This window comes from Loxodonta africana, chromosome 15 (genome assembly GCF_030014295.1).
Source record: "Loxodonta africana isolate mLoxAfr1 chromosome 15, mLoxAfr1.hap2, whole genome shotgun sequence".
NCBI lineage: Eukaryota > Metazoa > Chordata > Mammalia > Proboscidea > Elephantidae > Loxodonta > Loxodonta africana.
The window spans coordinates 71050021-71194199 of NC_087356.1; the positions used below are offsets into that span (position 1 = coordinate 71050021).

General features: G+C 37.0%; 4 protein-coding genes and 2 pseudogenes across 4 annotated transcripts; 4 read left to right on the top strand and 2 right to left on the bottom strand.

The window, feature by feature from the left end:
- Window positions 1-17793: 17793 nt before the first annotated feature.
- Window positions 17794-19034, top strand: LOC100654063 (olfactory receptor 8D2-like). Its single transcript, XM_003418300.3, has one exon. The coding sequence runs from the start codon at window positions 17806-17808 to the stop codon at window positions 18763-18765; it is 960 nt and encodes a 319-aa protein (XP_003418348.2). The 5' UTR covers window positions 17794-17805; the 3' UTR covers window positions 18766-19034.
- A 37135-nt stretch (window positions 19035-56169) lies between these two features.
- LOC100653781 (olfactory receptor 8A1-like) lies at window positions 56170-57464 on the top strand. Its single transcript, XM_064268362.1, has one exon. It carries the CDS (start codon window positions 56452-56454, stop codon window positions 57409-57411), a length of 960 nt encoding a protein of 319 aa, XP_064124432.1. The 5' UTR covers window positions 56170-56451; the 3' UTR covers window positions 57412-57464.
- A 17118-nt stretch (window positions 57465-74582) lies between these two features.
- Window positions 74583-76605, bottom strand: LOC100677773 (olfactory receptor 8D2-like). Its single transcript, XM_003418299.3, has one exon. It carries the CDS (start codon window positions 76007-76009, stop codon window positions 75083-75085), a length of 927 nt encoding a protein of 308 aa, XP_003418347.1. The 5' UTR covers window positions 76010-76605; the 3' UTR covers window positions 74583-75082.
- Window positions 76606-78956: 2351 nt separating this feature from the next.
- LOC111752852 (U6 spliceosomal RNA) lies at window positions 78957-79055 on the top strand (annotated as a pseudogene).
- A 12402-nt stretch (window positions 79056-91457) lies between these two features.
- On the top strand, window positions 91458-98607 carry LOC100677492 (olfactory receptor 8D4-like; annotated as a pseudogene).
- Window positions 98608-109810: 11203 nt separating this feature from the next.
- On the bottom strand, window positions 109811-110737 carry LOC100669502 (olfactory receptor 8D1-like). The gene has a single exon (XM_003418222.3). It carries the CDS (start codon window positions 110735-110737, stop codon window positions 109811-109813), a length of 927 nt encoding a protein of 308 aa, XP_003418270.2.
- Window positions 110738-144179: the final 33442 nt, after the last annotated feature.

A 144179-nucleotide genomic window follows, 5' to 3' on the forward strand; every position in this document is an offset into this window, starting at 1 on the left:
TAACACCTAACCCACAGACTGGGGACTTGCCAGCCTCTATAACAATGTGAGCCATTTTCTTGAGATAAACCTCTCTCTATATATATATACTTCACTGGTTTTGCTTCTCTAGGGAGTACAACCTAAGACACTTTGTCTATACAAAGAAACTGTATATATTATACATGCATGCATGCATAAGCCCACCTACATTTTTATATTCTTAAAGAGTGTCTATTATTACAGGAATTGACAAAAAAATATATTTTCCTGTGGGAGAAAGAATAAATGAAAAAGATTCAAACCTTGGAAAAATGCGTGCAATGGAAACCTAGATTTCCCTTACAAACACCACATAAGAAAAAATAGCTTACAGGAGATGGCCTTCCTGTCTAAAGGCTAATGTCTCCAGGAATTATTTACAGAAGACTTAATGATTTTATCAAAAATCTCACCCACTGAAGGCATAAACTCCCAACTGTTCATTTCCCAACTTCCACCATCAAAAATGGGAACTCCATTTCTAGAGTCACATGTTTACCTGTGGAGTGGCTAAAAAGATAAATCTACCTCCGTTCATGCCTCTAAATTCTCAATTCAAAAAAAACAAAACCCGCTGCCATCCAGTCAATTCCAACTCATGGTGACTCTATAGGACAGGCTAGAACTGCCCGATAGAGTTTCCAAGGAGCGCCTGGCAGGTTCGAACTGCTGACCTCTTGGCTAGCAACTGTAGCACTTAACCACTACGCCACCAGGGTTTCCAAATTCTCAATAATCCCCGTAAAAACAGGAGTTTCTATTTGAAAACCGAGTTTTATAGGCGGAATCGATATGCTCAATTTCTGTGCTTCCACTTACTTTCTTCCTTCCTTCTTTTCTTCCTTCTATCCTCCCTTCGTTCCTCCCTCCCTCCATTTCATATTTTAATAGATTTGCTGAGATATAATTGGCATACAAAAACTTGCAAAGCGAACAATTTGATGAGTATTGGCATATGTATACATTCATGAAAACATCACCACCATCAGTATAATGAATATATCCATCACCCCTAAATGTTTCCTCACGCCTCTTGGAAACACTTCCTCCCACATTCCCATGCAGTTCATCTGTCTCCCAGGCACTACTGAACTGCTTTCTGTCACTGTAGACTAGTTTTTTATTTTCAAGTAGTTTATAAAAGCTAAATCATACGGTAGGTACTTCTTTGTATGGAGTTTATTTCATTCATCAGAATTATTTGGAGATTCATCCACAGTGTTACATGTACGAATAGTTCACTCCTTTTTGTTGTTGAAGTAGTATTCCATTGTATGTATATGGCACAGAAGGTTTATACATTAACCTAGCAATGGACATTGGGGTTGTTTTCAGTTTGAAACTAAAATTAAAAGTTGCTAGCCCCGGTGGTGTAGTGGTTAAGAGCTACCGCTGCTAACCAAAATGTTGACAGTTCAAATCCACCAGGAGCTCCCAGGAAACCCTAGGGGGCAGTTCTACTCTGTCCTATAGGGTCGCTATGAGTTGGAATTGACTGAACGCAATGTGTTTGGTTTTTTGGTTTTATGAGCATTTATGTACAAGTGTTTGAGCATATGGTTTTATTCCTTCTGGATAATTACATGAGACTGAAAAGACTGAATCAGAGTATGCATACATTTAACTTTTTCAAAGCTGTTATATTATTTTCCAAACTGGTTGTACCACTTACATTCTTATTAGAAGTTTACAAGGTTACCAACTTGTTCACTGCTTCAACAACAATTGATGTGGCCAAGCTTTTTTTTTTTAATATATGTACAGCAAAATACACTCCCATTCAATAAGTTCTAAACATGATATTCAGCGACATTGGTTACATTATCCACATTGCATCCACGTTCTCACTATTTCTATTCCAGTTGTTTTACACACTTTAACTTAGACTCACTACACCCTAAATTTCTCATTGATGACTTAGAACAACAGTTGTCTGTTTGGTCTCATATAGGTTATTTTTTTTAAAGAGTGTAGTACGCAAGGGTGATTTTTTTCACTTTTTCAGCTAATTGCTATTTATTTTAAAGATGACTTCAAGGGATAGTTTTGCTTCAAGGGTTAAAGTGTATCTCAGGGCAATAGTCAGGGATTCCTCCAGACTCAATGAGTCCAGAAAGTCTGGAATCTTTAAGAGTTTGAAGTTCTGTTCTATATTTTTCTCCCTTTCTATCAGGATCCATCAATTGTGTCACTGATCAGAATGTTTGGTAGTAGTAGCCGGGCACTATCTAGCTCTTCTGGTCTCAAGGTAGAAGCAGCATTGGTTAATTGAGACAATTAGTCCCGTAGTCCAGTTCGTTCTCTGATTCTTAGGTTTCCTTTTTTCTCTTTTACTCCAGATGAATAGAGACCAACTTCCTAGGTTTGAGCCAGTCTATTATTACTTGGTATTGCCTTGCCTTCCTCTCCATTAGAAAGCTCTATTTGCCTTCCTCTCCATTAGAAAGCTCTATACCTACGCCATTTATTCCCTTTTATTGTTCTGATATTGTTGTCATTTACAAATTAACCTCTCTGATTCCCCGTTGTAAATCTTTTGGTTTTGAATAGTCCTTGAGAATTCATTTCCTAGGTTGGTATCTGGCTGGTGAGATTTTGCATCCTAGATTTAGGCTGTTGTCTGATGTTGTTTGTTCTCAAACTGAAGGACTCTTTTTAATAATTCTTGTTTGTTTGATTTAGTTTTTACATATTCTCTGAATTTCTGTTTATCTTTAACTGTCCTAATTTCACCATCATATTTGAAGAAGAGTTTTGCAGGGTATATTATTCTTCATTGGGAATTTTTTCTTTCAAGGTTTTATACATGTCATCCCATTGCCTTCTTGCTTGCATGGTTTCTGCCTAGTAATTAGAGCTTAGTCTTATTGTTTGCCCTCTGTAAGTGATTTCTCGTTTTTCTTGAGCTGCTCTCAGGATTCTTTCTTTGTCTTTGGTTTTAGTGAGTGTGATTATGATATGCCTTGGTGATTTTCTTTTGGGATCTTTCCTATATGAGGTTCATTGAGCTTCTTGGATGCTTACCTTTTCATCTTTTGTGATATTAGGGAAGTTTTCTGTCAGCAATTCTTCAATGATACTCTCTAGTTTTTCCATTTTCTCTCCCTCTTCTGGAACCCCAATCACTAACAAATTTTTGCATTTGATTGTATCCCACATAATTCTCATGCTTTCATTTTTCTTTGTTCTTTTTTCTAATTTTTCCTCAAACAAAGTTGTATACAAAGATTTATCTTCAATTTTGCTGATCCTATTTTCCATCGTTTCAAACCTGCCCCTCAGCTCTTCTATGACATTGTTCATTTCTGAAGCCTTGTCGTTTATCTTTTGGGTTTCTAATTTTTTTTAATGATATCTTGTTGTGAATTTATTTTGGCGTTTTGTTCCTGTGTTATGTGTCTGATTTGCTCCTTTATTTTGTCTGTCTTTTCCATGAAATTTTCTGCCTTTTCCATGAATTTGTCTATGTTTCCCCTCATTTTTGTCTGTTTTTTGTTTCAACTCTTGCATAGCCATAAATATTAGAAATGAATTCCCTATCAGGTAGTTCCCATGCCTTTTTTTTTTTTTTTTTACTGAAAACTCATCTAGTGTTTTATTTTGGTTGCCTACTGAAACCATCCTGTCCTGTTGTTTATATGTTTTGATATTTTCTGCTGTCTTTGGGACATTTATTATTTATTTTCTTCATTTATTGATTGTAGCTTTGTTTTTTCCTGCTGTTTTGTTTCATTTGGTTACATCTGATCAGGCAGGCTATGCATTCTTTATTGTTTGCTTATCTGTGGGCATGATACTTTTCACCTCCTTATCCAATGTGCAGGGACAGTCACTCAGCTATGGTTCAGCAGAACAGGTTCAGCTGAAAGTGTAGGGCTGGGCTGTGTTGTTTGTGACACACACTGGAGATAAAATGGTGGGCAGTGAAGGGCAGGTATTTTAGGCTGTGCCTGTGCTGCTCTAGGGTGTGATGTTCAGGGCATGGTGCAGATAGGCAGGAGGGAAGGGGGGGGTTGTGATATGTGGAGCTAAGTTGGGTATGGGAAAGAAGAGAGAGGTGAGAGAGAAATGGGAGCCAAAAAATAAAAAGGTGAAGACCAGAGCCTAACCCACAGTTTAGAGACTGAAGTCAACTAGGCCTAAAACACTAAAACACAGCTTTAAGTCAAACCCAGTCGAGCCCAACCTAGACCAGCCAAACCACAGCTAACCCACAGACAAGAGAGAAATAAATGAATATTATGGTATGCCTCAGAGATTCTGTGATTGTTTGTTATAAGGTATTATGTGGAATTAACTGATTGATACAGTAACAAATTATGTAAGGCTTTATTGTATCTATGCAAATACATGGAAACACTGGTGGTTTAGTGGTTAAGAGCTAGGGTGGCTAACCAAAAGGCTGGCAGTTCAAATCCAGCAGGTGCTCCTTGAAAATCCTATAGGGCAGTTCTACTTTGTCCTATAGGGTTGCTATGAGTTAGAATTGACTCGATGGCAATGGGTTATGTACATACATATATGCAAACACACTCAGACATGGACACACAGAAACCAGACCATAAAATATGTAGCAGCTCCATACATTTACCAGTTTAGTCATCTGCTTTTGATACTTTCTGTATTAATTACTGTAGGGGAAGTAGACATTGTTGGCAACACTCTAATATCTGGAACTGGCCCATCGTAAACAATTATCTTTCTTAGTACCAGTGTGGCAAGCAGAGGTGGAAAAATTACCAGTATTCTGCAAGCATCCGCATTGCACATTTTGACCTTTTATTTTTTTCTCTTCATTTATCTTTATTTATTTTTTTAATGCAAAAGGAGTTTTGAAAATAGTATTTTATTGCTTTTTTTGGTGAAAGTTTACACAGCTGCTAGTTTTCATTTGACAGTTTCCACACAAATTGATGAATGACATTAGCTACATTTTTCACAATGTGTCAACATTCTGTTTAATTATGTTCTGGTTAGTCCACTTCCAGTGTACTAGTTTCCTGCCCCTTTTATCTTCTCATCTTTGTTTTAGGGTAAATATTGACCTTTTGGCCTCATAAGGATTTTTTTTTATGGGAGCACCATTCTTTTTATGAGAGTTTGAGATCTGCTTCCCACTGCTCTCCTGCTCCATCAGGGATTCTCTGTTCCGTTCCCTGTCAGCAGTCATCAGTTGTAGCCAGGTACCATCTAGTTCTTCTGGCCTCGGGCTGATGTAGTCTGATTTATGTGAGGTGGAGAGAAGGAGACTAATTAAGGAACATGGAATTAGAGGAATGACATGGTGGTGAGTTTTCTGTGTTTTGTTTTGCCTTTTATATCTTGAACTAGGCAGTAGAGAAGGTAACAATGTGGAAACACCAATGGGCAGAGATAAATATAAATAAATAAATAATCCCAAATAAAGGCCTGAACTTCATCAAAAAACCTAGAAGAGCTGCATACAAAGTCAGAATTTTTTTTTTTTTTTCTGAAATTTTCATTTTACTCAGCTAAACATCATGGATAAAATTATCTTCTTCCCTTCCTTCAATGCCAGGAGCTGAATGGCAAGTCTGAATTCCAATCCACAGCTAGCAGTAACAGAGTCCCTTGGTCTTGTCCTGCATTGTCAGTAAAGGCCAACTGGGAAACCTGGACTTCCATCCATGCCTCATAGTAAGGTCCCCCTTACTCTCTCCATAGTATTAGTGGAGACAGAGTTGAGTTATAAAAGTCAAGCTCTACTTAAAAGTAAAGACTTTATCCCCTTTTTCTCTTCCACCGAATAAGTAGAGACCAAGTGCGGACCATGGTCTTCCACTCCACCCAGTATTTACAAGGTGCCCTCCTGTATATCTGGTGTAGGTGGAGAGTGAGTGGAGAGTCTACCTCCTCATTTGGATGTAATGAGTTACTCTCTCCCTCTCTCCAATCCTCAAGTCGTGAGTCTGGACCTCTGTCTGTGCCTAGCAATAACGAGGTGCCATTTGCTCCACCCACTGGTAGAAAATGTCTGCCAGCAGAAGTCCAGACTTGTTCAGTTTCAGTATAAATGTAAAATAGATTTAAATAAGATGCAGATTCTAATAGTAAGAAACACTAATGTGTGGGATACAATAAAAAAAAATCACTCATCACACCAAGAACCAGGAAACTCTTAATTTGAATGAGAAAGATTACCCAGTATACACCAAGAATAAGAAGATCTGTCAAAACAACCTGGTACTGGCACAAGGACAGATACATTAACCCATGGAACAGAATTAAGAACCCAGATGTAAATGCATCCGCCTATGGTCACCTGATCTTCAATGAGGGCCCAAAGTCCATCGAATGGGGAAAAGACAGTCTTTTTAACAAATGGTGCTGGCAAAACTTGATGTTCATTTGCAAAAAAATGAAACAGGACCCATACCTCACACTATACACAAAAACTAATTCAAAAGTGATCAAAGACCTAAATATAAAACCCAAAACTATAAAGATCATAGAATAAAAATTAAGGCCAATGTTAGAGGCCCCAATACACAGCATGAAAAGGATACAAACCATAATTAAAAATACACAAACACCAGAAGATAAACTAGATAACTGTGATTTTCTAAAAATTAAACATTTATGCTCATCAAAAGACTCTACCAAATAAGTAAAAGAGAACCTACCGACTGGGGAAAAAAAAAAAAAATTGGCTATGGCATATCCGACAAAGCTTTAATCTCTGAAATCTACCGTACTGAAATATACCGAAAATCCAACACTTCTACAATAAAAAGAAAAATAATCCAGTTAAAAAAAAAATTGGTAAAGGATATGAACAGACACTTCACCAAAGAAAACATTCAGGTTGCTAACAGACATATAGTGAAATGCTCATGACCACTAGCCATTAGAGAAATGCAAGTCGGAGCCACAGTGAGATACCATCTCACCCCAACATTACTAGCACAAAACAAACAAAAAGAAAATAATAAATTTTGGAGAGGCTATGGGGAGATTGGAACTCTTATGCCCTGCTGGTGGAAATACAAAATGGCACAATTTTGGAAAATGATATAGTGCTTCTTTAAAGCTAGAAACAGAAATATCAGATGATCCAGAAATACGGCTTCTAGGAATGTATCCTAGAGAAATAAGAGCCATCACACAAATAGACATATGCACACTCATGTTCATTGCAGTATTATTCTCAATACCAAAAAGATGGAAACAACCCAAGTGCCCATCAATAGATGATTGGATAAATAAACTATGAGACATACACAAAATGGAATACTATGTAATGACAAAGAACAATAATGAATGTGCAAAACCTCTCACAACATGGATGAATCTGGAGGTCATTATGCTGAGTGAAATAAGTCAATCACAAAAGGACAAATATTGTACGAGACCACTATTATAAAAACTAATGAAAAGGTTTACACACAAAAAGAAACAATTTTTGATGCTTAAGAGGGAAGGAAATGATGGGGAGGGAAAAACACTAACTAGACAATAGGTAAGTGGTAACTTTGGTGAAGGGTAAGACAGTACACAATACTGGGAAAACCAGCACAACTTGACCAAGGCAAGGTCACGGAAGCTCCTTACCAAAAAAACCCAAACCCATTGCGGTTGAGTCGATTTCAACTCATAGTGACCCTATAGGACAGAGTAGAACTGCCCCACAGAGTTTCCAAGGAGTCCATGGTGGATTCAAACTGCTGAACTTCAGTTAACAGCCATAGCACTCAACAACTATGCCACCAGGGTTTATACATCAAAACTTCAAGAGGGACTGAATTACTAGGCTGAGCGCTGGGAACCATGGTCTTGGGGGAACATACAGCTCTATTAGCATAACATAGTTCATAAAGAAAATCCTCTACATCCTACTTTGGTGAGTAAAGTCTGGGATCATAAAAGCTTGTGAGCAGCCATCTAAGATACTTCACTGGTGTCACCCCATCTGGAGCAACAGAGAATGAAGAAAACCAAAGAAACAAGGGAAAGATTAATCCAAAGGACTAATGGACCCCAAGTACCACAGCCTCTACCAGACTGAGTCCAGCATAAGTAGATGGTGCCCAGGTACCACCACTGACTGCTCTGACAGGAATTATAACAGAAGTTCCTGGACAGAGCTAGAGAAAAATGTAGAAGAATTTCTAACTCATACACACACACACACACACACACACACACACACAAAGCCCAGACTTACTGGTCTGATACAGAATGGAGAAACCCTGCGAGTATGGGGCCTGGACTCCCTTTTAACTCCACATTGAAGTCACTCCTGAGGTTCACCTTTCAGCCAAAGATTAGACAGGCCCGTAAAATAAAATGAGACTAAATGAGCGCACCAACCCAGGGGCAGGCAGAAGGCAGGAGCAATCATAAATATGTTTGAAATAATGTAGAGTAGAGGCTGAAAGATGGATGTGTATTGTATAAAGAGGTAGAACAAGATATTGTATTTGTGGGGAAGAACTGTTGTATCTTGATTATAGTGGTGGTTACACAAATCTACGTGTGTTAATAAAATTGCATAGGGATATACAAAAGAATTTAATAGCACAGTGAGTGTGTCAGAAGACTAAATTGGTGGCTTGGAAACTGACTTTTGGAATTCCCTTTCATTACACTAAAAAAAATAATGATAATCATGGCTAAGAAAATTAAGAGTAAAGGATGAAATACAAGAAATGTAATAGCTTTCTAATAGAAATTCCAGAAACATTGGAAGAGGAACACAGAGGAGAAGCAATAAACAAGAAATGAAACAAAAATGATAGAAGTAAACTTCCTGGACTGAAAACATGAATCTTAAGTTTGGAAGGGGTCATCAAGTGCAGAGAAGAAATAATTCATCAAAAAGTATGACATGTAGTTATGAACTCCAAGACATGGCGAATATTCTCCAAATCTTCAGAGAACAACTCCATATTATCTACAAAGAAATGAGAATAAGACTGACATCAAACTTCTTATCATAGCAATACTATGCCTGCCAATGTGACAATGACTACAGGGTACTGTATGAAATGTGCTAAATCCAGAACCACATGTCCAGCCCAGCTATTATATATGTGTGAAAGCAAAATCAAGGTATTTTCATTCTTGAAAGTATGCAAATTATGCATACTCTTTTTTTAAACATGTTACTCAGGGGTGCAAGAATATAATTCAGAAAAATAGTGTTTGAGAGGTAGAAGCTTTAAGATTCAAGAAAAGTAGGAATTAAAAACAAACAGTAAAATCACAGGCCATATTGTGTAACTATAACACATTAAAGTGTAAAATTAGTTGGAAAATATACCAAAAAAGAGAATCTTCTGAACAACTACTGAGAATAACAGGAAAACATAATGAAAGACAGGAAAAAAAGGAAAAAGAAAAAAAAAAAAGCTATTGAGAAGGGTATGATAAAGTATTTTAAAACATATGTAATAAGGCCGCAGATACAGTCATGGTCTTAAAACTTTTATTATACTATACAAAGGTTGAATATAAATAAGCTTTCAGCTTAAGAAGGGAGAAAATGAGCAAGATAAAATAAGCAAACAAAAAAGAAGATAACTAAATAAAGACAAAATCAGGAACGGATCATTAAATTAAAATGCAATAGCCTTAGAAAATGGCATATATAAATTGATCTTTTAAAAATTAATAATTACAAAGGAAAAATACAAGTACATAAGATCAGGAAACAGGAAGGCAATCTCACAAATATGTTTAAGAATACAAAATGTATGAGGGAATATTACATACAGAGATAAACTTGAAATGGATGATTTTGAATACAAATATAAATTTACAAATATGACAAAAATAAGGAATACCTGAAATAACTGGTATGATTTTTTTTTATTAAAGAAATAAGAACTCTAATCAGATTTACATCTTTAGAAAAGGCAGAAGGTTTGGATCATTTATAAATGAGATCTAGCAAACTTCAGGGAACAGATAATTCCTTCATTATTTACATCTTTCCTGAGCAAGGAAAAAAAAAAAAAGTGGAAATTTCTTAACTCAGTACAATGATAGCGTCATAACACAGTAAAAATGGATATAGGTCAAAGAACAAAGAAAAGAAAGAACAAAGAGTTATCAATATGACTCCTAAATCTAATACTAAGCATTAAAAAAAAGCATAATGTTATATATTAAATCACCATGCAATACATTTATTCTGTGAATGCAAAGGAGTTTCAAAATTGAAAAAATCTATCAGCATAAGTCACTGCACTGTTGCTGTTGTTGTTAGGAGCCATCTAGTGGCTTCTGACTCATGACCACCCTATATACAACAAAACGAAACACTGCCTTGTCCTGAGCCATTTTCATGATCGTTGTTATGCTTGAGCTCATTGTTGTAGACACTGGGTCAGTCCATCTCATTGAGGGTCTTCCTCTTTCTCCCTGATCCTCTATTTTCCAAGCATGATGTCCTTCTCCAGGGACTGATCCCTCCTGGTAACATGTCTACAGTATAAGAGAGGAAGTCTCTCCATCTTCACTTCTGATGAGCGTCTGGGTGTACTTCTTCCAAGATGAATCTGTTTGTTCTTCTGGCAGTCCATGCTGTATTCAATATTCTTCACCAACATCATAATTCAAAGGTATCAATTCTTCTTTGGTCTTCCCTATTCATTATCCAACTTTCACATGCATATGAGGCAATTAAAAACACCCTGGCTTGGCTCAGGCACACCTTAGTCCTTAAAGTGACATCTTTGCTTTTTAACACTTTAAAGAGGTCTTTTGCATCAGATTTCTTGGCTGCTGCTTCCATGAATGTTGATTGTGGATCCTAGCAAAACGAAATCCTTGAAAACTTCAGTATTTTCTGTGTTTATCATGGTGTTGCTTATTGGTCCAGTTGTGAGGAATTTTGTTTTCTTTGTGTCGAGGTGTAATCCATGCTGAAGACTATCTGGATCCATCAGTAAGAGCTTCAAGTCACCCTTCATTTTCAGCAAGCATGTTGTGTCATATGCATATCACAGATTGCTAATGAGTCTTCCTCCAATCCTGATGCTGCCTTCTTCATACAGTCCAGCTTCTCGGATTCTTTGCTCAGCATACAGATCAAATAAGAATGGTGAGAGGATATAACCCTGACACACACCTTTCTTGACTTGAAACTAGGAAGTATTCCCTTGCTCTGTTTGAATGACTCCTTCTTGGTCTAAGTACAGATTCATCATGAACGCAGTTAAGTGTTCTGGGATTCCCATTCTTTGCAATGTTATTTACTTTTTTTTTTTTGTGTTTCACACAGTTGAATGTCTTTGCACAGTCAAGAAAAGACAGGTAAACATTTTTCTGGTGTTCTCTGCTTTCAGCCTTGATCTATCTGACATCAGCAATGATATTCCTTCTTCTACATCCTCTTTTGAATCTGGCTTGAATTTCTGGCTGTTCCCTGCTGATGTGCTGCTCCAAGCACTTTTGAATAATCTTCAGCAAAATTTTACTTGTGCGTGATATTAATGATATTGTTCAATGATTTCTGCATTCAGTTGGATCACCTTTCTTTGGAATGGGTTCAAATATGGATGTCTTCAAGTTGGTGGGCCAGTTAGGTCTTCCAAATTTCTTGGCATAGATGAGTGAGTGCTTCCAGAGCTGTATCCATTTGTTGAAACATCTGAATTTATATTCCATCAATTCCTGGAGCCCTGTTATTTGCTAATATTTTCAGTGCAACCTGGACCTCTTCCTTCAGTACTGTTTGTTCTTGATCATATCCTACCTCCTGAAATTGTTGAATGTCGACCAGTTTTTTGGTATACCAACTCTGCGTTTTCCTTCCATCTTCTTTTGATGCTTCCTGCATCATTTAATATTTTCCCTGTAGAACCCTTCGCTATTGCAACTTGAGGCTTGAGATTTTCTTCATTGCTTTCAGCTTAAGAAATGCCAAGCACTTTCTTCCATTTCATTTTCTATTTGGAAAAATCTTCAATTTCTTCATCTTTGGCCTTAGTGGTTGTTTCATAAATCTGACTATTGTCACATTAACTGGTTTTCCTTGTAGGTGTATGGATATTATCTTATCACTGACGGTGCTTTACTTCAGGATAGATCTTAAAGTGTTCTTTTTGACAGTGAATGCAACACTATTAGTCTTCAATTTGGCCTTCCTGGCATAGTAGACCATATGATTGTCTGATTCAAAATGGCCAATACCAGTACACTTAAGCTTGCTAATGCTGAGGATATTGATGTTTATGCATTCCATCTCATTTTTGATGACTTCCAATTTTCCTAGAATCATACTTCCTACATTTCAGGTTGAATTTATTAATGGATATTTGCAGCTGTTTCTTCCCATTTTGAGTTGAACCATAATCAGATGAAGGTCCCAAAAACTTGACTCCATTCATGTCGTTAAGGTCAATTCAACTTTGAGGAGGCAGCTCTTCCCCCTTCATCTTTTGAATGCCTTCCAACCTGAGAGGCTCATCTTCCGTCACTGCATCAGACAATTCTTCACTGCTATTCATAAGGCTTCCACTGGCTTATTTTATCAGAAGCTGGCTACCAGGCTCTTCTTCCTAGTCTGTCTTAGCCTGGAAGCTCCACTGAAACCTGTCCACCAAGGGTGACCCTGCTGGTAAGTGAAACATAGGTAGCAAAGCTTCGAGTATCACAGCAACCCGCTAGTCACCAGAGTATGACAAACTTACGACACGTCGTGGGAATTACTGCACTAGTAAACATTGAAAAGTAATTTAATATAAATTCAACATCCAATTTTTAACCTTAGGAGACAGTCATATTAAAAATTTACACAAAAGCTACACTTAATGAAAACAACACGTTTAATATCAAACCTTTATACAAAACATTACAAACAACACAGAAGAAAAAGTAGATAACTGGGAGCTCCTAAAAATCAAACACCTATGCTCATCCAAAGACAACACCAAAAGAGTAAAAAGACTACCTACAGACTGGGAAAAAGTTTTCAGCTGTGACATTTCTGATCAGCCCCTGATCTCTAAAATCTACATGATACTGCAAAAACTCAACTACAGAAAGATAAATAACCCAATTAAAAAATGGGCAAGTTATGAACAGACACTTTACTAAAGAAGACATTCAGGTAGCTAACAGATACATAAGGAAATGCTCACTATCATTAGCCATTAGAGAAATGCAAATCAAAATTACAATGAGATTTCATCTCACTCCAATAAGGCTGGCATTAATCCAAAAAACACAAAATGGTAATTGTTGGAGAGGCTGTGGAGAGATTGGAATACTTCTACACTGCTGACGGGAAAGTAAAATGGTTCAACCAGTTTGGAAATTGATTTGGCGCTTCCTTAAAAAGCTAGAAATAGAACTACCATATGATCCAGCAATCCCACACCTTGGAATATATCCTAGAAAAATAAGAGCCTTTATATGAACAGACATATGCACACCCATGTTCATTGCAGCACTTTTTACAATAGCAAAAAGATGGAAGCAACCAGTGTGCCCATCAATGGATGAAGGGATAAATAAATTATGGCATATTCACGCAATGGAATACTACGCATCGATAAAGAACAGTGAGGAATCTATGAAACATTTCATAACATGGAGGAACCTGGAAGGCATTATGCTGAGTGAAGTTAGTTGCAAAAGGACAAATATTGTATAAGACCACTATTACAAGAACTTGAGAAATAGTTTAAACTGAGAAGAACGCATTCTTTTGTGGTTACGAGAGGGGGGAGGGAGGGAGGGTGGGAGAGGGGCATTCACTAATTAGATAGTAGATAAGAACTACTTTAAGTGAAGGGAAAGACAGCACACAATACAGGGGAGGTCAGCACAACTCGACTAAACCAAAAGCAAAGAAGTTTCCTGAATAAACTGAATGCTTTAAAGGCCAGCGTAGCAGGGGCAGGTGTCTGCGGGCCATGGTTTCAGGGGACATCTAAGTTAATTGGCCTAACAAAAGCTATTAAGAAAACATTCTGCATCCCACTTTGAAGAGTGGCTTCTGGGGTCTTAAACGCTAGCAAGCAGCCATCTAAGATGCATCAACTGGTCTCAACCCATCTGGATCAAAGGAGAATGAAGAACACCAAGGACACAAGGCGATTATGAGCCCAAGAGACAGAAAGGGCCACATGAACCAGAGCCTACACCATCCTGTGACCAGAAGAACTAGATGGTGCCCGGCTACATCCGATGACTTCCCTGACAGAGAACCCCTGAGGGAGCAGGAGAGCACTGGGATGCAGAACCCAAATTCTCATAAGACCAGACTCAATGGTCTGAGACTGGAAGGACCCCAGTGGTCATGGCCCCCAGACCTTCTGTTGCCCCAGGACAGGAACCATTCCTGAAGCCAACTCTTCAGACATGGATTGGACTGGACATTGGTTGGAGATTGATGCTGGTGAGAAGTGAGCTTCTTGCATCAGGTGGACACTTGCGACTATGTTGGCATCTCCTGCCTGCAGGGGAGATGAGAGGGTAGAGGGGTTAGAAGCTGGCAAAATGGACACAAAAAGAGAGAGTGGAGAGAGGGAATGGTCTATCTTATTAGAGGGAGAGCAATTGGGAGTACGTAGCAAGGTGTATGCAAGGTGTATACAAATTTTTGTGTGAGAGACTAAATTGATTTGCAAACTTTCACTTAAAGCAGAATAAAAATTAAAAAAAAAAAATCAAACCTGTTAAGATTTCCACTACATACAGGAAGAAAAGTGTAGGTTATTTATGAATGTTTATGAATACCATTTAATACAGTTCTTAAGGTGTTACCCATTGCCTTCAAGTTGATCCTGACTCATAAGGACCCTATAGGACACAGTAGAACTATCCCATGGGGTTTCCAAGGAGTGGTTGGTGGATCTGAATTGCTGACACAGCTGAGCTCTTAACCACTGTGCCACCAGGGCTCCTCTTAAGGCGTTAGCAGATGTGATATGACACTAACATAGTGGCCTGCACATATAAGAGCTCAACACATTTCTTCCACTAGTGAATGCTGAAGTCGTCCTGAGAAGATATTAGGCACGAAGCTCACATTATGAGTTTTACTGAATTCAAGGCTAAAACATTTGTATAAGTAGGTCAAGGAAAACATTGAAATGATTTTCAGGATATTGAGTCCTATGTTCAGGATACTTAGTTTAAAAATAAATAATTGATTTATTTTTTAAAGAGTTTAAAAGCCACCATTTCCCTTTGGCAAACAAATTTAAATCAGTGATTGGATTCTATATGTCCCATGGTTTACGAGAAAAATTAGATAAGTAAAAGCACTAAATGGCTAGTTAAAAAAGGGATATGGGCTGTCAATAATTATCACTTCAGTTTAGTTGTCCCCTTATTAACTAGTCAACATGGCTTACCTGGAAAATACTATCTAGATCTACAAAAAAAATCTTCTTCTTTCAAAACAATAATAAAATTAAATATATAAATGTCATTAGTACAGCACTGGAATTGTAGAAAGGACCATTAATATATATAGAAGCCAAGTCAGTTAATATAAGGTAATTCTTGTTTAAAACATGAGTGACTTTGGAAACTGAAAAAAAAAATCGTTTTTAGACTTACTTATCTGCAAATCATTCTTGCCTTGAGTATTTTGAGATTTAATAGAGGAAGTTGTTGTGGAGACATATCAAAAATATATAACTGATATCTCAGAGAATGTTCTTTATGTATCTTAAAGAGTACACAATCTTTCCAAGAGAAAGAAGTACCTAATCTTCCCCAAGGAAATAAAGCATCTAGAATTGAGTTGGAAACCACTCTGTCTTGGAGTCCCAAGGTCTAAGTGTGCAAACTCCAGATTAACTCTAAGAACCTATGACAATATCTCAAGTGTATGACTCTGCTTTTGGAGGAGTCAACAGGAGAGTGTTTTAAGCTCTGATGAGTACTCTCCCCTGTATAATTGCATCAAAACCAGTAAGGAGTATATTTGGGAGGAAAGTTGGTCTTCCTACTTAGGTCATCATTGATACTGCAGGATATTTATTCAGAGTCCCAGGAGAATAATTATTAACTTATCTTAATTACAGTACGAAGAGTTAAAAAAATCTAAAAGTAGGAGTTATTATGTTCTCCTTCAGGACCACACACAGAGATGAGAGCCTAGACCTCTGCTTTTTGAAATGAGGACACTCGCCAAACTGCTGAAAATCTGCTTATGATAATCCTACAATCATTCTATATGGGAACCATTCTCCTCTATTGCATAAATTTTTCTCCTTCCAAGAGGCAATATCAAAAAATTTAATTCAGGACATTGGAAATGTCAGTGGTCTGAGAGTGTCATTATGACTCAGTACAAGCATAATTCAGTAATTGCTTGTCTTCTTAGGAGAATTTCACCTCAGAGAGCCTTCCCAGGAATTGTGTTCCTAGGGGAATACTCATACACATCCTTGGAGTTCAAAGAACTTAAAATAAAAGATAAAAAAAACTCCCTTGTTTGTAAAAGTTATCTGAGGATCTGGAGTTAGAATGGGATCTTATTATGGCTCAGTCATAGTCAACTTTTAAATATTAGAGTTACAGGTTATATTGCAGATGTTAGAGATTTTCAGCCCAGTTCCATCCTTCTGTAAAAAACAGAAGTGGAAAGGTGAAATGGATTTCCCAGTCTTGCAGGGAGTTACTGACACATCTGGAACAGGAACACAGTTTTAGAATTTGTGAGAAGAGTCCATATTTCTTCTTCCTTTCCAGTAGAAGCCATTTGATTTTTTGATGTTAAGGGCCAATAGCATCTCATTCAAAACAAATCAACAAGGTTCTGGACAGATAAATTTTGCCATGAAGCTATGAGAGTTTATCTCAAAATACAAGAGAGACTCCTGACAACATTCAAGTAAGTACACAAAGTCTGGGTATACTTTTACTAAAGCATTTATTTTAAAAGGAATTACTTAGGGGAATTACAATATATAATCTAATAAGACAATTGTTGACACAAATACATGCAGCTATTACATAAGCCAATACAACTGAACCTGAAGAAAAAGAAATTTCTGTTGCCTGTGAGTGTGCACAGTGGAGCAACAGGAAAGCTTCTCCTCTTCCTTCTTATTTCCTTGCTTTCCTAAGATGCAGCCACAAGAGCTTCCAAAGCTCTTCTAGAAAGAAACGAATAAAATGGAGTATTCAATCATTTGAATCAGAGAACTCCAGGATTAGGTTGAAGAACTGCTTAATTTGGAGCAGCTTGCCCTCTGCACTTCCCTTAAAAATTATAAATCTTGACCCTAAGATACGCATTTACTAACCAGCATCTCCTTGAGGAGGGCTTTGTATTCTGTGGGCAACAGCAATCTACAGTGCATGAAAGGCCCAATATTAACACTGAAATGATTTCTTAAAACTTTCTTAAGCTGATAAAACCTTGATATCCACGGCACCAACAGTTCCAGCGTAGTAGGATGTAGTCACGGTTCAATCCGTAACAGCTGAGTTCCTGTTTGTTCCAGACACTAGTAACATCTCAGACGGTACAAAATTATTGGCAGCTTTCTCCTATTGAGAAAACTCCCTATTATGAAAAAGAACACAATGTATTTATTCTTTTTTTCTCTATAGCGAATGAAGTTGTTTGACTAAAAATAACACAATCCTGACATGATTAAGGTAATAAACCACCTTAATAATGACCAACCTTAAACTCTTAATTTGATGATCATTTTGTTTCTTCTGCCACAACACAAATAACACTATTATTACCCAGTCCCAACACTATTATTAATCATAGGCAAATAGATTTCTTACTTCCTTTGATTTTCTTTTTCTTAGTTCCATATCCACTGCTTCCTGAAGGAAATGGCCAGACAAAATGATTCCACAGTGACTGAATTTGTCCTTGAGGGATTGACAGAAAAACCAGAACTCCAGCTGCCTCTCTTCCTCCTATTTCTAGGGATCTATGGAGTCACCGTTGTGGGAAATATGGGTATGATCTTCCTAATCACTTTCAGTTTCAAGCTCCAAGCTCCCATGTATTTTTTTCTTGGCAATTTGTCAGCCGTAGATCTCTTTTACTCCTCAGTTATTACTCCCAAACTCCTGGAAAACTTTGTAAGGGAGAAAAATGTTATTTCCTACCCTGGATGTATGACACAACTTTTTTTCTTTTGCTTTTTTGCTACTGCTGAGTCCTATATTCTAACTGCCATGGCTTATGATAGATGTGCAGCTATCTGTAGTCCACTGCTCTACAATGTCACCATGTCCCAAAAGGTCTGCAATGTGCTTGTGACTGGAGTCTATATTATGGCATCTATTGGAGCTATGCCCCACATAATCTCCATGATTATGCTTTTCTTCTGTAAGGACAATGTCATCCACCATTACTTCTGTGACATACTTCCTCTCCTAAAGCTCTCATGCTCCACTACCTACATCAACGAACTTCTGGTGATACTTGTAGGCGGATTCAATGTGCTTGCAACAACTATGGCCATAATAATCTCTTACGCCTTCATATTGTGTAACATTCTTCGAATACCTTTAGCTGAGGGCAAATCCAAAGCCTTTAGTACCTGTGGTTCTCATCTTACAGCTGTTGGGGTTTTTTATGGATCCATCATATTCATGTATTTTAAGCCATCATCCAGCAGCAACATGGCCCAGGATAAGGTGGCCTCTGTGTTCTATACCACAGTGATCCCTATGTTGAACCCTTTGATCTATAGCTTGAGGAATAAGGATGTAAAGGATGTGTTCAGCAAAATCATGGGTATGAGGTATGGCCCACTCCAGGGTAGTAATCAGAACCACTAAAGGCCATGAAAATAGCCTACCTCTTTATTTTTCTTAAAGCGAACTTCTTTTTCTGTTTCCTACAATTAACACCCACTTCTCATTTCTTTCACTACACTTATCAGATGTTTCCCTTTTACTGAAATCTGTGCATTCATACACACCACTGTATACACACAGACATGCATACATCTATTCTTTGATCAAGAAATTTTATGATATTAAGATTTAGTAGATCCTTTTTGGTAAGGATACCCAAAACCAAACAAACCCATTGCTGTCAAGTTGATTCTGACTTATAGCTGCCCTATAGGACAAAATAGAACTGCCCCATAGGGTTTCCAAGGAGCTGCTGGTAGATTCAAACTGCCAACCTTTTGGTTAGCAGCTGAGCTCTTAATGACTGCACCACCAGGGTTTCTTGATGAGGATCAGCCAGGTTTATTTTTTTAAAAATCTGTCCCAGATGAATCTGCATAGTACTACTTCCTACCTTTTGAGAAACAGTGAAGTAGAATATTTTTTTTTCTTTTAATCAGAGCAAATTGACAGACATTCCCTTCTTTATGTTTACCTAGCTGAATGACAGCATGGGTAAGTGGTGTAAGACTTGGCTGTTACAGAAAATAATAATCTTGACTTTTGGTCAAGGACTGAGTTCAAAAAATAATGTATACTTGTCTAACTGAGCAACTTCCTCCCCTCCCCGCCATGGGTCCTTCTCTGTTTTTGCTCTACCATATCATGCCTTTTTCCTTAAAAATATAATTCCCACTAGTGAATCTTCACAAAAATGAATGAGGAAATCATTAATAGGAAAATGTCTTGCTCATGGTAGGACAGGGAAGCTATTTTCTGAATTGAAACTTCATCCTTCTTGCAAAACTTATAGGCAACTATTGATTCTTGCTTTCAAAAGTTCAACATCATGAAAAATAGATTTATTCTGCTGAATCTCAGGATACTGAGACCATGAATGTGGTCTTAGAAGATGGTCCTAACTAATTCTCTTATACACACAATTTCCTCCAGTTCCATTTCCATGGAATTCTTCCTCTCTGCCAGCATACCGATTAGAGCAGGGGTGGACCCTATGTTCTTTTGAACAAACTTCCCTGCTTAGTTGTAACTTGAACATCATCTGTCTGCATTCTCTTTGCTTGCTCCCTCAGTGGACAGAAAAGATGGTAACGGTTTCTTCCACAAATTTCTTTTGGTTACTCTCCTTTTCACTGTCATGATAAAGTTGACATTTAATAATCTAAAGAGGAAGAGTGAATTTCAAGGTGGACAGCATAAAATTTACCTCTGTCCCCACCAATTCTCCTGAATATAGCCCATGCCTTCTGTGCTTACCTATAAAGGCCGTTCTTGCATTCACGCAAGTATAAGTACAAGTATGTGCCTATCATAAAGTGCCAGATATCCTTTGAGATGCAGCTTCTTGGATCTCTGTCGTGAAAGCTAAATGATAAACCTGCATCATGTAGAATTCAAGTGATGAACATCTGTGATGTACACTGAATTCACATATATTATTGAAATGGTCAGAAGCATTTAAGCTTTGGCAATTCCGCTCATTTTTCTTTCCCTCCTTATAAGATTCCAGGTTCTCAGAGACCTGATGTCTCAAGACATTTTGCTGTAGAACAAGAAAAGCTATGTTAGTATTAGATGTGATTTAGGACAACTTTAACTAATGTAGACAAATAACTTATACAATAAAGGGACATTTATGATAATATCTGAATTACGTGGGTAAAAACCAAAGAAAGACATCACCTAAAATCAAAAGACAGAGAGTTACATCCCCATCTTAAAAGGAAGTTGTAAGTATTTAATATTGGAAATATGGGACAGTGGCCATCTCCTATTGCAAGGTGTAATAACACAAATGAAATCAAATTTAAAGAAAAAAAAACCTTCAAAATTAAAATGATGTAAACAAATTATAGCAAGAAAAAGTATATAGCAAAATTTTGTGTATTACTTGGTCTATGCAAAGGGACTATATATTATAGTGAAACCTGTGAGAGCTGGAATTTGACAGGACTGCCTTGTTTTCCTGGGTCTTGCAAGTTTTCCACCTTTGAGAGAGTGCAGTCTTACCACTTTTCTATCACTCTACTAGTGGAAAATATTTGAGATTTCTTTCTCTGAAAGGTTTCTGCAGTTCACAGATTCTGGCTTTCTCAGGTTTTACTGGGTATACACTCACGTATATTTTTGTATACTTAAAAAAACAAGAATATTAAGGAAATAGACATAGAATCTATTTTCCTGTATGAGGAAAAATAAATCAAGAGTCAAAATTTTGGGAAAATGCGTGCTATGAAAGGCCAGATTCCCCTAAGAAACACCACACAGGAAATAATAGCTTATAGGAGAAGGACTTCCTGTCTGAAGACTGACTTCTCCAGGAATGATATACAGTAGAGTTAATGATAATTTTAATCAGTCTCATAAGTCTCCAGCTGTTTTTCTCCCAGGCTTTACCATAACAAAGGGAAACTGCATTTCCAGGACATTGTGTTCCTATTGAAAGGCTAATAGAGTAAATTCCTGTCTATTCATTATATCAACCCTCAGTATTCCCTGTAGACACAAGAGTAGCTGTTTGAAAATTGAGTTTGAAGAAGGAACTGACCATGCTCAGAGCCTAGGTTCCCTCTCCTTTTCTTTTTTTCTTACTGTTAAAACAGATTTATTGAGGTTTATTTGGTTGAAAAGAAAAAAAAACATGCATTTCAAGTGTACAATTTTGTAAGTATTGACATATGTATGAATCCAAGGAACCATCACAATTAATATAGTAAATGCATCACCCCTAAATTTATCCTCATGCCTCTTGGTGATCCCTTCCTCCCATTCTCCCCTGCTCCTCATCTTCAAGGCAACCAATGATCTGCTTTCTGTCATTATAAATTAGGTTTCATTTTCAAGAATTTTATACAAATTAAATCATACAATAACTACTTTTCCGTATGAGGTTTATTTCACTCAGCATAGTTGTTTTTAGAGTCATCTGTTGCTGCATGTATCAATCACTGATTCATTTTTATTGCTGAAGTTGTATCTATTCCATCATACGCGTTACAACACAGCATATTTATCCATCTACCTGGCCATGGAGGTTGGATTTGTTTCCACATTGGGACAATAAAAAATAAAATTGCTATGAGCATTTGTGTCCAGGTCTTTGTATGGACATACGCTTTCATTTTGCTAGGATAATTACATACAAATGGAATGACTGGATCATATTGTATGTGTGCTTTATAAAAATCTTATAGTATGTGTGCTTTATACAAACTGCAAGTTTGTTTTTTGGAGTGGCTGTGTCATTTTACATTCCCATCAGCAGTTTATGCAAATGACAATTTGTCCACTGCTTCAACACTTGATGTGGTCACTCTTCTTAGCTGTAATCATTTTAATAGGTGTCCAGTGGTATGTCATTGTGATTTGATTTGTACTTCCCTAATAATTATTTTTCTAGTTTCTTAAGATGGAAGCTCAGATCATTAGAGACCAAGTAGAAGCTTTTGATAACCTAGGACATGATACAAAACAAACCTATGTAGGGAGTTAAATATTTGTTTACAAAATCTTTATTTTTTTTTTTTGTCTGAAGGTATAAAGTCAAAATAATTTGTTCAAAATTGCAATCTAAAGTTATTTTTTACCATTTTGGTTATAGTACTAATTTAAAATTCAATTAAATTAATTCATTTTCTTCTCATTTTCCATTTTAGTATGTTATTTTACTTATTTTATAAATAATTAAAATTTTTCCAAAAGTCAAAATTCCCTTTTGTGGGTAAACTATATTTTGTTCAAATAATTTTTAATATGTGAAAATTTATTTTGTTTCTAATGTTTTACTTTTCAAACGATATGGTTAAAAAATCCTCCATGGACAGAAAGGACCACATAAACCAGAGACTACATCAGCCTGAGGCCAGAAGAAGTAGATGGTGCCCAGCCACAACCAATGACTGCCCTGACAGGGAACTCAACAGAGAACCTGAGGGAGCAGGAGGGCAGTGGGATGCACACCTCAAATTCTTGTAAAAAGACCAGACTTAATGGTCAGACTGGGACTAGGACCCCGAAGGTCATGGTCCCCAGATCTTCGGTTAGCCCAAGACAGGAAACATTCCAAAAGCCAACTCTTCAGACAGGGATTAGACTGGAATATGGGATGGAAAATGATACTGATGAAGAACGAGCTTCTTGGATCAAGTAGACACATGAGACTTTGTTAGCATCTCCTGTCTGGAGGGCAGATGAGAGGGCAGAGGCAACCAGAAGCTGCCCGAATAAGCATGAGCACAGAGAGTGGAGGGAAGGAGCGTGCTATCTCATTAACCCACCCACAACCCACTGCCGTCAGGAGAGCAATTAGAAGTGTATAACAAGGTTTGTATAAATTTTTATATGAGAGACTGACTTGATTTGTAAACTTTCACTTAAAGCACAATAAAAATTAATTTAAAAAAAATCCTCTGGTGATGCATTTTCATATTAATGAGGATATGTCTTCTGGGTCATTTTGATAAGTGGAATTGCTGGATCAATACCAAACGTGATATTGTTAGAAGAAAATTAGATACTGAACATTTCTCATGTTTGTCGATTTTAATAATTTACAGTCTCCCCGGACTTGTATGTAAGTGTTTTCTTACCCAGAGTTTTATTAACATATTGCTCATCAAAGTTTAAAAAAAATTTTTTTGGTCACCCTAGTAATTAAGGAGTGGTATCTTTACATCTCAGTGTAATTTTAATTTGAATTTCCCTTATTTTGTATGCAGTTGAGCATTCTTCCACAGGTCATTTTACATTTTTTTTTTTTTGTGTGTGTGTGTGAGTTACTTGCTTATGTCTTTTGCCACTTTTTATTGTTCTTTTGTTTTTTCTTCATATTTTAAATTAGTTTAATTATGTAATAATTTACACAGAGTAAACGTCACCTGTTTTAAGTGAAGAGTTTACTGGGTTGTGACAAATAGCTATACCTACTTATACAAGTAAATCAAGAAGAAAAACTTTTTCATCCTTCTAAAAAGTTTCCTCATGCCTGTTTGTAGTCTATCTCCATACCCATTCCTGGCCCCAAGACAGTACTGAACAACTTTTCTCTATGTATTTGAATGTTTTATAATTTCACATAAATAAAATATGTAGTTAGTTAGGATTCTCCACAGAAAAAGGACCAGTAAGATTTACCTCTCTCTCTGTTTGTCTCTCTTTCTATCTCTCACCTCCTCTTTCTCATACATTCTCTCTGTCTCTCCTTCATATATGTATACTGCTTTGACACACACACACACACTCACACGAGTCAAAGTAGTATACATATGATAAAAAAAAAAAAATGTCCCTATTAATCTGTTATTACTCTCTCCACAAGAAAATATGTGGCCCTGGAAATGGACTGGCTCTTTTTGACAGTAGAGGCTTGAGGAAGAATAGCTAATAATTTATGAGATTTCTGTTATTAACAGTAACTTTTTTGTAAATCATTCCTGATATATATATGGTGACACAGTGGTTAAGAGCTCAGCTGCTAACCAAAAGATCAGTGGGTTAAACTCACCAGCCTCTCCTCAGGAGAAAGATATGGCAGTCTGCTTCCATAAAGATTACAGCCTTATTAGTCTGCCAGTGACTGGAGAAACCCTGAAAGTTTGGGCCCTGGACTCCCTTTTAACTCAATGCAGAAATCACTCCTGAGGTTCACCCTTAGCCAAAGATTAGGTAGGCCCATAAAACAAAGTGAAACAAAACGGGCAAGGATGAGAATGCAGGAGGGGATGGGAAAGATGGTAACGAAGAGCCCAGGGTGGAGAAGGGGAGAGTGTTGGCATATCATAGGGGTGGCAACCAATGTCACAAAACACATGTGTATCAATCGTTTAATAAGAAAATAATTTGCCCTGTAAACCTTCATCTAAAATACAAAAAAAAAAAAGAAAAAAAACTTAAGAAATTTCATCAAAATTAAAAACTTTTGTGCATCGAAAGACTTAAAAACAAAGTGAAGAGACAACCTACTGGATGGGAGAAAATATTTAGGAATCATATATCTGATAAGGTTTGATGTCCAGAATATATAAAGAACTACAACTCAAAAATGAAATGACAACCCTATCAAAAAATAGACAAAAGACTTGAATAGACATTTCACCAAAGAAGATATGCAAATGTCCAATAAATTTCTGAAAAGAGGCTCAATGTCATTATCCATTGTTCATTGCCACTGAGTCTACTACAATTGAGGGTGACTTTTGCATAACAATTAAACATTGCCCATTCCTGTACCATCAAAAAGAAAAATTACGGCCTTGGAAACCCTATGGTTTATGTGGAATATGAGCCCTGGCTCTAACTCTTACTGGTTATATGACCTTGGAAAATATGCACAAACTCATTTGTAAAATATAGAAAATAATGCCTTCAAGATAAGCTTCACAACTAAGAGCACAATTTTACTTAACATTTCTCTCTCTCTCTTTTTTTTTTCTTTTTTTTCTCTTCCTGTCAACACGTAAAGTATAAAAAAAAAATTTCTTTCATGGAGTTTTTATGAAAATTAAATGAGATTTTATATGTGTAATAATATTATATATGTAATTTATAATATATAATATATAACAATGTGTCATACATTTCATATAAAAAGAGATTATATATGTGTGTATGTGTCTGCATATATAAAGCTACATACGTATATAGCTTTAGTAACAAGAACACATATACCTAAGGTCCTGTGAAAGAGCATTCTAAAACTGAGGCACTTGACGTAACTAAAATGGCTGATACAGGTCTAGATCAAACTCTGTTTTGTCCTAGGCCCCTGCTGATGCTTTTTAAAGTGTGTGACTTATGACCAAACTCTTGATCAAGGTAACTTATTTTGCAACATTCTAAGGTGGCCCATCCAGAACATTGCAGGAAACAGAAGAAACCAGCTCTGGAAAACAAGAAATAGTGGCTAAGGTTGCTTATCCCACCCGATAGAAAATGTTGGTAAACTAGTCTTAGGAGAACATGTTGAATGTGTTTTTCCCAACACCATACAAAATTCTGAAAAAATTGTGTATAAAAGAAGTGTACTTATGCTCCCTCTTCCAAATGCCATTTTGAAATTTTGTCGCTTCCTTATTTGCAAATCTTTGAATATGAATAAAACTCTTATTTTGCAGGAACTCTGTTTCATTTTTCACAATTTCTTGGTGTCAGAAGTGGGGGGATGACCAGCGTATGGCCCCAAAGCCCTTGTTGGACACATGTAAAGGATTCCACTGAACCATTTTAGGCTCTCCATCTCTGTGAGAATCCTTGGAGGCCATTTCCTGAGTTCTCTCAAATCCAATGGTGTCAGTAGGAGGACACAGAGGATGTCTGTACCTCCCCCCGCATCTAGTGGTACTGTCAGAGGGGATGACGCAAAAATGACTGTCTATAAAATTTTTGTGCAGTGTTTCAGCAGAAATTTATTTTTCATAAAAATATCTCTATAATTAGTTATAAAAACAAGAATGTTCTTCGTGAGCCCAACTTACGTGAACCACTATACCTATAAGACTGAAACTCTATGTTAATTTATTTTTTAAATCTTCTAATGCACTCTGGTCAGAGCTGTCATATCACTCAATTACAATGATGATTTGAATAACCTGGTTTCATCTGCACCCACTGCAAGCACACACTGTTGTTTTTGTTGTTGCTGGTGTTTTTATAGTTGCTGATTTTGTGACGTTTTCTGGTATTTTAGCCACAATACTGTGGTAATTAGTATTTGTGAATCTATATCCATAATTTTTTTGAGAATGAAGTAGTAATTAAAGGAAAAGATGGAGATAAATCACAAAAGGCTTCCACTCGGTTACTAATAATGTTGTAAATTATAATGTAATTCAGTGTAGAAAAATCTTACAATTTTGTTGTTAGTATTCATAATCTCAGAAGTATTACATTTTGACAATTTACAACTATATTTATCACATATTATTCTGCAATTAGAATTGAAAATAAACATTACTAAGTCTTCTGTATGGTCTGGTACAGGAGGAGGTGCATGGGGAGGGGAGTAGGGAGTGACACCATTAGTTACCACACTTGGAGACACCAACCCTAGTGATGCCACTGCTTGGATCTCAAGCTCCGTCTCATTACATTGCAGCTCATCTCCATTTTATTCAGATTTTGGTTTGTGTCTGCAGATATTTGTCTCTGTCTTTTGCACAGTCATGGGTTCTGCTGAATCTAAGCCTAAGGATTTCCCTACAGGATCTCCTGTTCTTTACACATACAAAACTTACAGACCTTGGTATTGCTTATATTTAGAACTCTGGCATGTCTTGAACAAGGACAGTTTATCTGGCCAGTGGCCGATTGAGGTCACTTGAATTGGGAAAATTAGTATACCTGAGATCTTAATTAGAGTACCATATAACTAAATAAAAGGTTAAGGATGCTTATTTTGATTGTTATTTAGAATCTTTTAACTGTGCCAATGATTCTAAACTGGCTTCTTTACAAGACAGGGTATCCAAATTAACCAAGATTAATAAGTCTCTTAAGGAGAAGACAGGCAAGACAGTTAATGAGTCCACTCCTCCTGACCCCTCTGTTCCTTACTTTCCCCCCATATCCTGGAAAGAATCCTGGCCTGTCTGAAATACTGTTTGAAAATGGTGATATACCTCTTGACCCAAAATGTCCTCCAGTGTCTTACGTGCCTTTTAAGATCAAATGAGTTGAAGAGTGAGAGAATAAACCCCCTGTAATTACTCTCTTTTTCTTGTCTAAAGCCAAACCAGCAGAAATACCTAAGGAGTTTCCAAAACCCATTGAGGACCCTCAAAAATTTAAAGGAAAATTCTGCATTTTAATTCAGGTTTACCAAACAGGTCTGACTGATCTGTATCACTTAATCACTTGATCAGGAGAAGCACAAAATTGGGTTAGTCTCTCCAACTGGAAAGAGGCTGATAAATCAGTTGATCCCCCTTTCATCCTTTCTTTTCTCTTGCCAGCCCAGCACTGTGCACCACCCCTGCCCCTTCTTGAGGGGCTGTGCTGCACCACTCACCTGGAGAGTCATTGCACATGAGTTCTCCAGGTCTATACCACTGTCATTGATCAGCTCCCTCAGTGCCATCTTTATTTATTTAATTTTGTTTGTTTGTTTCTATTTTAGTTTTTTTTTTCCTTTTCTTTATTTTTTTGCTGTTTTTTTCTCCCTCTCCCTTCCTCCTTTCCTTTCTCCCACTCACCTAGCCCCATGTGCCATCCCCTCCTTCTTAGTGGGCTGTGCTATACCACTTGGCTGGAGATCCTCTGGGACCAGGCAATCCCAGTTGTGTACCACCCCCAAGGCTGGTTCTCTCGGTGCCATAATTTTTATTTTTCTTTATTTTTTCCCTTCTCTCTTTTCCTTCTCCTTCCCACCTAGGCCCTGAGATGCCTCTGCCCCTTCCTGATAGGCCACCTGGAGAGAGAGACATCAGCTTGCCACCACCCCAGTTCCACCTTCTCCCCAATGGCTGGCTTCCCCCCACCACCATATATATATTTTTGTTGTTGTTATTTTCATTTATTTATTATTGTTATTTTTGCTTGTTTGTTTTTTGCTTGGTTGGTTTGTTTTCTCTCCCTTTCCCCTCTTTCCTTTCCTTTCTTCTGCCCATCTAGCCCTGTGCACTGTCCATGCACCTTCTTGACAGGCTGAGCCACACTGCTAGGCTAGAGAGCCACTGATACATGGTCTCACTGGATCTGCACTGTCCCTACCTGCTGAATCTTACAGTGCCAGCATTTTCTGTTTTCTTTCATTTTTTCCTTTTTTTTTACTTTTGTTTCTCTCTCCTCTTTCACCCACCCACTTAGCTCTGCACATTACATTCTCTCCTTTCCCTCCTGCCTATCTGTACTGTGCACTGAGGGCCATGCCCCCAGGTGGCACTGATGTGGTCCCCTGGACCATATCTTGCACTGACCCCCAGCCATGCCCCATTGCCCCCAGTTCATGCCACATCACATCTAAACTACCCATCCCTGCACCTTCGCTCTTGCTGGACTCTTCCTGCTGCACCATAGCGCAGTGACTGACCTTGCCCACTTGGACAAGGTGGTGAGAAATATCATGCCCACAGGCAAGCAAGCAACAAAACACAATCAGCCTACCTACCTAGACATGATCAAATAAAACAAAAAAACCAAATATACAATCAATAAACAAAGAAAATAACTCCTGAGTGTCCCAGAGATAGCAGAAAATGCCAAAACATATTTTAAAAAAGGAGGAGATAGCCCCAGAAGGTGACCAAAACAAAGCACTGAATGGCCTTCCGCTAGAAGAAAAGGCACTGGAACTACCTGATAGGGGATTCAAAACTCTAACATCCTGGGTTCTCCAATGGATGAAGGAAAAATCAGACAACAGTAAGGAAAAAATAAACAAAATCATGGAAAACACAGACAAAATCATGGAAAAGAGAGACCAAGCAAGGGAGGAATTCAGGAAAATAATACAGGAACAAAATTCCAAAATAAATGAGTAACTAAAAATCATTAAAAAAAAAAAAAAAAGCCATTAGAAACTCAAAAGAGAAACAAGATTTCAGAAATAGGCAGTGCAATTGAAGGTTTTAGGAGCAAATTAAAAACAATGGAAGATGGGAACAGCAAAATTGAACATAAATCACTTAATGCCACTTGGAGGAAAAATTAGAGAAAAGAATGAAGAAACGCTGAGAACGATGTGGGATACAATAAAAAGCAAAATTTAGTGTGTGATCAGAGTTCCAGAATAGGGGGAGAAAATGAGAAACAGAGACAGAATCACTGAAGATTTGCTGACAGAAAACTTCCATAATATCATGAAAGATGAAAAACCAACCATCCAAGTAGCTCAATGAACATCATTTAGGATAGACTCCAAGAGAAAATCACCAAGACATGTGTATAATCATACTAGCTAAAACCAAAGACAAAGAAAGAATCCAGAGAGGAGCTTGAGAAAAATGAAAATTCATATACAAAGGGGAAACAATAAGACTAAACTCTGATTACTTGGTAGAAACTGTGCAGACAAGAAGGCACTGGGATGACATATACAAAATCCTGAAAGGAAAAAAACTGCCAACAAAGAATACATATCCTGCAAAAGTCTCACTCAAACATGATGGTGAAATTAGGACATTTCCAGATAAACAGAAACTAAGGAACCATGCAAAGACCAAACCAAACCTACAAGAATTATTTAAGGGAGTCCTCTGGTTAGAGAAAAAAAATCAGACAACAACCTGAATCTAATACATAAGACAGCATTAGCCAGATACCAACTAAACCACAACTGGATAATGAAATCTCAACAATAAAATAAAACAAACAAACAAAAATTTACAACACAGAGCCAGAGAGGTCAATCTGTAAATGATAACAACATCAGAACAATAACACATGGAATGAACAATGTAGGTATAGAGCTTTGAAATGGAGAGGAAGTGAAGGTAATATCAAGTAATAAAACTGGTTTAATCTTAGGAAGATGGGGTAAATTTTAAGGTAACCACAAAGAAAAGTTAACACAAAGAAAGTTAACAAACTCTCAGTAAACACAAAACCTTGAAAAATAAAGGAAAAAAATCCACAAACAAAAGGAATTCAGCACAGGAGAGTAAGAGGAAGAAAGAAAATGTCAGTAGCACACACACACACACAAAAAGCACTACAAAATGACAGCAATAAACTCCCAATATCAATAATCACACTGAATGTAAATGGCCTAAATGTACCCATAAAGAGAGAGTGATAGGATGGATGAAAAATTGGGACCCATCAATATGCTGTACTACACAACAATAAAGAACAATGATGGATCTGTGAAACATCTCATAACATGGATGAATCTGGAGGGCATTATGCTGACTGAAATAAGTCACTCACAAAAGGACAAATACTGTATGAGATAATTACCATAAAAATTTACGAAAAGGTTTGCACACAAAAAGAAACAATCTTTGATGGTTGCTAGGGAGGTGAGGGGTAACAGTAACTAGACAATAAAAAAAAAGTGATAATTTTGGTGAAGGGTAAGACAGTACACAACATAACATTGTTTATAAAGAAAGTGTTCTACATTCTACTTTGGCAAGTAGCATCTACGGTCATAAAGACTTGTGAGTGGCCATCTAAGATACTCTACTAGTGTGACCTCATCTGGAGCAAGGGAGATTGAAAAATACATGAGGGAAAGATTAGTCCAAATTACTGATGGACCACAAGTACTACAGCCTCCACCAGCCTGAGTCTAGAACAATTAGATGGTGCCTGGCTATCACTACTGACTGCTCTGACAGGGATCACAATAAAGGGTCTGGCAGAGCCACAATAGCAAAGAGATGGAAACAACCTAGAGACCCATCAACAGATGAATCGATAAACAAAGTATGGCACATACTCATAATGGAATACTATGCAACAATAAAGAACAATGATGAATCTGTGAAACATCTTAACATGGATGAATATGGAGGGTATTAAGCTGAGTGAAATAAGTCAGTCACAAAAGGACAAATACTGTATGAGACCAGTATTATAAAAAGTCATGAAAATGTTTACACACAGAAAGAAACAATCATTGATGGTTACAAGGGAGGGAAGGGATGGGAAGGGAAAACACTAAATAGACAATAAAAAAATAAGTCATAACTCTTTCAAAGGTTAAGACAGTGCACAATACTGGGAAAGTCAGCACAACTTGACCAAGGCAAGGTCATGGAAGCTCCATAAACACATCCAAACTCCCTGAGGGACCAAGTTAATGGGCTGAGGGCTGGGGATCAGAGACTGATCCCTCCTGATAACATGTCCAATGTATGTGGGATGTACTCTTGCCATCCTTGCATCTAAGGGGCATTCTGATTTTACTTCTTCCAAGATAGATCTGTCATTCTATTGGCCAAAATCATACCAAATGCATTGCCATCAAGTTGATTCCAACTTGTAGGGACCCTACAGGACACAGAACTGCTCCACAAGGTTTCCAAGGATCACCTGGTGAATTCTAACCAACAATCTTTCGGTTAACAGCTGTAGCTCTTAATCACTACGCCATCAGGTTTCCATTCCTTTGACAGTCCATGGGATACTCAATATTCTTCGCCAACACCACAATTCAAAGGCATGAATTTTTCTTTATGCTCCAGCTTCTGCAAACATATGACGTTATTGACAACACCATGGTTTGGGTCAGGCACACTTTAGTCCTCAAAGTGACATCTTTGCTTTTCAACGCTTTAAAGTCTTTTGCAGCAGATTTGCCCAAAGCAATGCTCTTTTGATTTCTTGACTGCTGCTTCCATGAATGTTGATTGTGGGTCCAAGTAATCTTAGGAGACAGTATATTAGAAATTTACAAGGAATAGCACACTTAATGTAAACAACACATTTAATGTCAAATTCCCAAGAGATTTCCACTAAATCTAGGGACAAGAGTTAGGTTGATCATTTATGGATATTTAGGACTCAGTTAACATAGTTCTTTTATTTTTTAAATACAATATTTTGCAATTATACTTTAGATGAATGTTTACATAGCGAACTAGTTCCTCATTAAACAATACTTATTGTTTTGTGACATTGGTTGACAACCCCATGACATGTCAACACTGTCCCTTTGGGGTCTCCATTACCAGCTTTCCTGTCCCCTCCTGCCTTCTTGTCCTTATCCCTGAACTGTTGTGCCCATTTAGTCTCTCTCTTTTTTTTTTTTTTAAATGGGCCTGTCTAATCTTGGGCTAGAGTAAACCTCAGGAGTGACTTCAGTACTGAGTTAAAAGGGAGCCCAAGGGCCATACTCTTGGGTTACTCCAGTCTCTGTCAGACCAGTAAGTCTGGTCTTTTTTTGTGAGTTAGAATTTTGTTCTACATTTTTCTGCAGCTCTGTCTGGGACCCTGGAATGTGATCTCTGTCAGAGCAGTCAGTGTTGGTAGCCAGGCACTACCTCGTTGGCACCTAACAACAACAAGATTAAGAAGAAGGCCCTCAATGACAATGGTTCATAATAACAAAAGGGTGCTACTTTGCAACACACATGAAAAAATTATTATTATTTACTGTATTATTATGTTAAAGATGTTTTAGTGTATCTGGAAGTATTTGTTTAATATTTTTATGCATAGATATGTGTGCTATATGTTATATACTAAGAGAAACATTTGACTAAATGACGTTAGATAAAAACCATACCTAACTGTTCCAACTTACATACAAATTTAACCTAAAGACAGGCTTAGGAATTTGGGAATAGCCTGTATCTCTTCCCTGAAAATGTGATGCAACTAACCCAAACAATCCAAAATTTTTGCCTTTTCTGAAGATGTAAGTCCAATTAGAGTTATTTCTTTAATAGTTATTTCAGATATTTCTTATTTTTCATCTTTTTGAAATTTATGTTTGTATTCAAAATCATCCATTTCTAATATAGCTATATATTTTTGTATTTTCTATTCATATATTTTCTATTCTTTTACATATTTGTGATTATATTGTATTTCTGACTTCTACAGCTATTTTCTTGAATTTTTCCTTTTTTTTTTTTCTGCCTGAGCTTTCTTATCATTAATACTTTAAAAGAACAGTTTCTCTTATTTATCAAGGATATTATTGTATTTTAATTTCTAGTTGATCAGTTTCTGATTTGACCTTTATTTAGTTATCTCTTTGTTGGTTGTTTTATTCTGCTAATTTTCTCCCTTCTAAAGTTGAATGCTTAATTTATATTCAATCTTTCTTAGTATAATGGAAAGGTTTAAGGATATGGCTTGATCACTTGCCTTTTAGATAGGTTATAATATTAAAAAATTTTTTCTTTATAATTTACTTCTCAATAGGTTTCTTTTTAACTTTCATTTTGCTTTCCCCTTAATCTGAAGAATTGTTCAGAAGATTGCCTTTTTCTGTGTCTTCTAACTAATCTAACACTTTCCTGTGTTAACATTTAGAGAAAGTAGCCATTACTTTTCATTGTTTTTAATCAGTATTTTCCTTGTATCTAACACCTTCTATCTCTCATGCGTTATTTTTCTCAGCTATATACTTGTATCCTTGAGTAACACTTTAAAAAAATATTTTGGGTAATATGTGTCCTACAAACATGAAAATACTTTGATTTTGCTTTCACAATAAACTCTAGCTGGCTGGATAAGAAATCCTGGATTTAGTATATATTTCATTCAGAATCCTGTTCCCATTGTCACATTGACTGGTCATGGTGCTACTATGATGAGAATTTTGATGGCAATCTAATTCTCATTCCTGTGTAGAAATCATGCTATTTCTCTCCATAGGCCTGGAAAATGTTCCTCTTATTTGGAGTTCTTAACTAAGTGTGTAACTAATTGTTGAGCTATTTCTGCTCTGCATTCAATGGCACCTTCAAACTTAAGATTCAAGTTTTCAGTGAAGAAAGTTTCCTCTATCATTTTTGTTTCTTTTCTTGTTTAATCTTCTCCTTTATGTTCCTCTTCCATTCTTTCTGCATTTTCTATTAGAAAGATGTTACATCTCTTGGGTTATACCCTTGGCTATTTTCTTTTAGTATTTCCAAAGACTTTTTCTTCTGAGATGTGTTGTAGAAGAATTGTATAAGTTAGTTCCAAATCACTGTTTCAGTCTTCTGATACGTTTATTCTGCTGTTAGACCTTTTTGTATAATTTTATGCAGTTTTATCAACAGGTGTAGATTTATGTTACCACCATCAAAATCAAGATAAACAAAAATTCTATCACCACAAAGAAAATACCTTGTCTGCTTCTTAAAAGATGTACATCCAACCTCCAGTCCCTACCCTCTAGCCCTAATCCCTGGCAACCACTAAACTTTTCTCTATCTCTACAATTTTGTCATTTCAAGAATGTTATGTAAATGGAATCATACAGTATGTCATCTTTTGAGATTGATTTTTTTTTCTGCATAATATCTTTGATATCTATTCAAGCTGATTGGATGCCTTTACTATAGTTGAAAACTAATATAAAAAATGTATAGTAGCAAAAAGTATACTGCAAACTTTTGGTTTTTGCTTGGGCCGTGCAAAGGAATTGTAGATATTATATACTTACATTGTTGCTGTTGTTAGGTGCTGTTGAGTCAGTTTCAACTCACTGTGACCCTATGTACAACAGAGAGAAAGGCTGTCCAGTCCTGTGCCATCCTCACAATCATTGCTATGTTTGATCCCATTGTTGCAGCCACTGTGTCAATCCATCTCACTGAGAGTTGTCTTAGTTATCTGGTGCTTCCATGATAAAATAGAAATACCAAAAATGAATGGCTTTAACAAACAGAAATTTATCTTCTCACAGTTTGGGAGGCTAGAAGTCCAAATTCAGAGCACCATATCTAGGGGAAGGCTTTCTCTCTGTTGGCTCTGGAGGAAGGTTCTTGCCTCTTCTGAGCTTCTGCTCCTGGGCAATCTTCGTGTGACTTGGCATTTTTCTTTGTCCATCTCTGCTTCTTTTGCTTGCTTGTTTAGTCTCTTTTATACCTGAAAAGACATTGACATAAGGCGTACTCTACACTAATCCTGTCTCTTTAACATAACAAAGGCAGCCCATTCTCAAACGGAATTATAAACACAGGTAGAGAGGTTAAGATTTATAACAGTTATTATTTTATTCAACCTGTGCCAAAGATCTTCTTCTTTTTTGCTGACCCTCTGCTTTACCAAGCATGATGCCCTTTTCCAGGGACTGATCCCTCTGATAACATGTCCAAACTGCATGAGATGAAGTTTCACCACCCTGGCTTCTAAGGAGAATTCTGGCTGTATTTATTCCAAAACAGATGTGTTTGTTTTTCTGGCAGTTCATGGTACATTCAATATTCTTCACCAACATCATAATTCAAATGCATCAGTTTCTCTTCAGTCCTCCTTATTCAGTGTCCAGATTTCACAGGCATACGAGGTGATCAAAATATCATGGCTTGGGTCAGACGCGTTTAAGTTCCCAAAGTGACGTCTTTGCTTTTTAACACTTTAAAGAGGTCTATGCAAACTGTACACGTTATATAAGCACATACATACATGCATTTTAATATTCTTAAAGAAATGTGATTATTAAATTGATAAAAATTATTTTACTGTGTGAGGAAGAATAAGTGAAAAAGATTCAAACCTTGGGAAAGTGCATACTATAGAAGCCCAGATTTCTCTGACAACTGCCATGTAAGAAATAATGGCTGAAAAGAAATGGCCTTCCTGTCTAAATATTGATTTCTCCGGGAGTACTTTACAGATGAGTTAATGATAATACCAAAATATCTCACATGTTTCCAGCTGTTCTTCTCACAACCTCTACATAAAAAATAGAATGTATTAGAAATTCCATTTCCAAGCCACGTGTTTTCCTGTATAAAGACTAATATAAGGACATCATGCTTGGTAAAGTACAGGGTCAGCAGAAAAGAGGAAAACCCTCAGCAAGGTGGATTGACACAGTGGCTACAACAACAGGCTCAAGCACAACAATTTAAGGATGGCGCAGGACCGGGCAGAGTTTTGTTCCATTGTTCATAAGGTCACTATGAGTTGGAACGGACTCGATGGTACCCCAAAACAACAACTGTATGTTAAGAGTTCCTACTACACTGTGTGCAAGAGAAAGCAATATATAGTTTCTCTCATTCAAGATGGTGAAGTCAAAATAGTTTTCTCTGTTATCAAACATCATTTTGTGTTACAAGAACAGAAATGTTTCCTATACATCCTGTGATTAAGAAAATAATGTACAGTTTCTCCCACTCCAATAAATGAAAACACCAGAGTTTTCACTGTTTTCAAAGTACACTTTCTGTTACAAGGGCAGGAAAGTTCCCAAAAGATTTCATGATGGAGAAAATAATGCAGTTTCTCCCATTCAAGTACATAATGTCAAAAGTGCTTTATGATTTCAAAGTACACCTTGGGTTGTAAGAAGGTGAAAGTTCCCAATATATTGTGTGAATGAGAAACCAATATATATAGTTACTCTTATTCAAGTAGATGAAGGCAAAACAGTTTTACCTGTTTGGAAAGAACACTTTGTGTTACAAATACAGGAATGCTCCCAATACATTCTGTGAATGAGAAAAAAATGCAGAGTTTCTCCCTTTTGAGAACATAAAGTCAACAGAGATTTACATGTTTTCAAAGTACATTTTGTGTTGCAAAAACTAGAAAATTTCCAATATACAGTTTTTTCCTGTTCAAGTAGATGAAGTCAAAAGAGTTTTATCTGTTATCCAAAAACACTTTGTGTTACGAGCACAAGCAGTTTCCCAATACGATCTTCGAATGGAAAACTCTACAGTTTCTATTATTCAAATAGATGAAGTCAAAACACTTTTACTAGTTACAACAAAACACTTTGTGTTTCAAGCACAAAAATGTTCCCAACTATATATAACAATGTACAGTTGCATTCAAGTAGATGAAGTGAAAGAGCTTGACTTGTTTGCAAAAAAACACTTTTTATTTCAAGTACGGGAATGTTTTTAATACTTTCTGTTAATAAGAAAACTATGTACAGTTTCTCCCATTCCAGTATATGAAGTCGGAATTATTTTACATATTCTCAAAATACTCTTTGTGTTCCAAGAGCGGGAAAGTTCTCAATACATTGTGTGAATGAGAAACCAATAAACTGTTACTCTCATTCAAGTAGAGGAAGTCAAAAGAGCTTTACTGTTTGCAAAAAAAACGCTATTTCAAGCATGAAAATGTTCTCAATACATTCTGCAAATGAGAAAACAATGTACAATTTCTCCCGTTCAAGTAGAGAAAGTCAAAACAGTTTTACCTGTTATCCAAAAACAGTTTGTATTACAAGCATGAGAACATTCCCAATACATTCTGCAAAAGAGTAAACTGTACAATTTCTCCCATTTAATAAATGAAGAGAAAGGAGTTTTACCTGTCATCAAAAAACATTGTGTGCAGCAAGCATGTGAATATTCCCAGTACTTTCTGTTATTGAGAAAACAGTACAGTTTTTCTCGTTCAAGTACATGAAATCAAGAGAGTTTTATATATTTTCAAAGTTTACTTTGTGTTACAAGAATGAGAACTTTACCAATACATTGTGGGAATGAGAAATAATATACAGTCTCTCTCAGTTAAGTAGATACAGTCAAAAGAGTTTTACCTATTAGCAAAAAGACATTATCTAAGAATGGAAAGGTTCTCAATATATTGTGTGAATGAGAAAACAACGTACAGTTTCTCCCATTCAAGTGCATGAAGTCAACAGTTTTATATGTTTTCAAAATATACTCTCAATTGCAAGAATGCAAAAGTTCCCAATACATTCTGTGAATGGGAAAACAATATATGCTTTCTCTCATTCAAGTAAATGAAGTCAAGAAGTTTTATCTGTTAAAAAAAAAAATTATTTCAAGCATGGGAGTGTTCTCAATACATTCTATGAACAAGAAAACAATGTACCCTTTCTGCCATTCAAGAACATGAAGTCAAAAGTGTTTTACATTTTATTGTAAGAGTACATTTTGCCTTGCAAGAACAAGGAAAGTCTCAATACATTGGGTGAATGAGAAGCTAATATACAGTTTTTCTCTTATTCAAGTAAATGAAGTCAAAAAAGTTTTACCTGTTATCAAAAAAAAAAAAACGTGTTTCAAGCACAGTTTCTCTCTTCAAGTAGATGACATCAAAACAGTTTTACCTGTTATCCAAAAACACTTTGTGTTACAAGGATGAAAATGTTCCCATACATTTTTCAAATGAGAAAACTATAGAATTTCTTCCTTTCAAGTAGCTGAAGTAAAAACAGTTTTACCTGTTATTAAAAAAACATTTTGTGTCACATGCACAGGAATGTTATCAATACATCCTGTGATGGAGAAAACAATGTTCATTTTCTCCCATTCAAGTACATGAATTCAACAGCATTTTACATGTTTCCAAACTGTACTTTGTTTTATGAGAACAGTTAAGTTCCAAATATACTGTGTGACTGAGAAACCAATGCGCAGTTTCTCTCATTAAAGTAGATAAACTCAAAATACTTTTAACTGTTATCAAAAAACACTTTGTTTTTCAAGCACAGGCATGTTCCCAATACATGTTGTGAATGAGAAAACAATATACAATTTCTCCCTTTCAAGAACATGAAGCGAACACAGTTTTATATGTTCTAAAATTACACTTTGAGTTACAAGAATGAGAAGCTCCTGCACATATTGTGAATGAGAAAAAATATATGTAGTTTTTTCAGAGAAGAAAATATTCTTTCATGGCTACCTCAGTGGGGAAGGAGGAAGGGAGAGGAGTATCCACTAATTAGATAATAGACAAGAACTATTTTAGGAGAAGGGAAAGACAACACAGAGTGCAGGAGAGGTCAGCACAACCGTACTAAACTAAAAGCAAAGACGTTTCCTGAATAAGCCCAAAACTTCAAAAGCCAGGGTAACAGGGGAGGGATTTTGAGGAACATGGTTTCAGGGGACATCTAGGTCAATTGACATAATAAAATCTATTAAGAAAACATTCTGCGTCCCACTTTGGAGAGTGGCATCTAGTGTCTTAAATTCTAGCAAGCAGTCACCTAAGATGCATCAATTGGTTTCAACATACCTGGAGCAAAGAAGAATAAAGAACTCCAAAGACACAAGGTAATTATGAGTCCAAGAGACAGAAAGAGCCACATAAATCAGAGACTACATCAGCCTGAGATCAGAAGAACTAGATGATGCCTGGTTACAACCAATGACTACCCAGAAGGAGCAGAGAACCCCTGAAAGAGCAGGAAAGCAGTGGAATGCAGACCTCAAATTCTCATAAGAAGACCAGGCTTAATGGTCTGAGACTAGAAGGACCCTGGAAGTCATGGTCCCCAGACATTCTGTTAGCTCAAGACAGGAACCATTCCCAAAGCCAACTCTTCGACAGGGATTGGACTGGACTGTTAGATAGAAAATTATACTGGTGTATACTGGTGAGGAGGGAGATTCTAGGATCAAGTAGACACATGAGACTATGTGGGCAGCTCCTGTCTGGAGAGGAGATGAGAAGGCAGAGGAGGACAGAAACTGGTTGAATGGACATGGAAATAGAGGGTGGGAGAGAAGGAGTGCGCTGTCTCATTAGAGGGAGACCAACTAGGAGTATATAGCAAGGTGTATGTAAATTTTTGCACGAGAGACTGACTTGATTTGCAAACTTTCACTTAAAGCACAATAAAAGTTAAAAAGAAAAAGTGAAAAAAAACCCAATATGCAGTTTTTCTCATTCTACTAGAGGTTTTAAAATAATTTTACCTGTTATCAAAAAAGTACTTTGTGTTTCAAGCACAAGAATGTTCCCAGTACATGCTGTGAATGACAAAACATTGTACAGTTTCTCCCATTCAAGTATATATAAATGCCTTTTTACCCACAATTTGTTAACCTACTAGTAGTCATGGTTGGTCTTCTCCCCACCCCAATCAAATATTTGAAGAATGGCATCTCAAAAAATTTAATTTACATTTACCTTATTTTATGTGCGGGAGAACATTCTTCCATATGTTCTCAGACTATTTTTTAAATCTTTTTTTTTTGTGTGTGTGTGTTCTAATTATGTGCCTTTGCCTTTTGCCAGTTCTTACTGTTGTGTTGTTTTGTATTTCCCTCCACTGTTTAAACCAATTTAAGTATACTATAATTTGCATATATAAACTTTACCTATTTTAAATGAAAAAATTATTGAGTTGTAATAAATACATATACCTACCTATGTAAATACCACAGTAAAGATGCAAAACATTTCCATGATTCCAAAAAATTTTCTCATGCCTGTGTGGAGTCTATCTCCACACCCAGTTCTGTCCCCAGGACACCACTGAACAACTTTTTGTCAATACATTTTAACTGTTTATAAAAAAAAAAACCATAGCTTGATATAAATAAAATATATCATTTTATCACAGTTCTCCACAGAAAAGGAGACTTTCTCTTCCCCATAAAATGTATTTTGACTCTTTGTCAAAGATCAGTCATCCATAGGTGGATGGATTTACATCTGGGTTCTCAATTCTATTCAATTGGTCTACCTGGCTGTCATTGTACCAGTGCCAGGTTGTTTTCACTACCACAGCTGTATGGTAGATTGTTTAACCAGGTCTCTTTCATTTCCATATAAAGTTAGTGATTAGTTTTTGCATCTCATTAAAGAAGGCTGCTGGAATTTGGATCGGGATTTCATTGTATCTGTAGATTGCTTTGGGTAGTATTGACATTTTCACAATGTTAAATCTTCCTATCCATGATATGGAGCTCTGGTGGCACAGTAGTTAAGAGCTTGCCTGCTAACCAAAAGATTGGCCATTTGAATCTACCAGCCACTCCTTGGAAACCCTATGGGGCAATTCTACTCTATCCTATAGGGTCACTACACTATATGTTTCTTTTTTTATGATTTTTTTTTTTTTTTTTAATCCGTGAGTATGGTGTGTTTTTCCATTTATGTAAGTTCCTTTGGTTTCTTGGAGTAGTGTTTTATAGTTTTCTTTGTACATCTTTTAAGTCTTCAGTTAGATTCCTAAGTATTTTATCTTTTTGAGGGATATAATAAATGGTATTGTTTTATCGACTTCCTTTTCGAAGTTCTCTTTGTCCGTGTAGAGGAATCCAATTGATTTTTGTATGTCGATCTTGTACCCTGCTACATTGCTGAATTCTTCTATTAGTTCTGGTAGCTTTCTTGTGGAGTTTCTGGGATTTTCTATGTTTGTGATCACATTATCTGTGAATAGGGATAGTTTTACTTCTTCCTTACCAATCTGTACAATGTTTATTTCCCTTTCTTGCCTTATTGCTCTAGCTAGGACTTCCAGTACAATGTTGAATAAAAGTGGTGATAAGGGTATCCTTGTATGGTTCCCATTCTCAAGGGAAATGGTTTCAGTCTCTCTCCATTGAGTATAATGTTGGTGTATTTTTCTGTATATGTGGCCTTAATTATGTTGAGGAATTTCCCTTCTATTCCTATTTTGCAGAGAGTTTTTATCAAGAATTGGTGTTGGACTTTATCAAATGTCTTTTCTGCATTTACTGAGATGATCCTGTGATTTTTGCTCTTTGTTTTATTTATGTGGTGGATTATGTTGATTGATTTTCTAATATTGAGCCATCCTTGCATAACTGGTATGAATTCAACTTGGTCATGATGTATAATTTTTTGATATGCTGTTGAATTCTATTGGCTAGAATTTTTGCATCTGTATTCATGAGGGATATTGGTGTATAATTTTATTTTTTAGTGATGTCTTTTCCTGGTTTTGTTATCAGAGTTATGCTGGCTTGATAGAATGAATTCAGGAGTATTGTTTCTTTTTCTATGTTCTGGAATAGTTTAAATAGTATGGATGTCAACTCTTCTCTGAATGGTAGAATTCTCCAGTGAAGCTGTCTGGGCCAGGGCATTTTGTGTTGGGAGAATTTTTTTATGATCTCTTCAACTTCTTCTTTTGTTGTTAGTCTGTTCAGATTTTCTACTTCAGTTTGTGCTAATTTGGATAGGTAGAGTGTTCCTAGAAATTTATCCATCTCTCCTAGGTTTTGAAATTTTTTGGAGTATAATTTTTCATAATATTCTGTTGTGATACTTTTTATTTCAGTTGATTCTGTGGTAATGTCACATATCTCATTTCCTATTTGGGTTATTTGTATCTTCTCCTTCTTTTCTTTTAAAAGTTTGGCCAGTGGTTTGTCCGTTTTATCGATATTTTCAAAGAACCAAGTTCTGGTTTTATTACTTCAATTTTTCTCTGTTTTCTGACTCAGTTATTTCTGCTCTAATCTTTATAATTTCCTTTCTTCTGGTATCTGTGGGCTTCTTTTGCTCCTCTTTTTCTATTTGTTTGAGGAGTAGGGCTGAGGCATTGATTTTGACCCCCCCTTTTTTTTTTGATGTGTGTTTTCCTTTAATTGTTTTTATATGTTTTCCTTTAACTCTTTGAGCAGGCTTAATACTGTTTCTTTAAAGTCCTAGTTGAGTGCTTCTGTTATCTCTCCTTCCTTGGGGTCAGTTACTGCCCCTTTATTTTTCCCTTTTCATGGAGCATCCTTTGCTACCTCTTCATATGCTTTGTTATTTTCTGTTGTTTTGGGACATTGAGCTATTTTACAGTGGTAACTCTGTATATTAAATTCTTTCCCTTCTCTGACAGAGCCTGGAGAAACCCTGAGAGTATGGCTCCCAGACACCCTTTCAGCTAAGCAATAAGGTCACTCCTGAGGTTCACCCTTCATTCAAAAATTGAACAGGTCCATGGAAAAAACAAGACGTAAGGGGTGCACCAGCCCTGAGGCAGGGACTGGAAGGCAGGAGGGAACAGGAAAGCTGGTAGTAGGGAATCCAGGGTTGAGAAGGGAGAGTATTGACATGTCGTGGGATTGTTATCCAATGTCATACAAAAATGTTTGTACTGTTTGATGAGAAACTAGTTTTTTCTGTAAACCTTCATCTAAAGTTCAATTAAAAATAATAAAAAATAAATAAATAAAAATTCTTTCCCTTCTCTAGGGTTTGTTCTTCTTCCTCTTTATTATTGTTATTCTTTTAAAATATTGAATGTTGTACTTCTCTGCTTCCAACTCTAGACTCATTTAGGTTCATCTGCTGTTGTCCCTTGCCTATTGGTCTCCCTGCCTGGGGTTGCCAGCCATCACTGTTTCACCTCTACGTTTTCTGAGTGGAAGTTTTGGCCATGTCACTTCAGCATCAAACTCTGTGAGTTGTAGAATTTGGTGTTGTTGCCTCCCCATCATATATTGAAGACACTGGCCATATTATTCTGGGTCCAGACCCCCTACATGCCTCTAGCATCTGTCCCCCATTAGGGATTAATAGTAGTCTCTGACTCCTTGCCACAAATATCCCTCCCTCTGAGGATCAACCATGCAACTCTGACACCAGACCCCTTGCCCAAGAGCTACAGCTGTCACAGATGTGCCACAAGAATCCTCTCCCAGGAGTGTTGGCTGTACTATAGCAGACTCAAAGTTCTACCTTGGAAATGGCTGTTGGTGCCAATTAATCACAAGTCCCAATAGTTAATAATCTCCCATACACACTGTGCTCACCTCATTGCTTCTTCCAGGGACTCATAAGAACTCCAGTTCTCACTATGCTTGCAAAGTTGCCCTGCCCCTGGTCTGACAGATCAGTTGTTTCAGCCCATATTCAGTTACTCTCTCTGTCCTGGATGTGAGTGCTCTAGGACTCAGGTCTGCACTCTGTTCACTGTGAAACTCTTTCCTGGGATGCCCTGGTACTCAAATACATGCTATGATCACCAAGCTGCACTCCCCAGGTCTGGCTGCTCAAGTGTTTCAGCCCACATTGCATCCATTATGGCTTTCTGCCCTTGACCTGACTGGTCATGTACTGTAAAATGCACTGCACTCGCTGAGTTGTTTATTCTTTCCCAGAACTTACAGGCACAATTATGTCTTGAAAGAAGTACGACAAGAATTCTCCTTGGAAGCAAGTATGGCAAACCTACATCTCACAGGGATCAGTCCCTGGAGAAAGTCATCATGCTTGGTAAAGTAGAGGGTCAGCGAAAAAGAGGAAGGGATTCAACAAGATGGATTGACACAGTGGCTGTAACAAGGGGCTTAAGCATAGCAATAATTGTGAGGATGGCACAGAGCCGGGCAATGTTTCATTCTATTGTGCATAGAGTTGCTAACAACAACAATAGCATGAGCACTCCAGTCTGTGCTGTGCTCATTCTGTCCCAGGTATAAAGTACCTTGAGCTCTGAGTGCTGCTCCAACCCTGAGATCTCTGCTCAAGGGCCACAGCAACAGCAGCCCCAAGATAGCTGTGCTGAGTAGGACAGATAGGGTGTGGTGAGGTTGCATAGCAAACCTCTGTTCACCCATTGTCTGTACGATATCTTTCTTCTTGATTCACTGTTCACTTTGACTCTCCAACCCTTTAGTTGATATCCAGAGTTAAGAAATTATAGATTTCATAAGTTTTTGCTTGTTTTTCCTCCTGGATTTGTTTCAGGGGAACTGGAGCATGTGACTGCTTACACCACTGTCTTACTCTGCCTTCTCCAGGAACAATATTTTGAATGACAATAGATTTTTTTACCAGAAACCATGGAGGTCAGAAGAAAGTGACACTGTATTTTTCAATTGCTGGGGGGGGAAAATAATTGTCTACCTAAAATTCTATACCCTGTAAAAATAACTTTTAGAAATGAAGGGCAGATCAAGAGATTTTCAGATGACAGTGTACTAAAGGAATTTGTCTCTATCAGACCTATTCTAAATGAATGGCTAAAGGAAGGCCTTAAAACAGAAAAGAGGTAATCAAAAATGAAAACTTGAAACATCAGGAATGAAAAAAAGAACAAGACAAAAAGTAAAACAATGGAAAAATATAATAGACTCTCCTCCTCTTTGGATTTTTAAATTATGTTTGTCACCAAAAGTAAAACTTATGATATTGTCTGATACAATAATTATTGTGTGTAAATGAAATATTTAAGACAAATATAAAGGATGGAAGATAAAAGTACCTAAATGGAGAAAAAGTTTCTACATTTAACTCAAAGAAGTAAAATAACAACCCTAAAACACCAGTGCCTCATAATGCAATATATATGTATAAAGCAATGTCTAGAGTAAAAAAAAGACAAAAAGAAAAAAACACAGTTACACTCAAAAACACTATAGATAAATTGAAATAGAACACTAAAAAATGTTCAAGTGACCTATAGGAAGTCAGGGAAGGAAAACTTAGGGTTGAAATGCAGAGGGGAGAAGCAGAAAACAAATAATAAAATGGCAGAACTTATCACTAACATATTAGTAAATTGTTGCTAGTTCTCCTCTAGTTGGTGCCTACTCATGGGGCATTATTTATAACAGAGCAAAACATCGCTCAGTCTTGTGCCATCATTATGATGTTGGTATGTTTGATTCCATTCTTGTGGCTATTGTTTCAGTCCACTCACTGAAGATGCCCCTCATTTTTGCTGACCTTCTACTTTACCAACAATGATGTCCTTTCCAGTGTTTGTTCTTTCCTAATTATGCGTCCAAAACTTTTCACTCCTAAGGAGCATTCTGGTTATATTTTATCTATTACTGGTTTGAGCATTCTTCTAGTGGTTCACAGTATATTCAATATACCACCAATACCACAATTTGAATGGATCAATTCTTCTGTCTTCCTTTTTTATTGTCCAAGTTTCCCACGTATATGAGGCAAGCTAAATTGTATTTAGATACATACACCATAAAAGAAAATTAATTTTTAGAAAAGCACAAAGCAATACGATGAGGGAACTATAGTTTTTTTTAAAAAAAGGTGAAAGAGTAATTTCACTAGAGAATACACAGAGCAAAAAAAAAAAAAAAGAAAAGAAAAGAACCCAAAACAAACTATGATACATTCAAACTATGGATACTACTTGGCAATAAAAAGCCATGATCTGTTGATATACCCAACAACTGAAATAGATATCAAAGGCATTATGTTAGTGGAAAAAGAAAAAAAAAAAAAATTTCAAAAGATTACGAACTGGATGATTTCCATTTATATAACACTATTGAAAAAAAATTTTTTTTTATTGAAAAGGAAAAATTATAGAGATAGAGAAAATATTAGTGGAGAAAATAAATGAGAGAGGAACACAGACAGGAAGCAGTAAACAAGGAAATAAACAAAAATGATAGCCTTTCTTGACTGAAAACTTGAATCTTAAATTGGGAGTGGTTATCAAGTGCAAAGAAAAAATAATTGCATATTTGTTATAAACTCCAAGATTTATATACTTAGTTATAAACTTCAAGAATATTTTCCAAGCCCCCAAAGAGAAACAACATTATATCTGTAAAAGAATGAGAATTAGGCTGACATCAGACTTCTCATAGCAACACCATGATCCGTTAGTCAGTATGGCAAAAGCTACAGGGTTCTGAATGAAATGTATGCTAAATCCAGGATTTCTTTTTTTCTTTTTTAATAATTTTTATTGAGCTTTAAGTGAATGTTTACGAATCAAGTCAGTCTGTCACATATAAGCTTATATACACCTTACTCCATACTCCCACTTAATCTCCCCCTAATGAGTCAGCCCTTCCAGTCTCTGCTTTCGTGACAATTTTCCCAGTTTCTAACCCTCTCTACCCTCCTATCTCCCCTACAGACAGGAGATGCCAACACAGTCTCAAGTGTCCACCTGATACAAGTAGCTCACTCTTCATCACCATCTCTCTCCAACCCATTGTCCAGTCCCTTCCATGTCTGATGAGTTGTCTTCGGGAATGGTTCCTGTCCTGGGCCAACAGAAGATTTGGGGACCATGACTGCCGGGATTCCTCTAGTCTCAGTCCAATCATTAAGTCTGGTCTTTTTATGAGAATTTGGGGTCTGCATCCCACTGATCTCCTGCTCCCTCAGGGGTTCTCTGTTGTGCTCCCTGTCAGAGCAGTCATTGGTTGTGCCGGGCATCATCTAGTTCTTCTGGTCTCAGGACGATGTAAGTCTCTGGTTCATGTGGCCCTTTCTGTCTCTTGGGCTCATAGTTGTTGTGTGACCTTGGTGTTCTTCATTCTTCTTTGATCCAGGTGGGATGAGATCAATTGATGCATCTTAGATGGCCATTTGTTAGCATTTAAGACCCCAGACGCCACATTTCAAAGTGAGATGCAGAATGTTTTCATAATAGAATTATTTTGCCAATTGACTTAGAAGTTCCCTTAAGCCATAGTCCCCAAACCCCTGCCCTTGCTTCGCTGGCCTTTGAAGCATTCAGTTTATCCAGGAAACTTCTTTGCTTTTGGTCCAGTCCAGTTGAGCTGACCTTCAGTGTATTGAGTATTGTCCTTCCCTTCACCTAAAGTAGTTCTCTACTAACTAATGAGTAAATAACCCTCTCTCACCCTCCCTCCCTCCCCGCCTCGTAACCACAAAAGTATATTCTTCTTGGTTTATACTATTTCTCAAGATCTTATAATAGTGGTCTTATACAATATTTGTCCTTTTGCCTCTGACTAATTTCACTCAGCATAATGCCTTCCAGGTTCCTCCATGTTATGAAATGTTTCACAGATTCGTCACTGTTTTATTGATGCATAGTATTCCATTGTGTGAGTATATCACAATTAATTTAACCATTCATCCGTTGATGGACACCTTGGTTGCTTTGAGCTTTTAGCTATTGTAAACAGAGCTGCAATAAACATGGATGTCCATATATCTGTTTGTGTGAAGGCTCTTATTTCTCTAGGGTATATTCCGAGGAGCGGGATTTCTGGGTTGTTTTTTTATGGTAGTTCTATGTCTAACTTTTTAAGAAAATGCCAGATAGATTGCCAAAGTGGTTGTACCATTTTACATTCCCACCAGCAGTGTATAAGAGTTCCAATCTCTCCACAGCCTCTCCAACATTTATTATTTTGTGTTTTTTGGATTAATGCCAGCCTTGTTGGAGTGAGATGGAATCTCATCATAGTTTTAACTTGCATTTCTCTAATGGCTAATGATTGAGAGCATTTTCTCATGTATCTGTTAGCTGCCTGAATATCTTTTTAGTGAAGTGCGTGTGCATATCCTTTGCCCACTTCTTGATTGGGTTGTTTGTCTTTTTGTGGTTGAGTTTTGACAGAATCATATAGATTTTAGAGATCAGGCGCGGGTCAGAGATGTCATAGCTGAAAATTGTTTCCCAATCTGTAGGTGGTCTTTTTACTGTTTTGGTGCAGTCTTTAGATGAGCATAGGTGTTTGATTTTTAGGAGCTCCCAGTTATCTGGTTTCTCTTCATCATTTTTGGTAATGTTTTCTATTCTGTTTATGCCTTGTGTTAGGGCTCCTAGGTTTGTCCCTATTTTTTCTTCCATGATCTTTATCGTTTTAGTCTTTATGTTTAGGTCTTTGATCCACTTGGAGTTAGTTTTTGTGCATGGTGTGAGGTATGGGTCCTGTTACCTTTTTTTGCAAATGGATATCCAGGTATGCCAGCACCATTTGTTAAAAAGACTATCTTTTCCCCAATGAACTGACACTGGTCCTTTGTCAAATATCAGCTGCTCATATGCGGATGGATTTATATCTGGGTTCTCAATTTTGTTCCATTGCTCTATGTGCCTGTTGTACCAGTACCAGGCTGTGTTGACGACTGTAGCTGTATAATATGTTCTAAAATCAGGTAGAGTGAGGTCTCCCACTTTGTTTTTCTTTTTCAGTAATGCTTTACTTATCCGAGGTTTCTTTCCCTTCCATATGAACTTGGTGATTTGTTTCTCCAACACATTAAAAAATGTTATTGGAATTTGGATTGGAAGTGCATTGTATGTATAGATGGTTTTTGGTAGAATAGACATTTTTACTATGTTAAGCCTTCCTATCCATGGGCAAGGTATGTTTTTCCACTTAAGTAGGTCCTTTTTAGTTTCTTGTAGTAGTACTTTGTAGTTTTCTTTGTATAGGTCTTTTACATCCTTGGTAAGATTTATTCCTAAGTATTTTATCTTCTTGGGGGCTACTGTGAATAGTATTGTTTTGTGATTTTCTCTTTGATGTTGTTTTTGTTGATGTAGAGGAATTCAAGTGATTTTTGTATGTTTATCTTATAACCTGAGACTCTGCCAAACTCTACTATTAGTTTCAGTAGTTTTCTGGAGGATTCCTTAGGGTTTTCTGTGTATAAGATCATGTCATCTGCAAATAGAGATAATTTTACTTCCTCCTTTCCAATCTGGATTCCCTTTATTTCTTTGTCTAGCCTAATTGCTCTGGCTAGGACCTCTAGCACAATGTTGAATAAGAGCGGTGATAAAGGACATCCTTGTCTGGTTCCCGTTCTCAAGGGAAATGCTTTCAGGCTCTCTCCATGTAGAGTGATCTTGGCTGTTGGCTTTGTATAGATGCCCTTTATTATGTTGAGGAATTTTCCTTCAATTCCTATTTTGCTGAGAGTTTTTATCATGAATGGGTGTTGAACTTTGTCAAATGCCTTTTCTGCATGAATTGATAAGATCATGTGGTTTTTGTCTTTTGTTTTATTTATATGCTGGATTACATTAATGGTTTTTCTAATATTAAACCAGCCTTGCATAATTGCATACCTGGTATAAATCCCACTTGGTCATGGTGGATTATTTTTTTGATATGTTGTTGAATTCTATTGGCTAGAATTTTGTTGAGGATTTTTGCATCTATGTTCATGAGGGATATAGGTTTGTAATTTTCTTTTTTTGTGATGTCTTTACCTAGTTTTGGTATCAGGGAGATGGTGGCTTCATAGAATGAGTTAGGTAGTATTCCATCATTTTCTATGCTTTGAAATACCTTTAGTAGTAGTGGTGTTAACTCTTCTCTGAAAGTTTGGTAGAACTCTGCAGTAAAGCTGTCTGGGCCAGGGCTTCTTTTTTTGTTGGGAGTTTTTGTTTACCTTTTCAATCCTTTTTTTGTTATGGGTCTATTTAGTTGTTCTACTTCTGATTGTGTTAGTTTAGGTAGGTAGTGTTTTTCTAGGAATTCATCTATTTCTTCTAGGTTTGCAAATTTGTTAGAGTACAATTTTTCGTAACAATCTGATATGATTCTTTTAATTTCAGTTGGGTCTTTTGTGATGTGGCCCATCTCGTTATTCAGGTTCTTTGTTTCCTTTCCTGTATTTCTGTAGTCAGTCTGGCCAATGGTTTTTCAATTTTGTTAATTTTTTCAAAGAACCAGCTTTTGACTTTGTTAATTCTTTCAATTGTTTTTCTGTTCTCTAATTCATTTAGTTCCACTCTAATTTTTATTATTTGTTTTCTTCTGGTGCCTGATGGATTCTTTTGTTGCTCGCTTTCTATTTGTTCAAGTTGTAGGGACAGTTCTCTGATTGTGGCCCTTTCTTCTTTTTGTATGTGTGCATTTATCGATATAAATTGACCTCTGAGCACCGATTTTGCTGTGTCCCGGAGGTTTTGATAGGAAGTGTTTTCATTCTCGTTGCATTCTATGAATTTTTGTATTCCTTCCTTAATGTCTTCTATAATCCAGTCTTTTTTCATCAGGGTATTTTTCCGTTTCCATTTATTTGATTTCTTTTCTCTAATTTTTCTGTTATTGTAAATCCAGGATTTCTTATCCAGTCCAACTATTATTTATGTGTGAAAGCAAATTAGTTTTATACTTACAATGTCACAAATTATACAGTTTTAAAAAAAATGTTAGTCAGGAATACATGAATATAATTCAGAAAAATAATGCCTGACAGGCAGAAGCTATTAGATACAGGAAAAGTATTGATTAAACACAATAAAAAGTAAAATCACCAGCCACATTATCTAAACATATTGCAATGAAATATTTAATTAGGGAATATTTGGGAAAAAAAGCAACCTCTAAACAATACTTCACATTAAGGGAAAAGCAAAATCAAAGTTAAAATACAAATAATCAAGAAGTGAGTGAAAAAGGAAACATTATTTTATATCATAATCTAGGTAAGAAGGACAGAACTGCCTCATGGGGTTTCCAAGGAGTGGCTGGTGGATTCAAACTGTCAACCTTTTGATTAGCAGCCAAGCTTTTAACCACTGTGCCAAGCAGTTCCAAGATCAAGTCACAGTCTTAAGTCTTTTTATTACACTAAGCAAAGACTGAATATAAATTAAGCTTTCAACTTCAGAAGGGAGGAAATTAATTTCCTTCATGAATATAGATAAAAATACTAAATAAAATATTATACAAAGGAGTATTAAAATTGAAAAAGTGTATCCAAATAATTTTCTACTCTGATAGACATCAATATGAAATGTGATAAAAATTTCAAATCTGTTCCTTAATCTTAGAAGAGATAGTAATATCAAAAATTCACAATGAACACCATCATAGTGACCTGCAAATAGAAGAGTTGAACACTTTTCTAATGCAAGTGAATGCTAAAGCTGTCCTGAGATGATATTTGACCTGAAACTCATCTTTTGAGTTTTACTGAATTCAAGGCTAAAACATTTGTATAAATAGCCCAAGGAAATCATTGGAACTATTTTTAAGATATTGGGTCCTATGTGCCAGAAACATAACTTAAAAAGAAATATTGTTTTAGAGCTTAAAACCGTTTCAAGACCTGCAGGACAGAAGGTATCCCACCCAGTTTTTATGCCTCTGAGTTTTTCGGAAAAGAGGCCGCCCAATTTTAATGCATTTAGGCTCAAGGTGGGAGCCTTTTGAAATGTGTGAAACACAGGAGCACAGATTTGGAGACTCATTTTTGCTCAGTTTGAGCATTGTCTTAGGTGATGCCTTCCAGATGTGTTAATTTTCTAAATTTTTGACAAGTTTGCCTTTATTTCTGTGAGAGTAGCCCCCTATGTTTCCAAGTTACTATGTTTTCCTGAGAATGTACTTATGGTGAGAATAAGCTATTAGTGGTTTTCATTCAGTCTTAGTGGCCATTTTCTCCTTGACACCATTAATTGTTTCCAGGTGTTACTGGCTCTCTGCTTTTCTAGCTTGTGAATAGTAAATGATGCCTTTGTAATAAAGAATAATGCATTGCAGTGGTACTTTTTAAGAGATTGGAACTCCTATAAATTATTCTTACCCTGCATTCAATGTTAGGGCCTAATCATTGCATCTACCAAAAAAAACAAACCAAACCCAGTGCCGTCGAGTCGATTCCGACTCATGGTGACCCTATAGGATAGAGTAGAACTGCCCCATAGAGTTTCCAAAGAGCACCTGGTGGAATTGAACTGCCGACCCTTTGGTTAGCAGCCATAGCACTTAACCACTATGCCACCAGGGTTTCCAATCATTGCATCTACGTGTAGGGAAACTGTGACTCTTAATATTCCCCCTCCCTTGAGAGTCAATTATTCCTTCCTCTGAATTTTTTGAATTTCTCTTTTTGTAAACATATGTTAATAGCTTATCAAAGAGTGATTATATTCTATATGCTCTATGGTTTATGAGAAACATTAGATGAACACAAGTAGAATGAGATTGTTAAATAAAAAAAAAGCACTATAAGTACTATTTTGTGGTTTAAATACTTTCTTATTAACTAGTCACCACTGTGAGCAGTTCCTAGTATTCCAGGGCAGCTGTTTCTGCTTCGTAGTCATTAGCACTGCTTTTGTTATAATAAATACATTGCTGTTGTTGTTAGATATTGTTAAGTGGGTCCCAAGTCATAGTGACCCTATGCACAACAGAATGTAATATGGCCCAATTCTGCACAATGGACAAATTATGATCTAAAACAATAATGAAACTTAAGTATAAGGAAGGGATTTATTTGTACAGCAATTGGTTTGTAGAAGATGACCACTAATACATATAGAAACCAAGTCAGGTAATAAAAGCTGGGTTTCTTTCAAAGCATCACTGACCTTGGAAACGGGGAAAAAGGCATAACATTTTTTCTCTTAAAAACATGGAAGTCCTTATTTCCTTGAGCATTTTGAGGTTTAATAGGGAAAGTTGTTGGGGAGATTTATATGACAGATATTTTACTGATATCTCAGAGCATGTTCTTTACGTTTCTTAAAGAGTACCCAGTCTTCTCAAGAGGAATAAGTGCCTAATCTTCTCCAGGATTTCATTTTCCTTGAATCCACAATCAACACCTATTGAAGCAGCAGTCAAGAAATCAAATGACATATTGCATTGGGTAAATCTGCTGCAAAAGACCTCTTTAAAGTATTAAAAAGCAAAGATGTCACCTTAAAGACTAAGGTGTGCCTGACCCAAGCCATGGTGTTTTCAATCACCTCATAAGCATTGGAAATGTGGACAATGAATAAGGAAGACCAAAGAAGAATTGACGCCTTTGATTTGTGGCATTGGTGAAGAACGTTGAATATATCATGGACTGCCAGAAGGAATACAAGAATGCTCCTTAGAAGCAGGGATGATGAGACTGCGCCCACATATATTGGACATGTTATCAGGAGGGACCAGTCCCTGGAGAAGGACATCATGTTTGATAGAGGGTCAGTGAAAAAGGGGAAGATTGTCAATGAGATGAATTAACACAGTGGCTGCAACAACAAGCTCAAGAGTAACGATTGTGAAGATGGCACAAGACTGGGTAGCATTTCATTCTGTTGCACATAGGATCGCTTTGAGTCAGAACTGACTCGACAGCACCTGACAACAACAACAATCTTCTCCAAGAAAATAAAGCATCTAGAAGTGAGTTTGTCTTGGAGTCCCAAGGCCAGAGTGTGCAAGCATTAAACTAGCTCTAAGAGACCATTCAAATATTTCAAATGCTTACTTCTGTTTTTGGAGAAACAAACAGGTGCTTATAAACTTGAGGAATACATGTTTTTATATCCCTCTGTATAACTGCATCAAAAGAATTAAGGAAGTTATGTAGAAGGGAAGTGGATGTTTCTCATTAGGTCATCATTGATACTGCAAGAATCTTTACTCAACATTCCAGAAGAGTAAATATTAATTGATCTTAATTATAGTACAAAAAGTAAAAATAAAACCCCAAACCCATTGCCATCCAGTAGACTCTGACTCATAGTGAAGTTATGGGACAGAGTAGAATGTCCCATAGATTTTCCAAGGAGCACCTGGTGGATTCAAACTACCAACCTTTTGGTTAGCAGCCATAACTCTTAACCATTATGCCACCAGGGTTTTCTGATGACAGCACCAAAAAAAAAAAAAAATCCCGTCGAGTTGATTCTGACTCATAGCGACCCTATAGGACAAAATAGAAATGACCCATAGGGTTTCCAGTACAAGGAGTTAAAAAACTAAAATGAGAGTTACTATGCTCTCCTTTTTGAGTACTCACAGAGATGAAGGCTGGGGCCTCTACTCTCAAGCGAGAATACCTCACCAAAATGCTACCCTTCTGATTATGATAATTCTACAATCATCTAAGATGGAAGCCATTCCTCACTGCTGAATGAAGTTTTCTCTTTCCAAGATATAAGAGCAAATCTTCAATTCTAAACGTTGAAAATGGCAATATTCTGGGAGTACCATTATTCTGGGTGCAAATATAACTCATTAATTGCTTTATTTCTCCCCAGGGGAATTTCACTTCTGAGAAGCTCCCTTGGACTTGTGGTCCTGGGAGAATACTATACTCTTGCATCTCCTTGGAGTTCAAAGACCTGCAAACAACAAGTCAAAGTATTCCCTTGCTTATAAAAGACTTCTGAGGAACTGGAGATGGAAGAGAATCTTATTACTGCCCACTCGAAGTAGAATCAGAAAGTTTTTAAATCTTAGAGCTGTAACAGAAATTAGAGATTTGCCTTCCAGCTCCTTCATTTTATAGAAGAGAAAAGGTGAATGGCTTCCCAAATGTCACACAATGAATTAGTGGCACCGCTGGAGCAGGAACACAGCTTTAGAAGTTATAACAGAGGCTGTATTTGCTCTTCATTGTCAGTAGTTGTGGTTTGATTTCTTGAGGTTAAGTGTTAATAACATCACACCCTAACCACAGTCAGCAAGATTATGGACAGATAATGTTTTCCCATGAAACTATGTGAATTTATCTCACACTACAGGAGTGAACACTTGAATTTAGTAGGGGCAACGGCTCTTCTACTCCTGGCAGCATTCAAGTAAGTACACAAATTCTGAGTACACATTTACAAAATGATTTATAGTGAAATGGAAATACTTAAAAGAATAACAAACCAGTATTCTAGGGCCAGGTAATAGCCAATTAATGTAGCTATTACTTAAGCCAACACAACTGAAGCTGGAGGAGAAGAGTTTTTTGGTGCCTGAGGTATGTGCAGTGGATGGAGATATAGGAAGTTATGTCTTCTTCCCTTCTTTCAAATTTTAGTGCTTTCTTAAAATGCACTTACGAGAGCATCATGGCCCGTACACTTCCTTTTGAGACTTAAGAATTTTGACTATAAAAATTTCATACCCACACCAGTTTCTCCTTAAGGAGTGCTCTGTATCTCATGGGCAACAAAAACCCACTGTACACAAAAGGCCTAACACTAAACTGAAAATTACTTTCTTAAGGCTTAATAAAACCTTGAGTTCCCAGCACCGAGAGCTCCAGCACTGTAAGACATAGCCCTGGTTCAATCCATAATTACTGCATTCCTCTTTGTTGCAGACACATATAAAATCTTCAGAGCGTTACACAATTACTGGCATCTTTGTCCTATTGAGAAATTACCCTATACATTTAAAGATCACACTGTCATTATCTTTGTTTCTCTACAGCTTATTAGGGTCTTTGACTAAAAGTAACACAATCCTGACAGGAAATATGCAATTTACCATCTTATTATTGACCACCTTTAAACTCTTTCAAGGATTCCTGGTGGTGCAATGGTTAGGCACTCAACTGCTAACTGAAAGGTTAGTGGCTTGAAGCCACCCAGTGGCTCTGCAGTAGAAAGAACTGGTGATTTGGTCCTGTAAAGATTACAGCCTTGTAAACCCCGTGGGGCAGTTCTACTCTGTCCTATATGGTCACTATGAGTCGACATCGATTTGAAGGCACACAACAAAGAAGACAAACTCTTTGGATTTGATGATCAGATTTTATGTTTGTGTGTGTGTGTGTGTGTGTGTGTCACAAGACTAATAGAATTATTACTAATCATGGACAAATAACTTTCTTACTTTATGGGATTTTTCTTTTTCCTAGTTTCACATCCCCTCTTTCCTGAAGGAAATGGCCAAGCAAAACCATTCCACAGTGACTGAATTTGTCCTCGAGGGATTGACAGACAAACCAGAACTGCAGCTGCCCCTCTTCCTCCTGTTCCTAGGGATCTATGGGGCCACTGTAGTGGGAAACGCAGGAATGATCCTCCTCATCACTTTCAGTTCCAAGCTCCAATCTCCCATGTACTTTTTTCTCAGTAATTTGTCATCCATTGATCTTTTTTATTCCTCAGTTGTTACGCCCAAACTCCTGGGAAACTTTGAATCAGAACAAAGCATCATTTCTTATGCTGGATGTATGACTCAGCTTTTTTTCTTTTGTGTTTTTGCTATTGCTGACAGCTACATGCTGACTATCATGGCTTATGATAGATATGTAGCTATATGTAGCCCACTGCTTTACAATGTCACCATGTCCCAAAAGGTCTGCAATGTGCTGGTGACTGGGGTCTATATCATAGCATCTTCAGGATCTATGGCCCACACTATCGTTATGACCAGGCTCTCTTTCTGTGAGGACAATATCATCCACCATTATTTCTGTGACATAATTCCCCTCCTAAAGCTCTCATGCTCCAGAGCTTATATCAATGAACTTCTGGTGATAATTGTAGGTGGATTCAATGCGTTAGCAACAACTGTGCCCATCATCATCTCTTATGCCTTTATACTCTCCAACATCCTTCGAATACCTTCAGCTGAGGGCAGGTCCAAAGCCTTTGGTACCTGTGGCTCTCATCTTACAGCTGTTGGGGTTTTTTATGGATCCATCATATTCATGTATTTTAAGCCAGCATCCAACAACATGGCTCAGGAGAAGGTGGCCTCTGTGTTCTACACCACAGTAATTCCTATGCTGAATCCTTTGATCTACAGCCTTAGGAATAAGGATGTAAAAAATGTGCTGAGCAAAGTCATGGTTATGAGGTACGGACCACTCCAGGTTAGTAGTCAGAACCACTATTGATCATTGTAATAGTACGCTTCTTTCTTTTTCTTAAAACTAGCTTGTATTTCTGTTTTTTAAAATTAACATCCCATTATCAATCCTTTCGCTAAAGCTTTCAGATATTACCATTTTATTGCGATCTGTTTACATACACAAACAGGGGTACACACACACCTCTAAACCTGAGAAAACTACCCATGATATTATGATTCAGTAGGCCCTTGATGAGGCTCAGGCATGGTTATTTTGAAAAATTCTTCTCAGGTGAATCTGCATGGTACCATATCATTTCCAATTGGGAAAATCTTGGATAGAATATTGTTTTCCTTTGGTTGTGGTAAATTAGCAGTCCTTCCCTTCTGTCTTTCATAACTAGATAGACAACACTAAGGGTAAGTAGGATCAGGCTTGACTTTGACAGAAAGTAATAATCTTAAGTCTTTATCATGAACTTAATTCAAAAAATAATGTAATGGTTTCGGGGGCAACTAGGTCAATTGTCATAATAACATCTATTAAGAAAACATTCTGCATCCCACTTCAGTGGGTGGCCTCTAGGGTCTTAAATGCTAGCAGGTGGCCATCTAAGATGCATCAATTGGGCTCAACCCACCTGGAGCAAAGGAGAATGAAGAGCACCAAAGACATGGTAAATATGAGCCCAAGAGACAGAAAGGGCCACATAAATCAGAGACTACATCAACCTGAGACCAGAAGAACTAGATAGTGCCTGGCTACAACTGATGACTGCCCTGACAGGGAACAAAATACAGAGTCCCTGATGGGTCAGGAGAGTACTGGGATGCAGGCCTCAAATTCTCATGAAAAGACCAGACTTAATGATCTGACTGAGACTAGAAGGACCCCAGAGGTCATGGTGTCCACACTTTCTGTTAGCCCAAGACTGGAACCATTCCCAAAGCCAACTCTTCAGACAGGGATTGGACTGGACTATAAGCTAGAAAATGATACTGGGGAGGAGTGAGCTTTTTGGCTTAAGTAGACACATGAGGCTATGTGGGCAGCTCCAGTCTAAAGGGGAGATAAGAAGGCAGAGGGGGTTAGAAGCTGGCTGAGTGGACACGGGAATACAGGGTGGAGAGAAGGAGTGTGCTGTCTCATTAGGGGGAGTGCAACTAGGAACGTAGAGCAAGGTGTATGAGACACTGACTTGATTTGTAAACTTTCACTTAAAGCACAGTAAAAATCAAGAAAAAAATGCTAACAGCAACTAGGCTAAAAAAAAAAAAAAAAAAAAAATCCCAGGAAAGCAAACATTTGTAAACTGTTTGGGAATGATAATAATAATGATAATGAAAATAACTGCCAATTTTTTGAACACTAGGTGCTGTGCTTCACCTGCATTATCTCATTTAATCTTCAGAACAACCCTGCACAGTAGTTACAATCATCAGTCCTCTTCTAAAAATAAAAAGCTGAGGCTTACGGAGGCAGCATGAAGCTTAGAGTCTGACCTAAGACTTTCAGCCTAACTTTGCTTAGAGTCACACTGCTAGTAAGTGGGGGAATCTGGGAGTCAATCTTAGGTCTATGTGGCTCCAGAGCCCACTCATAACCAATACAACTATGAGCCTCTAGTAGTATCAGATTTATCACAAAAAGAAAGATCATTCCTAAAGTTTTCCAGGACATTTCTCTCCCATTCTCCCTTCCCCACCCAAAAAATAGCAGTGCTGGCCCACATTTCTTAGTCTCATAAGCATTATTTGACTTCCTAGCTCTTTCATTAGGGACATATAGGTTTCACATTTACCACTTGAAAAGCCAAATAAAGCCCCCTAAATGTCATTTTAAAAAGGCCATCTCTCAATGATTTCTTTAAAATAGCAGAAGGTATGCAAAATGCCAGGTGCCTGAGAGGTAGAATAAAGTGTCATGATGTACCACTAACTGCTTCATTCTCATTTCTGGACCCTAAATGACTGGATTTATCTTTAAAATCCCAAATACACACACATACAGAGATATATATATATATAAAATATACACACACACATATATATATACACATATGTATACTTAAAATTGAAGTCTGTAGTCATAAAGTCACACGTTACAATAGTTTTTGTAAAAGGACCAAAAGTATGCCATACACTTCTAATCAAATTTTAGCTCATTCAAAGAATGACTATCAGCCTCTGCCTTGAGGCCCCTACTCTGAACTTCCCCAGCTATATATACAGTGATGAACTCCACCTATAGGCCCCAGCCCATCCTGACTCTGTCTTGGAACGGCTCAAAGTACATCAATAATCTCAGCATCAGAAGGTGAGGGAGGAGAAAGGAACTGTGAGTTACTGGGTACACGCTGTAATGTAAGTGCTTCACAGATGTAGTTAAATCTTTATACCAACCATCAATATAAGTGTCATTATCCCCATTTTGCAGATGGGGAAAACTGAAACCCAGATGGGAAAGACTGAAAGTACTTGACTAGGGTGGCATGGTCTCACGGTAGGATATCAGTTAAAAAATAAAACAAACAAACATAGCAGAACCTAGGTGCTGGTCTATTACCAGACTGAATAGCGTATAATATAGTTTTGACTCTTTCCTTTCACATTTTAAAGAAAGAATAAAAAATAAAATCAAGGTTAAAAAAAATAATAATGTAAGCCGAACCCCATCATGGCTATGATGAAGGTACCAGGCAGTGCTGTTGGGCATGTTGCCACAGACAGGATGATGCCAGTCCCAACAGGGGTATCCCCACACATTGAGCTGCCATTGCAGATCTTCAACAGGTGACCTAGGGGGACACAGCTTCTCTGCAGCTGGAGGTGCAGACATGGGGACTCGGTGGGCACCATGTACAAGGTCATGTACACCAACCTGCACATCAGCAATGGCAATGGCTCTGTGCTCCCTGACAGAACGGTCAGCAAGGCCCTGGGCCATCCTTCTGGTGTTGGTGGCATACAGGTGGACTGTGACACCCAGTGCCAGGTGCTACCCGTGAGCAGCATTGCCCATCTCTGAAGGTCACAGTGGACAGCAATTGATGGTGGAGCAAGTGTAATGCAGGTTGTGCAGGTTGCCTGTGGTTCTCTCTGGAATCATCAATAGCTCAACATACAGTAAATATACAGGGCACAAACTCAACAGGCTATGATGGGATTCTTGTCCTTGGAAGGGCTGGAGAGGCCCCACCCAAGTTATTAAAAAAAAAAAAAAAAAAGGTTAACTACCATTTATTTCCGGGACTGTTTTTTTTAAGTGTCTGATGTCTCAAGGAAGGTATCAGAGAGAGCCGTCTACAAAGCTCTGCCTCTCTTGCTCCCCAGCATGACGTACTGGACCACATATTCTTAGCATGGCATACTTAGATTCAAGACACATCCCTGAGGGGGGTCCAAAGTTTGAACTCAAGTGTCTGTGAACTCAACAGGAGAAATCATATTATTTTCACGGGAACAGAGCTGTTTGGGGCTGTCTCAGCCACATGGAGAAAGCCTGTACTGAAGACAATGGCAAGCTCTGTCACCAACCATCAACGAAGGGCATGCTGCAAAAGTCAGAGGCCTCAATACAGACAGTTAAAGAACTGTCAACTTCTGCAACCACAGAGCAGACCACGCTAAAAACCAGACCCAAGATCCGATGGTTAGGGTAGTCAACTCACAAAGACAGTAAATTCATAGTCATTGTGTAGCTCTTATGCCTCATTCAGGCCCCAGAAGGAAAGAGAGGACCCCACAATCTGGGGGATAGAGTGGGTGCACTTGACAATCTTGAGCCTGTCAACAAATAAGAATGTGTGTGTACTGTGTTAAAAATCAAAGCAAAGATATTTATTGAAGTCTCAAGCAGTTCAAATCTAGGACACGTCTGATCTCACAAAATGGGAGAGTTACAGAGGCATTTTTATGAGGTAAAATACAACATTTTAACTGGAAGTTGAAAAATTAAAATATAGCCAGTCACCAACTCAACTAATAGGTGACAGGATAAAGTGGACTTGTGGTCCTGAACGGATTTGAGTAGCGCAAGGAGTGGGCTTCCTACCATGGTGGGCTTGAATACACCATGGACTGCCAGAAGAATGAACAAACCCACCTTAGAAGAAATACAACCAGAATGTACCTTAGAAGAGAAAATGGTGAGCCTTCTACTTGCTTGCTTTGTTCACATCATCAGGAAAGACCCAGTAACTAAAAAAAGAACATGATGGTTGGTAGAGTCAGTGAAAAGAACTGACATAATGATGAATTGACAAAATAGCCTAACAATGGACTCAAACATAGCAACCATCATGATGATGGCACAGGACTGGGAAAAGTTTCATTCTGTCATATACAAGGTCCCCAGAATCAGTGCCGAATGGAAGGCAACCAACAAAAACAATTGTAACAAATGAACTACCGTAATGTAAGATGTTAATAGAGGAAACTGGTTATGATAAGAAATATGGAACTCTATTATCTTTGCAATTTTTCTGAAAATCTAAAATTTTTAAAAATAAACTTTATTACAAATAAATAAATAAATACTTGGCTAATTTGAGGCTCCCTTTTTTTTTTGATGTGTTGCTATGAGTCAGATCAACTTTATGCCAACGGGTTTTGGTTTGATAGGTCTTGCTTGGAGTCTTTTATGCCATATATCTTTCTGTTATTCTCCAAGACCCACTTGTTTTCAGAACAGATCAAATACATGAATTGAATAAAAGTGTGTTGGTAAGGAGCACCCCCATGTCCTTCTATCCCTTAAAAAAAAAAAAAAGACAGTGGCACTAATCTCTGCAATCCTGTCAGGAATGTGGTATTTTTTTTTTTTTGTATGCTGTATTCCTAGGTAGAAGCAGTTCTAGTGGAGTCCACCTGGTCTTTCCTACCATAATAGTTCTCACTTTCCAGGTCAGGGAACCAACACTGGAGTTCTGCCAGTTGCTGAGCGTGTATACTCCAATTTAGCATTTTGGAATTAGAAAAACAGCCACAGAATGGGTTTAGAGAACCACTAAAGCCACCGTAAAACGGACTTGAGCTAAAACTCCATTGATCACTTGACCATTACAAGCCCCTCCTCTGACTGATGGACCACAGTGGATGTTTTGGGTGTCTCAGAATTGTTGCCAGTTCTGACACAGTGTCCAATAATTCCTAAAAAGTCTAACTGTTTCACTTTCGCCAATACACAGTCACCCTAATGCAAGGTAGCAGGTCTCTTTTAGAGGGTTGGGAGGAAAAATACAGTTTATATTTTTGGCAATATAGTAGGGTCCTACCTCAAAGAGATCCAGTCTTCCCTTATTGAAGGGGTTGTTGGCCCTAAAATGGCTCAAATCTGGGAATTGATTGAGGGATCATGACTTTCTATTTTGGTAATTCGAATTAGACTTATGTTCACCTGACCTAGAACTCTTCTATTCATACAGATTAAGTAAGGATTTAGTAGACTTTATCACTTCTCGGGCCATCACGATCAACCATCCAACACTACATGTCTCTAGAAGTCACATTATTCTGATTACTGCTTTGACTCTGTTGTTCATTATGGTGACTATGTGCTGACGCTTGGTCCCTGTCCCTTGAAATTTGATTATTTCCACTACATTTAAATTTCTAATTCAGTGGCAACAGTTCCCACTGTAATATCTGACCTACAGGAAAGAGTGACCACAGAGTTCTTCAAGGATGCTGGGACTACCCTTCAAACATTATTTTTTACAGATTGTGGTAAAGCAGGTCTTATATGGTAAATCCACTCTAACCTTCTGATATTCTTAAGCATTTAAATTGTTTCTTCTATAATAAAACAAGGCTGTTCTGGAACTTCAGCTTCTTTTAGTGTAGGCCATTTGATCCATATTTCAGCCAATCAATCAACCAAACTCTTAGAGCCATTTTCTAATCCCTTGAAGAGAAACATTAAGTCCAGAATCTCTGCTTAAAGGCCTATCTCAATAAAATTGTCCTGATTCAACTTTAAGTTACTTCACCACTATACCTCACCCTTAATGTCCATTCTCACATATATCTCCAGAATTTCTTTACCACTAAATTACAAAAATCATACAGTTGTTTTAGAATGTAGTGCACCTTGGTATAGGTCACATTTGTACATCACCTTTTGGGGCATGCTTGGACTTGAATCTAGTTTTAGGTCTAGAAGCAAAAAAAAAAAAAAAAAAAACATGGTGGGAGTGGAACCTGAAGAGAACCAACAGTGTCTTGCAAGGAGATACCTCAGGGGAGACCATTACAAGTTCTTCAGGTAAAACACAATTACTCTTGTTAAATGAGGATGAAAGTGTTGCTTCTATTAGCAAAGAAGACTAAAAAAACAGTTACTAAGATAATGTACAAAAATTTCCCTATTTTTAGTCTTTTAATTAAAAAAAAAAGCATTGCGGCTGTTTTGTCTTTGAAGGTGTGGTAAGATTGCCCTTTGAAGCCATCCCAGGCATTCATTTTTCTGTGGCACAATTTCTGACTAACTTCCATTCTCAACAGAAATTGATTAATATTTCCATCTCTGATGGGTTCAATTTTGGTGAATTGTATTTTCCTGAAAAAGTATCTTTTTAACCAAATTTTAGGATTTACTTGCGTAAAGATTTCTGAAACTTTTCTATGGTTTTCTCTCATTTCTTCTGTTTCAATGGTTCATTTCTGTCTTTCCTATTTATGTATTCTCTTTTAACCTGAATAAATTAGCCATAGATTTGTCTATTTTGTTATTTAAAAAAAAAAAAACTTATAACTTTATTATGTCTACTCTTTTCTACTTTTTAAAATTTTTACGTATCAAATGCAGATTTATAGCTATGCATAAGTGGATAAATATGAACTTGTGTGCTATTTTTATTTTTGTACTTATCTTTTTCTTTCTTTCTTGTCTCCTGCTCCCCATCTGCAGAAACTTAATTAACTTTTCTCAGATAAGTTTAGATGTACCCACATAATTTTACACACATGCACACACAATGAGTTGTGTCATTGGTCGCCTAGCTGTTCAGATAATATTATTACACACAAAGTTTTTTTTTTTTTTTTTTTTGCATACTCCCTTCCCATTCAAAAATACTTTTGGAAAAATTTTCCAAAGCAAAACACGTAGCTCTAATTTATTATTTTAAATAGTTACATATTATTTACTGATATAAACATACCATGTTACACATACACATGTTTGTGTTTTATTTTTATGAAATAATTTCCCAGGATAGGTATTTATAGTTCAAGGAGTTTGTAAGTTTTTTTTCTTTATATAAAAGGTGGTAGATTGATTTCCAAAAAGCTATGATAATATGCCTTTTTTTTTTTATGAGCACCCTTTTTCTTGTACCCTTACTAGCAATTTGCATTTTTTTTTTGGTCAGCATGTTGGGTCTTCATAATAGATGACTGTTACTTTACCTAGTTATTTTATTTTATTTTATTTTATTTACTCTTCTAGAGAATTTAAGCATATTTTCATATGTTTTTTTAGCTATCATTGTTCATCCATGGCTCTTGACCATTTTTCTGTTCGGGTGTTTATCACTTTCTTGTCCATTTATAGATATTCCTTGTTTATTATAGAAATTAACTTTCTGTCTCTCTGCATTACATTCTTAAATTTATTGTTTGCATGCTAATTCTACTTATTATATCCTTGCCATTCAGATTTTTAAATGTTGAGTATGTTTAGTTGTTTCGTTAGTTTGTTTTTGTTTTTTGCTTATAGTGTCTAGATTTTTAGTCTTGATTAAGAAGGCCTCTCTAAATGGAAAATGTTTCTTCTTCATCCCATCTTCATTTTCTTTTTATGCATGATGAAAAGATTTTAAGCTTAGAAGATATGATGGGTAGAATTTGGTGATGGCTAACGTTTTAAACATGTAAGCCTCCAGGTTTGAAAATCTTGGGAAGGATTGTAAGTAATAAGCCTGGTTTTGGAAGACGTGGTGTATTGAAGGCTCTTTGTCCCATTTGAGCTGGAAGATCCTTTGGAAAGTGCTTCTGAGCCCAAAATAAAAGAAAACAGAGCTATACAACCTGAGTGGACTCTTGGTTTATCTCAAAGTGGCCAGAGAACATTCTTTCTCAGTACTTGAATCCAGTTGAGCAAGATAGAAAAGAACAGAAATTTATGTTTAATATTCTGTCCAAAAATGAATACTCTTTTCTGGGTTTATATCCGTCACTGCAGCTTTATCTCTTAGATACCTGTGTATTCAGGCCGATATACAAGAAGTCACTGAACACCAGTAAATACATAAATCAGAAGCACTTTCAGGGAAATGGCAATTTAAGAGTCTTACAGAAACCCCAGTGAGTGTCTCTGAACCAGAAAAGATGAACTGAGACTGGCAATCTTTAGCAAGGGATATAGCGTGACCCCAGTCGTGAATAAGAGACAAGGCAAAGTTAACAGAGGAGAAGAGGAGAAGACATCACCAAACAGGAAAGCAGCAGGAGCAAATGCTCCTGGGTAAAGCCAGAAGGTTTCATGTGATTAGCATTGTTGCTAATATCCATTCTGTTATTCTATTGAATAAGATATAATTTCCATAAAGTAACCCAGAAACTTCCCTGTTCCTGCACAGAAATTGAAGTTCTTAGTAGTTGCATTCTTTGCTTGTGACACAGATCTCTGTTATAGTCATTGAAGGACAAAGTCTCTCTTACTGTCTGATACACGTGTCTCCATGTCAAGGGTTGACTTATTCGGTTGGCTAAAAGTAAAACAACAAAATTCATCTGATGTTACAAACTCCTTGGACCTTGATATGTAGCTTCCTCAGTCTTAAAAATAAGAGGTTGATGTTATGTGGAACTTTAATTCCAGGGTTAGCAAGGTTAGGAACCTCATTAGAAATACACACACACAACTACAACGGATCTCAAAAGACTTATTGATCCCAGAGATTTACTGGAGTGCTTAAGCATTTAAAAATCCTTAGCAAAAATAATCACTTCATGCTCTGGGTCCCCGGATTGCTATCTGTCTCAAGAGTAGTGAAGGTGGTGAAAGAAATTTGCTGTTTTATATTTTCATATTACCAATAAACCAAAACCAAACCCAGTGCTGTCAAGTCCGTTCTGACTCATAACTACCCTATAGGACAGAGTAGAAATGCCCCATAGAGTTTCCAAGGAGTGCCAGACAGATTTGAACTGCCGACACTTTGGTTAGCAGCCGTAGCACTCAACCACTACACCACCAGGGTTTCCTATTACCAATGAGGGCTATAAAATTCAGAGAAATTAATGATTCTCAAAAGCCAACCTGCAGGCAGTTTTTGGTTCTTGACTAAAATTTCATCAGTCAATAGAAAAAAAGGGGAAAAATAAGGCCAAGGTAATTTTTTCCTAAAGCTAAATCTATGCAATTTAAAGACTCCTTGTTTCAAGGTAGTCGTTTTTTCTTCTTCATTTTGTTTTTCTGCTTCAAAATACCATCTCATTTTATGATATTGCATTGACAGTGGATGATAGTTACACCCTTTGTTTGCTTCTCATATTTACTTGCTTTGTGTATTTGAATGCCTTTACTTGTCAGACTAAAAATTCGGCAATATAATGGTAGTCCGTCTCTGAAATCTTAGTGTCCCAGGAAATCTAAGCCCTGGGAACTGCAGAGTTACTTGTAGTATGTCTTGTTTTCCTTTGCTGTCCAAAAGCTCAAAGGCTTTAACAGATCAGAAATCTCCTGGGACCTGAAACAAGTTTCCCATGAACTCTTTTTTCATTGTGATGGTTAATTTTATGTGTCAACTTGGCTAGCCTATGGTTCTTAGTGGTTTAACCGAACACTAGTCTAGCTGCTCTGTCTTAAAGCATGTTACCTTCCAAATGTAATCAAATTTAATATATTTGTATAACACTTAATTTAATATAATGCAATCCTGTTATATAATGCAATCTGATATAATGTTCAATCAGTCAATTGTGAACATACCACCATAAGATGGATCTTAAACCTAATCATATCCGAGTTATAAATTAACCAGAATAGATACAGACACACACACGCATAAGGGAAAACAGATGACATATGAGAATCATCTACAAGCAAAGGAATACTAAGGGCTAACAGCAGACACCAGAGCTAGAAAAGAGCCTCACAGAAGGAATCAACATGGCCAAAACTCTGACTTGAACTCTTAGCCTCAATAGCTGTGACAAAACTGTGGTGCAATGATTTGCTTTTGTACAATATTTCTAACCATGGTCTTGAAACTCCCACAAAGTGATTGGCTGGGGCTATGCAAATTGAGTGAACTGTGGTCTACCAAGGGGATTGGTCAGTTTGTGGTTCTGGTAGAAGGACCATGACTTGAAATTGAGAAAGAATTTACTTATATAAGGGTCAATCACACAGAGGTTATAGGGGCCACACTGCCATCAAGAAAAGACTGGACTTGTCAGGATACAGGATAAGAAGGCAGGAAGGGGACAAGAACTGGTTCGATGGACTCAGGGAACCCAGGGTGGAAAGGGGAAGTGTACTGTAACATTGTAGGTATTGCAACTAATGTAACAAAACTATACATATATACATATATATATATATATAAATTTTTGTATGAGACATTAACTTGAGCTGTAAACTTTCACCTAAAGCATAATAATAATAATAACATTAAAAAAAAAAAAAGAAGAGACTAGAGTACATCCTTTAAAGACAGGGTCCCTGTGCTGAGAACATTTTAGACCCAGAAGAGAGTGCTGTAACACTGAACATGGTGCAAGACCACAAGACACAGTGACAGTGGGCCTGCTGGCCTGTGGAAAGAGAGCTGAGTGCCGTCAGGCAAGAAGCTTGCTGGCGGAGCTAAAAGAGCTGAAACCTTTGCTTGTGCAGGGCAAGAGGCCTGAGTGTGCCCCATGTAGGAGCTGCTCGTCTCACCCCACCACAAGGGTAACAGGGGCATCTAGATATTGTGGCCAAAAGAGAGCCCCACAGGCCCGGATAGTGTGACAGGAGCCTGCAGCAGAGGCCACTGAGACCTAGAAGCAGAGCAGATGCCTCAGAAGCTATGCAGGCACTCCTGAGCAATGTGATGTGGTCACAGCATCTGACTTGAACCAGGACGCACCAGCCCAGGGACATAAGAATGGACACAGGTAATTTGGGAAAGGGTAAGCAGTTCCTCTTAGGGAATCTGTTGTTATTTCTTACTGATTGCTTTCTACAAATAATAATGTGCAAATGATGACTTTCACTTTGCAACACCTGACCAAAACACTTGTCATTGTGTTGACAATTGAAGGTTATGTTCTCCTGATGCAGGGCTATTGTCAAAGGGCATGGTAGTGTTTAAGGGCCATTTCATTATTCTCATGCTGGGCCTGCTACAAACACCAGGTTTTCCCTAGTGAACTCCCTTCTTTAATTAAGTTGATTTGTAAAGCATCCAAGAACTTCTAGTAAAGTTTACACATAAATAGAATATTAGTCCAATAAAATCAGAACTAGATTTACTCCTTACTGTTTCAGGTCCAAACCTGCCACTAGTAATAAAAATAACCACCATCAGTCTGTCAGTTTGTCCAACTGTGGTGCCTTGGGTGTTGCTGTGATTATGGAAGCTACGAAACAAGTATTTGAAATAGCAGCAAGGTAACGCACAATGCGCAAGTTTCAGTGAAGCTCCCAGACTAAGACAGATTAGGAAAAAAGGCCTTCCAAAAAGTAGCCAATGAAAACCCTGTGGATCACAGAATATCATCTGAGATTTTGACTTGCTTACTTTGGATGCATCATCAGAAGGTACTGATTACTGGAGAAAGACAATATATTTGGTAAAGTAAATGCCAGTGAAGGCAAAGGAAATCCTCAATGATATGGATTGACACAAGAGTCACAGCAATGGACTCAAACAAACATAACAATGATCATGAAGATAACACAGGACTGGGCAGTATTTCCTTCTGTCATACACGGGGTTGCCATGAGTTTGAACCAGATGAGTTCTAAATGAAGTCAAAAAGGAATGGAATGAGGTGAGGAGAATAGAGGAATGGGGTAGTAGGAATAAGGAGAAATGATGCTTTTCTGAAAATACACCAGGACCATGGTAATGTTTCACATACCCAATAAACAAATAAATAAAATCAACCAATTTATGGGAATAACTCAAAATTACCTACATACAGGTAACTAATGACTGAACTGTATTACAATGAAATGACATAACCACACTGAAGGGTGCGTGAAACAAAATAAGTATAGACAAAAATAACTGTGCACAAACATTGTACACTAATTAACAAATTTGTTTCTCAAAGGATTGTTGGTGTTGTTAGGTGCTGCCCAGTCGGTTCCAACTCATTGCGACAATATGTACAACAGAGCAAAACACTGCCTGGTCCTATGCCATCCTCACAGTCATTGCTATGTTTAAGCCCGTTGTTGCAGCCATTGTGTCAATTCATCTCCTTGAGGGTCTTCCCCTTTTTCACTAACCCTCTACTTTTTTCAAGCATGATGTCCTTCTCCAGGGATTGGTTTCTTCTGAAGATATGCTCAAAGTGTGTTAGACGAAGTCTTGCATTTCTTGCTTCTATGGAGTATTCTGCCTATATTTCTTCCAAGATGTATTTATTTGTTCTTCTTTCAGTACATGGCATAGTCAATATTCTTCACCAACACCATAATTCAAAGGCATCAATTATTGTTTGGTCTTCCTTATTCATTGTCCAGCTTTTGCATCTATATGAGACGTTTGAAAACACCATGGCTTGTGTCAGGCGTGCCTTAGTCCTTAAAGTGACATCTTAGCTTTTTAAAAACTTTAAAGAGGTCGTTCGCAGCAGGTTTTCCCAATGCAATGAGTCATTTGGCTTCTTGACTGCTGCCTCGATGGCTGTGGATTGTGGATTCAAGTAAAATGAAACCCTTGACAACTTCAATCTTTCCTACATTTACCATGATGTTGCTTATTGGTCCAGTTGTGAGGGTTTTTGTTTTCTTCATGTTGAGGTGTAATCCATACTGAAGGTTGTGGTCTCCGATATTCCTCAGTAAGTGCTTCAAGTCCTCTTTGCTTTCAGCAAGCAAGGTTGTGTCACCTATATATTGCAGGTTGTTAATGAGTCTTCCTCCAATCCTGAAACCCCATTCTTCTGCATATATATCAACTTCTGATATTATTTGCTCAGCATACAAATTAAATAAGTATGCTGAAATGATACAATCCTGATCCATTGCTTTCTTTCTTTTTAAATCATGCAGTAACCCCTTGTTCTGTTCAAACAACTGATTTTGGTCTATGTACAGGTTCCTCATGAGCACAATTAATTGTTCTGGAGTTCCTGTTCTTCACAATATAATCCATAATTTGCTATGATCCACACAGTCCAGTGCCTTTGCATAGTCAAATAATGAGAACTTAGTTTCTCACACAATAAAAAAAATTTACAAAGGAAAGGATAAAGGTAGGGGAAACCCAATGGTTGGAATAAAAGGTATTAGTAGTAACTCATGGTTTTTAATATATATACACAAGATGAAAAGAGCATTTCAGACATCCCAATAACAGTACAAAATGTTAAATAATCTAAAGGCCAAATCCATTATGGATATATAGATACAGATCCATAATAAAAAATTAACAGATTTAATACATATATCTATGTCTATATATATCTATATCTATCTAGACAGACAGGTAGATAGACAGACAGATAGATAGATCGATGGATAGATAAATTAGATAGATAGATGATAGCTAGATAGATGATAGCTAGATAGATAGATAGCTAGATAGATAGATAGATAGATAGATAGATAGATAGATAGATAGATAGATAGATAGATGATAGATAGATAGATATTTAGATAGACAGATATTTAGATAGGGATAGAGATATATAAAACATCCTGACCAAGCAAGATTTTTCTCAGAAATGAAAAGTTAACGTTCTAAAATAAACTACACCCATTCCTCATTTGAAACTAGCTAAATGGTTAATTTCAAAGACTAGGGCATTTTGTGAGAATTGGTATTATGCAAGAGTGGAGGATGAACACATCAGATCACAATATGGAAGTTGACTACATCATTACATAACTGGCAAATTTCATCATTACTCAACTGCCAAACCACTGAGAATCACGGCCCAGCCAAGTTGACCCATAACTTCAACCACCACAGCCAGCATTACTCTCACCTCATAACCCAGTGTTTATTATTGCTAGGAGTACGTTGTTAATGTGCAAAATAGTTGGATAGTATAGTTTTTACTATTGTCGTATATGCTAAATATTGGGTAGTGAGATAGTTGATAAGTGGGGAGTAGGTGTATTATAAATCTCCATACTAAAAGATTAAAGGAGAAAAAAGATGTGATCATTTAAGAACCAAAACCAAACCCACTGCCGTTGAGTCGACTCTGACTCATAGTGACCCTATAGGACAGAGTAGAACTGCCCCATAGAGTTTCCTAGGTGAATTCAAACTGCTGACCTTTTGGCTAGCAGCCATAGCATTAACCACTATACCACCAGGGTTTCCGATCATTCAATAGATTCTGTAAAAGCATTTAACAAAATTCAATACCCAGTCATGAGGAAAAGGTTGAGCACATTAGGAATTTCCTCACATAGGGAAATTCTTCAAACTGATAAAGGACATTTATGTAAAACCAGTTAGTAATATCACACTTAATAAGGAATCATTGAGTTGTCTACCCCAGGAGCAGGAATAAAGCACATACATGCAACAACATGGATGATTATGCTGAGTTTAAGAATTCATGAGTGAAGAGTACTGACGTATGAATTCACTTCTGTGAAATTTTAGAAAATGCGAACTAATCCTTAATGAGAGAAAACAAATCAGTCATTGCCTAAGGATGGGACTAGAGATAGGGATGGATTACAAAGAGGCACAATGAAACTCTGAGGATGGTAGAAATGTTATTGTGAAGGTGCCGATGGCTCATGGATGTATACACATGTCAAACTGAATCAACTGGAAAGTTTAAATATATATGCTTTATTGTATTTCAACTATACCTCCAAAAAGTTGTTCAAAATAAAAAGCCAGTGGAAAGTAAAATTTGAGGAAACCCCCATGGCTTGGAATCTTTAGGAATTCATTGGAAAAAAAGCTTTAGAAACCTTCATGTTAATTCAGGGATCTGTTGAGGGTGAGTCATCGGTTGGGATAAAAATTCTCTAGGGTATTATTGTTGGGTGCCACCGAGTCGATTTTTGACTCATAGCAGCCCCATGTGAAAGAGTTTAAAACTGCCCCCCTAGGGCTTTCTAGGCCCTAATCTTTATGGAAGCACATCACCAGGCCTTTTTCCCACAGAGCCACTGGGTGGGTTTGAATGACCAACCTTTCAGTTAGCAGTCTACAGTTAAAGATACTCTATCACCAGGTAGTTGGTATGGTAGATGAGGTTAGACTGGATTAAAAACTGGGAAAAGAAAATATTAAGGTCTCAAATTTCTTTTGGACTCAAATTTCTACAAGATAAAAAAAAAGTCAGTTTTGTGTTTTGATTTCTGCCCCCAAATTAACAATGAATTCATACCCAAATTTAAATTTTTTATTTAAATAAAAACATTTATTTATTATTTAGACTGATTGAACAAATTCAATTATTTTTTATTGTGTAGGAGTTGCACAATTTTACTGGATGTAATCATAAAAGGAAAATAGAATATGGAGTGAATTTTTTCTATAAACAATAGGGTCTTTGAATTAATTACTGTTCCTTCCTTTTGTATTTTAGAATTTCCTAGGTCACCAGGTGAACTGTCCATCTCATTGATTGCAGGAGCATCTAAAAAGCAGTAGCAGATATGTAAGAAATTGTTTCATGAAAAGTAGGACAGATCCTTCCCCGTCAGGGAAGACAATTCACTGATTAAGCATAATTCTGAGCCCAGTGAAGGAGAAAGAAAGCCTAGGAATGTATAGTAAGTAGTGGGTGGAGATGGTGACTTATCAGCCTTTCTTTTTCCACATTTTAGTTCATCTGTCTTCCCTCTCTGGCCTCCCTCTAAGACAGAAGTTGCTCACTGGTCATGGTGTCATGCTTTACAAGTGAGGAGAAAGTTATTTTCCTTCAAAATCAGCAAATATAAGTGATGTTTTCCCCTTCTGTGTTTCCCATGTCCTTCAGGTAAAGCAAACTGACATATGCTACTCATAGTAACTATAGTGTGATCTTGGGAAGCTAGACTTTTGTTTAGGATAATAAAATAAATGATAAAAGTACCAAAGGATATAAAATTCAAGTTGCGTAATCATGGGCATCATTTTCTCCTATTTGTGACTTAAAATAAAGATTATGCAATCCATTCAATGTAGACTTTAATAACATTTCAATTCAACTAACTTTTATTCAAAAAACACAGTTATTAATGTCCAGCTAAGTGCCTTGAGGGTGAAAAGTGTTTCAGCAATTAGCCTTGATCTAGAGGAGCTTGCAATGTGATAAGAAGAGAAAGGGAAAAAAAGAGAAACCAAAGAAAGGTAGGAAAGAAAGCAAAAGAATTGAAAGAAAGATAAGAGAAGGGAAAAAGGAATGGGAAGGTATTGGGACAGAATGGATCAGACAGTCTCCATTTTGGAAGTGAACAAATGGATTAATTTGATTATATCCCCAGCAAGTATCTGAGACCTCTCAGAAATATCCTAGTCAGGGAGATGCTCATTGTCTACTTAAACCCCTATTGCTGAATAGCTCACAACTTCATGAGATAATTGGTTATTTTTGGATGTTTCTGATTATTATTATTAAAACAGTCTTCCTTAAATTGAGAAAAACTCTGCCTTTGTATAATTTTCTCCCAGTTAAAACTAGTTGTACTCTGTGGCAATAACCACTACGACTTCTACAACTAACACTCCCCCCTTATATTTACTCATCATCCTCCAATATCTGTGGTCAACCTCTATCCCCTTATCTTTCTTTATTTTCTTTATAAAACATTGCATAACTTGAGACTTTATTACGTATTTGTTTCCTTGAATATTGTTTTTCTTTGTAACTGAAACCTAAATCCAATGAAAGCAAGTAGTTCGTGATTTTTGTTCATGTCTTTATCAACAGGCTGAGGAATACTGCCAAGCATGTACTGGGCATTCAAAAATATTTTTAATTGAATAACTAAAAGAATAATAGATAAATGAATGTACAAAGGCAAAACCTTTGTCCATCTTTGTCATACTCCTCTGATCTCTTCTGTGTTTTACTATTTAATCAACACCTGCTTCCCAGAAACACATATGCACCAAAATCCACCTACAAGTTATTTTTCATTGTAAGGGCTACACCTTTCACAGCTCCATTTAAATATCAGAAGGCTTTGGAACTGAAAAGGGTTCCTCCCCTCAAAAAGTTTAAAGGCATGCAAGAATTTCAGGCCAATTAACACCATCCCTTCTCAAACACAACTCAACTCAATACCTAGTTCTCTGTACAGGTTCAAAATTAATATACATTATACACAATACATTCTTCTTTATTTGTCCTTCCCTTCCTGTAAAACCCTATTGCTCTAGTACATAGAATACTTTAAGATTATATGGACTTTCAGATGTTCTTACTAATTATCTCCAATAATATCTGAATAATTCTTAAGTAAAAATAGGTATTTCATAAATAGCTATGAATTCCTTTGGAAGAGAAAGAAAATCACACAGATCTCATGGCAACTTTTCTTCTGGCTCCTTTTCTCTTGTTCTCTATGAGAACCCCCATTGTGAGGATGACTACCTGCCCCCAACCACCTTCCTCAGTGCGCTCTTTACATCCTTGTTCCTCAGGCTATAGATCAAGGGATTCAACATGGGAATCACTGTGGTGTAAAATACTGAGGATACTTTCTCCTGTTCCATAGTATTGCTAGAAGGAGGCTTGAAATACATGAATGTTATAGACCCAAAAAATATTCCCACTGCGATGAGATGGGAGCTGCAAGTGACAAAGGCTTTGGACTGGCCTTCAGTGGAGCAAATACGAGGGATACTGGAAAGAATGAAAGCATAAGAGATGAGAATTGCCAGGGTAGGTGCTAAGGCATTAATGCCTCCAATAATAAATAGCAGAATCTCATCGATGTGGGTACTGGAGCAAGAGAGAGTCAACAAAGGGATAATATCACAAAAATAGTGGCTGACAATACGAGACCCACAGAAGGACAATATTGACACGTGCATGGTATGGACTGTGGCCACAAACAAACCCAGCGAATATACCACGCCCATCATTATGGAACAGACCCTATGGGACATGATGGTATTGTAAAGCAGTGGGCTACAGATAGCAACATAGCGGTCATATGCCATGGCTGTCAGAAGGTAGCCTTCTGCAACTGCAAAACTAAGGAAAAAATAAAGCTGAGCCATGCACTCCAGAAAGGAGATGACATTCTTTTCTGACACGAAGTTCACTAGCATCTTAGGGGTAATGACAGAGGAGTAACAGAGATCAATGAATGACAAATGACTGAGAAAATAATACATTGGAGAGTGAAGTTGAGAACTGATAGCAATTAAAATGATCATGCCCAGGTTTGCCACCACTGTGACCACATATATTCCAAGGAACAAGAGGAAAAGCGGCAGTTGGAGCTCTGGGAGATTTGTTAACCCTTCAAGGATAAACTCAGTCACTGAAGAAACATTGGAAGTTGTCATTTCTTGAAAAATATAATCTGTAGGAATAAAGATGAGAAAAAAGGAATATTAGAATTATATTCTGACTCTCAAAGCAGAATGACACACCTTGTCTCATTTGGTTCCAGTCTTAGTAGCCTCATCTATCCCATGACTCTATGCCTTCCACAAAAAACCTGAACATAACTCAAAGCCTTGATTCCAACCAATACTGCTGAATGCCCCTCTTAAGAGTCTTTTCTTTTTGTTTCCAACTTCAGCCAATAACCACCTCACTTTGGGATAAAGCACAAACTTTCCAGAGCTAATTAATTTTCCATCGATACCGTATAAAAGAAGATTGTTTACCCTATTGTTCTGTTGTTGTTATGCACTGTCGAGTCAGTTCCGACTCATAGCGACTCTATGTACAACAGAAAGAAACACTGCCCGGTCCTGTGCCATCCTTACAATCCTTGTTATGCTTGAGCTCATTGTTGCAGCCACTGTGTCGATACACCTCGTTGAGGATCTTCCTCTCTTCCGGTGACCCTGTACTCTGGCAAGCATGATGCTCTTCTCCAGGGACTGATCCCTCAGAACAACATGTCCGAAGTATGTAAGATGCAGTCTTACCATCCTTGCCTCTAAAGAGCACTCTGGCCGCACTTCTTCCAAGACAGATTTGTTTGTTCTTTTGGCAGTCCATGGTATATTCAATATTCGTTGCCAACACCATAATTCAAAGGCGTCCACTCTTCTTTGGTCTTCCTTATTCATTGTCCAGCATATACCAAAAGAACCCTCATGTTTGAGTCCATGTTTCAGTTCCCCAAGACCAGGAACTTTTTCTGTTACAATATCACTTCTAATCTAAATCTGACGATATAAAAGTAGTCCTTTTTATTTTCTCAACTCATCTATGTGAATCAGTATAATTAGCACTTTCTAAAGTAAGCACTTGAAACATAGAAGAAGTGTAAAAAGAGATTATGTGGGTGTAAAAAAAAAATGTATAAAAGTCCCTAATTAATTCAGATTCTTATTCTGTCTTTTCTGTTCTCTGGATAGAAAATGTCAGTGGGCCAGAACATTCTTCTTTTCAATGTGGATGTGGTTGACAGAGAATGAAGTGCTAGAGCCTATTCTTAGACTACACTTTAGACTGTCCCTATCCCAGAAACAGGAAAGATGTAGGGTTGGCTTTCAGGTGTGATACTAGAACCAGCGTTCCCCCTCCTGTCCCTCCCTTCTGCCCATCATTACACCCAAAATCTTACTGACCTATCTCTCTCAAAGTTGCTAGATCAGAATTGGAGAATTTCTCATTCACTCTCATTCACTAAATAGTTTTTCCTAAAGTACAGGCAAAAAATTTTGGGAAAACTGTTTACTCCTTCCAGCTATAACATTATATATTATGTAAGAATTTAAGTTTACCAATTTTTATTGAGTTCTGTTGAATAAAACAAAATGTGTCTTTGATTTATGTTACATTTAATAGAGAACATACTCAATATCTGAGTCTTGAAACTTGGTAATCTTTAAATTCTATTTTTCCAAAATGTTAACAATATAACTGGAGGAAAAATCTCATACATAGAATGATACATAGAAAAATACCACACATAGAATGATACATAACTTTTAATTTTCATTTAACATGTGATCATTTTTCATTATCACAAACAAAAAGTCATGAAAATTTATTGCAATGTATTTTCTTCTGTGTTCCTTCCACAATGTCTTATGGATGCTTAATTCATGGGTTAATGTAAAGGCTGAATTAGATAGAGTATTTTTACCTGTAAGAACACATAGCAAGAAAGCCATGTTTCTGGGTTCATGGAATTAGACAGTTTTCTAAAGAGAAAAGGGGTCAGAGTTTCCAGGATGGAACTCTTAGTAACTCCATTAATAATGGCTGTGTGATTGAACCACTTCCAGATCAATGCTCTGAACTTGTCCAATGAGCTATAGGAATAAGACAGATCTGAAATTTTTTGTTACTCATACAGAAGTCAATACTGCTTGCAAGTTATCAGGGAGAGAGGCTGAAGGAAATAAGGGCAGGTGGAAAAAAGAGATGCAGAAGTGGTACATTCTTGGTTGAGATCCACCTAGTGGATGCCACAGTTTTTTTGATAGGCTTACACATAAGCTGACTGTAAATTTCTTTTTATAATCCAAAATAATCTGAAAGCCATACCACTGGGAAGTGCTGTCTGAAGGTCAGAACCAGAGTAGATCTATCTCTCTGTGACTGTAAGATATTCTTGCTGACTTTGGAGCTAAATTTGGTGATCTGTCAGAGTAAACAAAACCCATCAGATTATGCTTTGACAGCACCCAAAAGATTGAGAATAGCAACAAATATGCAGTTACACTTCTCTTATCTAGAGACACTTTGTAGTAAATTAAGATTTCAGTATTACAATAACCGGAATATAAATCAAATGTCTTTAAGAAGGTGATATAAAAGACACGATGTCCATTTATTAAAGATTATTTACTTATCAGTCCACATTGGTCCTCTCTTACAGCTGTATCACCTTTTTTAATTAAAAAATAATTTTAAGACACATGAAATTGATCAGAATAAAAACTGCATGTTTAAAAGGGGAGGGAAGATATGAGAAAGCTGTTAAAGAAAGTTGATACTAAAAAGGAAGAAAAGAGGCCTACAAAAAACACAGTTAAAAAGAAAAAAAAAATCCTCGAATAGCATAGTCCCCTAGGACTCTGAACATTTGAAAGTATGAAAGCACACATACATACTCAAAATAACTCATGTACATAAAAATGATTGCCCTGAATCATTAAAAAGATCATTTAATTTTTTTCAGCATCTTCAAAACAAAAATGTCAGGTAATATTAAATGAAATTTTTAAATTTCTAGGTAATTCAGTGGATGAAATTAAGCAAGAAATAGCAAGATATTTACATAGGTGAAATTTAACTGAAAATGAAATATTACGCTAAATGAAAGTGAAACGGCACATATACTAAAACTGGAACCATACAGAGAAGATTATCATGGCCCTGAGCAAGCATGACAAGCAAATTCGTGAAGTGTTCCAGCGATTAAGATTTTGGCTACTAACCAAAAGGTCAGCAGCTCGAATCCACAGCTGCTCCTTGGAAACTCTATGGTGCAGCTCCACTCTGTCCTAAAGGGTCACTATGAATCGGCATCATCTTGACGGCAACAGGTTTGGTTTTTGGTTCTCTGCGTAGACAATATGTATCTCAGTGTGGAGAGAAAAACGCATTGTTTAGTTCATCTCCCAATTTTGCTCTCCTGTGGCTGGTGACCTAAAATGCTACTGCTTTTAAGGCTTTATAATGCAGCCAGAGTAAAAGGCAGAAAAGTGTCAACTCTGATCCTTGGGAAGAATAAATAGATATCTAAGGAAAATAGCTGGTTGCTTGCATCATCAGCTAACGAAAGGCATAAGAACACTGCCCATCAGATCCTTCACTGAGATACCCATGAAGCATCCAGTATTTAAATGGAAAAAAATATAGATGTGTGCCTAATTAAAATAAAAAGTTAATACTCTACAATTTTACTATTATTTAATAAATGGAGATACTCAAATCTAAGACAATTTCTCCTCTTGCAAACTCAATTTTATTAAGCATAGTGCTATCTGGAACAAGTATGATCTGTTATTTTCTTCCACTGGAAAGATAGCATTTAATAAAATTTGCCTTAACTAATCTGTTATAAAAACCTGTTGCTATCAAGTCGATTCCAACTCATAGTGACCCTATAGGACAAAGAACTGTCCCATAGGGTTTCCAAGGAGTACCTGGTAGATTCAAACTGCCCACCTTTTTGGTTAGCAGCTATAGCTCTTAACTGCTACACCACCAGGTTTCCCATAATCTATCACAGACTTTACAATATAGAGCTATATTTATTGGGAAATGCTTTTTTTTTTTTTTTCATTTCTATGATGTAACTTCATTCAGGAGGCAAGAATAAAATTGGTTGAACATCAGAATCCAAACACGATTAGGAATAGAGGTATCCCTTTGAACTCTGATAAAGCTGGTACTTTTGCAAAGAAAACTGAATTCATAAAGTTTGATCTTCTTGTTAGAGAATGAGGTTTAAATTTTCATGGGATTTTAATGCTGTGGGAAGGAGTTAGTTCTGTGTTTGTTACATTATGTAAAGCAAATGTCATGAAATACCTGTATGAATTTTGTCAGAACAAAATGTTTCCTAATTTCAAGTCTTTCCCCTATGATTATATCATGACATAGATGGAGAGGCATCATATTCATAGGCAGAAGACATGAGATAAAAGCACGACTCCACTACTTAGTGTAAAGCCTGTGTGATTATAAGTCATTCACCCTCTCTGAGTCTTTATTTCTTCATCCATAAAAAGACCAGTTGTGCAGATTAAAACATCCTTATGAAGCTTTGCAAACTGTAAACCACAATGCAACTATTAGTTATTATTTTTATTGTGTCTTACATTTATAACGTAGTTTCTGAGTTTACTTTGTCTGATTTATCCCAAAGCCCCCCCAAAGCAGCAGGCACCAAGGGGCATGAATGAGAAAGTTGATTCGTATCTGCATTGCTATCAGGAGAAACACACTGTTTGTTCCGGGATCTCGTAAAATAGAGCATTCTGTGTCAACTGGAAAATGAAAAAGCTTGAAAAGTAATCATTTAAGAAACACAGAAATTGAGATTTCTGGGGTTTGTATAGTCACTTGGGAATAATTATCAAGAATCTAATGCATATTAGAGACTATAAATACAGGGAATTATGATTTAAATTTAAGAAGGTGAAATAGTCTGTTAACAGCTACTACATTGGCAACTATGCTATGTTCCTGCTCTCCCTGAAACAGCTATTGCTGTGACCTTGTCAGACAAGCGTTGGGAGCAACACCTAGAGGAGGAGGTCATTCAATACCAAGCAGGTTGACCTACCCACCTCTAAAATATTCTCAATGACTTCTTAAACTCTGACAATAATGAAAAGCCCAGTCACAAATTAAGTTTGAAAATGTAGCACTGCACTGGCCAATAGTGACTTTGATTGGATACCATGTAACTAGCAAAAGCCATTTGCAAAAAGGAAAAGAAAATCTCACAGGTAAGCAGATGTAACAGATCAAGTAGGAATTAGATGTTGGGCTCTTCAGAACCTGTTTGGCTTGTTGTCGGTTCTGATAAGAAATACTAAAACTGAGATCAAGCGAATTGGAAATTAAATGAAGGAAATTGCCATTCGGTGTATGCACAGAATGCAAGTAAATATGTAAATGTAAAATATTTAGAGTTACCTCTTTTTAGGCAAAGTTTTTTAGAGCAGGTGCCAGTTCTGGAAACATTTCCTTTGGCAGTCATTTAAAAAATAAATAAATACAACCTCAATGTCTTCCTCTAATGAGGAGGTTAGATTTTGTTTTTCTAGCATAGCCTAGTGAAACGAGCTTACTCTCTGGAACAAGCCTGGCTGCTTACTAGTTGTGTAACCTTGAGCAATGTGACCTATGACTCATCTTCATCTTTAAAATATAGCTCATAGGATTTTTAAGCATAAAATGTGTTAATAGTGGTTAAAAACTGGTACATATCAAATGCTGTATAAGTCTTTGGTGTTACTGTTTTAGTATCTTGAAGGGTGAATGATTAATGACAGCATTTACATAGAGCTAACCCAAACATCACTCAGAGCTTCTATGACTTAGTGAGAAGGTGAGGTCAACTTACCTTAAGACAAAAACTGGGATCTTAACTTTATTTTGAAATGCTGAGATTGGGCTTAAATATATACGATGACAATTACCAAAGGACTACAAATTTCTAAAGATTTGGTCCCATGTGTATTACATAATTATGAAAAAGAAATTGGAGTGTACATGATCTCAGAAAGAACTTATCACCTAAAAGATTCATCCCTGTGAGGAAAAATAAAGTATACTACATCCTTATATAGCACTTTAGAATTTACAAACTGTTTTGCCAAACATTATTCTTTTGACTCTTCTAGACCACGGAAAAAGTTATCTCAAAATAAAGCTAAGGGACTTTAATACTTCCCTAGGTCACTCAGTCAATAATTGGCAGACCCACAATTTGAAATTATCTGGTTCCAAGTCATTTTGAACCTATCAGGAAATTAACTTCACATTAATTTTCTGGAACTGATGCATAAATTAGCAGCCTTATTTATTCTTCAAAAAGAGTTTCACTAGAAAATACCATTCAACTACAAAATGTTCTCTTTGTTCAGCTGTAGAAAACACTTTCATTTATTTTCCACAATAAAGCTTTACTACAGGCTATAATTGAGGCATTAGTAAAAAGTCACTAATTAAAGGAAGCTATAACCAAAAAAAATTTTTTTTTTTTTTATAACCATTGCCAAGTAGGAATGATTGTGGTGGTATATAAGGTTGAATAACCATTGCCAAATAGGAATGATTGTGGTGGTATATAAGGTTGAATAAACGTAGGGTTATCAAATCTCCTGTATCTAAAGCTAATGAAATTATTAAAAACCCAGGCTAAATTAAAATAGTAAAATTAATAGTACATGTATTAGTCTACCACTCTTTTGTCAGTTTGTCATACTTTGGTGGCTTTACTGTTGCTATGATATTGGATGCTATGTCACCAGTATTTCAAATATCAGCAGGGTCACCCATGGTGGCCAGGTTCCAGCAGAGCTTCCAGAATAAGACAAACTGGTAAGAAGGACCTGGTAATCTAGTTCTGAAAAATACAGTTCAGTTAAAACCATATGGATAGTAGCGGAGCATTGTCTAATATAGTGCCAGAAGATGAGCCCCTCAAGTTGGAGGGCATTCAAAACACTACTGGGGAGGGACTGCCTCCTCAAATAGTTGTGGTTGTTACATTTTACCTACTGAGTTCCAACTCAAAGTGACCTTATTTTTAACAGAAAAAAACACTGCCTGGTTCTAAGCCATTCTCAAAATTGTTGCTACTTGAGCCCATTGTTGCAGCCACTGTGTGAATCTATCTCATTGAGGGTCTTCCTGTCTTTGCTCACCCTCTACTTCACCAAGCATAATGTCCTTCTCAGGGGCTGGTCCCCGTTGCTAACAGCTCCAAAGTACGTGGGACAAAGTATTGTCATCCTCAATTTTAAGGAATCTTTTCTCTGTACTTCTTCCAAGAGAAATTTGTTTATTCTTCTGGCAGTACATGGCGTATTCAATATTCCTTGCCAACACGTAATTCAAATGCATCAATTCTTCAGTCTTCCTTATTCATTGTCCAGCTTTCACATGCCTATGAGGCATTGGAAGATACCACAGCTTGGCTCAGGCACACCTTAGTCCTCAAGGTGACATCTTTGTTTCTGAACACTTTAAAGAGGTCTTCTGCTGCTGCAAAAAACTTCAAAATAGTGTTGACCTTAATGATATGGATGGAATAAATCTTCCAGGATCATATTTGCTGAAGTAGCATGACTCAAAATGAGAAGAAAACCTGCAAACATCCATTAATAATTGGAATGTGGGCTGTATGATGCATGAACAAAGGAAAATTAGAAGTTGTCAAAAATGAAATGAAACTATTGAAGATCAATATACTAGGCAATGGTGAGCTGAAATGGATTGATATTGACATTTTAAATCAGACAACTATATAGCCTACTATGCCAGGAATGACAAAACGAAGAGGAATGTGTTCACATTCATGGTCAAAAAGAATATCTCATGATACCAAAAAAAAAAAAACCCAAAATATAATGCTGTCAATGATAGCATAATACCCATATGCCCACAAGAAAGACCAGTTAATATGGCTATTATTCAAATTTATGCACCAAACAACAATATCAAAGATAAAGAAATTAAAGATTTTTACCAACTTCTGCAGTCTAAGGTTGATCAAAAATGCAATCAAGATGCACTGATAATTACTAGTGATTGGAATGCAAAAGTTGGAAACAAAGAAGGATCAGTAGCTGGAAAATAAGGCCTTGGTGATATAAACATTGCTGGAGGTCATGATAGAATTTTGTCAGACTAACAAAAAAAAAATTTTTTTAACAGCTTATTTATTGCAAATATGTTTTTTTCAACAACATAATCAGTGACTATACATGTGGACTTTACCGAATGGAATATACAAGAATCAAATCAACTACATCTGTGGAAAGAGACAATGGAGAAACTCAATACCATTATCCAGCGTGTGAAACAGACCATCAACTACTCATATGCAAGTTCAAGTCGAAGTTGATAAAATTTTTAAAAAGTCTACTAGAGCCAAAGAACAACCTTGAATATATCTCACCTGTATTTAGAGACCATATCAAGAACGGAATTAACACATTGAACACAAATGACTGAAGACTAGACGAGCTGTGGGATGACATCAAGGACATCATACATGAAGAAAGCAAAAGGTCATTAAAAAGACATGAAAGAAAGAAAAGTCCAAAATGGATGTCAGAAGAGACTCTGATATTTGTTCTTGAATGTAGAGTAGCTAAAGTAACAAAAGAAATGTTGAATTAGAACAGCCGAAAAGAAGATTTTAAATGGCCGCTTGAGAAGACAAAGTAAAGTATTATAATGAAATGTTCAAAGACCTGGAGTCAGAAAACCGAAGGGGAAAAACAGGCTCAGCATTTCTCATGCTAAAACAAATGAAGGAAAAATTCAAGCCTCCAGTTGCAATATTGAAAGATTCTAAGGGCAAAAACTGAATGACACAGGAGACATCAAAAGAAGATGGAAGGAACACACATTCTCTGTGCCAAAAAGAATTGGTCAATGTTCAACCATTTCAGGAGGTAGAAGATGATCAAGAACCAATGGCACTGAAGGAAGAAGTCTAAGATGCACTGAAGGCATTGGCAAAAAAAAAAAAAAAAGGATCCAGGAATTGACAGAATGCTAACTGAGGTATTTCAACAAAGGAATGCCGCACGGGAAGCCCTTACTTGATTATGCAAGGAAATTTAGAAGATAGATACCTGGCCAAATGACTGGAAGACATCCATATATATGCCTATTCCAAAGAATGGTGATCCAACAGAATGTGGAAATTAACCAAAAAAAAAAATTTTTCTTATCAGTAATATCACATACAAGTAAAATTATGCAGAAGATAAGTAAATATAGTTGTAGAAGTACTTAGTGTGTTAATTTCAAAATGTCTTCTCAGAACAAAATAAATTTAAGATCATAATTTCCCTCTAACTGCTACTTTAGCTGTGTCATACAAATTTAGATATATTTGTTTTTATTTTCATTCAGTTCTGAATATTTCTTGTATTTTCATTTTGAATTAGTTTTGACCTGTGAAATATTTGGAAGTTTTTGTAAAATTTGAAATGTCTAAAGTGATCTTTTTATTTTTAATTTCTAATTTTACTTTAGTCAGGCAATGTGGTCTCCATGGTGTACTTTTTTCCTTTTGGACTCTATTTTTGTTGTTGAGAAATTTGCTGTTATTAACTATTTTTTTTCCTTTAATGTAGGCAAGAAATTTCTCTCTCTCTCTCCATCTGGGATATTAAAATCCCACTACAATATTTTAGGTTTTTGTTTAGGTTTATGTATTCTGTTAGTAAGAATCCTTTTTCTTTTCTTTTTTTTTTTTTCGATTCTAAACAATTCTCAGTCATTACATACTAGAATAGGGCCTCTCCCCAATTCTATTTCTGATTTCTGGAACTCCTTTGGACCACAGCCGACTTTTCTTTTATGCCATTTAGGTTCTCTTTCATATTGTCTATAATTATCTCTCTGGTGCATGTTACATAATTTTTTTAAGCCAAAGAATCCACCAATTCTGTCTTCAGCTATGTCTAATCTACCACCTTATCTGTCTATAAAGTTTTAAATTTCATTGATTACATATTTCATTTGTTTCTAATTCTATCTGCTCTATTTTCATAGTGTTTTGGTCACTTTAGGGTTTTATTTGCTCTCATTTTGGGAAACAAAGTATCACCTTTAACTCATAAATTTTGTGTTGAAGACACTAATACATCTTTAAAAAGATGTACATTATTATAAATACATACAGATCTGGTCACCAAGATCTTCTCTCCTTACAGGGGCCTACTCATACAGAATATGTGGCATAGAGGAGCACAAAAGAGTATATGATTCTTGAAGAGAGATTTCTTCTCTTCAAAGAAAAAAAAAAAGGAAGAGAAACATTATTCCCAATCATGTAGAAGATAGAAAGAGCCATGTGTATTGTCCTAATGTTTGTCTTTTCACATGGAAGAAAACTTTAAAAGTAGGGTGTAAGTATCTCCTCTATACTCCAGAATAGTGTTTTACAGATTAATGTTTTACTAACAGAAAATGTTCAGGTTGTAATGCTCCTATTTGTTGTGTATGTTTCTTCTCACTCGTGGTGCATTTTTTTTTTTTTTTCTGTTTAGTAATGGTTCATTTTTTCCTGAGAAAAAGTTCTGCAGCCTGAGTTATGATATGTATCCACATAGGACAGTTTTTCATTTTTTCCAGGCACCCCAGGATTATTACCAGGAATGAGGGAACAACAGAATTGCAATGAAGAGTGAAAGCATAAGCAAAGACACACTGGCAAGAGATACTGGGAATATTAGGGAAACAAAGGTTGTCGGGGACTAGAAGTAAATACCAGGACAAAATGCTATAGAATTTGATAGAGGCCAAATAATGAAAGGTAGTCCTCATCACAACATTTTATTTCAATATGTAAGGGGGAAGGGAAGGGGAGAGCTTACACTCGGGAGGAGGAAGAGACAGGAGGTGGTGACATTCCTCAGTAAGGTGGTCCCTACGTGGTGGTTAAACGTTAAGCCCAGGAAATAGTCTCTATAGGGGTGCCTAACTTGATAAGGTCCCTAACTTGATAGAGTCCCTGACTTGGCTGTTAAATGTTAACAGAGAGAGGTAAGAGAAAGAGGGCATAAAACCCTAAGAAAATGACTATCGGGGCTCTCAGACTCTCCCTCTGAGCAGTCCGCTTGACGCTCTCTGGCCGAGTATACTTTCGCTATTAACCTCTGCTAACTAATAAAACCCTTTGCTTGCTGGACACTCTTTGTCTCAGTGTTTGAATTCTTTCCTACACCAAAGACAAGAACCAAGGCTATTCTCTCCAGTAACAGATACACATACATATTAACTACCATTTTAATTTTTTTCCATGTTACCTTAGACTGCCAACTTAATGGTACTGTAAATCACTACATGGTGCATTAATTGAATTGCCTTTGAACAAGTGACATAGATTTAGTAAAATCAATACAAATGTCAACATCTTGGATGATGAACCTAGAAGTATTGGGATTTCTGGGACAGGATTTCAAAATAATTTTTTTTTCTCCTTAATGGAATAGAGCATGTCTTTTGAAGCAAGCAGTTTACCTTTACCCAAGAGTGATTTCTCCTAGAAATTGCTACCAGTTTGAAGAGGATAAAACATCATTGTTGTTCTACTGCTCTTTTAATGTCTTTCTGCTTTGTCATTTTTTCTCAGTAAAGTTCCTTGCTCTCTATTTCTCTTCACAATTTCTCTTGGGAGTGAGAAGTGCAATGTGTTTAATTTGTGTTAATATTTGAAAATTTACTTTTTATTTCAAACCAAATATATTACATTGCCAAAGCTAAATAGCCAATTGTTTGTGGTCATAAACTAACCCAAACTTTCACATGTTCTATTTGTGCCTTTAGATACAAAACTACAGCAACTTGAAAACAGTGTCCAATGAGATCATGTTCTCAAGTCACAAAAAAGAAAATATATACTTCATGATTTATGTTAACTCCCTGGAAATTAAAAAAAAAAAAAAAAATCCTGCAAATTAAAAAAAAAAAAAATGTAGGTACTTTCACGATACTATATTTCCAAAGAGAAAACAAATAGAATTCATTCCCTGGAAAACGCAAAGTACGTATTACAACATGTTTTACACTACAACGTTAAGAGCGTCCACTATTGAATGAATGTAAAGCACAAACCCTGTCGAACCCCAGGAATACAAAGATACAAAGACAGAAACAATGCCCTCCAACAGCTCATGATCCATTAGCAGACAAATGATTCTTATTTAAGATGGCCTGAGTCAAGTGGTATAATATATAAAACAAAACATTCTTAGAAATATATACGGGAAGACAAGAGAAGGAACTGGAGCTCTGCCTGGTCAGTTAAACCCTGGAGGGTAAACTCTGTTACCAACAAGTAATTACCATCAGTCATTCTCCTCTAAGAGTGGATCTATGGAGATGAAGACGAAAGCCAAATTAGAGAAAAACTGAGCTTTTCTGAGCCACTCTCACTTATGAAATAGCACACACTTTGGCATTCTATAGCCCCTTAGGACTATTCTTTTAGACCCCAGGGTGTCCAGCAATGTATTCTGACTTACAAGGAACTCCACAGAGTCAGAGAGTTGCTCCAAGGGCCTGAGAAGAGATGGCTGGCACGGCTGGAGCCTACAAGTGTGAGGAAGACTTGAAGTACATGATAATATGAGAGAACACTTTTAATAGACTGGATATTTTGGTATAGATATCTATTTCATGATGCTAAAATATTAAACGCTCAGCTTTATTTTTTTTAACCATTTCTTGTATCACATGTTACTGAACTGCATCTGATCCCTGGGCTTGCTTTGTACAGAGATAGATGGGTGGAGATAAGAGGTGAGGTGATTCTCAGAATGAATATGGGTCAGCATTATATGAAGTGCGTGGGTAAAATGAGGAAAGAAGGAAGGTTCAAGATATTTTGTTGATTTTTTTTAATTTTATATTCATTAGGGATATGAGTCTGTAGTTTTCTTGCGGTGGTTCTGTCTAGCTTTTGTATCAGGGTAATGTGCACCTCATAGAATGAGTTACTTCCTCTTCTATTTTTCAGAAAAGCATAAGTAGGATTGGAGTGACTTCTATAAATGTTTTTTAAAATTCTCCAGTGAAGCCATCTGCTCCAGTCTTTTCTTTGTTGGGAGGATTTTGATTATTGATTCCGTTCCCTCACTTGTTACAGTTCTATTGAGATCCACTATTTCTTCTTGAATCAATGTAAGGAGTTTTTGTGTTTCATGGAATTTAACCATTTCCTCTAAATTATCTAATTTGTTGGAGTATAATTTTTCATATTACAGGTAGTCCCCACCTTAAAATGAAATTTTTTCCAATGATTCCACTGTAAGTCAGTTCTGACACACATACATATCATTTTTTAAAAATGTCTTTTATTATTATCTTTGAATTATTGCTTTTTGTTTTCAGTATCTATCATGGATTGAATTGTGGTGCCCCAAAATATCTGTCAACTTGGCTAGGTCATTATTCCCAGTATTGTGTAATTGCCTACCATTTCGTCATCTGATGTGATTTTCCTATGTGTTATAAATCCTATCACTATGACGAAATGAGACATATTAGTCTCATTACTAATATTACATATTAGTCTCATTATATTGATGAGATCTACAAGATAGATGGTGTCTTAAGCCAATCTCTTTTGAGATATAAAATAAAGAATCAAGGAGAGAGACACGGGGACCTCATAGTACCAATAAAGCAGTGCCAGGAGCAGAGTGAGCCCTTAGGACCTGAGGTTCCTGTGCTAGATGCTCCCAGACCAAGGGAAAGCTGATGCATCATAAAGACCTTATGCTGACCGTAAATGGACTAAATGCACCAACAAAGAGACAGAGTGGAGCAGAATGGATAAAAAACACGATCCATCTATATCCTGCCTACAAGTGACACACCTTAGATTTTAAGACACAGACTAAAACTCAAAGGATGGAAAAAATATATCAAGCCAAAATAAATAAATAAAGAGCAGGGAAGACAATATTAATTTCTGACAAAATAGACTTTAAAGTTAAATCTACCACAAAGGATAAGGAAGGACACTGTATAATGATTAAAGGGTCTGTACACCACAAGGACATAACTATAGTAAATATTTACACATCAAACAACAAGGCTCCAAAATATATAAAACAAACTGTAACAGCCTTGAAGAGAGAAATAGACAACTCCACAATAATAGTAGGAGACTTCAACACACCACTCTCAGTGGAGGACAGGACATTCAGAAAGAAGCTCAAAAAAGACAGAAGATCTGAATGCCACAATCAACCAACTTGACCTCATAGGCATATATAGACCACTCCACCCAACAGCAGCCAAATGTACTTTATTTTCCAAGACACATGAAGCATTCTTCATAATAGACCATATATTAGGCCATAAAGCCAGCCTTAAAAGAATTCAAAGCATCAAAATATTACAAGGCATCTTTTCTGACCATAAAGCCATGGAAGTAGAAATCAACAACAGAAAAAACACTGGGAAAAAAAAAAAAAAACACACACACACATGGAAACTGAAAAACGGCTTGCTCAAAAACTACTGGGTTATAGAAGAAATTAAGGACAGGAGAAAAGAGTTCACAAAATCAAATGAAAATGAAAACACATCTTACCAAAAGCAGTGCTCAGATGTCAATTTACAGCAATAAATGCACACGTCCAAAAGGAACAAAGGTCCCAAATCAAAACATTAACCCTACAACTCCAAAAAATGGAAAAAGAGATGAAGAGTAGTCCTCAAGTGCCAGAAGGAACAAGAAAATGAAAATCAGAGCAGATTTAAATGAAATAGAGAACAGAAAACCAATTGAAAGAGGTAACAAAACCAAAAGCTGATTCTTGGAAAAGATCAACAAAATCAATAAACCACTGGCCAAACTGACAGAAGAAAAACAGGAAATGAAGCAAATAACCCAAATAAGAAATGAGATGGGCGATATCACAACAGACCCAGCTGAAATTAAAAGAATCATAACAGAATATGATGAAAAACTATACTCTAAAAAATTTGAAAACCTAGAGGAAATGAACAAATTCCTAGAAACACACTACCTACTTAACTAATACCAACAGAGGTTGAACAACTAAATAAACCTATAACAAAAGAAGAGATTGAAAAGGTACTTAAAAAATCCACCCCCCCCAAAAAAAAAGCCCTGGCCCTGATGGTTTCACAAGAGAATTCTACAAAACTTTCAGAGGAGAGTTAACACCACTACTACTAAAGATATTTCATATCATAGAAAAGGAAGGAATACTCCAAAACTCATTCTAGGAATCTAGCATAACCCTGATACCAAAACCATGTAAAAACACCACAAAAAAAGAGAATTACAGACCAATATGCATCAAAAACATAGACACAAAAATTCTCAACAAAACTTTAGCCCATAGATTTCAACAACATATCAAAAAAAATAATTCAACATGACCAAGTAGAATTCATATCAGGTATGCAGGGATGGTTCGACATTAGAAAAGCAATCAATGTAGTCAGTCATATAAAGGAAGCAAAGACAAGAACCACAGGAAATTATCAATTGATGCAGAAAAGGCATTTGACAAAGTCCAATGCCCTTTTGTGACAAGAACTCTCAGCAAAATAGAAATAGAATGAAAATTCCTCAACATGATAAAGGGCATTTATACAAAGCCAACAGCCAACATCATCCTAAATGAAGAGAGTCTGAAAGCATTCCCCTTGAGAATGGGTACCACAAAAGAATGCCCTTTATTGCCGCTCTTATTCAACATTATGCTGGAGGTCCTAGCCAAACCAATTAGGCTAGAAAAAGAAATAGAGGGCATCCAAAATGGTAAGGGAGAAGTATGACTTTATACACAGAAAGCCCTCAAGAATCTACAAGAAAACTACTGCAACTAATAGTAAACTTCCGCAAAGTATCAAGATACAAGATAAACACACAAAAATCAGTTGGATTCCTCTACAACAACAATAAGGATGTCGAAGAGGAAATCACCAAATCAATTCCATTTACAATAGACCCAAGAAGATAAAATACTTAGGAATAAATCTAACCAGAGATGTAAAAGACCTGTGCAAAGAAAACTACAAGACACTAGTGCAAGAAACCAAAAGAGACTTACATAAGTGGGAAAATATACCTTGCTTATAGATAGGAAAACTCAACACTGTGAAAATGTCTATTCTACCCAAAGTGATCTACAGATACAATGCAATCCCAATCCAAATTCCAATGGCGTTTTTTAATGATGGAGAAACAAATCACCAACTTCATATGGAAAGAGAAGAGTCCCTAAATAAGTAAAGCATTACTGAAGAAGAACAAAGTGGAATGCGTCACTCTACCTGATTTTAGAACCTATTATACTGCCTCAGTAATCAAAACAACCTGGTACTGGTACAACAACAGATACATAGGCCAATGGAACAGAATTGAGAATCCAGACATAAATTCATCCACCTATGAGCAGCTGATATTTGACAAAGGCCCAAAATCCATTAACTGGGGAAAGGGTAGTCTCTTTAACAAATGATGCTGGTATAACTGAATATCCATCTGCAAAAAAAGGAAACAAGACCCATACCTCACACCATGCACAAAAACTAACTCGAAATGGATCAAAGACCTAAATATAAAATCTAAAACAATAAAGATCATGGAAGAAAAAATAGGGACAACTATAGGAGGCCTAATACACGACATAAGTGGAATATAAAACATTACCGACAATGCAGAAACATGAGAAAAGAAACTAGAAAACTGGGAGCTCCTAAAAACCAAACACTTATGCTCATCCAAAGACTTCACAAAAAGAGTAAAAAGACAACCTACAGACTGGGAAAAACAATTTGGCTATGAGAAATCCAATCAGCAGCTAATCTCTAAAATCTACAAGATATTGCAAATCCTCAACAACAAAAAGACAACCCAATTAAAAAATGGGCAAAGGGTATGAACAGGCACTTCACCAAAGAAGACATTCAGGTGGCTAACTGATACATGAGGAAATGCTCACAATCATTAGCCATTAGAGAAATGCAAATCAAAACTACAATGAGATACCATCTCACCCCAACAAGGCTAACATTAATCCAAAAATCACAAAATTATAAATGTTGGAGAGGTTGTGGAGAGACTGGAATACTTATACACTGCTGGTAGGAGTGTAAAGTGGTATAACCACTTTGGAGCCGATTTTGTGCTTCCTTAAAAATCTAGAAATAGAACTACCATATGATCTAGCAATCCCATTCCTTGGAATATATCATATAGAAATAAGAGCCCTCGCAAGAACAGATACGTGCACACCTATGTTAATTGCAGCACTGTTCACAATAGCAAAAATGGTAACAACCTAGCTGCCCATGGACAAATTAATGGATGAGCAAGTTACGATACATACACACAATGGATACTATGCAACGATAAAGAATAATGATGAATCTGTAAAAGATCTCACAACATAGATGAATCTGGAAGGCAATACGCTGAGTGAAATAAATCTGTCACAAAAGGACAAATATTGTATGAGACCACTATTATAATAACTCAAGAAAAAAATTAAACACACAAGAACACATTCTTTGATGTTTACAAGGGTAGAGAGGAAGAGAGAGGGGTATTCACTAACTAGATAGTCGGCAAGTATTATCTTAGGTGAAGGGAAGGACATCACACAATACAGGGGATGTCAGCACAACTGAACTAATGCAAAATCTAAGACATTGGCTGAATACAACCAAACACTTTGAGGGACAGAGTAGCAGGGGTGGATCTGGGGACCATGGTTTCAGAGGACACCTAGGTCAATTGGCATAACAAAGTATTTTAAGAAAACATTCTGCATTCCACTTTGGTGAGTGGCATCTGGGGTCTTAAAAGCTAGCAAGCAGCCATCTAAGATACATCAGTTGGTCCCAACGCAGCTGGAGCAAAGGAGAATGAAGAATATATCAAAGACACAAGGAAAATACAAGCCCAAGAGACAGAAAAGGCCATACAAGCCAGAGACAACACCAGCCTGAGACTAGAAGAAGTAGATGGTGTCCAGCTACCACCAATGACCACCCTGACAAGGGACACAACAGAGAGTCCGGAGGAAGCTGGAGAAAAGTGGAGTACAGAACTCAAATCCTAGTAAAAAGGCCAGACTTAATGGTCTGACTGAGACTGGAGGAACCCCAGAAGACATGGCTCCGGGACTCTCTGTTAGCCCAAAACTAAAACCATTCCCAAGCCAAGTCTTCAAAGATTAGACTGGACTTTTAAGACATAAAATGATAGTTGTGAAGAGTATGCTTTTTAGCTCAAGTAGATTAAAAAGAAATATATATATGAGATTAAATGTGCAGCTCCTGTCCAGAGGTGAGATGAGAAGGCAGAGAGGGACAAGAGCTGGTTGAATCCACACGGGAAATACGGGATGAAAGGAGGAGTGTGCTGTCTGTCACATTATAGCGTGAGCAACTAGGGTCACATAAATAACAATGTATGTATAAATTTTTGAATGAGAAACTGACTTGAACTGTAAACTTTCACTTAAAGCACAATTTAAAAACAGAAAAAAAATAATCTCTTGCCTTTATTTATTTGGGCTGTAAGAACTGTTTTTGCAGTAAGGAAGAATGCACTCTACTATGTTTTGAAAAGTTTCATGAAAAAGGTTAAGAAGAAGGAGACTAGAATAAAATATATGTTCAGTCCTTGCCAAGAGCCTTCATGTTTTACCTCATGTTTTGTAAATTTTCAAGAAATCAAAAAAAAATTAAAAACTTAATTTTGTCATTGACTCTCATTGGCAGGATTTATGTCTTTCAGAGTCCTCTGGAACACATATAATCCCAGATAATGGGTATCAAAATCCATAACTCATAACACAAATTCTGAACAGGTCCATTGATCAGCACATCTTCATTAGTGAAAACATAAAATATCAACAAAAAATCCAAAGGAGAAAATAAAATTGGTCTTGAAAGGGTTATTAAAAGCTATAATTTCCCTCTTTGTAAATGTATTTAAATGCCTTCGCAAATAGTGATTATATTCTATATACTGTATGGTTTATGAGAAAAATTAGATGAGCAAAAGTAGAATAAAACTTAAGTAAAAAAATGATCTGGAGTATATAATAATATTTTTTGTTGTTTAAATACTCCCTTATTAAATAGGCAACATTGTTTACTTGTTTAATATTGTCTATTTGTTGGTTTCATGACAAATTCTCTGTCATTCAAACAATAATAAAAATTAAGTATAAGAAAGGGATTTATACAGCAATTGGTTTGTATAAAATGGCCACTAACAGATATAGAAACCAAGTCAGGTGATGAAAGCTCATTCTTTTTCAAAGCATCAATTACCTTGGAAATGCATGAGCAAAGGCATAAGTTTTTTTCTCTTATACATCTGGAAATCCTTGTTTCTTTGATCATTTTTGATATTTAATAAGGAAGGTTACTGGGGAGATTTATATGAAAGATATATTACTGATATCTCAGACTATGTCCTTTATGTTTCTTAAAGAATATCTAGTCTACTCAAGTAGTCCTGATAAACCCCAGTCCTGATAGGACAGTGTTTAAGAGCTCAGTTGCTAACCAAAGGTTGAACAGTTCAAATCCACCAGCCACTCCTGGAAACACTATTGCAGCAGTTCTACTCTGTCCTATAGGGTCACTATGAGTCAGAACCTACTCTACGGCAACTTGTTTGGTTTTTTGGATTTTTAGTCTTCTCAGGAGAAAGAAGAGCCTAACCTTCTCCAAGAAGGTAAAGTTCGAAACCATTCTGCCTTGGAGCCTCAAGGCCAAAGTGTGCAAGCATTCAACTAACTCTAAGAGACTATGACAACATTTCAAATGCAAACTTCTCTTTTTGGAGAAAAAACAGGAGCTTATAAACTTCGATAAGAACAATAAGAACCCTCATTGCCCTGTATAACTCCACCAAATGAATTAAGGAATATATGCAAGGGGGAGGTGGATCTTCCTTAGATCATCACTAATACTGCAAAAATGTTTACTCAAAGTTGCGGGTGAGTAATTATTAATTGATCTTAATTACAGTACAAAGAGTTAAAAATATAGAGCAAGAGTTACCATGCTCAGCTTTTGGAGTACACACAGAGATGAAGGCTGAGACCTCTGCTGTCTGAAGTGGGTGAGAACACCTTCAGCAAAATGCTACCCATCTGTTTATGATAATCCTACAATCACCCAAGAAGGGAGCTATTTCCCACTTCTGCATAAATTTTTCTTGTTCCAAGGATTAGACCAAAATTTTAATTCTAAACATTGACAATGGCAATATTCTGGGAGAACTGTTATTCTGGGTGCAAATGTAACTCAATAATCACTTTATTTCTTCTCAGGGGATTTTCACCTCTGAGAGTCTCCTCTGGACTTGTGGTCCTGGGAGAATACTATATTCTTGCATCTCTGTGGAGTATAAAGGTCTACAAACAACAAGTCAATGTATTCCCTTGCTTATAAGAGGGTTCTGAGGAACTGGAGGTGGAAAAGAATCTTATTATTGCTCACTCAAAGTAGAATCAGAAACTTGTTAAATCTTAGAGCTGTAACAGAAATTAGAAATCCGCCTTCCAGCACCACCATTTTATAGCAGGGGAAAGGTGAAATGGCTTTCCAAATGTCACACAATGAATTAGTGGCATGGCTGGAGCAGGAACACAGCTTTAGAAACTATAAGAGACTGTATTTCATCTTCATTTTCAGTAGTTGCAGTTTGATTTCTTAATCGTTGGTGTTAATAATATCATGCTGTAACTGAGATCAGCAAGGTTCTGGACAGGTAATGTTTCCCACGAAACTATGTGAATTTATCCCACACTACAGGAGAGAACACTTGAATTTAGTAACTTAGTAGGAACAATAACTCTTCACGTATATATATAATGGAGCACTAACACATTTGAATAAAAAAAATCTCCAGGATTAAGTTGAGAATCTTCTTAATTTAGAGCATCATGGTCCCTGTACTTCCTTTTGACACTTAAGAATCCTGACTATAAAATATTCCTACCCTTACCAGTTTCTTCTTGAGGAATGCTCCGTATTCCATGGGCAACAAAAACCCAGTGTACGCAAAAAGCTCAACACTAAACCTGAAATTACTTTCATAAGACTTAATAAAACCTTGAGTTCCCAGCACCAAGGGCTCCAGCACTCTAAGATGTGGTCCCAGTTCAATCCATAATTACTGCATTCATCTTTGCTGTAGATGCAAATAAAATTCTCAGAGGGTTAAACAATTACTGGCATTTTTCTCCTATTGAGAAACTATCTTATAGTTTTAAGGATCACATTGTATTTATCTTTGTTTCTCTACAATTTAGTAAGGTCTTTGGCTAAAAATAACACAGTCCTGACATGAAATATGCAATTTACCATCCTATTATTGACCACCCTTAAATTCTGTTAAGGAGCCCTGTGTTGCAATGATTAAGTGCTCAAACTGCCAACTGAAAAGTTAATGGGTCAAAGCCACCCAGTGGTTCCAAGGGAGAAAGACCTGGAGATCTTCTCCTGTAAAGATTATAACTTTGGAAATTCTATGGGATAGTTCTACTCCTTCCTGTAGGGTCATTGTGAGACAGAACTGACTTGAAGGCACACAACAACAGCAAACTCTTTTGATTTGATTAGATTATTTTTTTCTTTTCTGTCACAAGACTAATAAAATGATTACTAATCATGGGCAAATAACTTCCTTACTTTATGTGATTTTTTCTTTTTCCTCGTTTCACATCCCCTGTTTCCTGAAGGAAATCACCAAGCAAAATGATTCCACAATGACTGAATTTGTTCTTGAGGGATTGACAGACAAACCAGAACTGCAGCTGTCCTCTTCCTCCTGTTCCTAGGGATCTATGGGGTCACTGTAGTGGGAAATTTGGGTATGATCCTCCTCATCACTTTCAATTCCAAGCTCCCATGTACTTTTTTCTCTGTAAGTTGTCATCCCTAGATCTTTTTTTGGAAACCTTGGTGGCTTAGTGGTTAAGTGCTACGGCCGCTAACCAAGAGTCGGCAGTTCAAATCCACCAGGTGCTCCTTGGAAACTCTATCGGGCAGTTCTACTCTGTCCTATAGGGTTGCTATGAGTCGAAATTGACTTGAGAGCAGTGGGGTGAGGTGGGGTAGATCTTTTTTACTCCTCAGTTGTTACCCCTAAAGTCCTGGGAAGCTTTGTATTTGAGAAAAATGTTATTTCTTACCCTGGATGTATGACTCAGCTTTTTTTCTTTTGTGTTTTTGCTACTGCTGAGTGCTACATGCTAACTACCATGGCTTATGATAGATATATTGCTATCTCTACCCCACTGCTTTACAGGTCACCATGTCCCAAAAGGTCTGCAATGTACTGGCGACTGGGGTCTATATCATAGCATCTTCGGGAGCTATGGCCCACACTGTCTTCATGACCAGGCTTTCCTTCCGTGAGAACAATGTCATCCACCTCTACTTCTGTGACATAATTCCTCTCCTGAAGCTCTCATGCTCCAGAACTTACATCAATGAACTTCTAGTGATACTTATAGGTGGATTCAATGTGTTAGCAACAACTGTGCCCATCATCATCTCTTATGGCTTTATGCTCTCCAACATCCTTCGAATACCCTCAGCTGAGGGCAGGTTGAAAACCTTTGTTACCTGTGGCTCTCATCTTACAGCTGTTGGGTTTTTTTATGGATCCATGATATTCATATGTTTTAAGCCAGCATTCAAAAACATGGCCCAGGAGAAGGTGCCTCTGTGTTCTACACCTCAGTGATTCCTATGCTGAATGCTTTGATCTACAGACTTAAGGAAAAGGATGTAAAAAATGTGCTGAGCAAAGTCATGGTTATGAGGTATGGACCACTCCAGGTTAGTATTCAGGACCACTAAAAGTCATGGTAATAGTCTGCTTCTTTCTTTTTCTTAAAACTAGTTTGTCTTTCTGTTTCTTATAATTAACTTCCCATTATTAATCCTTTCACTAAGGCTGTCAGATGTTGCCCTTTTATTGGAGTCTGCACACACAAACAGGGACACACACATACATCTAACTCTGAGAAAACTATCCATGGTAAGCCCTTGATAAAACTCAGGCATGTTTATTTTGAAAAATTCTTCCCAGGTGAATCTGCATGGTACTACATCATTTCCAAATGGGAAAAACTTGAATAGAATATTTTTCCTTTGTTTGTTGTAAATTAGCAGTTATTCCCTTCTGTCTTTCATAACTAGCTAGATAATACTCAGGGAAACTAGTACCAGGCTTGGCTGTGACAGAAAATAATAATCTTAAACCTTGATCAGGAACTTTATTTAAAAAATAATGTAGACCAGTCCCTGTCGTGGCCATGATGAGAGTTCTGTACAGAGCTGCTGGTCATGTAGCAGCAGGTAGGATGACACTGGTTTATAGGTTATGCCTGTTGCCCGTGGTTCTGTCTGGAGTAATCAGTAGCTCAATGTACAATGAATGTACAAGGCACAAACTCAACAAGTTGTGATGGGGTTCTGGTGCTCAGTAAGACTGTAGAGGCCCCACCCAAGTTAGAAAAAAAGGCAACTGCCACTTAATTCCATGGATTTTTTTTAAGTGTCTGAAGTATTAAGAAAGGTATCAGAGACCCCTCTGCAAAGCTCTGCCTCTCCTGCTCCACAGTACGACTCACTGGACCTGGTATTGTTAACATGGCATACTCAGATCCAAGATAGATCCCTAAGGGGTCCAGGGATTGAACTCAACGGGTCTGTGAATGCCGTGGAGGAAATCACATCATTGTTTTCATGGAACCAGAGCTGTTTGGATTTGTCTACCTCAGCTACATAGAGAAAGCCTGTCATGAAGAAAATGACAAACTCAGTCAGACAACTGTGAACTCAGGGTACGCTGCAAAAAGCCAGGGGCCTCCATGGAGACTGTTAAAGGGGCTGTTGACTTCTGCAGCCACAGAGCAGACCATGCTAAAAATCAGACCCAAGATCTGATGGTCAGAGGGGCCAGCTTACAAAGACACTAAATTTATAGCCATGGTATAGCTCTTCCAGGGTCTGGAGGGAAGAGGAGAGCCCTGTGATCTGGGGGATTGAGTGGGTGCACTTGAAAATCTTGAACCTGTCAACAAGTAAGAATGTGTGTGTACTCTGTTAAAAAGAAGACTCAAGACAGTTCAAACTGGAGACATGTCTGATCTCACAAAGTGAATCCAATACTCCAAGATGGCAGAGTTACAGAGGTATTTTTATAAGGTAAAATACAACATTCAGCTTGGAAGTTACAAGATTAGAGCACCAACTTGAGTAATAGGTAACAGGACAATATGCACTTGTGGTCATAAGTGGATCTGAGTGGCACAGAGTGAGCATCCTACCTTAAGCATCTGTCTCTTTGCTAAGAGATGTCCCTGATCAGAGGGGTATTTGTAGTGTTTAAGGGAGCTCAGGGCTGATCAAAGAAAGAGATATGACCATGAAATAGCAGTGTTGCACAACAAGCTATTTATTAGGGCCTACGTGTGGATCCTGGTGGTGCATTGAAGCCCCTAGTGGTGCAGTGGTTAAGAATTTGGCACCTAACCAAGAAGAGGTCAGCAGTGTGAATCTACCAGCCACTCCTTAGAAACCCTAGGGGATAGTTCTATTCTGTCCTATGGGGTTGCTATGAGTAGGAATCATCTCACGACAAAAGTTTTGTTTTTTTATGTGTTGATCAGAGCCACTGAGTGGTGCAGCCAGTTAAGCACTCAAATACTAACTAAAAGGTTGGCAGTTCAAACCCACCCAGAGGCACCTTGGAAGACAGGCCTAGTGGTCTGCTTCCAAAAGGTCACAGCCTTGAAAACCCTATGGAGACATTCTACTCTGTACACATACGGTTGCCATGACTCAGAATTGACTGGATGGCAGCCAACTAACAACAACAGTGGTGACACGTATTGACCTCCACTAGACTGTCAGTTTGTCGAACTATGGTAGCTTTTTTCTGTGTGGCTGTGATGCTGGAAGCTATGCCACCAGTATTTTAAAAACCAACAGAACCACCAGAGATGGACCTGGGTCGCCCATGGTGGGCTTAAATACACCATGGACTACCAGAAGAATGCCTTAGAAGAGAGGAAGGTGAGACTTCTACTTGCTTACTTCAAACACATCATCGGGAAAGACCAATCACTAAAAAAGGACACAATGGTTGGTAGAGAGTCAATGAAAAGTGTTGGCATAGTGATGGATTGACACAATAGCCTAACAATGGACTCAGATAAAGCAATGATCATGCAGGAGATGGTACAAGACTGGGCAAAGTTCCATTCTGTTATACACAAGGTCACTGGAGTTGGCATGGATTAGAAGGCAGCTAACAACAACAATTGTAACGAATGAACTACCCACCTGTAAGGTGTTAATAAGGGAAACTGGATATGATAAGATGTATCGGAACTCCACTATCATTGCAATTTTTCTGAAAATCTAGAAGTTTCTAAAAGTAAAGTTCATTACAAAATATATATATATATATATGGCTAATTTGAGGCCATCTGGATGAGTCACTATGAGTTGAAATTGACTGGACAGCATCGGGTTTTGGTTTGATAGGCCTTGCTTTGGGTTTTTTCCTGCCATTTAAAAATATAATTCCCATATTAATGAACCTTCACAAATATTAATGAAAAAATCATTGATAGTGTAATCTAGCACAAGGTAAACCAGTGAAGCTATTTTCCGAAATAGGTCCTTGTCCTTTTAATGAAACTCATAGGCGAGAGAAGACTTTGCCACTCAAAAGTTCAACTTCATAAATGATAGATTTATATTGGCAATCTCAGTGTTCTGAGATTGTGGGCATGTTCTTAGGTGACAGGCCTGAATAAATCTGTTCTGCACACCACTTTCTCCTGTTCCATTTCCACTGTTATTCTCCAAGATCATCCATTTTCAGTACAGGTCAGATAGATTAATTGAATGGGGGGATCCAGTGAGAATCATCAGCATGCCTGCATCCTTCAATCTCTTGACAGTGGCACTAATGTCTGCAATAACACCAGGAATATGGTATTGCTATTGATGCACTATATTCCTAGATAGAAGCAGTTCTAGTGGCATCCACCTGGCATTTCCTACCATGATAGTCCTCACTCCACAGGTCAGGGAACCAACATAGGAATTCTGCAGTTGTTGAGTATGTGTACTCCAATTCAGCATTTTGGAACTAGGGAAATAGTCACAACGGTCCAGAACCACTGAACCTACTGTGAGATGGACTTGAGCTAAAATTCCATTGACCACTTGACCTTCATAAGCCCCTACTCTGACTAATGGACCACAGTGACATTTGGGTCTCTCAGAATTATTATCAGTTCAGACACAGTGTTCGGTAATTTCCAAAAAGTCTAATTGTTTCACTTTCCCCAATACACAGTCACCCTGGCACAAGGTAGTAGGTCCCTTTGTAGAGGGTTCTGTGAGAAATTACAGTATACATTTTTGGCAATTTAATGGGGTCCTGCCTCAAGGATACCCAGCCTCTCCTTTATGTAAGGGGTTGTTGGCCTGTAAAGTGGCTCAAGTCTGGGAATTGATTGAGGAATCATGACCTTCTATTTTGGCGATGCAAATTAGACTTGTGTTCACCTGACCTAGAACTCTTCTATTTATACAGATCAGGTAAGAGTTTAGTAGACTCCGTCACTTCTCAGAACACCACAAACAACCAGCCAACACTGTATCTCTGTGGGTCACATTATTCTGATTACTGATTTGACTCTGCTGCTCATTATCGTACCCGCACCCACCTTGTCTTTGGTGATTATGTGCTGATACTTGGTCCCTACCACCTGGAATCTGATTATTTTCACTACATTTAAGTTTCTAATTCAGTGGCAACCTTTCCTACTGTAACATCTGACCTACAGAGAAGTGTGACCACAGAGGTCTTCAAGATGCAGAGACTACCCTTAGAATTTATTTGTTACAACTGTGGTAAAAAAAAAAAAAATTTTTTTTTTTTTAAAGCAGGTCTTATATGGTAAATTCTCTTTAACTTTTCAGTATCCCTAAGCATGTAGTTTCTTCTATAGTAAATCAAGGCTGTTCTAGAATTTCAGCTTCATTTAGTGTAGGCCACTATTTGGTCCATATTTCAGCCAGTCAACCAAAAAAACTGTCAGATACTTTTTCTAACCCCTTGAACTGAAACATTAAGCAGAATCTCTGCTTAAAGGGCCCATATCAATAAAAGTGCCCTGATTCAACTTTGTGTTACTCCCACCATCATTCCACATCTTTAATATCAGTTCTCACATATATCCCCAGAATTTCTTTTTTGCTAAAGTTTAAAAATCATGTAGTTCTTTTGGAGTGCACTGTACCTTGGTATGGGTCACATTTGTACCTCACCCTTTGGGGCATGCTTGGGTTTGAATCTAGTTTTAGCTCTAGAAGCAAAGGATAGTAGGAATGGGCCCTGCGGAGAACCAGCAGTGTCCTGCAAGGAAGTACCTCAGGGAAGACCATTACAGTTTCCTCAGGTAAGACATGAGTAATCTTGATAAATGGGGATGGAAGGGCTACTTCTATTAACGAAGAAGACTCAAAAAAGAGTTAATAAAATAATGCACAAAATTTTCATCATTTTTGTCCTTTGTAATTAAAAAAAAACACTGAGACTATTTTGTCTTTGAAGGTATGGTAGAATTGCCCTTTGAAGCTACCTGGGCCTGTCATTTTTCTGTGACATAATTTCTTGCTATCTTTAACCCTGAATGGTAATTGTTCTGTTTAATATTTCCATCTCGGGTGGGTTCAATTTTAGTAAACGATATTTTCCTGGGAAATTTTCCCTTTTAACCAAATTTTAGAATTTATTTGCATAAATATTTCCAAAGTTTTCTTTCTTCGGTTTCAACGGTTCAGTTCTGTTTCTCATCTCTGTGTATTTATGTATTCTCTTTTATCTTGATTAAATTAGCCATAAATTTGTTTTGTATTTTTTCCCAAAACCCCATAATTTTATTATATCTATTGTTTTCTACTTTATTAATTTCTTCTTGGTATCTTTTCCATCAGTGCTCTTTTTCTGTTTACTTTATTGATTTCTGTTTTTTTTTTAGAGTTAGAAACAATTCGTTTTTATTCTTTCATTTCTTCTTGGTTTATTATTCACATACAATAACATGAACATCTGTCAATTGTTCATATAATGAGATACTATGATATGTTTACCAAAAAGGCTAAAATTAAAAAGACTCATAATTCCAAGTGTTGGCAGATATCTGGAGTAATTGCAACTGTCGTGCATTGCTGGTGGCAGAATAACATTGCCAACTACCTTGAAAAACAGTTTGACGTTAATTCCTAAGGCTAAATATTAACCTACCTTACAACTCAGTGAGTATAAACTCAAGTAAAAGGAGGATACATATCAAACAAGAGACAGGTAAAAGAATATTCATAGAAGCTTTATTCATAGTAGCTCCAAACTGAACACGTTCCCAGATAGCCATCAACAGGAAAATCAGTAAATTAAATGTGTTATATTCATCCAATGGAGAGCGCACAAACTTTTGTACATGCTACAATATGGACATGATGTATAGATAAAAAATTTTGTAATATAAGCTATATAGAGAATAGTATATGATGTATGATTCCATTTACATGAAGGTCAAAAATTAAGGCAAAACTAATCAATTGTAGTACAAGTCAGAATAGTGGCTCAAACAGCTTGTGCTTGAATACTAACCTAAACGTTGGCTGTTTGAACATACCCAGTTGTGCTATAGAAGAATGGCCTGACAATCTACTTTAGTGAGATTAAAAACCAAAACCAAACTCATAAGTAGTAGTTGAGTCAATTCGAATTCATGGTAACCCCATGTATTACAAAGGATCTTCTTTATGGCAGCAGATCACAGATCATAAGGATTTCTTCTGCAGTTCTGCTGAATAGGTTGGAACTGCCAACCTTTAAGTTAATAGTCAAGTGCCAACAGTTTGCATCACCCAGGCAGTTCTCCATAAGATCAGAGCCAAGAAAACCCTATGAAGAAGTTCTACTCTGTAACACATGGGGTCACCATGAGTCAGAATCGAGTAGATGGCAACGAGTTTGGTTTTTGGGTTCTTGGGGGTGGAGATTGACAGCAAAGGAGCGAGAGAAAGCCATCTGGTATGATGGCAATATTCTATATCAGGGTAGTCATTCCATGGGTATAAACATAATTAAAAATACAAAGAGCTGTATTTTTAGTGGACTATGTGTGTATAAGGTCTCTATGAGTCAGAATCGACTCAATGGCAATGTGTTATGTGTGTATACATATCTAAAAATTACTCGAGTTGTAGTGAAAGAATGCCTTTAAAAAATGCCAGTAGTAGAAGATAAGGTGCCTTAAGTCTCCCTGCACTCAACACAGATACACACAAAACAGACTTTAAAATTATCCACATAATATTAACCTCCTTTGCTTGCATGTTATAGTCTTATTTCAGCAGAAAGAAAAAGAACATCTGTTAATGCAGTAGGGATTTTTCATCTGAGTGTGTTAAATATGTTAGTGTCATTTGTCATGTCTATCTTTTTTAATTGTTACATACTTTGCATATATTCCACTTTTATTTCTTAAGTATGCATTTCTAGAAATTGAATAACAGAAAAAGTTATAAAATTATAAGACATTGGATATACACTTTCCTTGCAGAAATTAATATTATTTAGATTTATTGCAGTTCATGTTCCCCATCAAGATTTTTTTTAAATTTACCATTTTATAGGTTAATATATCACTACTGTTTTCTTTGTATTTTAATTTCTAACAAAGTTGAATGATTTTAATGTGTTAATTTGCCTTTATATTACTTTTTTTATGATTGCTCATTGAATGACTTTTGCCTACTTTTCTACAGGATATTAATTATTTTGTATTAATTTCTAAGTAGGTTCTACATATTTTTTATTGTCAGCTAAAACCCTTCTGCTCTTTTCCATTGTTTCTGATAATCCCTTCTTGGTTGAGATGGATTATCCTAAAAAGTTTGTATTGAATGTTCTTTAACATAAGAATAGTGCTGTGTCACTTTTCATAATGCTTATTTAGGATTTTCTAATCATAATTTTATTTTTGAATTGTCTTTCTTGAATCTATTTTTCTCTAGCAGAGCATTGTCATTTGTTTTGTGTTTGTTTTCTTTATTTAAACAGTAATTTTTAGATTTTGTTTAAAATATACACAGTAAAAGATACACCATTGCAACAATTTCTACATGGACAATTCAGCGACATTGATTACATTCTTCAAGTTGTGCAACCATTCTCACTATCCTATTCCAAATTATTCCCCTGCTGTTAATTTTAACTTAAACTCACTGCCCCCTAAGCTTCTCATATAACCTGTGTTTTCTCTTTGAAGTATTTAGAATCAGTTTTTCTAATGTCTAGAGTATATGTTTGGAGGAAAGTGACAACTGTCCCTCATTCCTGATGTTTTCTCCCATGTGTAGAAACATCTATTACTCCAACATCTACTTCATACCCATAGTCACTTCGCCTGGGAAGATGGACATGCAGGATTGGTGAGTTTCAAACAAGAAATTGTTCCCAGTGTTTGTGTTCTTTTTTTTTTTTTTTTTTGAAAGTTCTCATATTGTAGAAAGAATGAATTCCCAGTTGCTCTTGGACATGCAGTCCTGCCTCTGCTGGTAGATGCCTACAGGGATCCAGCACCTTCTGTTGTTAGAGTGGCAAATTTTCCTAACAAAGAGCTCGATATCAGGAAGCTCACTTGCCTCAAAATATACCTTTACCAGTAATAAAGATGTAATAAAGGCCTACTGGTCTCTACTTGACAACTCGTTTATTTTCTAAATTGGTTCAGAACAAGGGTCCTTTCTCTTATCTTTTCAGACAAGTGAAACTTGCTGCATTAGACTAGGGGTATGAAGAAGTGAACAGCATAAGTAGGTCTGTGAACAAAAGTAACACTTAACAGTTTTAGTCCTTCAGTGGACAGAGGGATTTTGACCTTAGTGGTATGAAGTGCCTCTTCTTTTGCAATATTTTTGTAGTTTATTTTTATGCATAACATTTAACTATTGAAAATCCAGGAGGTGGCTATGTGTCTTAACGTCTGATAATGTGGGATTTTAACCCTAGAAGGTTCAATATACAGTAGGTTTTTTTCAGAAGCGAGTGAATAATTTTATGTGGTATACAATCAAGATACTAGTGCTGAATTTGAAAAAAAGGTGTATACCTCAGCAAAGGCTAAGTCCTCTGAAAAATGTGAGCTAAATGAGTTTTTGCAAAATAATGGGTCCTCCATGGTCTTCAGCAAATCTCATTTGGGTAGGCTAAACCAAAAAAAAAATTTTTTTTTTTTTAACCGAACTTAGCAAGCTGCTTAGGAGTAGCTGAATATGGATGAAGCTTAAACTTGAACTATGTAGAAGAAAATTTTTCTCAAGCATGCAATAATTTGATTGTAGGTATACTGGACTGAATGGTGTTTCCCCCAAAATCACGTCCCCCCAAAACCTATGAATTTGGTCTTACTTGGAAATAAAGTTTTAAAAGATTTAATCAAGATGAGATCATAAGGAATTATAAAAAAAAAAAACAATTTTTTTTGTTTCTTATAGTGGTCCATAAATCCAATATGGTTGGTATCCTTATATAAAGAAGGAAATTAGATACAGAAATGTAGCTATCCTGAGAGAAATCCATGTGATGACAGAGGCACAGATTGGACTAATGCAGGTACAACTCAAAGATGGCTGGTAAACACCAGATGTTAGGAAGGCGCAAGGAAGGATCGTGCCCTAGAGTATCCAGAGAAAACATGGCTCTGCCAAGACCGTCATTTCAGGCTTCTGGTCTCCAGTACTGTGAGAGAATAAATTTCTCTTTCTTTAAGCCACCAAGTTGATGATCATTTATTATGGCGGTGCTAGGAAACAAATCCAATAGAGAGTCTTTTCATATATTCATATAAAGGCAAAGCAATCATTTGTTGTTTTCACTTATTTTTCAACCATCTCTTCAAGAAATATTCCACTCTGGGACTAGTAGAGCAAAGTGGTTAGGCTGCTCCAAATAGTGTTGCTCTTTTATGTTGCTTTAAACTGCCTTTAGCACCCAGTCAAGAAACTTTGGAGAGGCTAACCTTGATTTCTGTGGCTTGTCCACTGGCTCAAGAGTAAACTCCCACCAATGGATCAAGTTGTCCCTGGATTTATTAAATGCATTAAGTTCTGACCAGGCATTTAGATTTCTACCATCTACATTGGAGCTTCACCTTAAGTTGGGTGATAGATGTTACTAATGAATCAATAATAATGGGTGTACAAACCATAAAAAGAATATTGCATCTTATTATATTGAGAAAAAATAGCTTAATTAAATGATTGTAAACCTAAAGACAAAGAAGGTAGTTTATAGATCTAGATATGAAATACTCTGTTTCGAGGATTCAAGTCTGCTTAGGAAATCGAGTGATTTATAAAGAATGTTTCAGTTTTATAATCATAACAGGAGAAGAAGAAAAATAAAAATGAATACAAAATAAAGGAGAATAAGCTCACTAAAATGAGATAAGAGAGTGAAGATGACACATTAGAAATATGTGTAATAGAAAATGATAATTTGAAAGCCAGAAGCCTTGATCCAGGAGACTCTTGATAACTGCAATATTAAACAGGCTTATGAGAAGACATATTCTGGGTGAAATTATTGAAAGAAGAGAGCTAGACAGCTAAACTTTTTAGAACAGAGATTTTTGCAAACCAGAACCTACTGATTTCATATTTCCAAAGTTGGGAAACTTCCTCAAGATAAAATTGAGGTAGTTATATTGTAAAAACTAGTATCTTGGTAAATAGGAAAATCTAATTTCAACAAATACTTCTGTGAAATAGAATGAAGAGAACCAATTTGAGATGGAAATTAAAATGTTAGAAATTAAGCTGAACATTAATTGAAGAGAAAAACACCCAAGAGATACAAAACACAAGAGACATGTTTCACTACTACCCCCCCCAAAAAGCAGAAGGAAATGTTACACAAAGTCTGGAACATGGGAGACCCCAGGAAAGCCACTGTCTTATGGAGCACATGGTCATTACTTGGACTATAAGGGTGCTTGTTCAGAAACATCAACCACAGCTTCAGTTCCAGAACCTGCTGAGGGTGATTCTCCAACAGAAATATATGTGGGGGTGAGACCTTTCCTGTGAAGTTGCCTAGATGTTTGAGGCTGGTTTCACACACCTAGGCAACTCCATTGGAACAGGTAGTAGAAATCCTAACCATGACACAGTACTGAAAATGTCTGTTCAGAAGTCCCTTAATGCAGAATTACCATGCTTAAATGGGGCGGGGGCAGGCGGAAGAGGGTGGCGAGTTAGTGAGAGTTAATGGTAAAATGGAAATTAAGAGATTTGAATATGTTGAACACAGAAAAAAAAAAGAGGTGGAAGAATAAGATCTGTTGACTAGGACTGCCATTGTTGTCTGGTTACTATTTTCTGTAGTTTTTTTCCCTTGCGCATATGACATGTTCCCTCAAGAATTTATGGAAATCTGGGATCAAGTTACATATCTCTTAGCATTTGTAGCAGGACAACTCAGTACCCACATAACAGGTATTCAGTAAACAAAGGCAGGATATGGGGAAGAGAATAATAATATTGGAGAAACTCTGGATTTTTATTACTTTCCTATCACAGTAAATCACAGAAAACTATCTAAACCTCAGTTTTTCCTGTCAAAACATAAAAACACTAATAATAATAATAACATAATAACACTAATTCATTGCTTTACTAAATACTTTTTCATTGCATTGAGAAAACTAAATTCAGTTATTTATGGGACAGAATATTCTAAATACACATGTATATTAAAGCAGAGTAGCACATAAAAATGAACAAAAAGAACACATTTTTATGGGAACCATTAATATCTCCCATCTGTAAGTATTCAAAATCAAGATTCACCTCCCCACCAAAACCTTACTTAATGCTTTCTTTACATCCTTGTTCCTCAGACTATATATTAAAGGGTTCAGCATGGGGATCACTGTGGTATAAAACACTGAGGACACCTTCTCCTGTTCCAGTGAGTTACTTGAAGGGGGCTTGAAATACATGAATGTGATAGACCCAAAGAAAATCCCCACAGCCATGAGATGAGAGCTGCAAGTGCCAAAAGCTTTTGACCGGCCCTTTGAGGACCGGATATGAAAGATACAGCAAAAGATAAAGGCATAGGAGATGAAGACAGCTAGAGTGGGCACTAAAGTGTTAAACCCTGCAATGATGAAAAGTAGAAGCTCATTTAGGTGTGTATTAGAGCAGGAGAGATTGAGGAGGGGAAGGATATCACAGAAGTAATGGCTGATGATGTGGGATTTACAGAAGGACAGTTTCATCATGGCACTTGTATGGGCCAAGGCAGACAGAAATCCTAGGATGAAGACAACTAACACCAGTAATGAGCAGACCCGAGGGGACATGATCACATTATAAATCAGAGGGCTACAGATTGCAACATAGCAGTCATATGCCATTGCTGTCAAGAGGTAGCCTTCAGCCACCACAAAGACCGCAAAGAAAAAGAGCTGTGCCACGCACTCAGAGTAAAGGATCATATTATTCTTCCCTAGGAAGTTCACCAACATTTTGGGGGTAATCACAGAGGAACAGCAGAGATCGATGAAGGACAAGCTACTGAGGAAATAGTACATGGGGATGTGTAGCAGAGGGCTGATTGCAATCAGGACAATCAATCCCAGGTTCCCTACCACAGTTGCCACATAAATTCCCAGGAACAGGAGGAAGAGAAGCAGCTGGAGCTCTGGCTGCTCTGTTAAGCCCACTAAGACAAACTTGATTGTTGTGGAGAGGTTTCCTCTAGACATTCTTCTTTGGGGAGCTGTGTGGAAATGAAAAATAAAAATTACATTAAAATGGATCTTAATTCCCCTTATAAACAAAGTCAGACTTGCAAAACAGAGGTTGACAGGAATAGTAAGACTGAATCGTAGGTTCTTCTTGACTCATCCTTTCTGGCCTTGATTCCCCACCATAACTCCTTAAAACACCCTGAGCCTTCTCCAAATTGGTCCAGAGTTTTAATTAAAAAAAAAAAGTCTTTCTCTGACTTACTTAGAAACTCTAATCACTTGAATTTGGCAGCAAAACCATAGCCCCCTTCTATGGAGAAAATTATTGGCAGGCATTTTTAGTCAGTTAAATGGAAGAAAAGTTCACCAGATGAATCTAATCAGTCTTTCAATTATTTGATTTTCTGTTACTTTGGGCCAGAAGGCACTTCCACATCAACTACAAACAAGGAGAGAAAGAGGCTTCAGGGCTGACAATGGCACTCTTACTCCTAACTGGAGTGATGGTGGGAATTAGGTGGGGTGTGAGGCATCTCATTCTCACTGAAATAAAAAAAAAAAAAATGACTCTTACAACACAGTGTAGCAGTATTCCAGAAGCAGAAATGCTCATGTAATACCTCCTGGCCTTCCATTAAAACAAGGATGAGGCAGGCAGAAGGTTTTGCCACTGGAATCACTGAGGAAGGACATTGTATTGGAACCCAAGTGCTCTCTAGCTGTAAAGTTCACAATGAGAGTCTTCTCAGACCTCAACCACTCTCACAAATGTTTGCTCTGACCCTGTCAGTGATCTAACCCATTGCTGTTGAGTCAATTCCGACTCATAGTGACCCTATAGGACAGAGCAGAACTGCCCCATAGGGTTTCCAAGGAGCAGCTGGTGGATTTGAACTACCAACATTTTGGTTAGCAGCCAAGCTTCAACCACCGAGCAACCAGGGCTCCAGCAGTGGACTACAACCCTCTTATTTATGCAAACTCAAACCCCAGTGAACAGCCTATATTGTGATAGGACAAGGTGATTCTGAGGCTGTCTGAGAAGAGCATTGCTGATTGGTATTAACCTTGAACTTTGGGAAGCTTGGTGCCCTTGGCCTCTGGACATGACGAAATAAGAGCGTATACTGTGTATTTCCCAGACAAAACACAGAAACCTAGCTAAGCTACCCTTTTGATGACTCCAGGTGGAGTCATTTTGGATAGATGTGTGTTTCACCAGTATTCTATTCTGTTTTCCTATTTAGAAACATCCAATAGTTACACATTATCTTCAAGAAAAAAATCCAAATTTCTTAGCTAACATTTAATATCTATAATAATGAACTTCCAGCTTAACCTTTAAGCTTCTTTATGCCAACCCCCTACATCCACCCAAGCTTGCTGCACTCCAGCCACTTAGGACAGTTTGCATGTCACAAATACACTGGAATGCACATCGCAAATACTCCGGGAAGTTTCCTTCTCCATACACCTTTTAAATGCTCCTCTCTCTGCCTCTCTGTATACATCATTTGCAGTATTTTCACTCATACTTTTTAACTCAACTTAAACCTTATCCCCTTTTGAAACCACTGGCATGCTCTGTGACCCTGTAACACTTTGCATATACATTTATTTTAGAACGCAGTGGATTATACAATGGATTTTGTTTTTTTCTCAAACTCCCTGCACTAGGTTTGTTGTTTTTGTTAGGCTCCATAGAGTCAGTTTCGACTCATAGTGACCGTATGCACAACAGAAAGAAACACTGCCCGGTCCTGAGCCATCCTTACAATCATTGTTATGCTTGAGCTCATTGTTGCAGCCACTGTGTCAATCCACCTCATTGAGGGTCTTCCTCTTTTCAGCTGACCCTGTACTCTGCCAAGCATGATGCCTTTCTCCAGGGACTGATCTCTGCTGACAACATATCCAAAGTATGTAAGACGCAGTCTCGCCATCCTTGCTTCTAAGGAGCATTCTGATTGTACTTCTTCTAAGACAGATTTGTTCATTCTTTTGGCAGTCCATGGTATATTCAATATTCTTCGCCAACACCACAATTCAAAGGCGTCAACTCTTCTTCAGCCTTCCTTGTTCATTGTCCAGCTTTCACATGCATATGATGAGATTGAAAATACCATGGCTTGGGTCAGGGACACCTTAGTCTTCAGGGTGACATCTTTGCTACTCAACACTTTGAAGAGGTCCTTTGCAGCAGATCTGCCCAATGCAATGTGTCTTTTGATTTCTTGACTGCTGCTATCCATGGCTGTTGATTGTGGATCCAAGTAAAATGAAATCCTTGACAATTTCAATCTTTTCTGTGTTTATCATGATGTTGCTCATTGGTCCAGTTGTGAGGATTTTTGTTTTCTTTATGTTGAGGTATAATCCATACTGAGGGCTATCGCCTTTGATCTTCATTAGTAAGTACTTCAAGTTCTCTTCACTTTCAGCAAGCAAGGTTGTATCATCTGCATAACACAGGTTGTTAATGAGTCTTCCTCCAATCTTGATGCCCCGTTCTTCTTCATATAGTCCAGCTTCTCATATTATTTGCTCAGCATACAGATTAAATAGGTATGGTGAAATAATACAAGCCTCATGCACACCTTTCCTGACTTTAAACCAATCAGTATCCCCTTGTTCTGTCCAAACAACTGCCTCTTGATCTATGTAAAGGTTCCTCATGAACACAATTAAGTGTTCAGGAATTCCCATTCTTTGAAGTGTTATCCATAGTTTGTTATGATCCGCACAGTCAAATACCTTTGCATAATCAATAAAAAACAGGTAAACACCCTTCTGGTATTCTCTGCTTTCAGCCAGGATCCATCTGACATCAGCAATGATATCCCTGCTTCCACATCCTCTTCTGAAACCAGCCTGAATTTCTGGCAGTGCCCTGTCGATATACTGCTACAGCTGTTTTTGAATGATCTTCAGCAGAATTTTGCTTGGGTGTGATGTTAATAATATTGTTCTATAATTACCACATTTGGTTGGATCACCATTCTTGGGAATAGGCATAAATATGGATCTCTTCCAGTCAGTTGGCCAGGAAGCTGTCTTCCATGTTTCTTGGCATAGACAAGTGAGCACCTCCAGTGCTGCATCTGTTTGTTGAAACATCTCAATTGATATTCCATCAATTCCTGGAGCCTTGTTTTTCACCAATGCCTTCAGAGCACTTTGGACTTCTTCCTTCAGTACCATCGGTTCCTGATCATATGCCACTTCTTGAAATGGTTGAATATCGACTAATTCTTTTTGGTATAATGACTCTGTGTATTCCTTCCATTTTCTTTTGATGCTTCCTGCATCATTTAATATTTTCCCCATGGAATCCTTCACTATTGCAACTCGAGGCTTGAATTTTTTCTTCAGTTCTTTCAGCTTGGGATAGACCGAGCATGTTCTTCCCTTTTGGTTTTCCATCTCCAGCTCTTTGCACATGTCATTATAATACTTAACTTTGTCTTCTCGAGAGGCCCTTTGAAATCTTCTGTTTGGTTCTTTTACTTCATCAATTCTTCCTTTTGCTTTAGCTGCTCGACATTCGAGAGCAAGTTTCAGAGTCTCCTCTGACATCCACCTTGGTCTTTTCTTTCTTTTCTGTCTTTTCAGTGACCTCTTCCTCTCTTCACAGATGATGTCCTCGATGTCATTCCACAACTCGTTTGGTCTTCGGTCACTAGTGTTCAATGTGTCAAATCTATTCTTGAGATGGTTTCTAATTTCAGGTGGGATATACTAAAGGTCATATTTTGGGTCTCGTGGACTTGCTCTGATTTTCTTCAGTTTCAGCTTGAACTTGCATATGCGCAGTTGATGGTCTGTTCCACAGTCGGCCCCTGGCCTTGTTCTGACTGATGATATTGAGTTTTTCCACCGTTTCTTTCCACAGATGTAGTCTGTCCATGTGTATAGTCACCGTTTATGTTGGTGAAAGAAGGTATATGCAATGAAGAAGTCGTTGCTTTTGCAAAATTCTAGCATTCAATCTCCGGCATTGTTTCTATCACCAAGGTCATATTTTCCAACTACCGATCCTTCTTCTTTGTTTCCAACTTTCACATTCCAGTTGCCAGTAAGTATCAATGCATCTTGATTGCATGTTAGATCAATTTCAGACTGTAGCAGCTGATAAAAATCTTCTATTTCTTCATTTTTGGCCCTAGCGGTTGGTGCATATATTTGAATAATAGTTGTATTAACTGGTCTTCCTTGTAGGCATATGGATATTATCCTATCACTGACAGCGTTGTACTTCAGGATAGATCTTGAAACATTCTTTTTGACGATGAATGCAACACCATTCCTCTTCAAGTTGTCATTCCCAGCATAGTACACTATATGATTGTCCAATTCAAAATGGCCAACACCAGTCCATTTCAGCTCACTAATGCCTAGGATATTGATGTTTATGTGTTCCATTTCATTTTTGACAATTTCTAATTTTCCTAGATTCATACTTCGTACATTCCAGGTTCTGATTATTAATAGATGTTTGCAGCTGTTTCTTCTCATTTTGAGTCATGCCACAGCAGCAAATGAAGGTCCTGAAAGCTTTACTCCATCCACGTCATTAAAGCCGACTCTACTTTGAGGAGGTAGCTCTTCCCCGGTCATCTTTTGAGTGCCTTCCAACCTGGGGGGCTCATCTTCCAGCACTATATCAGACAATGTTCCTCTGCTATTCATAAGGTTTTCACTGGCTAACACTTTTCAGAAGTAGACTGCTGGGTCCTTCTTCCTAGTCTGTCGTAGTCTGGAAGCTCAGCTGAAACCTGTCCTCTACGGATAACCCTGCTGGTATCTGAATACCAGTGGCATAGCTTCCAGCATCACAGCAACACACAAGCCCCCACAGTATGACAAACTGGCGGGCATGTTGGGGGCACTAGGTTTAAAGCTCTTCAGTGCAGGGAAGAGCTTTAAACCTATATCTACTCATCTTTGTGCCACTACTGCCTGAATCATAATGGGAATTCCATAAATATTCATTGGAGAACTATATTCTGTCCATGACCAGTTCTCAAAGATGGTTGGGTTGTTGGAGTAGAGAAGATCAGCCAACCACATTTTTAGTTTTGCACACCTTCACTCTCCACCATCTTTTAATCGAGTTAATATCCAGTTAAATTAATGATTCTCCTCTTATTTCAGGTGTTACATTTCTTAAATTGTTACATATCAAACACAGATTTGTAACTACCCATAAGCAGATAAATATGAACTTGTGTACTATTTTTATTTTTGTGCTGAGTTGTTTTTTTCCTTTTTCTTTGCTGCCTGTCCCTTGCTCCCCATGCACAGAGCCTTTAATTAACTTCTCAGATAAGTTTACACACACACACACAGAGTTGTGTCATTGTCCACACAGAGGCTAAGAAGATATTATCACACACAATTTTTTTTGCATGTTCCTTTCTTATTCAAAAATACTTTCAGAAAATTCTTCCAAAGCAAACATGTAGCTCTAGTTTATTATTTTAAATAGTGGCATATAATTAAATGATGTAGATATAATGTCATACACATGTTGGTGTTTTATTTTTATGAAATAATATTCAAGGAGAGGTATTTATGGGTCAAGGACGTTGTGATTTTTTTCTTTGTGTAAGTAATGTTAGATTGATTTCCAAAAAGCTTTAATAATATACCTTTTTGGTAACTATACATGAATACTTTTTTTTCTTATGTATACCCTTTTCCTTACACTCTTACTAGTAATATGTATTGTCTTTTTTTTTTTTGTCCTCATGTTGGGTGTTACATGATTGATGATTGAGTGATAGTCACCTTGCCTTTTTTTTTTTTTTTTTTTGTCTTCTGGAGAATTTAAACATATTTTCATACGTTTTTTGGTCATCACTTACTACCCATGGCCTTTGATCAATTTTCTATAGGCTTGTTTATCCCTCTCTTATCCATTTGTAGATATTCCTCATTTGTTACAGAAATTAACTTTCTCTCTGCACTGTTATCTTTTCTTAAATTTATTGTTTATGTGTTGATTTTATTTATGATGTCATTGCCATTCAGATTTTTAAAATTTTAAATAGTTGAGTATACTTAGTTGTTTTGTTAGCTTGTCTTTTGCTTATGGTGTCTAGATTTTGTCTTGACCAAGAAGGCCTCCTTAAATGAAAACGTTTCTTCTTCATCCTAGCTTCATTTCCTTTTTATGAACAGTGAAAAGGTTTTAATCTTAGAAGATATGTTGGGAAGTGTTTGGTGATGGCTAGGTTTTTAAACATGTAAGCCTTAGATCCAGAAATTTTGAGAAGGATTGTAAGCATTAAGCCTGTTTTGCAAGAGGTGTGTCTTGAAGGCCTTTTATCCCATTTGGGCTGGAAGTTCCTTTGGCAAGTGCTTCTGAGCCCAAAATAAAACAGAGCTATACAACCTGAGTGGACTCTTGGTTTATCTCAAAGTGGCCAGAGAACATTTTTTCTCTGTACTTGAATCCAGCTGAGCAAGATAAAAACTAAGTGGAAATTTATGTTTAATATTCTGTCCAAAAATGAATACCCTTCCCTTGTCTTATATCCACCCTTGTAGCTTTTTCTCTTAGACATCTGTGTGTTCAGTCTGGTGTACAAGAAGACAATGAATATCAGTAAATACATAAATCAGAAGCACTTTTGGGAAATGCCAGTTTAAGAGTCTTACAGAAACCCCAATGAGCCTCTCTGTACCAGAGAAGACAGACTTATACTGGGAATCTCTTGCAAGGGATAGAGTGTGACCCAACTTGTGAACAAGAGACAAGGCAAAGTTAACAGGAGAGGAAAGGACATAACAAACAGGAAAACGGCAGGAGCAAATGCTCCCGGATAAAGCCAGAAAGTTGTATGTGATTAGCATTGTTGCTAATATCCATTCTGTTATTCTATTAAATACAATTGCCATAAAGTAAACCGGAACTTACCCTGTTCCTGCACAGAAATTGAAGTCCTTAGTAGTTCCTTTCTTTGCTCATGCCATGGATCTGTTATAGTCAAGGAAGGGCAAAGTCTCTCCTACTGTCTGATACACGTGTCTACATGTCAAGGTTTAAATTATTCAGTTGGCTAAAAGTAAAACAGCGAAATTCATCTGATATTACAAACTCTTTGGACCTGGCAGGAGATCATGATATGTGTCTTTCTCAATCTTAAAAATAAAAGCTTGGTGTGTTATGGGACTTTAATCTGAGGTTTAGTGAGCTTAGGGACCTCATTAGAAATACAAACACAACTATGCACCCCCACAATGGGTCCCACAAGACTATTGAGCCCAGGGATTTACTGGAGTACTCAAAGCATTTAATAGCCCTCTGTAAAAATAATCATCTCATGTTCTGGGTCTCTTGATTGCTATCTGTCTCAAGATTAGTAAAAGTGCTGAAAGAAGTTTGTTGTTTTATATTTTCATGTTACCTGTGAGGATTATGAAACTCAGAGAAATTAGATCAGGGATTCTTAAAAGCCAATCTGCAGGCAGTTGCTGGTTCTTGACTAAGATTTCATCAGCCAGTAGAAAAAAACGGGGAAAAATGGGGTCTATGCAATTTTTTTTTTCTAAAGCTAAATTTATTTAAAGACTTTTTTTGGGGGGTTGTCATTTCTTCCTCTTTTTTTTTTTTTAATGTTTTTTAGCTTCAAAATACCATCTCATTTTATGATATTGTGCTGACAGTAGATGATAGTTACATCTTTAGGTTGCTTCTTATTTATTCGCTCCTTGTTTTTGAATGCCTTTACTTGGCAGACTAAAATTTTGGCAACCTGAAGGTAGTCCATCACTAAAATCTTAAAGTCTCAGGAAATCCAAGCCCTGAGAGCTCCAGAGTTCCTTGTAGAATGTCCTCTTTTCCTTTGCTGTTCAAGAGCTCAAAGCCTTTAACAGGTCTGAAATCTCCTGGCACCTGAGATAAATTTTCTGTAAACACTTTCCTTATTGTGATGGTTAATTTTATGCGTCAACTTGTCTATCCTATGGTTCTTAGTGGTCTAACCAAACACTAGCAGAGTATTAGATAGAGCACGTTACCTTCCATAATGTAATGTAATTTAATATACTTCTATCACACCTAATGTAATATAATGCAATAATCTTACATAATGCAATCTAATATAATGTAATCAATCAATCAGTTGAGATCATACCATTGTAAGGTGTATCTTACACCTAATCATTTCTGAATTATAAATTGATCAAACTAGATATAGATGCACATACACATAAGGGAAGACAGATGACATGTGAAGATCATCAACAAGCAAAGGAATACTAAGGATCACCAGCAGAGACCAGAACTATGACAGAGGCTCAAAGAAGGAATCAACATGGCCAAGACTTTGGCTTGAACTTTTAGCTTCCTTAACTGACAAAACTGAGGTCCAATGAATCACTTTTGTATGACCTTTCTACCCATGGTCTTGTAACTCCCACAAAATGATTGGCTGGGTCTGTGCAAACTGAGTGAATTGTGGTCTACCAATGGTATTGGTAAGTTCATGGTTCTAGTGGGAAAATTATGCTTTTAAATAGACAATAGAATTTACTTATATAAAGGCCAATCACACAGGGGATGGGGGGACCTCACTACCATCAAGAAGAGTCTGGAAGAGAGTCTGTCCTTTAAACCTGGGGTTGGTGTGCTGAGAACATTTTAGATTGAAAAGAAAGTGCTGTAACACTGAACATGATGCAAGACAGAGAGAGACACTGACAGTGGACTTGCCGGCCTATGGAGCAAGAACTGAATGCCTTCAGGCAGGAGGCTTGCTGGCGGAGCTAAAAGAGCTGTAACACTTGCTCGAACAGGACAAGGGGCCCGAAGGTGCTCCATGCTGGGGTTACCTCGGAGGATCCTGTGCAATGTTCTTCCTACAGCAGGGCAGAGCTTTACACCTCTGGGCAGAAGACCTGCCAGCAGAGCTAGAAGAGCTGTAACACTTGCTTGTGTAGGACAAGAGAGCCCTGAGTGCATACCATACAGGGGCTACACTCTTCCTCCCCATCCCTGAGTGACACGGGCTTCAGGTAACATGACAGCAAGAGGCACTCTCAGACCCAGGTAGTGTGACAAGAGCTAGCAGCAGAGCCCAGAAAGGCTCAGAGGGAGAGCAGAAGCATCAGAAGCCATGCAGGTACTCCTGAGCAAAAATGTGGTGATAGCCAGAGGCAGCAATGATGTGGTCACAGCATGTGAGCTGAACCATGGGACACTTGCCCAGCCACATAGGAATGGATATGTTACTGGGTGAAAACCCCAGGTTCTTGCTCCATCTGACCAATTGGACCAATAAATGAGAGACCGAGGTGGAAGAACAGGAAAGGCACATTTATTTCATTGTACAAGGAAAAGGAGTCAGTCAGAGCTACAGCTGCCAAGACTGCTCCCTAAGGGTGGGCAGGCAAGTTACTTTTAAGGTGTTTACAAGTGTGGAGTTCATACAAGTTACGTCAGCAACATTCTTAATCATACTATGAAAGCACAATGGGGTTTACATATAAACTCCAAGCAAAAGCAGGATTCAAATGCAAAGCTATGGGGAAGAAGGAAACAGGATTTTTAATACAACACTGTGGGGGAGGAAGTCAAGCAAAGAAAACAGGATTTTTACTACAGTACTGTGGGGGCTCTGTTTCAGCCATGGGTAATTTAGGAAAGGGTAAGAGTTTCCCCTTTGGGAATCTGCTGTTATTGTTTACTCTTTGCTTTCTGTAAATACTAATAACTAAATAATATCTCTCACTTTACCAACACTGTGTAAGTATCTCCTGTGTTTGGCTTGCTCACAGATGAATGTAGTACCCATAGGATGGTTGATGGCAGTGGGTATATGCATCTCATTCCCAGCAGTTTTATGGCTGCTGGAGATTTGAAGCACAGCCCATCTGCATGTGCAGTTCAGATGGATCAACACGACGTTACAAAAATAAATTTCTGTTCTTTAAACCTACCTACTTGTGGTAGTTCTGTTACAACAGCACTAGGTAAATAAGACACCCATGAACCAAACTTCAATTACCACAGTTCGTTAATCATTCTGTCTTTTGCTTCTTTCTATACTGTTTCTTGTGACTTCAGTTTATGTCATTTAGTGACTAGTGCAGCCCTAGTACATTTTTCACTATCACACCTCACCAAAGCACTTGTCATTCCAGTACAATTGAAGACTATGTCCTCCTGATGTAGGGCCATTTTCAAAGGGGATGGTAGCTTTTAAGGGCCACTTCAGTTTTCTTGTGCTGGGCCTGCTACAAATACCAGGTTTCCTCCAGTGAACTCCTTTCTTTAATTAAGTTGATTTGTAAAGCATCCAAGAATTTCTAGTACAGTTTACACGTAAATAGAATATCAGTAAAAATGAATCAGAACAAGATTTACTTGTATATGGATTAATTGTGTTACCCCAAAATGTGCGTCAATTTAGTTTGGCCATGATTACTAGTATTGTGTGTTTGTCCACTATTTTGTCATCTGATTTGATGTTCCTATATGTTGTAAATCCTGCCTATATGATGTTAACGAGGCAGGATTAGAGGGAATTAAGGTAATGAAGCAGGACTCAATCTGCAAGATTAGGTTATATCTTGAGTCAACCTCTCTTGAGATATAAAAGAGAGAAGTAGGCAGAGAGACAGAGAGACTAAATAATATCTCTCACAGCCAGGAGCAGAGTGTGTCCTTTGTACCTGGAGTCCCTGCACTGAGAAGCTCCTAGACCAGGGGAAGATTGATGACAAGGACCTTCCCCCAGAGCCAAAAGAGAGAGAAAGCCTCCCCCTGGAACTGGCATCCTGAATTCAGATTTCTAACCTCCTGGACTGGGAGACAATAAACCTCTCTTTGTTAAACCCTTCCACGTGTGGTATTTCTGTTATATCAGCAGTAGATAACTAAGACAACTCCATACAGTGTTTTAGGTCCAAATCTGCCACTAGTAATAAAATAAGCCACCGTCAGTTTGTCAGTTTGTGCAAATGTGGTGGCTTGCATGTTGCCATGATGGTGGAAACTATGAAACCAGTATTTTAAATGCCTTGAAGGTCACCCATAATGGGAAGATTTCAGTGGGGCTTTCAAACTAAGAAAGACTAGGAAGAAAGGCCTTCCAAAAAGTAGCCAGTCAAAACCCTATGGATCACAGAACGTTGTCTGGGACTTTGACTTGCTTAATTTGGATGCATCATCAGGAGGTACTGATCACCAGAGAAGGATATCATATTTGGTAAAGTGAATGCCAGTGAAGGCAAGGGAAAGCCTCAATGAGATGGATTGACACGAGGACTGCAGCAATGGACTGAAGCAAACATAACAATGATCATGAAGATGACACAGGACTGGGCAAAATTTCCTTCTGTTATACACAGAGTCACCATGAGTTGGAGCCAGAGGAGTTCTAAATGAATTCAAAAGGGAATGTGATAAACTGAGTAGAATAGAGGAATGGGGTAGTAGGAAGGAATAAGGAGAAATGATGTTTTCCTGGAAATACACCAGGACCAAGGTAATGTTTCACATACCCAATAAATAAATAAAATCAACCAATATACATAAATGATTCGTGGTGAATGACATACAGGTAACAAGTGATCTAACTGTATTAAAAGAAATATGATCACCCTGAAGGATGCATGGAAGAAAAGAAATCAGTATAGACAAAAAGAACTGTACACAAATATTGTACTGTAATTGGCACATTTGTTTCTGAGAGAGTTCTTGTTGTTGTTAGGTGCCCTTGAGTTGGTTCCATATCATAGTGATACTATGTACAACAAAATGAAACATTACCCAGTCCTGTGCCATCCTCACAATCATTGCTATGTTTGAGCCCATTGATGAACCACTGTGTCAATCCATCTCTTTTTCTCTGACCCTCTAATTTTCCAAGCATGATGTGCTTCTCCAGGGATTGGTCCCACCCGATGACACACCCAAAGTATGTAAGATGAAGTCCCATCATCCCCGCTTCTAAAGAAGTTTCTGTCTGTACTTCCTCCAAGATAGATTTGTTCGTTCTTCTGGCAGTTCATGGTATATTCAATACTCTTAACCAACACCATAATTCAAATGCTTCGATTCTTCTTTGTTCTTCCTTATTCATGCATGCATATAAGGCTATTCAAAAAACCATGGACGGAGTTGGCACACCTTATTCCTTAAAGTGATATATTTGCTTTTAGACACTTTAAAGAGATCTTCTGCACCAGATTTTTCCAGTGCAATGCGTTCTTTGATTTCTTGACTGCTGCTTCCATAGTTGTTGATTGTGATTCCAAGTAAAATGAAGTCCTTGAGAACTTCAATATTTTATCCATTTATCATGATGTTGCTTATTGGTCCAGTTGTGAGAATATTTGTTTTTTTTACGTTAAGGTGTAATCCATACTGAAGGATGTAGTCTTTGACCTTCATCAGTAGATGCTTCAAGTCCTTTTCACTTTCAGCAAGCATGGTTGTTTCATCTGCAAATTGCAGGTTGTTAATGAGACATCTTACAGTCTTGATGTCGAGTTCTTCTTCGTATAGTCCAGCTTCTCAGATTATTTGCTCAGCATACAAGTTGAATAAGTATGTTGAAAGAATACAACCCTCTTGCACATCTTTCCTGATTTTAAACATGCAATATCCCCTTGTTCTGTTTGAATGACTGCCTCTTGGTCTACTTACAGGTTCTACGTGAGCACAAATAAGTGTTCTAGAATCCCCATTCTTCATAACTGTGTTAAGGATAATTATGTTACCCATAATTTGTTATGATCCACACAGTCCAATGCCTTTGCCTAGTCACATAATGACAGACAGGTTTCTCACTAGATTTAAAAAAAAAAAGTTCAAAGGAAAGGATAAAGTTAAGGGAAGCTCAATGGTGTTTGGTTGGAATAGCAGTAACTCATGGTTTTTAGTATATATACAGGATGAAAAGAGGATAGCAGACATCCTAATAACTCTACAAAATGCTAAATGATCTAAAGGCCAAATCCATCATGAATATATAGGTACAGAATCCATAATAAAATATTAACAGATTTAATACATGTATTTATTCTTCTTTCTTCTCTTTTCTTTTATAAATGTAGGTGTGTAATTGTGACATTCATGAAAAAGAGAAATTATTATTACTTTTTCCTTTGCTACGTGGAATGACTTTCATCTTTTGAGAAATTTGTATAGGTTCTATGAGTGATTAATTGAACAATATCACAACATAGCTATTCACACACCAAAGTGATATGTCTGTGAAAGCCTGAGGACTCTGTGTTGCTACATGTGTCTTTAATGTTAGTAATGGAATTCTTATGTCACAGACACAGTTCCAAATTTGTTCAAAAACAAATGGTGAACATGTTTGTGTGTGTGTATATATGTGTGTGATTTGCTTATTCTTTTCCTTTTTTTTTAGCAGTTGCAATATTTATTCCAATTTCCACAAGACTTTAGAAATTATCTATGCGGAAAAATATAAAATGGTAGCCATATGGGAAAAATATATAATGGCAGCAATACGTATGTGTATTGAAAGTAAGTATATAGCGAAGGACTTTACCATTTGGCCTTTACCAACTTCTTTAGTATAGATCTATTCTTCCCTTATATTTCTAAGTATGTTTTGCTTTGTCTATTAAACCAGTTGACATGGACCATCTTAAATAAGAGTCATTTGACTGGTATCATGAACTCTTGGAGGGTATTGTTTCTTTGTTCTTCTGTATTCCTGGCATTTGACAGGGTTTGTGCTTTGCATTCATTCAATATCGGATGCACTTAACATTGTAATGCAAAACAAGTTGTAATAAGTATTTCCCATTTTCCAGAGCATGAATTCTATTTGTTTTCTCCTTGAGAAATATGGTATGGAGAAAGTGCTCAAATCATTTAATATAAAATTTAAGAAATAATTAAAATGCTTCTAAAATTCTTGCAACATTTATTCCTAATTTTTTTTAATTTTCAGGAAGTTAACATAAATAATGAAGTATATATTTTCTTTTTGTGACTTGAGAGCATGATCTCATTAGACACCATTTTCAGGTTGTTGTTTCATATCTTAAGGCACAAATAAAACATATGAAAGTGTTGATTAGTTTCTGGCAACAAACAATTGGCCATTTAGCTTTGGAAAATTAATATATGGTGGCATTTATCTAACAGGTTGGTTTGAAATAAAAAGTACATTTTCAAATATTAACACTGTGTAAACATACTGTAGTTCTCACACCCAAGAGAAATTGTGAAGAGAAATAGAGAGCAAGGAGCTTTACTGAGAAAAAATGAAAAAGCAGAAAGAAATTAAAAGAGCAGTAGAACAACAATGATGCTTTATCCTCTTCAAACCAGTAGCAATTCCTAGGATATATCGCTCTTGGGTAAAGCTAAACTGTTTGCTTCAAAACTTACCTTTATTCCATTAAGTGGAAGTAATTTGTTTTGAAAACATGTTCCAGAAATCCCAATACTTTTAAGTTCATTATGCAAGATATTGATATTTGTATTGATTTTACTACATGTTAGTCTTATACTCGTCCAAAGGCAGATCAATTAATGCACCATGTAATGACTGATAGTTCCATTAAGGTGATAGCCTAAGGTAACACGGAAAAAAATTAAAATGGCAGTTAATGTGTATGTGTATTGAAATAAAATGTTATCATGAGTACTACCTTTCATTATTTGGCCTCTATCAAATTCTATAGCATTTTTCCCTGGTATTTATTTCCAGTCCTCTACAACCTCTGTTTCCCTAATATTCCCCATATCTCTTCCCATTGAGTCTTCGCTTATGCTTTTCCCCTTCTTTACAAATCTGTTCTCTCATCCCTGATAATAAATCTGGGGTGCCTTGAAAGAATGAAAAACTGTTTTATGTGGATACATAACTCAGGCTGCAGAAGATTGTCTCAGGATAAAACAAAAAAAGAAACAATGCACCATGAATTAGAAGAAACATACACAAAAAATAGGAGCCTTACAATCTTAACATTTTCTGTTGGTAGAACATTAATCTATAAAACACTGCTTTGGAATATAGAGGAGATACTTATAGCCTGCTTTTTTAAAGTTTCCTTCCAAGCGAAGGAGAAACATTACTACAATACACATGGTCTCTCTCTGTCTCCTACCTGATTGGACATGTTTCCCTTCCGTTTTTTTTTTTTTTTTTGTACTTTACATAAAGATTTACAGAACAAACTAGTTTCTCATCAAACAGTTGGTACACACATTGTTCTATGACATTGGTTAACAACCCTATGACATGTCAACACTCTCCCTTCTCAACCCTGGATTCTCTATTACCAGCTTTCTCGTTCCCTCCTGCATTCTAGTCCCCGCCTCAGAGTTGGTGTGCCCCTTTAGTCTTGTTTTGTTCCATAGGCCTGTTCAATCTTTGGCTGAAGGGTGAACCTCAGGGGTGACCTCATTACCGAGCTGAAAGGATGTGCGGGGTCCATACTCTCAGAGTTTCTCCAGTCTCTGTCAGGCCAGCAAGTCTGGTTTTCTTTCTGAGTTAGAATTTTGTTCTACATTTTTCTCCAACTCTGTCTGGGACCCTCTATTGTTACCCTGTCAGAGCAGTCAGTGGTGGTACCTAGGCACCTTCTAGTTGTACTAGACTCAGTCTGGTAGAGGCCATGGTAGATGTGGTCCATTAGTCATTTGGACTAATCTTTCCCTTGTGTCTTTAGTTTTCTTCATTCTTCCTTGCTCCCAAACCAGTGGAGTATCCTAGATGATCTTGGGGAATATCTAGCTCAACTGACATTAACATAGTTTATAAAGAATATGTTATACATTCTACTTTGGTAAGTAGTATCTGGGGTCTTTTTTTTTCCCCCTCCTTTGAAGTGAACTAATCTGTCTTCAAGAATCACGTGTTCTATTGTGTGCCCCTATGCCAAATATTTTACATGAGCAGGCCCCAGCATGTAAGGAGAGAAGATCTTGGTGACTAGATCTGTACCATTTAATCATGGCTTTTGGTAGTAAAAAGTACATTTTTTTAAAGATATGTTAGTCTCTTCAACACAAAATTTATGAGTTAAAGGTGATGTTATATCCCCTGATATGAGAAAAAATAAAAATCTAAAAAGGCCAAGACATTATAAAAATGGAGCAGATAGATTAGAATTAGAAAAAAAAATAAAATGAAATATGTAATCAATGAAATTTAAAACTTTATAAATGGATAAAGTGGCAGATTAGATGTAGCTGAAGAGGGAATTGGTGGACAGAAGTTTGGTTTGAAGAAATTATACAACATGCACCAGAGAGATAATGGTAGACAATATTAAAGAGAGCCTAAATGGGATGAAAAAGAAGTCAGATATTGGTCCAAGGGAGTTCCAGAAATTGAGAGTAGAAAGAATTGAGGAGAAGCCATATCTTAATATATGAATTGTTTAGAATTAAAAAAAAAAGGGATTCTTACTAACAAAATAAATAAACCTAAATGAAAACCTAGAAATACTGTAGTGAGATTTTAAAATCCCAGAGAGATTACCTGCCTACGTAAAAAAGAAAAAAATAACTAATGACAGAAAATTTCTCAACAGCAAAAATAGAGTCCACGAGGATAAAATTATATCATAGAGAGTACATTCCCTGACTAAAACCAAAAAACCAAACCCATTGCCATCAAGTCAATTCTGACTCATAGTGACCCTGCAGGGCAAAGTAGAGCTGCCCCACAGGGTGTCCAAGGAGTGCCTGTTGGGTTTGAATTGCTGACCTTTTGGTTAGCAGCCATAGTACTTAACCACTATGCCACCAGGGCTTCCTCCTTGACTAAAATGAAGTAAAATTAGAAATCAAAAACAAAAAGATCCCTTTACACGTTTGAAATTTTGCAAAACACTTGTGAATATTTCATAGGTTAAAAATAATTGAAAATTAAAATTAGCAACATATTTAGAGCTATATCACAATAAAAGCAAATATATCTAAATTTTTAGTATGCAGCTAAAGCAGTAAAAAAAAAATTTTTAAAGTAGTAGTTAGTGGGAAATTATGACTTTAAATTTATTTTAAGAAGACTTTTGAAATTAATGCACTGAGGTGAGAATGTAAACAGTAGGTAACCTCAAAAAAAAAATTAGTAAGGAAACAGTAAATATTAGAACAGACAATAATATAATAAGAAACAAGGAAACAGAGACAACAAAATCAAAAGCTGACTAAAAGACTAATAAAATAGAAAAAAAAATTGATCAAAATAAAGAGAAAGTGAGAGAGAGAGAGGATGCAAATAAATACCAGAAATGGAAAAAGAAGACATAAACTCAGATCCAGTAAAAAAAAAAAAAAAAAATTAGAACACCATCATTATTTTTTTTTATTGTGCTTTAAATGAAAGTTTACACTTCAAGTTAGTTTCTCATACAAAAATTTATACATGCATTGTCATGTGACCCTAGTTGCTCTCCCTCTTATGTGACAGCACGCTTCTCCTTTCCACCCTGTATTTCCTATATCCATTCAACCAGCTCCTGTCCCTCTCTGTCTTCTCATCTCACCTCCAGACAGTAGCTGCCCATTTAGTCTCATGTATTTACTTGAGCTACGAACCACATTCTTCACAAGTATTATTTTATGTCATATAGTCCAGTCTAATTATTGTCTGAATAGTTGGCTTTGGGAATGGTTTTAGTTTTGGGCTAACAGAGAGTCTGGAGGCCATGTCTTCTGGGATTCCTACAGTCTCAGTCAGACCATTAAGTGTGCACCCCACTTTTCTCCAGCTCCATCAGGGACTCTTTCGTTCCCTGCCAGGTTGGTCATTGGTGGTAGCCAGACACCCTCTAGTTCTTCTGGTCTCAGGCTTAAGAAGACTCTGGTTTATATGGATGCTTTCTGTCTCTTAGACTTATATTTTCCTTGTTTTTGGGGTTCTTCATTCTCCTTTTCTCCAAGTGTGTTGGGACCAATTGATGAATCTTAGATGGCCACTTGCTAGATTTTCAGACCCGAGGCCCCACTCCTCAAAGTGGGATGCAGAATATTACCTTAGTAAACTTTGTTATGCCAATTGACCTAGATGTCCCCTGAAACCATGGTCCCCAGGCCTCTGCTCCTGCTACTCTGTTCCTCAAAGTGTTTGGTTGAATTCAGAAAACTTAACTTCTGGTTTAGTCCAATTGTGCTGACATCCCCTATATTGTGTGTTGTCCTTCCCTTCACCTAAGATAATCCGTGTCTACTATATAGTTAGCGAATACCTCTCTCCCTCCCTCTCCAGCCTTCTAACCATCAAATAATGTTTTCTTCTGTGTTTAAACCTTTTCTTGAGTTCTTATAACAGTGTTCTCATACAATATGTGTCCTTTTGTGACTAATTTCATTCATGATAATGCCTTCCAGATTCATCCATGTTATGAGACGTTTCTAGGATTCATCATTGTTGGATCCTATGGTAGTTCTACTTCTAGCTTTTTGACAAAGAACCAAATCGATTTTCAAAGTGGTCGTACCGTTTTACATTTCCACCAGCAGTGTGTAAGTGTTCCAGTCTCTCCACAAGCTCTCCAACATTTAATATTTTGGGATTTTTGTTTTTGTTGAGGTGAGATGGCATCTCATTGTAGTTTTGATTTGCATTTCTCTAATGGCTTTTAATGGCTAATGATCGTGAGCATTTCCTCATGTATCTGTTAGCTGCCTGAATGTCTTCTTTGGTGAAGTGCTTGTTCATATCCTTTGCCCATTTTTTATTTTGTTTATTTGTATTTTGTTGTTGAAGTTTTTCAGTATCTTGTAGATTTTAAAGATTAGAACTTGATGGGCTTTGTTGTAGCCAAAAATTTTTTCCCAGTCTGTAGGTTCTTTTTTCTCTTTTGTGAGGTCTTTGGGTGAGCATAAGTGTTTGACTTTTAGGAGCTCCCAGTTATCTAATTTCTCTTCTTGTGTTTCCATATTGTTAGTAATGTTTTCTATTCTGTTTATGCCATGTATTAGGGCTCCTAGCATTGTCCCTATTTTTTCCTTCCATGACATTTACCATTTTAGATTTTATATTTAAGTCTTTAGTTAGTTTCTGTGAATGTTGTGAGCTATGGGCCTGGTTTCAAATGCTGTGAGCTATGGGCCTGGTTTCATTTTTTTTGCAGGTGGATATCCAGTTATGCCAGCACCATTTGTTAAAGAGACTGTCTTTTCCCCAATTAACGGATTTGGGGCCTTTGTCAATTATCAGCTGCTCATAGGTAGATGAATTTGTGTCTAGATTCTCAATTCTGTTCCACTGGTCTATGTATCTGTTGTTGTACCAGTACCAGGCTGTTTCGACTACCATGGCAGTATAACAGGTTCTAAAATCAGGTAGTGTGAGGCCTCCAACTTTGTTCTTCATCTTCAGTAATGCTTTACTTATCCAAGGCCTCTTCCCCTTCCATATGAAGTTGATGATTTGTTTCTCCATCTCATTAAAAAAATCATTGGAATTTGGATCCGGATTGCATGCTATCTGTATATCTCTTCGGGTAGAATAGACATTTTCACAACGTTGAGTCTTCCTATCCATGAATGAGGTATGTTTTTCCACTTATGTAGGTCTCTTCTGGTTTCTTGCAGTAGTGTCTTGTAGTTTTCTTTATATAGGTCTTTCACTTCCCTGGTTAGATTTATTCCTAAGTATTTTATCTTCTTGGGGACTATTGTAAAAGATATTGATCTGGTGATTTCCTCTCCAAGTTCTCGTTGTTGGTGTAGAGGAATCTAATTTATTTTTGTATGTTTATCTCATATCCTGATACTTTGCTGAAATCTTCTATTAGTTAGTGTCTTTGTGGGTTATTTTGGGTTTTCTGAGAAGATTGTATCATCTGCAAGTGGAGATAAATTTACTTCTTCCTTACCAATTTGGAAGCATTTTATTTCTTTTTCTAGCCTAATTGCCCTGGCTAGGACCTCCAACATGATGTTGAATAAGAGTGGTGATAAAGGGCAACCTCGTCTGGTTCCTGTTCTCAAGGGGAATGCTTTCAGACTGTCTCCATTTAGGATGATGTTGGCTGTTAACTATGTATAAATGCCCTTTAATATGTTGAGGAATTTCTCTTCTATTCCTATTTTGTTGAAAGTTTTTTATCATGAATGTCTGTTGAACTTAGTCAAATATATTTTCTGCATCAATTGATAAGACCATGAGATCCCTGTCTTTTTTTATTATTATTATTTATGTGGTGGATTACATGGTTTTTCTAACGTTGAACTATCTCTGCATACCTTGTGTGAATCCCACTTGGTCATGGTGAATTAGCCTTTTGATATGCTGTTGAATTCTATTGGCTAGAATTTTGTTGAGGATTTTTGTGTCTATGTTCATGAGGGGTATTGGTCTGTAATTTTCTTTTTTTGAGATGTATTTACCTGGGTTTGGTATCAGGGTTATTCTGGCTTCATAAAATGAGTTTGGGATTACTCCGTCCTTTTCTATGTATTGAAATATCTTTAGTAGTAGTGGCGTTAACTCTTTTCTGAAACTTTGGTAGAATTCTACAGTGAAACCATCAGGGCCAGGGCTTTTTTTTGGGGGGGGGAGGGGAGTTTTTTAATTACCTTTTCAATCTCTTTTTTTTGTTATAGGTTTATTTAGTTTTTCTGCCTCTGTTGGTGTTAGTTTAGGTAGGTACTGTGTTTCTAGAAATTTGTCCATTTCCTCTAGGTTTTCAAATTTCTTAGAGTATAATTTTTCATAGTATTCTGTTATGATTCTTTTAATTTCAGTTGGGTCTGTTGTGATGTCATCATCTCATTTTTTATTCAGGTTATTTGCTTCCTCTCCTATTTTTCTTTTGTCTGTTTGGCCGATGGCTTATTGATTTTATTGATCTTTTCAAAGGACCGGCTTTTGGTCTTGTTAATTCTCTCAATTATTTTTCTATTCTCTTTCATTTAATCCTTCTCTAATTTTTATTATTTGCTCTTTTCTGTTGCCCGAGTGCTTCTTTTGCTGTTGTCTTTATATTTGTTTGAGTTGTAGGGTTAATGTTTTGATTTTGGCCTTTTCTTCTTTTTGGACGTGTGCATTTATTGCTATAAATTGACCTCTGAGCACTGCTTTTGCTGCATCCCAAAGATTCTGGTAGGATGTGTTTTAATTCTCATTTGATTCTGTGAATTTCTTTATTCAATCCTTAATTTCTTCTATAACCCAACAGTTTTTGAGCAAGTGGTTTTTCAGTTTCCATGTGTTTGACTTTTTTTCCTTGCTTTTTCTGTTATTGATTTCTACTTTAATGGTTTTATGTTTAGAAAACATGCTTTGTAATATTTTGATGCTTTGGATTCTGTTAAAGCTGGCTATTCTGGAGAATGTTCCATGTGTGTTGGAAAAGAAAGTATATTTGTCTGCTTCTGGGTGGAGTGTTCTGTACATATCTACGAGATCAAGTCGATTGATTGTGGCATTTAGATTTTTTTTTTTATTGAGCTTGTTTTTGAATGTCCTGTCCTTCACTTAAAGTGCTGCGTTGCAGTCTCCTACTGTTATTGTGGGGCTGTCTAGCTCACCTTTCAATGCTGTTGGAGTTTGTTTTATGTATTTTGGAGCCCTGTTGTTTGATATGTAAATATTTATTATAGTTATGTCCTCGTAGTGTATAGACCTTTTAATCTTTATACAGTGTCTTTCCTTATTCTTTGTGGTAGATTTAACTTGAAAGCCTATTTTGTTAGAAATTAATATTGTCACCCCTGCTCTCTTTTGATTGTCGTATCCTTGATGTATTTTTTTTTCCATCCTTTGAGTTTTAGTTTGTCTTTATCTTTATGTCTAAGGTGTGTCTCTTGCAGGCAGCATATAAACAAATCATTTTTTTTTAACCCATTCTGCCACTCTCTGTTTCTTTCTTGGTGCATTTAGTCCATTTACATTCAGCATAATTATTGATAGGTATTTATGAGTTTTAGTGCTGGTATTTCGATGTCTTTTTTTTGTGTATGTTGTTGACAGTTTCTTTGTTCCACTTAATCTCTGTGCTGAGTCATTTGTCTTTATGTGTTTTCTTTTCATCTTTTTCATTGTTGTTGATTTTGTATTTGCTGAGTCTTTATGCTTTTCTTATTTTTTATTTTGATGTGTAGGTTAGTTAACTTTGCGGTTGCCTTAATATCTACCCCTTTTTTCTAAGTTTAAACCAACTTTTATTTCTTTATGTCACCTTGACTTACTCTCTTTATGAAAGATCTATAACCACATTTTTAGTCCCTCTTTTTTTTAGTGTTGCCATCTTTTACATATTGATGTCTCTGTTCTGTCTTTTCAGTTTTTTTAGATTTGACTTATTTTTATGATTTCCCTACCTAGGTTGATATCTGGTTTCTCTGTCCTGTAGTGTAGTCTTGGGTTGTTATTTGATGTTATTAATTTTCTACCCTGAGGACTCCCTTTTATATTTCTTGTAATTTTGGTTTGGTTTTTGCAAATACTCTAAACTTCTATTTATCTGTTAATGCCCTAATTTTGCCATCATATTTGAGAGACAGTTTTGCTGGATATATAATACTGACTGGCAATATTTTTCCTTCAAGGCTTTATATATGTTATCCCATTGCCTTCTTGCCTGGGTGGTTTCTGCTTGGTAGTCTAAGCTTAGTCTTGTTGACTCACCTTTGCAGATGACTTTTTGTTTTCTCCTAGCCAGTCTTAAAATTCTCTCTTTATCTTTGGTTTTGGCAAGTTTGATTATAATGTGTCTTCGTGACTTTCTTTTGGGACCTACTTTGTGTGGGGTTCAATGAGCATCTTGGATAGATATCCTCTCACCTTTCATGATATCAGAGAAGTATTTTGCCAACAAATCTTCAACAATTCTCTGTATTTTCTGTCATCCTCCCCTGTTCTGGTACTCCAGGCACTAGTAGGCTATTCCTGTTGATAGAAAAAAAAAAAAAAAAATACAGTCCCATATAATTCTTAAGGTTTCTTCATTTTTTTTTTTAATTTCTTTTCTGATTTTTCCTCAAATAATTTGGTGTCAAATATTTTATCTTCACTCTCTAACTTCCATTGATTCAGTTCTGCTCTTATGGCTTTCTATTGAGTTGTCTAGTTCTGAAATTTTATTGTTAATCTTTTGGATTTCTGTTTGCTATGTTTTCTTGCAGCCTGTTAAATCTGTCATTATGCTATTTGACAATCTTAAGTTCTTCTATTGCTTTGTCTGTGTGTTCCTTGGCTTGTTCTGAGTTTTGCCTGATCTCCTTCCTGACGTCTTGAAGAGTTTTGTATATTAATCTTCTGTATTCTACCTCCAGTAATTCCAGAAAATTATCTTCCTCTGGAAGGTTCTTTAACTCTTTGTTTTGGGAGCTTGCTGAAGCTATCATGGTTTGCTTCTCTATGTGATTTGATATTGACTGTTATCAATAAGTTATTAAGTTTATTTATTTTATGTTTGCTTACTGTGTCCTAGCTTCTTGCTTTGTTTTGTTTTTACATGCCCAAATAGGCTGCTCTTGTGAGCTGGTTTAATTATTTGTGCCTTTGAAGCTCTAATGTACTGTCACCAGGTGGTTAGATCTGTCACTAGTTATGTGAACCCAGGAGTCTGTTTATTTTTCTTGTATGGATTCAGCTAAGGTGTTCAGGTAGTTGATCACCAAGTTTGTGGTGCAGGCTCTCACTTGCAGTCCTAGATTGGTGTAGGCACAGGTACATGGCTGTGGTAGGGGGTCACGTGCTGAGCAATTCAGGGGGCTGACAGCTGCCCCTGAATGTCTGGGAGGAAAGCATGTCCCTGTTCCCTAGAGCATGTAGGCAGGTGGAGGTTTCAGCTGGACTATGGGGACCCAAAGCTGTTGGATGTAAGGACAAGGAGGCACCACTTATTCTTGGATCTCTGTTGTGAGTGGCTAGGTGGCATGGGTGGAGCCAGCAGTTCTCATGCCTCTGCTATGGGTATGTGAGGATTCTGCTTAATAGGCAGAGAGGTGTGAAATGTCACAACTGTATAGCTGATACAGTTGAAGTTAGGATTCAGGTATATACCCTGTTGTACTGTGCTAATGAGGGCCTACGCTGTTGAAATGGTCCCACTCTGGCCTATGTAGAAGTGAAAGGTATCCAAGTCCATGGACCCCTTGTTCCTTTGCCTAGATGAAGAGTTGTGCCTGTCCTGAGTTCCTGGTTTAGGAGAGCTGTTAGATTATTTTTTTCTTGTTTGTTAATTTGTTTCCACTCCAAGGCAGGAGTATGGCTCAGGGTCCTACTTCCAGTCCATGGGATCCAGCAATTGCCAAACCTGACCTAGGCCTGGTGCAGAGCAGGGAGGGGACAGATAAGTGGGAAAAGGGTTTTTCCCTAAGCGGTGTTTTTTGATCTGCACAGTAGGTTAGACACTTGTACTTACCTTTTGCCAACTGAGTATTGCTTTTCACTGGTTCTGGAGGCTCAAGTAGACTCTTCACCACTTGGTCTCTCCTTACGTGGAAAATGCGTCCAAGTCCCACTGCTTGTCTCACCACTCTCGCCAGACGATGTGGCCTGCAGGGTGCCAGTTCCCACCAGGTCAGGTCTGGCAACTGCTCGCTGCTTCTGAATCACCGTTCTCTCCCCCTGTCACTCAGTCCGATTCCTTCAACTTTGCCTTTGATGTTCAGGGCTCCTAGATTGTCATATATAACCAATTCACTTGTTTTTTCAGGTCTTTGTTGTAAGAGGGGCCGTGGAAAGTGTCTGACTGCTCCACCATCTTGACCCCACCTCCTTCCCATGATTAATTTTATTTAAGAAATTTGAAAAGCTAGATGCAATGAATAACTATAATTGAGGCGCCAAATAGTTGAATAAGAGGTGGAATGTGCTTGTCGATTGCTTCTGAATATACGGCCTTCCTGTTTCTCCAGGCTCATTAGCTTTGGGGCTATGGTCCTGTACTTTCAAATGGAGTACCCTTGTTTATTTCTTTCGTCTGAGGGTGAATGTCAGGAAAGTCCTCTAAGAAAAGGAAGCAAATCAAGGAGTAAGGAAAAATACAACTTTAAAATTAGCTATGACTCCCTCCTGCTTATTTTATTTTTTGAAAGTGATCTTAGCAACACTCCAGTTATATCTGTTTTCTCTTCAGCATCTTCCTGGATGTGATTTTTTTCTCTCTCTCTTTTTCTTTTCCTCTACAGGATGCTGTTTTTCCATCTTTATTTTATTCCTCATCTCTAATGGTTTGCTGATTGTATTCTTTCTTGGTTTGCTGCATTATTTGTGTCTTCACGAATTTTAAAAATATTTTTTCTGCTACTTCATGGAATTTTAGGCAGGAGTGAGGAGCAACTCATGTGCTCAAACTCTCAGATCTTTTCATTCACTAATTCTTTCTTCATTCTTAAAATGTAGTTTATTCCCCAGGGTGTGTCTTAATGTTGGCAATTTTGCCATTTACATCATTTTTACTTTTCCTACAAAATAGTCTTCTGTTTTGTTCCGTAGATTCATTTCTTATTCATAAATTTTCTGTATTGTTTCTTTAAATATTTTTTATTCTTTATTCAATTTTAAATTTCATAAACTTTTCTGCATAATGCAAATCTATTTTTTAAAATCTTATCCACATTAGTTATCTCTTTGTTGTTTCTCTACATGATTTTTTATGCTACTGATCATTTCATTTATGTATGGTTTTATTCTTTTCTAATTTTGATGCATTAATTTATTGTTATTTCCAATTTCTATTGAACCCCCTAGATCTTCTTGTTTTCCATCTAATTCTGTTGACTTATTTTTGGTTTTCCCCCAATGGTTTAAATATTCTCTTTATTTGGGGAAGAGAAAAATGTACGTTTGGTTTTTTTTTAACTTCTTTGAGATTAGATTATCCATCAGATTTTCATGTTGTGCTTCTAATCTTCTCTGTCCCCCAACTCCCATCACCTCTGTAAATTACTTCACATACTTGCAATAATTGCAGTATTGTTTCCTTTTAAATAACTTATATTTTATAAGAGCAGTGCAATCCAGCTGTTCTTTTTGCCCAAATATTTTGTGGGTGGATATTCTCGCTGATGCATTTTCCATGTCTCAGGGCCCTTCCTGAGCTTTTGCTTGAATGTGGTATTTTGTCAGCTTGTGCTCTCAGAAATGAGCCCATGCACTCTTGTAGATTTAGCCTTTGGTTAAAAGTTACTACCTGGTTTATTCTGCTAAAGTTGGAGTTTAGGTGTTCTTCCTCCCAAATCAGGGTTTCTCCCAAATCAGGATTAGTTACTGAACCTTATCTTCTGTGAGAAACTACCAGTCCTAGTTTTTGTTGTGTTTTGTTTGGGGCTTTGTCTTCCCTTCTGCTTCACCAATTACTCTCAGCTGATTATCCCACTATCATTTGGAGAAAAACACAGGCACTTTGGCCAGAGTTTTTAAAATCTGTACTTGGAAGTCAGAATTTACATGAAGCTTGCATACATCTTTTACTTGGGCCACACAGGTCCTCAGAGCGTTTGTACTATTTTCCTCTTTTCTACTAAATCCCCACTGATTTGTATATTCCTCACTCATGATCATTTTTCCTTTGACAAAGCCAGAAAAAAACAAATGCAGAATCCAACCACTTTTCCCTTATGGTGGTGGGGTGGGACTTCTCATTTAGAGAGACTCTTGTCATCTGTCTCTAAGCTTCTAATTACACACTCAGTCTCTTTCCTCCCCAACATAGAAGTTTTCAGTAACAATTTTCCGGATTTTTCTTTTTTTCATTGACTTTTCCCTAGAATCTACTTCAATTGGGTATGGTAGAAACAGAAGTTAATTTCCATAATTTTTTATATTTATAAGGTTTTTCTAAAGTTTTAGTGTAAAATCTGTCCTTTCATTTTTGTTGTTGTTTCTTTGACATTAAACTGGTATAATATGTGTATCGTTGTTATGTTGTTAGGTGCAATCAAGTTGGTTCTGAATCACAGCAACCTTATGTACAACAGAACATAACACTGTGCAGTCCTGTGCCATCCTCACTGTTCTTGCTATGTCTGGGCCCATTGAAGCAAGGACAGTGTTAGTCCATCTCATTGAGGATCTTCCTCTCTTTTGCTGTCCCTGTACTTTACCAAGCATGATGTCCCTCTCCAGGGACTGGTCTCCCCTGATTAATGTGCAAAGTACATGACACAAAGTATTGTCATCCTTGATTCTAAGGAGCATTCTATCTGTACTTCTTCCAAGACATATTTGTGCTGCTGGCAGTCCATGCTACATTCAATATCCTTTGTCAATACCATAATTCAAATGCTTCTATTCTTCTTCTGTCTTCCTTGTTCATTGTCCAGCTTTCTCATGAAAATGAAGCAATTTAACAGACCATGGGTTGGGTAAGGCTCGCCTTAGTTCTCAAGGTGGCATCTTTTTTTTTTTTTTTTTTAACACTTTAAAGAAGTCTTTTGCGGCAGGTTTGCCCAACACAATACACCATTTAATTTCTTGACTGTTGCTTCCATGGATGTTGATTGTGGATCCCAGTAAAATTAAACCCTTAACAACTTCAATCCTTTCTCCTTTTGTCATATGTTGCTTATTGGTCCAGTTGTGAGGATTTTTGTTTCTTTAAGTTGAGATGGAAAATCTGGTGACATAGTGATTAAGTGCTACGGCTGCTAACCAAAAGCTTGGCAGTTCAAATCCACCAGGCGCTCCTTGGAAACTCTATGGGGCAGTTCTACTCCGGCCTATAGGGTCACTATGAGTCAGAATTGACTCAATGGCAATGGGTTTGGTTTTGGTTTTATGTTGAGATGTAATCCATACTGAAAACTGTAGTCTTTGGCCTTCATCAATAAATGTTTCAAGTCCTTTCCCTTTCAGCAAACAAAGTTGTGTCATCTGCATATCACAGGTTATTAGTGAGTCTTCCTTGAATACTGATGCCTTGTTCTTCTTCATATAGTTCAACTTCTTGGGACATTTGCTCAGCATACAGATTGAATAAGTACTGTGAAAGGAGGCAACCTGACACATACCTTTCCTGATTTTAAACCATACAGCATCCCCTTGCTCTATTTGAACAACTCCCTCTTGGTCTATGTACAGGTTCCACATGAGCATAAATAAGTGTTCTAGAATTCTCATTCTTTGCAATGCTATCTGTAATTTGATCCAAGTTGCCGAATGCCTTTGCACAGTCAATAAAACACAGGTAAACTTCTTTCTGGTATTCTCTGCTTTCAACTAACATCCATCTGATAAAAAAATCTGATAGAAGCAATGATATCCCCCACTCCATGTCCTCTTCTGAATCTGCCTTGAATATCTGGCAGTTCTCCGCTGATGTACTGCTGTAACTATTTTTAATTGTCTTCTACATAATTTTACTTGCATATGATACTAATGATATTGTTGGTTAATTTCCACACTCTGCAGGATCACCTTTCTTTCGGATGGGCATGTATATGGATCTCTTCCAGTCGCTTGGCCAGGTATCTGTCTTCCAAGTTTGTTGGCAGAGACAAGTGAGCACTTCCAGTGTTTCATTCTTTTGTTGAAGTACCTCAATTGGCATTTCTTCAATTCCTGGAGCCTTGGTTTTCGCCAATACCTTCAGTGCATCTTAGACATCTTCCCTCAGTAATATTTGTTCTTGATCATGTGCTACATCCTGAAATGGCCGAATGTTAACCAGTCCTTTTTGGTACAGCAACTTTGTGTATTCTTTCCACCTTCATTTGATCAATTTATACCAGTAAAATCCTTCAATATTGCAACTCAAGGTTTGAATTTTTCCTTCATTTGTTTCAGCTTGAGAAATTCCAGGCATGTTCATCCCTTTTCATTTTCTATCTCCAGGAACATTTCATTATAATACTACTTTGTCTTCTGGAGCTGCCCTTTGAAATCTTTTCAGCTCTTTTACTTCATCATTTCTATTGTTACTTTAGCTACTCTGCAATCAAGAACAGCTTCAGAGTCTCTTCTGACATACATTTTGGTCTTTTCCTTCTTTCTTTCCTTTTAGTAACCTTTAGCTTTCTTCTTGTATGATGTCCTTCATGTCATCCCACAACTCGTCTAGTCTTCAGTCATTATCGTTCAATGCACTAAATGTATTCTTGAGATGGTCTCTAAATTCAGGTGGAATATAAGGCCATACTTTGGCTCTCATGAACTTGTTTTAATTTTCCTCAGCTTCCACTTGAACTTGCATATGAGCAGGGGATGGTCTGTTTCACAGTCAGCCCCTGGTCTTGTTCTGACTGATGATATTGAGCTTCTCCATTGTCTCTTTCCACAGATGTAGTCAATTTGGTTCTTGTATATTCCATTTGGAGAAGTCCATATATATAGATGCTGATTATTTTGTTGAAAAAAAATGTATTTGGGATGAATAAGTTGTTATTCTTACAAAATTCTATCATGTGACCTCCTGCATTGTTTCTATCACCAATGCCACGTTTTCCAACTACTGATCCTTGTTAGTTTCCAACTTTCTCATTCTAATCACGAGTAATTATCAGTGCATCTTGATTACATTTGATCAATTTAAAACTGCAGAAGATGGCAAAAAATCTTCAATTTATTTTTGGCATTACTGTTGGTACATAAATTTGAATAACAATCATATTAACTGGTCTTCCTTTTGGACACATGAATATCATACTATCTCTGACTACATTATACTTCAGAATATATCTTGAAATGTTCTTTTTGACCATGAAACTGACCCCATTCCTCTTTAATTTGCCATCCCTTGCATAATAGACTACAGGATTGTCTGATTATAAATGGCACTATCAGTCCATTTCAGCTCACCAATGCCTAGGATATTGATCCTGAAGTGTTCTCTTTCATTTTTGACAACTTCCAATTTTCCTTGATTCATACTTTGTACAGCCCACGTTCCAATTATTGATGGATGTTTGTAGCTGTTTCTTCTTATTTTGAGTTATGCAACATCAGCAAATGATGGTTCTGAAAGATTTACTTCATCCACGTCATTAAGGTCGACCCTACCTTGAGGTCTTTTGCAGCAGAAGACCTCTTTAAAGTTTTCAAAAACAACGGAACCTAACAACAACTGCTTTGAGGAGGGATTCTTTCCACAGTCGTGTTTTGAGTGCCTTCTAACCTGAGGGATTCATCTTCTGGCACTGTATCTTACAATGTCCTGCTGCTATCCACAAGGTTTTCACTGGCCATTTTTTTTTTCAGAAGTAGATTGCCAGGTCCTTCTTCACAGTCTGTCTTAGTCTGGAAGCTTGACTGAGACCTGTCCACCATAAGTGACCCTGCTGGTATTTCAAATACTAGTTGTATAGCTTCCAGCATCATAACAATGGTCAACCTCCCACAGTATGACAAACAGACTAGTGGTGAATTGATATGTGTACTATTAATTTTACTATTTTAATTTAGTTTTTTAAATAATTTCATTAGTTTTAGATACAGGAAATTTGGTAGCCCTAAGTTTATTCTACCTTCTCTGTCTCTATCCTTCCCATTTGGCAATGGATATAAAAAAAAAAAAAATGGATATAGCTTCCTTTAATTAGTGCCTTTTTTGTAATGCCTCAGTTATAACCTGTATTAAAGCTTTATTATGGAAACTAAATGAAAATGTTCCCTACAGCTGGGGAAGGGTAATAGTATTTTCTAGCAGACTCTTCCTGAAGAATGGTATTTTCTAGTGGACTCTTTCTGAAGAATAACGAGGACTGCTAATTTATGCATCAGTTCCACAAAATTAATGAGGAGTTAATTTCTGGATAGGTTCAAAATGACTTGGAACCAGATAACTTTAAATCATGGTTCTGCCAATTATTGCGTGGGAAGTAATTTAAACTCCCTTAGCTTTATTTTTCTGTGTTGGTTTCACATGGTGGTCCAGAGGATTCAAAAGAATATTGTCTGGCATAACAGTTTGTAAATTCCAATGTGTTACGTAAGGAAGAGGTATACTTTATACTTTATTTTTTCTCACAGGGACCAATCCGTTTGGTGATGAGATCTTTATGAGATAGTGTAAAGGTCTAATATGCTTTTTCATAATTATGTAATGCACATGGGGCCAGATCTTGAGAGACTTGGAGTCCTTCGGGAATTAGTTGTTGTATATATCTAAGCTCCCTTTCAAAATTTGAAAATAAAGCTAAGATACCAGCTTTAGTCTTAAGGTAAGTTGACACCACCTTCACAGTAAGTCATAGAAGAAGCTCTAAGTGATGTTTGGGGTTAGCTGTATGTAAATGCTTTAATTAATATTTCATCGTTCAAGATATTAAAGCAATAACACCAAAAACTTATATGGCACTCAATATGTACCAGTTTTTAACCACAATTAACAATATTTTATGCTTAAAAATCCTATGAGATATATTTTAAAGATGAAGAAAATTCATAAGTTACATTGCTTATGGTTACACAACTAGTAAGCAGCAGGATTTGAACCTTGATAGACTGGCTCCAGAGAGCAATCTCTTATCACTTTGCTATGCTGGAAAAGCAAAATTTACCTTCTTCATTAGAGGAAGACGTCAAGATTGTATTTATGTGTTTTTTAAACGGCTGCTGAAGGAAATGTTGCAATACCTGGCAACTGCTCTAAAAAACTTTGCCTGTAGGAGGTAACTGTGAGTATTTTACATTTCCATATTTACTTGCATTCTGTCTGTACATGTATTGGATGGCAATTTCCTTCATTTGAGTTTCTGTTCTCTTGATCTCAGCTTTAGTATTATCAGAACCACCATTAAGCCAAACAAGTGCCCCAGAGCCCAACATTTAATTCCCACTTGACCTGAAATCTGTTACATCTGCTTACCTGGAAGACTTATTTTTTTTGTAGATGTTTTTTGATTCTTAAATAGCATCTAATCAAAGTCACTATTGGCAAGTGCAGTACTACATTTTCAAACTTAATTTGTGACTGGGCCCATCATTATTGTTAAACACAAAAACAATTTTTGTTTTTGTTTTTGTTTTTTGTGTTTAAAGTTCAATAAATCATCAAGAATATTTTAGAGGTAGACAGGTCAGTCAGCTTGGTTATGTTAACGGTATTTAATGACCTCACCCACGTATTGCTCCCAGTGTTTGTCTGACCAGGTCACAGCAAAAGTTTTTTCTGTCAGGGCAGGAACATAGCATAATTGCCAATGCGGCAGCTGCTAAAAGGCTACCCACTCTCTTAAATTTAAACCACAATGCCTTAATTTATAGTCTATAACATGCTCTTGACAATTCTTCCCAAGTGAACATGGGAAATCCAGAAATCTCTTGATTTTTATGTTTCTTAAATGATTATTTTTCAAGCTTTTTCATTTTCCAGTTGAAACAGAATGCTCTACTTTATGAGAGCCTGGAACAAAGAATACCTTTATCCTGATAGTGATGCACATGCTAATCGACTTTCTCATTCATGCCTCTTGGGTAATGATGCCTGCTGCTCTGGGGAGCTTTGGAGTAAATCACACAAAGTAAACTCAGAAAGTATGTTAGAAATGTAAAACATAATAAAAATAATAACTGATAGTTGCATTGTGGATTAGAGTTTGCAAAGCTTCATAAGGATGTTTTAATCAGCATAATTAGTCTTTTTATGGATAAAGAAATAGACTCAGAGTGAATGAATGATTCGTTGTAACCACACAGGCTTTACACTACATAGCGGAGTCAAGGTTTTAACTCATGTCTTCTGCCTCTGAATATGATGCCCCTCCGTCTATGTCATAATACAATCATAGGGGAAAAAATTTGAAGTTAGGAAATATTTGGTTCTGATAAAATGCATACAGATGTTTTATGACAGTTGCTTTATGTAATGCCACAAACACAAAAATACCTCCTCTTGAAAAAAAAACAAAAAACCCAAAACCAGTTGCCATCGAGTTGATTCCAATTCATGGCAACCCTACAGGACAGGGTGGAACTGCCCCATAGAGTTTCCAAGGAGTGCCTGGTGGATTTGAATTGCCATCCTTTTAGTTAGCTGCTGTAGTAAGTTTAACCTCATTCTCTAGCAAGAAGGTTGAACTTTATGAATTTAATTTTCCTGGCAAAACACCAGCCTTATCAGAGTTCAAAGGAACAGCACTATTCCCAATGATGTTTGAGGTTCTTAAGTTTAACAAATATTATTCTTGCCTCTTGAATAAAATTACATCATAGAAATGTAAGAAACAGCAGGATATCACCAATAAATATAGCTGTATATTATAGAGCCTATGACTGATTAGGTAAATTTTATTAAATGCCATCTTTCTATGAAAGAAAATAACAGATCAATACTTGATACAGACAGTACTATGCTTAAAAAGCAGGGTTAACAAGAGGAAGAAGTGTCTTAGATTTGAGTATCTTTATTAAATAAAGTAGGAAAATTATAGAATATTAATTTTTGTCCTAATTAGGCACATATCATTTTTTTTTCCATTTAAATACTGGATTCTTCATGGACATCTCAATGAAGGTTCTGATGGGCAGTGTTCTCATATCTTTGTTTAGTTGATGGTGTAAGCAGGCAGCTACTTTCCTTAAATATCCATTTATTCTTTCTGAAG

Excerpts from the sequence above, each read along its gene's own strand:
- LOC100654063 (XM_003418300.3), top strand. The coding sequence starts at position 17,806 with ATGGCCAGACAAAATGATTCCACAGTGACTGAATTTGTCCTTGAGGGA.
- LOC100653781 (XM_064268362.1), top strand. The coding sequence starts at position 56,452 with ATGGCCAAGCAAAACCATTCCACAGTGACTGAATTTGTCCTCGAGGGA.
- LOC100677773 (XM_003418299.3), bottom strand. The coding sequence starts at position 76,009 with ATGACAACTTCCAATGTTTCTTCAGTGACTGAGTTTATCCTTGAAGGG.
- LOC100669502 (XM_003418222.3), bottom strand. The coding sequence starts at position 110,737 with ATGTCTAGAGGAAACCTCTCCACAACAATCAAGTTTGTCTTAGTGGGC.